The 144,179-nt window shown below is 43.9% G+C and overlaps 1 protein-coding gene across 2 annotated transcripts; it reads right to left on the reverse strand.

Annotated features, from left to right (window-relative positions):
• Nucleotides 1-5,411: 5,411 nt before the first annotated feature.
• Nucleotides 5,412-83,773, reverse strand: htr1d (5-hydroxytryptamine (serotonin) receptor 1D, G protein-coupled). 2 transcript variants are annotated; one of them, XM_041846887.2, is made up of 2 exons: nucleotides 83,671-83,773; nucleotides 5,412-8,237 (listed from the first exon to the last, which is right to left on the reverse strand). In XM_041846887.2, exon 2 carries the CDS (start codon nucleotides 7,137-7,139, stop codon nucleotides 5,976-5,978), a length of 1,164 nt encoding a protein of 387 aa, XP_041702821.1. In that variant the 5' UTR covers nucleotides 7,140-8,237; nucleotides 83,671-83,773; the 3' UTR covers nucleotides 5,412-5,975. The 2 variants fall into 2 exon arrangements, with proteins under 2 accessions (XP_041702821.1, XP_041702820.1); XM_041846886.1 differs by lacking the exon at nucleotides 83,671-83,773 and adding an exon at nucleotides 59,752-60,207.
• Nucleotides 83,774-144,179: the final 60,406 nt, after the last annotated feature.

Consider the following 144,179-nt stretch of genomic DNA (forward strand, 5'->3'; position numbering starts at 1 on the left):
TGCCGTTCTTAGATCCAGGTCGGAACGTCAGGGAAAAATTGAATCGTCCGAAAAACAACGACCACCTGGCCTGGACGGGAGTTGAGACGTCTTAGCCGATTGCACGTAAGCAAGATTCTTGTGGTCAGTCCAGACAATAAACGGTTGCTCCGCCCCTCCAACCAGTGGCGCCACTCCTCCAAGGCAAGTTTCACCGCGAGAAGCTCCCGGTTACCCACATCGTAATTCCTCTCCGCAGGCGAAAGGCGACGAGAGTAGTAGGCGCAGGGATGGAGTTTACTGTCCGTGGAGCATCGCTGCGACAGGATGGCGCCAACTCCCACATCAGACGCGTCCACTTCAACGACGAACTGACGGGCCGTGTCCGGTTGAGAGAGAATCGGTGCGTTGGTGAATCGCCTCTTCAAATCCAGAAACGCTCGATCCGCCTCCGGATTCCACTTGAAGTTCCTGATACTGGAAGTCAAGGCAGTTAACGGCGCGGCCACACGGCTGTAATCCCGGATGAATCTGCGGTAGAAATTCGCAAACCCCAAAAATCTCTGGAGCTGCAATCTCGTACCGGGCTGGGCCCATTCCAGAACCGCTCTAACCTTCTCCTGGTCCATCCTAATCTCTCCCCTGGAGATGATGTACCCGAGAAAGGATGTCGTGTGGGCGTGAAACTCGCACTTCTCGGCCTTCACGAACAGGCGATTCTCCAACAATCGCTGCAGAACCTGCCGGACATGCTGGACGTGGTCGGAAGGTTCCTTCGAGAAGATCAGAATGTCATCCAGGTAAACAAACACAAAGAGACCGATCATATCTCTCAGGACGTCGTTTCACCATACTCTGGAATACCGCTGGAGCATTGGTCAGTCCAAACGGCATCACCTGATACTCGAAGTGACCCATCGGTGTATTGAAACCCGTCAACCACTCGTCTCCCCTCTCTGATCCGGACCATGTGATACGCATTGCGTAGGTCTAGCTTGGTGAACACCGTAGCACCCTGTAAGGAGTCGAAGGCAGAACTCATCAAGGGCAGGGGATACTTGTTCTTGACCGTGATGTCATTCAACCCCCGATAATCAATACACGGTCGAAGAGAGCCATCCTTCTTACCCACAAAGAAGAATCCTGCCCCCAGGGGTGATGACGAGGGACGAACGAGACCAGCAGCTAGGGACTCCTTGATGTAGGTCTCCAAAGCCTCACGTTCAGGGCGGGAGATATTGTATAACCTTCCCTTGGGGTAGACAGCTCCAGGGAACAGGTTGATGGCACAATCATATGGTCGGTGGGGAGGGAGTGACAGAGCCTTCTGCTTACTGAACACTTCCCCCAAATCGTGATATGTCTCGGGAACCAGGGACAAATCTGGGGGTTTAGCCTCAATCACCTGACTGGGAACCGAATGGGGCAGGCAGTCTTGAGACAGTTAGCATGACAATCAAGGCTCCAACTCGTTACCTTGCCCGTCACCCAATCGAACGTGGGATTGTGTTCCTTCAGCCAGGGGTATCCAAGGACCAGAGGAACATGGGAAGACGGCAGAATGAAGAATGAAATCATCTCCGAATGATTCCCCGACAACAGCATCTTAACCGGTTCAGTCCTCATCGTGATACGTGCCAGACTACTGCCGTTCAGAGTGGTCGCTTCAATGGCTTCCCGGCAATTGCTCCTTGGAAAGCCCCAGCTGTTCCACCAACTCGGCATCAAGAAAGCTTCCATCGGCACCTGAATCGATAAAAGCGTTAATCGCTAAGCTCTGATTCCTGTTCACAAGGGTAGCCGGGAAACGGGGTCTGACAGAGGTACTGAGAGGTTGAAACTGGCTCGCTAAAAGTCCTCCCAACTTTAGCGAGCCGGGCAGTTTGACGACCGCCGGGAACAAGTGGAGATGTAATGTCCCGAGCTACCACAGTAGAGGCAGCAGTTGGTCTTACGTCTATGTTGACGCTCCTCCTTGGTTAACCCGTGCCGCCCCACTTGCATGGGTTCAGAATCGGGAGAGAGGACCTCTCCACTAATCCTTTGTGGTGGAGAATGATCGACGTGTTCTGGTCCACCACCCGACCCGACTGGGAACTGAGAAGCTGATCGATTGGACGGACCCCATTGCTTCTCCCTCCTTCGCTCTCGGACTCGATTATCCACCCGAATAGACAAGGCTACCAAGCTGTCCAGGTCACTAGGCTCGGATAGGGAGATCAGCTCATCCTTGAGCTGCTCCGACAGACCCTGGTAAAAGGCCGCTTGCAGAGACTCCTCGTTCCACCCACTCTCCACAGCCAACGTCTTGAACTCGATCACGAAGTCGGCCACGCTGCGAGTTCCTTGGTGGAGCGAAAACAGGCGCCTAGCTGCGTCCCTCCCTCGGACGGAATGGTCGAAGAGCTTCCTCATCTCGGCCGTGAACCCCTGGTATGAAGCCATGCAGGGGTCTTGTCGTTCCCAAACGGCTGAAGCCCACTCCAGCGCTCGACCACGCAGCAACGCAATCACAAAGGCTATCCTAGCCTTGTCTGTGGCATAAGAGTAGGGCTGTAGATCGAACACTAACCCACACTGCATAAGGAAAGAACGGCATCTTCCCAGCTCCCCCTCATATTTATCCGGCGTCGGAACCTTGGGCTCACGGAAGGACACCGCTCCAGAAGCGGCAGGCGAGATGGGTGAAACCGGTAGTGGATCCTCCACCGGAAACTTGCGTTGGTTCTGGACCTCCGTCAGACCGGTAGAAAGGTTCCGAACTGACAACGCGATCTCCTGTAGTTCCGTGCTATGATGGCCCAACATCTTCTCCTGATGGGTAATGGCATGGCGAACAGAGTCCAGGTCCGCTGGGTTCATTACTGGCCGGATCGTTCTGTCACGAGTTGCAAAGCCAGAACCCAGAAGCAGACCAGGACAAGGTAAGTTGAAACGAAGGTGAGTGTTTATTTACAAATTCAAGAGTGATGCTGAATAATCCAGGGAACAGAGCGGGGCGGCGTTGATTAGTTGTTGGGGGTGCAGTGGTTGATCCAATCCTGGGCTCGGCAGCCGCCGACCACCAGGCAGAGGTTGGATGAAGGTTCCGGACGAGTGACTGCAGATGGAACAAAACGGGGGTAAGTAAGCAACAAACCAACAAGGTGCAAAAACAACAAAACTAACGCTAGACGCTCTAAGACTGCTACTCTGGTAAACCTACTGTTCATGGCTAACGATCCGGCAGGGACTGGATGTTAGGCCAGAGCCTAAGAAGGGTGATGATCAGGACCAGGTGTGCAGATTGCTGATGGGATGCAGGTGCGGAAATCAAGAGAGCTCCCCGGAGCGTTCCCGAACCCTCGGGAAACTGGAGATCACGAACAGAAAAACTAGTCACCAGACCGGACCCGACTCAGACTGCCGGGATCGTTACAATTAGCCAACATAAACAAAAATAAATTGACCGTAAATAATAAATGGTCAGTAAGTGGTTACCTATATCTGGTCCAGTCTTCCTCATGGTTGGGTCTGGGTCAATCATGATGGACTGAGTATCGCCTGTTGACACTTGTGACACTCGTGGTCAAACCATATGAGAAGCACATTGGTATCATGAAGTGAGGTACATTTTTTGGAAAGAAACTTGGCGGGAAAGCATGATGAATTGATGGCGGGCACAGATGGAGGTGCATTGGGTCCGACTACAGTGGGTTCTGCTCTGATCCGGTTGCAGGGCTGTACCATCTAATGCGCTTTATCTAAAGGTGCTGCAAAACAACATATCTGCACACCATGTACTGTCCCGAAATGAGCACACAGAGATTCTGACAACAAAATGAGTTAGAAACTCATCATAATGTGCAACCGTACAGTCGCAGCAAAGTCTCACATTTACGTAATTTAGCAGATGCTCTTATCCAGAGCAACTTACAGTAGCGAGTACATACATTTTCGTACCGGTCCCCTGTGGGAATCAAACCCACAACCCTGGTGTTGCATGCGCCATGCTCTACCAACTGAGCTTCTAGGGTTTTCTTTGTCTCTCACCATCTAAACGCACATTTTGATACCTGACAACTAAGAGGGAATTCCACTCTCTATGTGACCCTTGCCTTTACACTAACCGCCCACACCCACCTCTCGGTGTGATTATAACTTTCTGACACGGTCCACTTTATCACCTCATCTCTGACAATTTCCACCCCACTTTAGCATGTCATGACTCTAACAGCGTTGTTTACGGGCATGGCAAGTTAGAGTCAAAATAAACACAAACCAGGGTGTCAGGAAGAGATGTGAAAGACACAGCAAGGCTGACAAAGGTCACTTTACCGCAGCTGTCGTCAGTGTTATGTACTATACTATCAGTACCATTTTCTCTTATGGGGAAGGACAGTTCCATATAATATTAAATATTTTAAGAGTTTAGGCCTATTTGTTGTAGGAGACAAATTTGAGGAATGATGATAAACTCTGGGCTTTCTCTCACTGATGTTTTTAACATCACAGAAACAGTAGCTGTACACATGACCAAGCCTCAATGGAAACAATCCTATTTCATCTTTGCAATCCTCTTCAGTAAGGCATTTGACAAATGTGTTTTAGACAGCCTGCGTGTTGAATCAATTAGTCATTATGACAACTTCACAGTAGCTCATACAGATTAATATATTGACAGGGAAGAGGCCATCATTCATTTTTAGTTTCAATCCGAAGGTAAATGCTGTGTCCTACACAGAAAAGTCAGCCTCTTAGAACAGGGTTTTTAAAAACTTTTCTTGCCCAGGGACCTATTTTTCCATTGAGCTGAGAGAAAATAATGCAGTTTTGAAGATAATTTCCAGGAATTCTACACAGTTTGGCATGGAGCTGAGAGACCATTTTGTAGTTTAAAGCTAATTTCCTGCAATTCTATGCATTTTGTCATGGCTAATTGGATGTTCCTCTGCTCATCAATGGCATGTGACCTGAATGCCTGGTTTTGGGAATTTTTGATTCTCTGTGACTGTCTAGCTTTTGTTTGATTGTTAGTTCTCAAAGATGGTATTATTAAAAATATATATATGTGAGTGTACAAAACATTAGGATCACCTTCCTAATATTGAGTTGCACCCCTTTTTGCCCTCAGAACAGCCTCAATTCGTCGGAGCATGGACTCTACAAGGTGTTGAAAGTGTTCCACAGGGATGCTGGCACATGTTGACTCCAATGTTTCCCACAGTTGTATCAAGTTGGCTGGATGTCCTTTGGGTGGTGGACCATTCTTGATACACAAAGGAAACTGTTGAGCGTGAAAAAACCCATCAGCGTTGCAGTTCTTGACACACTCAATACGGAAAGCTGATCCCCCCCCCCTCCACACACACACACCCTCACACCTAGAGCATAAACAAATGCACACACATAGAGAGAGTAAGACTTCATCTTTATATATTTCTCTATTGTGCTGTACCACAGATGTGTTATGGACGATGAGCCTCTGTAATGTGACATTTCTGTGACAACATGCTGTGGCTTTTCCAGTACGATGGAGGTTTATAATCCCCTGCTCAGTTATAATCCATGGATCATTTCCCTCATGTCTATCATCCAAAGGAGATCCAGTTCTCATGTAATATCTGTAATATCCCACCCCAAACCCTCATTTATAATTATTAATTTGTCTCAATGTATGATGAGTCTGTTCTTTTGGGGTCTGTAATATCCCAACCCAAACCCTAATTTATAATATGTTTTGTAGTCTGAATATGTTTTACTCTCTCTTCTTTTAGAAATGCATGCATAAATCTGTATTATGGAAATATCTAAAAGAGCTGTGGCACCTCATAAGCCGGTCAATGAAGTTCCAATGTACAGAAAAATGTACAGAGACCAAACACAATGAGCATGTGTGTTTACAACAGTAGACTGTTTCTATGAACAGGCCCTATATTCCCATACCGGTATTTACTAAGTATGGCGAGAGAATAAGCTATGGATTTCAATTTTGAATGTACAATCCTCGCATTCCCTCAGTAGCATCTCTTGAACTTGATGAGTTTGTGGAAGGCCAGTTTGAACTCGTCATTGAAGGCGGTGTAGATGACGGGATTGATGAGCGAGTTCAGGTAGCCAAGCCAGGTGAACACGTCGAAGAGCACTGGGTGGAACCAGCATTCTTTGCAGATGGCCAGTACCAGGGTGCCCACGAAGAAAGGCAGCCAGCACACGATGAAGGCTCCCAGGATGATGCCCAGCGTCTTGGTGGCCTTCTTCTCCCGGGCGGCGCACAGACGCTTCCTCTCCAGCACGCTGTCAGCCAGCTTCACCTTCACGCTGTCATTGAAGAGAGGCAATCCACCTCTGCCTCCTCCTCCACCTCCGCTGGTTCCCCCTCCTTGGTGCAGGTGGCCCTCCTGGTTGGAGGCGGAAGAGTTGATGGAGCAGAGGGAGGAGCCGGCTGACGTCTGGATGAGATGGGCCGTGGTGAAACGCTTGCCGGACGACGCCGGAGTCTTGAAGATGCGCGAGCGGGCGGCCACATAGATCCGGCCATAGAGGATGATCAGCAGCACGGTGGGCACATAGAACGCCCCCAAGGTGGAGTAGAGCGTGTAGAAGATCTGGTCCGTGTTCACCAGGCACTCCATCACTTCCTCGTTGGCCTTGCCCTGCCTCCAGAAGAGCGGCGGTATGGAGATAGAGATGGAGATCACCCACACCACTGCTATCATCAGGCCCGCTCGACGCATCGTCCGGCGCTTGGAGTACTCCAGGGCATCGGTGATGGCCCAGTAGCGGTCCAGCGCGATGACACACAGGTGCAGGATGGAGGCGGTGCAAAAAGTGATGTCCGATGACAGCCAGATGTCGCAGACGATCTGCCCCAGGGACCAGGTCTTACTCACCGTGTACACAATGCTGATAGGCATGACCAGGATGGACACCAGCAGGTCTGTCACGGCCAGCGAACCGATCAGAAAGTTGGCTGGCGTGTGCAGCTTCCGGGTCAGGAAGATGGTGGCGATAACAAAGGCATTGGACAGCACGGTGGCCATGGTGACGATGGCCAGGATGGCCGAAAGGAAGATCTGCAGGCCCAGGAGAATGGCCTCATCCCAGGGTGCCTCTGAAGGTACAGGGCTCTCTGTGGCATTGGTGAAGATTGACTCAACGGAGCTATTATCCTGATCCATCTCGCCTTTCCCCTGTAACCCTTTGTTCCAGGTCTAGACAAGCCACATCACCGCAATCGATCAGAGCCTATGGTTCACTTTGTCTTCTCCGCATGGTAAAGAGGGCTGCATTGATGGATGTCACTGTTGGTTGTCACACGTATCCATGGGACATGATGGATCCTTTATCCCTTATTTCACTCTTGAAGACACACTGGGTTATTTGTTTATCTCCATTTTGATCGTCTCAAAAGTGATGACTGCTATTTAGTTTCATATTAAAGTAAAGTGGTTGTCCCACTGGCTATCATAAGGTGAATGCACCAATTTGTAAGTCGCTCTGGATAAGAGCGTCTGCTAAATGACGAAAATGTAAATGTAAAAAATATTAGAGATTTTGGTTATACTCGTACCATTTCAATGCACAACTATTGGATTTACTACAGTTGCTGAATCACTGTCCATTTCAGTAGACACACTAATATTGGTTTGACACTGCAGTCTGGCCAAGGGACGGCAGAATTTGTATTCTGCTCTGCTTCCTCGCTCGCCCTTATCGCTCTTATCTCCCCTCCAGCCAGACCGAGCACAACACCACAGACCCCGACTCCCTATCAACTACTGCTTTGATGGTCTGGTTCTCTTTCAATAACCCTCGGTGGGTAGAGTCCACACTCATAGATGATAGTGATACAGGGTTGGCTCGCTCTGTCCTAGTTTAAAGCTGAACCAAGGGGTTATTTAATTTGGTTTCAGAGCTAAAGGCTGGGCGGTCCAGTCGTGTTGATGTTGAGGGTGAGCTTGAACATTAACATGATCCACATCACACGGGGAGTCCTTTTCAACCGGTCCAGTCATGGACAACAAGTCAATATCACTTCTTCATTCCATATGTTTTTGGCTTTGCCTTAGAAATAGAAATTCTCAACTCAATGCGATAAAGGCGTTTGCAGACTCCTAGTGAGACGAAGCACAGCATGTGCTCTATTGATTTTCGGTGTGTGTGTCTAACTTCTTTTCCTGTCAAATCTTTGTTGGTCAGTTAAGCGTTCAGGTGTGAGGTCCAGAGGGGAATAGCACTGCACAGCTTATTCCAGGCTTCTATTACAGCATGACAACCTAAGAAGAAGAAAGAGAGAGAAATAAATGGGGTGCGTTAGAAATGCAGAGGAGTCACCATTTCAAACCGCCAACAATCCCACCTACATAAAGTATCCTACATGCAGTGATATGCGTAAGAATAAACAGTACGTGACCTCGACCTCTCTGCAATCTCATGCCATGAGGCATATTTCTACCACCTACATTCCCATACCCTCATTTTCAGCCATTACATCCAAGATTGAAATTACAATCTTAGGAGTGGGGCTGTAACGTGAAGGGCATCTCGTACATGCCTATACCATGATGACATGCAAATGGATGGTCCTGTAACACCTTTCTGGTTATCATTTCAAAAGAACCACTGATTGCTCTTACAGGCACAGGATGGGGACAGGTTATGGTATATATGATAGGATACGTGGAACGCACTACACCTATAGTATACCGCCTACGGCACAACGGTGGCCACTCTGCTCAATACTGGAGCATCACAGGCACCGTACCTAATGTAATGGTAATGTTCCGGCCAAGTCCACAACTGCCAGCTGTAAGAAAATGTGTTATGGGGGGAGGAGCAGCAAATAACATATTACTCTCAGTACACCTGCCCGCAGTACCTTACGTTGCAAGTTTGAAAACGTAATTATTGGCACACATAAAGCCACAAGGTTAATCCATTATACTATTTGATTTGAATGAGGGAACCCCAGAAGGAGAAAGCACTCAGCAGGACACAAAATTCCCCTGCTGTGGTAATCCCTGGATATAATTTTGACATTTAACATCAGATATGCCAAGTCCTTGGATTGTTTTGCATATTCAAGAGCATTTTAATACATGGATTATTTGATTCAAATTATTACATTTAATATAAATGAAATAGCCACTGCCTCTGACACAGGACAACCTGCCACTAAGTGCCTGTCTCATAGAGTCTCCAATAGAGGAAACCACTAGGAAGCATGAGCAATTAGAGCTGACGGGTTGATGACATGACACCATCTACTCCGGGTCTTTCAGGTGAACACAACACGTCAGACCCTACACATACTGATCATTGAAAATATGGTGAGCTGTGCCAATAAGTGTTTTCCCTTGTCCTTTTGAACCCTTTCGTTGATTTGCGTTGACCAGCAATATATGTCCCATGATGCCTTTTAGTGGGTGGAAAATGAACATGTGGAACTTGGAATCTTTAGCAAATTAAGGACAGGGGGTGCTGAATGTGATAACTCTTTATCAATGCAGAGCAATAATGGCAACACTGTCAATGTATGAAAATAAGCAGGGTTTATGTTGCTAACGAGGAACTGATCCATAAAGCAGTATCCAAATCCATTGAATGTAGTGATCACATTATAGTATTCATATCTAGGAAAACCACAGTTCCAAAGGATGGGCCTAATATTTTGTAGTGATTCCTATGTTGTTGATGTAAAGAATATTTGTTGGTCTGTGGTGTGAAATGAGGAGCAACCAGACGCTGTACTTGACACATTTATGAAATTGCTTATTCCAGTTACTAATAAGCATGCACCCATTAAGAAAATGACTGTAAAAACTGTTACATCCCCGTGGATTGATGAGGAATTGAAAAATAGTATAGTTGAGAGGGATGAGGCAAAAGGAATGGCAAATAAGTCCGGCTGCACAACCGATTGGCAAACGTACTGCAAATTGAGAAATCATGTGACTAAACTGAATAAAAAGAAGAAGAAACTACACTATGAAACAAAGATAAATGACATAAAGCTTTGGAGCACCTTAAATGAAATCTTGGGCAAAGAGGCAAACTCAGCTCCATCATTCATTGAATCAGATGGCTCATTCATCACAAAACCCACTGATATTGCCAATTACTAATGATTTCTTAATTGGCAAGATTAGCAAACTTAGGCATGACATGCCAGCAACAAACACTGACACTACACATCCAAGTATAACTGATCAAATTATGAAAGACAAGCATTGTTCTTTTTTATTTCGTTAAGTGAGTGTGGAAGAAGTGGAAAAATGATTGTTGTCTATCAACAATGACAAGCCTCCGGGGTCTGACAAATTGGATGGAAATTTACTGAGGATAATAGCGGACGATATTGCCACTCCTATTTGCCATATTTTCAATCTAAGCCAACTAGAAAGTGTGTGCCCTCAGGCCTGGAGGGAAGCAAAAGTCATTCTGCTACTTAAGAATAGTAAAGCCCCCTTTACTGGCCCAAATAGCCAACCAATCAGCCTGTTATCAACCCTTAGTAAACTTTTGGAAAAATGTGTGTTTGACCAGATACAATGCTATTTTACTGTAAACAAATTCACAACAGACTTTCAGCACACTTATAGGGGAGGACATTCAACAAGCACAGCAAAACTGATTATTAAAAGATTGTGGGAGCTGTTTTGTTAGACTTCAGTGTGGCTTTTGACATTATCGATCATAGTCTGCTGATGGAAAAATGTCTGTGTTATGGCTTTGCACCTCCTGCTATATTGTGGATAAAGAGTTACCTGTCTAAAATAACATAGAGGGTGTTCTTTAATGGAAGCCTTTCCAACATAATCCAGGTAGAATCAGGAATTCCCAGGGCAGCTAGGCCACTTACTTTTTTCAATCTTTACTAATGGCTATGTATGCGGATGACTCAACACTATACAGTGAGGGAAAAAAGGTATTTGATCCCCTGCTGATTTTGTACGTTTGCCCACTGACAAAGAAATGATCAGTCTATAATTTTAATGGTAGGTTTATTTGAACAGTGACAGACAGAATAACAACAAAAAAATACAGAAAAACGCATGATTTTCATTTTAATGAGGGAAATAAGTATTTGACCCCTCTGCAAAACATGACTTAGTACTTGGTGGCAAAAACCCTTGTTGGCAATCACAGAGGTCAGACGTTTCTTGTAGTTGGCCACCAGGTTTGCACACATCTCAGGAGGGATTTTGTTCCATTCCTCTTTGCAGATCTTCTCCAAGTCATTAAGGTTTCGAGGCTGACGTTTGGCAACTCGAACCTTCAGCTCCCTCCACAGATTTTCTATGGGATTAAGGTCTGGAGACTGGCTAGGCCACTCCAGGAACTTAATGTGCTTCTTCTTGAGCCACTCCTTTGTTGCCTTGGCCGTGTGTTTTGGGTCATTGTCATGCTGGAATACCCATCCACGACCCATTTTCAATATCCTGGCTGAGGGAAGGAGGTTCTCACCCAAGATTTGATGGTACATGGCCCTGTCCATCGTCCCTTTGATGCAGTGAATTTGTCCTGTCCCCTTAGCAGAAAAACACCCCCAAAGCATAATGTTTCCACCTCCATGTTTGAAGGTGGGGATGGTGTTCTTGGGGTCATATGCAGCATTCCTCCTCCTCCAAACACGGCGAGTTGAGTTGATGCCAAAGAGCTCGATTTTGGTCTCATCTGACCACAACACTTTCACCCAGTTCTCCTCTGATTCATTCAGATGTTCATTTGCAAACTTCACACGGCCCTGTATATGTGCTCTCTTGAGCAGGGGGACATTGCGGGTGCTGCAGGATTTCAGTCCTTCACGGCGTAGTGTGTTACCAATTGTTTTCTTGGTGACTATGGTCCCAGCTGCCTTGAGATCATTGACAAGATCCTCCCGTGTAGTTCTGGGCTGATTCCTCACCGTTCTCATGATCATTGCAACTCCACGAGGTGAGATCTGGCATGGAGCCCCAGGCCGAGGGAGATTGACAGTTCTTTTGTGTTTCTTCCATTTGCGAATAATCGCACCAACTGTTGTCACCTTCTCACCAAGCTGCTTGGCGATGGTCTTGTAGCCCATTCCAGCCTTGTGTAGGTCTACAATCTTGTCCCTGACATCCTTGGAGAGCTCTTTGGTCTTGGCCATGGTGGAGAGTTTGGAATCTGATTGATTGATTGCTTCTGTGGACAGGTGTCTTTTATACAGGTAACAAACTGAGATTAGGAGCACTCCCTTTAAGAGTGTGCTCCTAATCTCAGCTCGTTACCTGTATAAAAGACACCTGGGAGCCAGAAATCCTTCTGATTGAGAGGGGGTGAAATACTTATTTCCCTCATTAAAATGCAAATCAATTTATAACATTTTTGACATGCGTTTTTCTGGATTTTGTTGTTGTTATTCTGTCTCTCACTGTTCAAATAAACCTACCATTAAAATTATAGACTGATCATTTGTTTGTCAGTGGGCAAACATACAAAATCAGCAGGGGATCAAATACTTTTTTCCCTCACTGTAACAAAGAGCTGCAGTTAGTTTCAGAATGGGTGGCAAGGAATAAGTTAGTCGTAAATATTTCTAAAACTAAAAGCATTGTATTTGGGACAAATCATTCGCTAAACCAGTGGTGGAAAAGGTACCCAATTGTCATACTTCAGTAAAAGTAAAGATATGTTAATAGAAAATGACTCAAGTAAAAGTGAAAAGTGAAAGTCACCCAGTAAAATAATACTTAAAGTCTACAAGTATTTGGTTTTAAATATACTTAAGTATCAAAAGTAAATGTACTTGATCAAATGTACTTAAGTATCAAAAGTAAAAGTAAAAGTATAAATAATTTCAAATTCCTTATATTAAGCAAACCAGAGGGCACCATTTTCTTGATTTTTTAATTTACGGATAGCCAGACAATTTACAAACAAAGCATTTGTGTTTAGTGAATCCACCAGATCAGGTCGCAGGGATGACCAGGGATGTTCTCTTGATAAGTGTGTGAATTGGACCATTTTCATGTCCTGCTAAGCATTCAAAATGTAATGAGAACTTTTGGGTATCAGGGAAAATGCATGGAATAAAAAGTTAAATTTTTTCTTTAGGAATGTAGTGAAGAAAAAGCAACATTTGTCAAAAATATAAATAGTAAATTAAAGTACATATACCAAAAAAACTACTTAAGTAGTACTTGAAAGTATTTTTACTTAAGTACTTTACACCACTGCACTAACCCATAAACCTAAACTAAATCTGGTAATTAATAATGTTGAAATTGAGCAAGTTGAGGTGACTAAATTGCTTGGAGTAACCCTGGATTGTAAACTGTCAAAACATGTTGATCCAACAGTAGCTAAAATGGGTAGAAGTCTGTCCATAATAAAGCACTGCTCTGCCTTTTTAACAACACTATCAACAAGGTAGATCCTACAGGCTCTAGTTTTGTCTCACCTGGACTACTGTTCAGTCGTGTGGTCAGGTGCCACAAAGAGGGACCTCGGAAAATTAGGGCAGCACGGCTGGCCCTTAAATGTACACGGAGAGCTAACATTAATAATATGCATGTAAATCTCTCATGGCTCAAAGTGGAGGAGAGATTGACTTCATCACTACTTGTTTTTGTAAGAAGTGTTGACATGCTGAATGCACCGAGGTGTCTGTTTAAACTACTAGCACACAGCTCAGACACCCATGCATTCCCCACAAGATATGCCACCAAAGGTCTCATTACTATGTAGAGCCATGGCTATAACTCTTTTCCACATCAGATAACTGAAAAAAACCCAGATAAAAACAGACCTTATGGAACAGCTGGGACTGTGAAGAGACACACACAGGCTCAGACACACATACACATGATAAGACACGCACTCTACACACACGTACACATGGATGTTGTATTGTAAATATGTGATAGTGGAGTAGTGGCCTGAGGGAACACACTAAATGTATTGGGTAAAGTGTTATGAAATGTAATGTCATGTAATATTTTAAACTGTATATAACTGTCTTAATGTTGCTGGACCCCAGGAAGAGTAGCCTTGGCAGCAGCCAATGGGGATCCTTAATAAATACAAATACAAAATATGCCTGAAATGACCTGGCTGCAAAATGGATACTTCTATTTTGGCGGGTTTTGAAAGAAAACAATATGGCTACAAAACGAAAGTAATTCAACACAAGAAGGAGAGGGATTTGAAATATAAAATGAATGTAACAGGCAAGGATTAACAAGTTCCGTGTGATAACTCAAAGCTTATAGGCTTTCATGTTGTTTATTTCCAGAAAGAATTTCGTGTTTACGTGAATCCACCAGCTTTGAAGCGTGGCTGAAAATAAAGAACGGAACTTCACTGACGAGGTGGTTGAGATTTGACCCCGACCGTTTGTTTAATTATGGTGCTGAATGAGTGTTAGGGTATGTCTACTCCTGTAGTTTCACAGCCCCAAATGACAGCCCAGGGAGATTGTCCTGTGCATGTTTCATCCTGATATGACACAGCAAATCACCTCCATTAGCAGAATAGAAATGATTGACAAGTAGCCACTAGAGGAGATTACGCTTTTATAATAGTGTGACAAAATACAAGCATTTTGGATTCATTTGCATCATGCTGTTTGCCAGAAGCGCAGGTGTGTGGGAATAAATAGTCTTAGCATAAATGTCAAGCAAGTCAGAGGATTATTCATAATTTATGCCTAATTTCTCTAGCTAATCTCCATGGAGATGCCAACGAGTCTGAGGAGGAAGTTGGCTGTCATACTTCAGAGAGGACGTGTAGATGGAGATCTGATTAAAATCCAAAAAACTCTAAGTTATACTTTGATCAATGGGAGTCTTTCCCCATATGCAAAGTGATGTGACATTTCACAGACAAAATAGACACTAGAGAGCTTTAAGCAATTAAAACGATGCAGACCATAGATATGTTTTGCTTTTGAGGGTATTTGCTTTATACTTTTATATATTGTATATACAGTACCATTCAAAAGTTTGGACACACCTACTCATTCCAAGGTTTTTCTTTATTTTTACTATTTTCTACATTGTAGAATAATAGTGAATACATCCAAACTGTGTAAGGGCTATTTGACCAAGAAGGAGAGTGCTGGAGTGCTGCATCAGATAACCTGGCCTCCACAATCACCCGACCTCAACCCAATTGAGATGGTTTGGGATGAGTTGGACCGCAGAGTGAAGGAAAAGCAGCCAACAAGTGCTCAGCGTATTTGGGAACTCCTTCAAGACTGTTGGAAAAACATTCCAGGTGAAGCTGGTTGAGAGAATGCCAAGAGTGTGCAAAGCTGTCATCAAGGCAAAGGGTGGCTACTTTGAAGAATTTCAAATATAAAATATATTTTGATTTGTTTAACACTTTTCTGGTTACTACATGATTCCATATGTGTTATTTCATAGTTTTGATGTCTTCACTATTATTCTACAATATAGAAAATAGTAAAAATAAAGAAAAACCCTTGAATGATTAGGTTTGTCCAAACTTTTGACTGGTACTGTATATATTTATATATTGTAAATATATATACACTACCGTTCAGAAGTTTAAGGTCACTTAGAAATGTCCTTGTTTTCGAAAGAAAAGCAATTTTTTTGTCCATTAAAATAATATCAAATTTATCAGAAATACAGTGTAGATACTGTTAATGTTGTAAATGACTATTGTAGCTGGAAACGGCAGATTTTCTATGGAATATCTACATAGGCGTACAGAGGCCCATTATCAGCAACCATGAGTCCTTTGTTCCAATGGCACTTTGAAAGGCTAAATGATCATTAGAAAACCCTTTTGCAATTATGTTAGCACAGCTGAAAACTGTTGTGCTGATTAAAGAAGCAATCAATCTGGCCTTCTTGAGACTAGTTGAGTATCTGGAGCATCAGCAATTGTGGGTTCGATTACAGAATCAAAATGGCCAGAAACAAATAACTTTCTTCTGAAACTCGTCAGTCTATTCTTGTTCTGAGAAAGGAAGGCTATTCCATGCGAGAAATTGCCAATAAACTGAAGATCTCGTACAATGCTGTGTACTACTCCCTTCACAGAACAGCGCAAACTGGCTCTAACCAGAATAGAAAGAGGAGTGGGAGGCCCCGGTGCACAACTGAGCAAGAGGACAAATACATTAGTGTTTAGTTTGAGAAACAGTCGCCTAACAGGTCCTCAACTGGCAGCTTCATTAAATAGTACACGCAAAACACCAGTCTCAACGTTAACAGTATAGAGGCGACTCCAGGATGCTGACCTTCTAGGCAGAGTTGCAAAGAAAACGCCATATCTCAGACTGGCCAATAAAAATAAACGATTAAGATGGGCAAAAGAACACAGACACTGGACAGAGGAAGATTGGAAAAAAGTGTTATGGACAGACGAATCGAAGTTTGAGGTGTTCGGATCACAAAGAAGAATATTTGTGAGATGTAGACCAAATGAAAAGATGCTGGAGGAGTGCTTGATGCCATCTGTCAAGCATGGTGGAGGCAATGTGATGGTCTGGGGGTGCTTTGGTGGTGGTAAAGTGGGAGATTTGTACAGGGAATTAGGGATCTTGAAGAAGGAAGGCTATCACTCCATTTTGCTACGCCATGCCATACCCTGTGGACGGTGCTTGATTGGAGCCAATTTCCTCCTACAACAGGACAATGACCCAAAGCACTGCTCCAAACTATGCAATAACTATTTAGGGAAGAAGCAGTAAGCTGGTATTCTGTCTATAATGGAGTGGCCAGAACAGTCACTGGATCTCAACCCTATTGAGCTGTTGTGGGAGCAGCTTGACCGTTTGGTACGTAAGAAGTGCCCATCAAGCCAATCCAGCTTGTGTGGAGGTGCTTCAGGAAGCAGGGGTGAAATCTCTTCAGATTACCTCAACAAATTGACAACTAGAATGCCAAAGGTCTGCAAGGCTGTAATTGCTGCAAATGGAGGATTCTTTGACGGAAGCAAAGTTTGAAGGACACAATTATTATTTATATTAAAAATCATTATTTCTAACCTTGTCAATGACTACATTTCCTATGCATTTTGCTATATTTCCTATTCAAACTCATTTCATGTATGTTTTCAAGGAAACAAGGACATTTCTAAGTGACCCCAAACTTTTGAATGGTAATGTATATTGTTTGATTCTTTACAGAGGGTGAAAACACAACAACAAAATGTCCTGTATCAGAGATACAATCAATTCTCAAGGTGTCTAAACTAAATTTACTTCCAATTAAGCTGTACATGTATGTTCTCAGCGCAGTCACCCCGAGACAAGGCAGAGGAAAAATGGAGACTCCGGCACTGCTAAAGAGTCCATTGTGCCAGAGTGAGACAGAGACAGTCTTCGTGGTGTAGTGCCTTATGATACATCTAGGAGGGACGTTGCTTTCTGCTCTTTTCAATTACGCCGGCAAACTGAATGAAGCCCCGTCTAACAGAAGGAAAGGCAGGTCACAGTTTAGCTGGAGAGATGAGATTCCACTGTAAGTCATTTAGTGGAAAGCTTTAGGGGCCAGACAGACTGTAAGAACCGATATTAACGGTGACTGAGAGGGATTTAAAGGGCTTAGAGGGCAGAGAATTTCTATGTGGCGAAAAGGGCTCAGGTCTAAAGGTACAAGGTTTTCATTTGATTCAGTTGGACTGTGTAGGTGAGGATTAAGCCTAGCATTCACAAAGCTATCCTCCCACTGTCGCCATGATGTGCAATAAGTCAGGTAACCCACACTTTTCCTTGATTGTTAGGATTTGAAATAATGGAATAAAGTTATTAAAATTATTCACTGGAGCTTTGCAGAGAATAAAATGATGATATTATTAAGCGTAATGATAAATCGCTAAAGCCTTAAATCTCTACCTGGGATTTAAGCCTGTCATGTATTAGAGCAATGACTTCTGAGCTCTGATTGGTTACAACTAAAGATGGCAGCTCTGTCCTTTAGTCTTGTCAGGTCTACAGTATAGTATAGCCTACTACAGTATAGTCTACTACAGTATAGTCTACTACAGTATAGTCTACTACAGTATAGTATAGTCTACTACAGTATAGTCTACTACAGTATAGTCTACTACAGTATAGTATAGTCTACTACAGTATAGTCTACTACAGTATAGTCTACTACAGTATAGTATAGTCTACTACAGTATAGTCTACTACAGTATATCCTACTACAGTATAGTCTACTACAGTATAGTCTACTACAGTATAGTCTACTACAGTATAGTATAGTCTACTACAGTATAGTCTACTACAGTATAGTATAGTCTACTACAGTATAGTCTACTACAGTATAGTCTACGACAGTATAGTCTACTACAGTATAGTCTACTACAGTATAGTCTACTACAGTATAGTATAGTCTACTACAGTATAGTCTACTACAGTATAGTCTACGACAGTTTAGTCTACTACAGTATAGTCTACTACAGTATAGTCTACTACAGTATAGTATAGTCTACTACAGTATAGTCTACTACAGTATAGTCTACTACCGTATAGTCTACTACAGTATATCCTACTACAGTATAGCCTACTACAGTATATCCTACTACAGTATAGTCTACTACAGTATAGCCTACTACAGTATAGTCTACTACAGTATAGTATAGTCTACTACAGTATAGTCTACTACAGTATAGTATAGTCTACTACAGTATAGTCTACTACAGTATATCCTTCTACAATATATCCTACTACAGTATATCCTACTACAGTATAATCTACTACAGTATAGTCTACTACAGTATAGTCTACTACAGTATAGTATAGTCTACTACAGTATAGTCTACTACAGTATAGCCTACTACAGTATAGTCTACTACAGTATAGTATAGTCTACTACAGTATAGTCTACTACAATATATCTTACTACAGTATAGTCTACTACAGTATAGTCTACTACAATATATCTTACTACAGTATAGTCTACTACAGTATATCCTACTACAGTATAGTCTACTACAGTATAGTCTACTACAGTATAGTCTACTACAATATACAGTGGGGAAAAAAAGTATTTAGTCAGCCACCAATTGTGCAAGTTCTCCCACTTAAAAAGATGAGAGAGGCCTGTAATTTTCATCATAGGTACACGTCAACTATGACAGACAAAATTAGAAAAAAAAATCCAGAAAATCACATTGTAGGATTTTTAATGAATTTATTTGCAAATTATGGTGGAAAATAAGTATTTGGTCAATAACAAAAGTTTCTCAATACTTTGTTATATACCCTTTGTTGGCAATGACACAGGTCAAACGTTTTCTGTAAGTCTTCACAAGGTTTTCACACACTGTTGCTGGTATTTTGGCCCATTCCTCCATGCAGATCTCCTCTAGAGCAGTGATGTTTTGGGGCTGTCACTGGGCAACACGGACTTTCAACTCCCTCCAAAGATTTTCTATGGGGTTGAGATCTGGAGACTGGCTAGGCCACTCCAGGACCTTGAAATGCTTCTTACGAAGCCACTCCTTCGTTGCCCGGGCGGTGTGTTTGGGATCATTGTCATGCTGAAAGACCCAGCCACGTTTCATCTTCAATGCCCTTGCTGATGGAAGGAGGTTTTCACTCAAAATCTCACGATACATGGCCCCATTCATTCTTTCCTTTACACGGATCAGTCGTCCTGGTCCCTTTGCAGAAAAACAGCCCCAAAGCATGATGTTTTCACCCCCATGCTTCACAGTAGGTATGGTGTTCTTTGGATGCAACTCAGCATTTTTTGTCCTCCAAACACGGCTGAGTTGAGTTTTTACCAAAAAGTTATATTTTGGTTTCATCTGACCATATGACATTTTCCCAATCCTCTTCTGGATGCACTCTAGCAAACTTCAGACGGGCCTGGACATGTACTGGCTTAAGCAGGGGGACACGTCTAGCACTGCAGGATTTGAGTCCCTGGCAGCGTAGTGTGTTACTGATGGTAGGCTTTGTTACTTTGGTCCCAGCTCTCTGCATGTCATTCACTAGGTCCCCCGTGTGGTTCTGGGATTTTTGCTCACCGTTCTTGTGATCATTTTGACCCCACGGGGTGAGATCTTGCATGGAGCCCCAGATCGAGGGAGATTATCAGTGGTCTTGTATGTCTTCCATTTCCTAATAATTGCTCCCACAGTTGATTTCTTCAAACCAAGCTGCTTACCTATTGCAGATTCAGTCTTCCCAGCCTGGTGCAGGTCTACAATTTTGTTTCTGGTGTCCTTTGACAGCTCTTTGGTCTTGGCCATAGTGGAGTTTGGAGTGTGACTGTTTGAGGTTGTGGACAGGTGTCTTTTATACTGATAACAAGTTCAAACAGGTGCCATTAATACAGGTAACGAGTGGAGGACAGAGGAGCCTCTTAAATAAGAAGTTACAGGTCTGTGAGAGCCAGAAATCTTGCTTCTTTGTAGGTGACCAAATACTTATTTTCCACCATAATTTGCAAATAAATTCATTAAAAATCCTACAATGTGATTTTCTGGATTTTTTTTTCTCAATTTGTCTGTCATAGTTGACGTGTACCTATGATGAAAATTACAGGCCTCTCTCATCTTTTTAAGTGGGAGAACTTGCACAATTGGTGGCTGACTAAATACTTTTTTTCCCCACTGTATCTTACTACAATATAGTCTACTTAAGCAATAAGGCCCAAGTGGGTGTGGAATATGGCCATTATACCACGGCTAAGGACTGTTCATACGCATGACGCAACGCAGAGTGCCTGGACACAGCCCTTAACCGTGGTATATTGGCAATATACCACAAACCCCAGAGGTGCCTTATTGCTATTATCAACTGGTTACCAACGTAATTAGAGCAGTAAAAATAAATGTTTTGTCATACCTGTGATATACGGTCTGATATACCCTGGCTGTCAGCCAGTCAGCATTCAGGGCTCGAACCACCCAGTTTATAAAACAGTATAGCCTACTGCAGTATAGCCTACTACAGTATATTCTACTACAGTATATTCTACTACAGTATATTCTACTACAGTATAGTCTACTAAAGTATAGGATAGTCTACTACAGTATAGCATAGTACATTATTTCCTAATACAGTATAATATCCTACAGTATGGTATAGTATTCTACAGTATAGCCTACTACAGTTTAGTCTACTACAGTATAGTCTACTACAGTTTAGTATAGTCTACTACAGTATAGCCTACTACAGTATAGTATACTACAGTATATCCTACTACAGTATGGTCTACTACAGTATGGTCTACTACAGTATAGTCTACTACAGTATGGTCTACTACAGTATGGTCTACTACAGTATAGTCTACTACAGTATAGTCTACTACAGTATAGTCTACTACAGTATAGTATACTACAGCATAGTCTACTACAGTATAGTGTACTACAGTATAGTGTACTACAGTATAGTATATTACAGTATAATCTAATACAGTATGGTATAGTCTACTACAGTATTGTATAGTCTGCTACAGTATAGCCTGCTACAGTATAGTCTGCAACAGTATAATCTACTACAGTCTAATCTACTATAGTATAGTCTACTACAGTATATTCTACTACAGTATAATCTACTACAAATCAAATCAAATGTTATTTGTCACATACACGTGTTTAGCAGATGTTATAGCGGGTGTAGCGAAATGCTTGTGCTTCTAGCTCCGACAGTGCAGTAATATCTAACAAGTAATATCTAACAATTTCATAACATATACCCAAATACACACAAAACTAGTAAGGAATGGAATTGAAGAATATATACATATATGGACAAGCAATGACAGAGCGGCATGGACTAAGATACAGAAGAATATTATAGAATAGAATGCAGTATATACATATGAGATGAGTAGTGCAAGATATGTAAACATTATTAAAATGACTAGTCTTCCATTTCTTAAAGTGGCCAGTGATTTCAATAGGCAGCAGCAGTCTCTAATGTGCTAGTGATGGCTATTTAACAGTCTGATGGTCTTGAGATAGAAGCTGTTTTTCATTCTCTCGGTCCCAGCTTTGATGCACCTGTATTGACCTCGCCTTCTGGATGATAGCGGGGTGAACAGGCAGTGGCTCGGGTGGTTGATGTCCTTGATGATCTTTTTGGCCTTCCTGTGACATCGGGTGCTGTAGGAGTCTTGGAGGGCGGGTAGTTTGCCCCCGGTAATGCGTTCGGCAGACCGCACCACCCCCTGGAGAGCCCTGTGGTTGCGGGCAGTGCAGTTGCCGTACTAGGCGGTTATACGTCCCGATAGGATGCTCTCAATTGTGCATCTGTAAAAGTTTGTGAGGGTTTTAGGTGCCAAGCCGAATTTCTTCAGCCTCCTGAGGTTGAAGAGGCTCCGTTGCGCCTTCTTCACCACACCGTCTGTGTGGGTGGACCACTATAGTATAGTCAACTACAGCACAGCCTACAACTGTATAGTCTACTACAGTATAATCTACTACAGTAAAATCTACTACATTTACATTTAAGTCATTTAGTAGACGCTCTTATTCAGAGCGACTTACAGTTAGTGAGTGCATACATTTTTCATACTGGCACCCCGTGGGAAACGAACCCACAACCCTGGCATTGCAAGCGCCATGCTCTACCAACTGAGCTACAGGAGGCCATACTACTGTATGGTAAAGTCTACTATAGTATAGTATTGTCTACTACAATATAGTCTACTACAGTATAATATACTACAGTATATTATAGTCTACTACATTACAGCCTGCTACAGTATAGTCTACTGAAGTATAGTATAGCATACTACAGTATAGTCTACTGAAGTATAGTATAGCATACTACAGTATAGTCTACTGAAGTATAGTATAGTATACTATAGTATAGTATACTACATTATAGTCTACTACAGTATAGTATACTACAGTATAGTCTACTACAGTATAGTATAGTATACTATAGTATAGTCTACTACAGTATAGTCTACTACAGTATAGTATAGTATACTATAGTATAGTATACTACAGTATAGTCTACTATAGTATAGTCTGCTACAGTAGAATCTACTACAGTATGGTATAGTCTACTACATTATAGTCTACTACATTATAGTCTACTCGTGGTCCTCTGTAGCTCAGCTGGTAGAGCACGGCGCTTGTAACGCCAAGGTAGTGGGTTCGATCCCCGGGACCACCCATACACCAAAAAAATGTATGCACGCATGACTGTAAGTCGCTTTGGATAAAAGCGTCTGCTAAATGGCATATTACTACAGTATGGTAAAGTCTACTACAGCAGAGTCTACTACAGTATGGTATAGTGTACTACATAATAGTGTCCTATAGTGTACTACAGCATAGTCTACTACATTATAGTGTACTACAGTAGATTCCATGTCAGAATACGTTGACATATTATGTTGAAACAATGTTGATTCAACCAGTTTGTGTCCAGTGGTTAGGCACCTTAGATCATTCAAACAAAACACTGGATCACCTCAGCTAGGCTATTATTAGCTAAGGTTAATTCATCTGAGGTGTTCTGAGGTGTTCTAGCTAGCAAGCTGGACTGACATAATTGGTTACTATATGAATCCATCTCATTTTGTGTATTCCCCAAATACATCCTGTCCCATGCTCTCCATACTAGTTCCCTGTCATGTCACCTCCATACTACTTTCCTCTGTCACATTCTATCAGTGTCGGTTTCTCTGACCTGTGACCTGCAGTATCATCAGCGAGATGTTAACAGAAATAATGATCTTGGGCTGGATTTAATCCGTATCGCAGAAGTATTGTGGAAGAGCCGCGTTATAGCTCGACTGAAATTATAATTCAACGTTCTCGCGTTCGCTGAGACTGCATTCATGGAAAACGCTGCGTTTGTCGACTAAATCAGAAATTACCTTTACATTTCAACGCGGATCTTCCACGATACGGATTCAATTGAGCCCCTTATCTCTTTACCTAGAAGTCTTCCCCATGGATACATCAACACAGTAAAGCTTTAATTGCGTAGAAAGTACGGTATTCCCACATAAAAGAGAAAGATGTTTGTGTGTCTGCATGTATAATAATAAGAGAACAGGCCAAATGAGAGAGAGAGAGAGAGAGAGAGAGAGAGACAGATAGACAGCGAGAGAGAGAGAGAGAGAGAGAGAGAGAGAGAGAGAGAGAGAGAGAGAGAGACAGACAGATAGACAGCGAGAGAGAGAGAGAGAGAGAGAGAGAGCGAGAGCGAGAGCGAGAGCGAGAGCGAGAGCGAGAGCGAGAGCGAGAGCGAGAGCGAGAGCGAGAGAGAGAGAGAGAGAGAGACTCTGCTCACAATTACTGGCCTGAGGCCAAACCACACAACCAACAATATTAGACACTTTATGGAACACAAAGCCTTCACTATTTCATCCTGGAATATCCAAGGCCTGAGGTCATCTGCCTTTGGCCTAAAGAGCAGGGATCTGGACTTCACCAAAGAAATCGGAAATACAGACATTGTCATCCTACAAGAAACATGGTATAGAGGAGACGGACCCACTGGTTGCCCTCTAGGTTACAGAGAGCTGGTAGTCCCATCCACCAAACTACCAGGTGTGAAACAGGGAAGGGACTCAGGGGGTATGCTAATTTGGTATAGAGCAGACCTAATTCACTCTATTAAATTAATCAAAACAGGAACATTTTACATTTGGTTAGAAATTCAAAAGGAAATTATCTCAACAGAGAAAAATGTCCTCCTGTGTGCTACCTATATCCCCCCACTATAATCCCCATACTTTAATGAAGACAGCTTCTCCATCCTGGAGGGGGAAATCAATCATTTCCAGACCCAGAGACATGTGCTAGTCTGTGGCGACCTAAATGCCAGAACTGGACAAGAACCTGACACCCTCAGCACACAGGGGGACAAACACCTACCTGGAGGTGACAGCATTCACCCCCCCATATGCCCCCCTAGGCACAACTACGACAACATAACCAAGAAAAACGGGTCACGACTCCTGCAGCTCTGTCGCACACTGGGTATGTACATAGTCAATGGTAGGCTTCGAGGGGACTCCTATGGTAGGTACACCTATAGCTCATCTCTTGGCAGTAGTACTGTAGACTACTTTATCACTGACCTCAACCCAGAGTCTCTCAGAGCGTTCACAGTCAGCCCACTGACACCCCTATCAGACCACAGCAAAATCACAGTCTACTTGAACAGAGCAATACTCAATCATGAGGCATCAATGCCAAAGGAATTGAATAATATTAAGAAATGCTATAGATGGAAGGAAAGTAGTGTTGAAACCTACCAAAAAACAATTAGGCAACAACAAATTCAATCCATTCTAGACAACTTCCTGGACAAAACGTTCCACTGTAATAGTGAAGGTGTAAACTTGGCAGTAGAAAACCTAAACAGTATATTTGACCTCTCCGCTTCCCTATCAAATCTAAAAATCTCTAACAGAAAACCAAAGAAAAGTAACAACAGTGATAAATGCTTTGATGAAGAATGCAAAAACCTAAGAAAGAAATTGAGAAACCTATCCAACCAAAAACATAGAGACCCAGAAAACCTGAGCCTACAATACAGAAATACACTACGGAAAAATAAGGAACAGCATGTCAGAAATCAGCTCAATGTAATTGAAGAATCCATAGACTCTAACCACTTCTGGGAAAATTGGAAAACACTAAACAAACAACAACACGAAGAGCTATCTATCCAAAACAGAGATGTATGGGTAAACCACTTCTCCAATCTTTTTGGCCCTATAACAGAGAACAAACAGCAAAAAATATATACATGATCAAATGCAAATCTTAGAATCAACTATTAAAGACTACCAGAACCCACTGGATTCTCCAGAATACCTGACCACTGTGACTGACCAAAACTTAAGGAAAGCTTTGACTATGTAGAGACTCAGTGAGCATAGCCTTGCTATTGAGAAAGGCCGCCGTAGGCAGACCTGGCTCTCAAGAGAAGACAGGCTATGTGCACACTGCCCACAAAATGAGGTGGAAACTGAGCTGCAATTCCTAACCTCCTGCCAAATGTATGACCATATTAGAGACACATATTTCCCTCAAATTACAGCGATCCACAAAGAATTCGAAAACAAACCCAATTTTGATAAACTCCCTTATCTACTGGGTGAAAAACCACAGTGTGCCATCACAGCTGCAAGATTTGTGACCTGTTGCCACAAGAAAAGGGCAACCAGTGAAGAACAAACACCATTGTAAATATAACCCATATTTATGTTTATTTATTTTCCCATTTGTACTTTAACTATTTGCACATTGTTACAACACTGTATATATACATAATATGACATTTGAAATTTCTTTATTCTTTTGAAACTTCTGAGTGTAAAGTTTACTGTTAATATTTATTGTTTATTTCACTTTTGTTTACTATCTACTTCACTTGCTTTGGCAATGTTAACATACGTTTCCCATGCCAATAAAGCCCTTAAATTGAATTGAATTGAAAAATTGAGAGAGAGAGAGAAAGAGAGAGAGAGAGATAAAAGAAGAGTAATTGTGCGTAACGTATCCTCTGAAGGGAAACCTTAACAAATCTAACTCAACAACACCATATAAATGTCTAAGATGACTGAGACTTAATAAGAGCTTATCACCAAAACAGCATAACACATACAGTAGCAATGCAGTTGTCGTGTATTGGGATTATGCCTGTTACGGATACAGGTATCCTGTGTCCTGTGTTTTTCTCTCCTTCTGCCCTAATCACAGGTGTCCTGTATGTTCCTGATTGGTGGTCGTTGAGGTGTCTGATGATTGGACCAATCAGTGAACATTCCTGTGAATTGCACCACCTGTTACTCGTTTGTTCAATCACACATCCCATGTTATAAAAACCAAACTTGTGTGTGTTGCAAGAGAGAGAGAGTTTTTGCCATATGTGAGTATGGACACGGTGGTGTCCTGTGTGTTGTGTACTCACTAAGTTGTTGGTTACCCTATTGGTAACTTTGTTAGAAGCCATTTCTTTATGTGAGTTTGGATACTGTTGTGTCCTGTGTATTGTGTACGTACTTTATTGCTGATTACCCTGTTTTGTAGCTTGGTGTGTTTCTGGGAAAAGGGGAGTTTAAGCTAGTTGCCCTTGGGCGTACATTACCCGTAGAGGGAAGAAATCTGTCTAAAAACACTAGTTAGACCTGAGCGGACCACCCACTGTACTTTTGTATGACTAGCAGTAGCCTAGCGGTTCTTTAGGCAGGCTAGATCAGTTTAGGGGTTTTACACTATTGTTTCATTTCTTGGGTCCTGCTCAGCCCTTTTTCCCAAACCCTTACCGTGTGTTCTGAAATAAACCATGTGTGTTTGACGGTAGTTCATGGTAGTTGTGTCCTATTTGTTCTCACTGTTCCATACTACACTTATAATTTGCATGAATTTATGTTACGGGTCTCATGTCCGTCACCCTAGACGTTTAAAAGCCACGGGGTTCGTAACATAAAGTGGGGGCTCGTCCGGGATCCTATCTATCCCATGCTACTCATGTAAATTAGTCAGTGTCTGGTTCAGTGTTGAGCTTGGCAGCTGTAACTACCTGTTTTTTTGTGTGTACGGTAGTCGACGGCTCGTGTTGCTAGTAGGATGGCTACTTTTGAGTTGGAGGCATTTTTGGAAAACCCTACGTGGGAGGTTTTTGATAATTGCCGTAGAGTGGATCTACAGGCTTTGGCTGACCACTTTTCTGTACCCATACCGAGGGGTTTAGTGAAAGCAGAAGTTAGGAAGTAGTGCTAGCGATATTGTTAAACGAGCGAGTGCTTGAGTTACCGCCGCCTGAGTCTGCTGCTCCTGTAGGGGATGTGGTTGCTGTTCCTGTAAGCCCATCAGTGTCTGAGGACGAGGCTAAGGCTCCAGCCACATTGCCCCGTTATGACCCACTCTCCCCACTGACTGACAGTGATGCCAGGATCGATGTCCGCTCGACACGGCTCCAAATGGAGGCGGAAGAGCGGGCACAAATCAGGCAAGACAAGCTGGAGATGCGTAAGCTAGAGGCAGAACAGGAGACGCGTAAGCTAGAGGCAGAACAGGAGACGCGTAAGCTAGAGGTAGAACTGGAGACGCGTAGGCTTGATCAAGAACTGGAGACGCGTAGGCTTGATCAAGAACTGGAGACGCGTAAGATGGAACTGGAGGTGCGTAAAATGGAACTGGAGGCAGAAACAGCGAGGTTAGTCGCTGCTCATACTATGCCTGCTAGTGAGCCATCCTCACCAGCTGTGTCGGCTGCTACGTTTGATATTAGTAGGCAGATCACCTTGGTACCTGTGTTCAGGGAGTCAGAGGTTGATTCCTATTTCAGTGTGTTTGAACGTATAGCGGTAGCATTGAAATGGCCCGAAGAGGTATGGTGCCTATTACTTCAGTGTAAACTAACAGGTAAAGCCCAAGAGGTTCTGGCAGCGCTACCTCTTGAAGACAGTTTGAATTATGAAGTGGTCAAAGCTACTGTTCTTCGTGCCTATGAGCTTGTTCCTGAGGCATATCGACAGAGATTTAGGTCTCATAAAAAGTCTCCTACTCAGACTTATGTGGAGTTTGCTAGAGACAAAGGAAATCTGTTTGACAAATGGCACAGTGCTAGTAAGGTAACTGATTTTACCTCTCTACGGGAGTTAATCTTGTTAGAAGAGTTAAAAAATTGCTTACCGGAACGCATTGTACTTTATCTGAACGAACAGAAAGTATCCTCACTGTCGGAAGCGTCTGTATTGGCAGACGAGTTTGTGTTGACGCATAAGAGCGTGTTTTCGGCTCGTACGGAGAGCAGGGCTGCGGAGTTGCTAACTTTTAGTCCTAGTCGACCAGCAGTACATCCAGCACGCCCAAAAGATGTGCGTCACTGTTTCTATTGTCATAAGGTGGGACATTTGGTTAGTGATTGCTTTTGCTTAAACGCAAGCCGGGGATGCCTCAGCACGCCAGGCCGCCAACGGGTGTTGGGCTGATTCGTACGGTTGTAAGGCCAGAATCAAGACAGAAGCCTCATAGTGAATGTGGTTTGAAAGTCCCTGTCCCAGATCACAGTTATGAACCGTTCATTTTTGAGGGGTTTGTTTCTATATCAGATGATGAAGCGTCTCAGCGTCCAGTTAGAATCCTCAGAGATACTGGTGCGGCGCAGTCGTTCATACTCGCTGATGTGTTGCCCTTGTCCAGTAATATCTTATGTTTCACGGAGTCGTGGCTGAATGACAACAATGACAACATTCAGCTAGCAGGCTATACGCTACATCGGCAGGACAGAACGGCAGACTCGGGTAAGACGAGGGGTGGCGGTCTCTGTATTTTTGTAAACAACAGCTGGTGCACAAAATCAAATACTAAGGAAGTCTCAAGGTTTTGCTCGCCTGAGGTAGAGTATCTTATGATAAGCTGTAGACCACACTATTTACCAAGAGAGTTTTCATCTATACTTTTCATAGCTGTCTATTTACCACCACAAACCAATGCTGGCATTAAGATTGCACTGAATGAGTTGTACAAGGCCATTAATCAACAGGAAAACGCTCATCCAGATGCAGCGCTCCTAGTAGCAGGGGACTTTAATGCAGGGAAACTTAAATCCGTTCTACCTCATTTCTACCAGCATGTTAAATGTGCAACCAGAGGGGAAAAAACTCTAGACCACCTTTACTCCACACACAGAGACGCATACAAAGCTCTCCCTCGCCCTCCATTTGGCAAATCTGACCATAACTCTATCCTCCTGATTCCTGCTTATAAGCAAAAACTGAAGCAGGAAGCACCAGTGACTCGGCTAATAAAAAAGTGGTCAGATGACGCAGATGCTAAGCTACAGGACTGTTTTGCTAGCACAGACTGGAACATGTTCAGGGATTCTTCAGACAGCATTGAGGAGTACACCACATCAGTCACTGGCTTCATCAATAAGTGCATCGATGATGTCGTCCCCACAGTGACCGTACGTACATACCCCAACCAGAAGCCATGGATTACAGGAAACATCCGCACTGAGCTAAAGGGTAGAGCTGCCGCTTTCAAGGAACGGGACTCTAACCCGGACGCGTTATAAGAAATCCCGCTATGACCTCCGACGAACCATCAAACAGGCAAAGAGTCAATACAGGTCTAAGATTGAATCATACTACACTGGCTCTGACGCTCGTCGGATGTGGCAGGGCTTGAAAACTATTACAGACTACAAAGGGAAGCACAGCCGCGAGCTGCCCAGTGACACAAGCCTACCAGACGAGCTAAACCACTTCTATGCTCGCTTCGAGGCAAGCAACACTGAAGCATGCATGAGAGCACCAGCTGTTCCGGACGACTATGTGATCACGCTCTCCGTAGCCGATGTGAGTAAGACTTTTAAGCAGGTCAACATTCACAAGGCCGCAGGGCCAGACGGATTACCAGGACGTGTACTCCGAGCATGTGCTGACCAACTGGCAAGTGTCTTCACTGACATTTTCAACATGTCCCTGACTGAGTCTGTAATACCAACATGTTTCAAGCAGACCACCATAGTCCCCGTGCCCAAGAACTCTAAGATAACCTGCCTAAATGACTACCGACCCGTGGCACTGACGTCTGTAGCCATGAAGTGCTTTGAAAGACTGGTCATGGCTCACATCAACAGCATAATCCCAGAAACCCTAGACCCACTCCAATTTGCATACCGCCCCAACAGATCCACAGATGATGCAATCTCTATCGCACTCCACACTGCCCTTTCCCACCTGGACAAGAGGAACACCTACGTGAGAATGCTATTCATTGACTACAGCTCAGCATTCAACACCATAGTGCCCTCAAAGCTCATCACTAAGCTAAGGATCCTGGGACTAAACACCTCCCTCTGCAACTGGATCCTGGACTTCCTGACGGGCCGCCCCAGGTGGTAAGGGTAGGTAACAACACATCTGCCACACTGATCCTCAACACGGGGGCCCCTCAGGGGTGCGTGCTCAGTCCCCCTCCTGTACTCTCTGTTCACCCATGACTGCATGGCCAGGCACGACTCCAACACCATCATTAAGTTTGCCGACGACACAACAGTGGTAGGCCTGATCACCGACAACGATGAGACAGCCTATAGGGGAGGAGGTCAGAGATCTGGCCGTGTGGTGCCAGGACAACAACCTCTCCCTCAACGTGACCAAGACAAAGGAGATGATTGTGGACTACAGGAAAAAAAAAGAGGACTGAGCACGCCCCCCATTCTCATCGACGGGGCTGTAGTGGAACAGGTTGAGAGCTTCAAGTTCCTTGGTGTCCACATCACCAACGAACTATCATGGTCCAAACACACCAAGACAGTCGTGAAGAGGGCACGACAAAGCCTATTCCCCCTCAGGAGACTAAAAAGATTTGGCATGGGTCCTCAGATCCTCAAAAAATTCTACAGCTGCACCATCGAGAGCATCCTGACTGGTTGCATCACCGCCTGGTATGGCAACTGCTTGGCCTCTGACCGCAAGGCACTACAGAGGGTAGTGCGTACGGCCCAGTACATCACTGGGGCAAAGCTCCCTGCCATCCAGGACCTCTATACCAGGCGGTGTCAGAGGAAGGCCCTCAAAATTGTCAAAGACTCCAGTCACCCTAGTCATAGACTGTTCTCTCTGCTACCGCACGGCAAGCGGTACCGGAGTGCCAAGTCTAGGTCCAAAAGACTTCTCAACAGCTTCTACCCCCAAGCCATAAGACTCCTGAACAGCTAATCATGGCTACCCGGACTATTTGCACTGCCCCCCCACCCCATCCCTTTTACGCTGCTGCTACTCTGTTAAGTATTTATGCATAGTCACTTTAACTCTACCCACATGTACATATTACCTCAACTAGCCGGTGCCCCCGCACATTGACTATGCAACGGTACCCCCCTGTATATATAGCCTCCCTACTGTCACTTTATTCTATTGTATATATAGCCTCCCTACTGTCACTTTATTTTTACTTCTGCTCTTTTTTTCTCAACACTTTTTTTGTTGTTGTTTTATTCTTACTTTTTGTTTAAAATAAATGCACTGTTGGTTAAGGGCTGTAAGTAAGCATTTCACTGTAATGTCTGCACCTGTTGTATTCGGCGCATGTGACCAATAAAATTTGATTTGATTTGATTTGATATTGTGGTTCCAGTGTGTTAGTACAAGGAATTGAAATGGGTTTCGTCCCAGTGCCATTGCACTTTGTGAACGTACACTCTGAATTAGTCAGTGGATTGTTCAGAGTTGGCGTACGTCCTAGGTTGCCAGTAAAAGGTGTGACATTTATAATGGGCAACGATATTGCCGGAGGAAAGGTGATACCCGTATTGGAGGTATTGGATAAAAGTGACCAGTCTCTCTCTGAGGAGCTGGCACAAGGTTATCCAGATGTGTTCCCCGCTTGTGCTGTCACACGTGCTCAAGCACGACAAGTGGGTGAAGTGATAGATTTGTCGAACACGATTCTATTCAGAGAGTGTGACCCAGAGGATAGTTCGGGTGCTACCTCTGGTAAGCTGATGCAGTCTGACCAACAGCCCAGAGAAAGGAAGAAGGATGTGGAACTTGTTGCGGAGGCAATACAGTTACCAGTTACTCGTGAGCAGCTGATCGCTAACCAACAGGTTGACATTAGCCTGGCTAAATGTTTTTCTAGTGTTGTCTCAGAGGAGGAGCTAAAGAAGAAAAACATGGCATACTTCCTTGATGGTAATCTCCTCATGCGTAAATGGACATCCCATGTTGACGCTGGCGAAGATTGGAATGCTGTTTACCAAATAGTGATTCCTACAGCCTTTCGACAAAATGTTTTATCCCTCGCTCATGATCACCAGTGGTCCGGACATCTGGGAGTCACCAAGACTTATGATCGTGTTTTGCGACATTTCTTTTGGCCTGGCTTAAAACAAGATGTGGCTCAGTTCTGTCGGACTTGCCACACCTGTCAAGTAGTTGGGAAACCGAACCAGGTTATTTCCCCCGCGCCTCTTTGTCCCATAACGGCCATAGGTGAACCATTCGAGCATGTGATGGTTGATTGTGTTGGACCATTACCAAAAACAAAATCTGGTAACCAGTTTATGTTGACAATTATGTGTGTGGCCACCAGGTACCCAGAGGCCATTCCTCTGCGAAGGATTACTGCTCCAGTGGTGAGTAAAGCGTTGATCAAATTCTTCTCAACTTTTGGATTACCTAAGGTGATACAAACTGATCAGGGTACGAATTTCCTTTCTAAACTTTTCAAACAAGTGTTAAAATCCTTGTCAGTTATACACCGTGTGTCAGCGCATATCACCCAGAGTCTCAGGGGTGCGCTTGAACGTTGGCATCAGACCCTGAAGTCTATGCTCCGTAAATATTGCTTGGAATCTGAGAAAGATTGGGATGAGGGAGTTCCTCTAGTGTTGTTTGCTGTCCGTGAGACAGTACAGGAATCCTAGGGTTCAGCCCAGCTGAACTGGTGTTTGGACACACCATGAGAGGACCTATGAAAGTCCTTAAGGATCAGTTTTTGTCACAAGAGTTGTGTGTGAAAGAAAATGTGTTGGACTACGTTAGTCGCTTTCGTGAGCGCCTACATGCTGCCTGTGCTCTAGCAAAGGAAGCGCTGTCTTCCTCACAGAAACGGATGAAACGACACTATGACACACAGGCTGTTTCTCGTTCACTGCAGCCAGGTGACCGAGTTCTTGTGTTGTTGCTTGTGCCAGGAGCGTCATTGTCAGCACGTTTCTCTGGTCCTTATGTCATTGAAAAGAAACTAACTGAAACTGACTATGTGATACAGACTCCTGATAGAAAACGCCAATCTCGTGTGTGCCACGTTAACATGTTGAAGACATACCACACCAGACCCGTCACTCAGGTAGACAGTCCAGAGAAACTGGCCGAGTTGGCTGTCTCTGTTGCTGCTACGGCTGTAGTGGGGAGGTCATGTTAATGATGTGGACGGAGATGGTTTGGAGTTGCGCAATACTCAGCAGCAGTGTGCTAGATTGCCCAATTCAGAGATGCTGCTGTCTCTCCCGTCAAGCCTGATTCATTTAACGGACAGACAGTCAGATGATATTGTGAGACTATTACACAGCTTTCCATGTCTTTTTAATGATGTTCCTACATGTACAAATGTGTTAGAACATGACATTAATGTTGGAAACGCTGCACCTATCAAGCAACATCCGTATCGTGTCAACGTCGCTAAGAGAAAGATAATGAGGGGGTGAGGTCGGTTATTTGCTGGAGAATAACCTGGCTATGCCAAGTTCAAGTCCTTGGAGTTCTCCGTGCATTCTGGTTCCTAAACCTGATGGGACATCCAGATTATGTACGGACTATCGGAAAGTCAATGCGGTCACAGTGCCCGACTCGTTTCCGTTACCCAGACTGGATGACTGTATTGATACTGTTGGTGCTGCTACTTATGTAACCAAATTAGATCTTCTAAAAGGTTACTGGCAGGTGCCGTTAACCCCACGTGCCTCCGACATCTCTGCATTTGTGACCCCAGATCACTTCCTACAATATGCTGTCATGGCATTTGGGATGCGGAACGCACCAGCCACTTTCCAACGCCTGGTTAACACAGTATTGGCTGGAGTTCGTAATTGTAGTGCTTACCTTGATGATCTGGTAATTTATTCAACTGAGTGGTCTGATCATGTTAACACTCTAAGGGTAGTGTGTGAACGCTCTAGCAACCGCTTCTCTAACCCTGAACTTAGCAAAGTGCGAGTTTGGGAAGGCCACTGTTACGTATCTTGGTAAACAGGTCGGCCATGGTCAGGTGCGCCCCTGTAGATGCCAAGGTCTCAGCTATAAACGCATTTCCCGCACCTACCACCAGAAGAGAGCTACGCCGTTTTTTAGGGATGGTTGGCTACTACCGTAGTTTCTGTAAAAATTTCTCTGCGGTAGTTGCTCCATTAACGGATTTGCTCAGTCCGGCGAGAAAATTTGTATGGTCTGAAGATTGTTGTACTGCTTTCAACACTGCTAAAGCACTCTTGTGTAGTACTCCTGTTCTTGCTGCGCCAGATTTTGAACGGCCGTTTAAACTGGAAGTAGATGCAAGTGCCAGAGGTGCTGGTGCTGTTCTACTGCAGCAAGACCAGAGTGGAGTGGACCATCCTGTCTGTTATTTTTCACGGAAATTTAACAAATGTCAGACAAACTATTCCACCATTGAACAAGAAGCTCTAGCTTTGTTGTTAGCTCTGCAGTACTTTGAAGTTTATGTTGGTTCCAGTGCATTACCAGTAATAGTGTATACTGACCATAACCCCTTAGTTTTTCTCCACCGGATGTACAACCAGAACCAACGCCTTATGCGTTGGGCACTTGTCGTGCAAAATTATAATTTGGAGATCCGCCACAAAAAAGGGGATGGATAATGTGTTGGCAGATGCTTTGTCTCGTGTGTAATGATCTAGGTTTTTTTTTGTTATCCCGGCAGGATGATTTGTGAATTTGGGTGTTGTGATAGTACGTGTGTCGCAAACCATTGTGGTTTGCTCTTTTAAGGGTGGGAGTGTTACGGATACAGGTATCCTGTGTCCTGTGTTTTTCTCTCCTTCTGCCCTAATCACAGGTGTCCTGTATGTTCCTGATTGGTGGTCGTTGAGGTGTCTGATGATTGGACCAATCAGTGAACATTCCTGTGAATTGCACCACCTGTTACTCGTTTGTTCAATCACACATCCCATGTTATAAAAACCAAACTTGTGTGTGTTGCAAGAGAGAGAGATTTTTGCCATATGTGAGTATGGACACGGTGGTGTCCTGTGTGTTGTGTACTCACTAAGTTGTTGGTTACCCTATTGGTAACTTTGTTAGAAGCCATTTCTTTATGTGAGTTTGGATACTGTTGTGTCCTGTGTATTGTGTACGTACTTTATTGCTGATTACCCTGTTTTGTAGCTTGGTGTGTTTCTGGGAAAAGGGGAGTTTAAGCTAGTTGCCCTTGGGCGTACATTACCCGTGAGGAAGAAATCTGTCTAAAAACACTAGTTAGACCTGGAGCGGACCACCCACTGTACTTTTGTATGACTAGCAGTAGCCTAGCGGTTCTTTAGGCAGGCTAGATCAGTTTAGGGGTTTTACACTATTGTTTCATTTCTTGGGTCCTGCTCAGCCCTTTTTCCCAAACCCTTACCGTGTGTTCTGAAATAAACCATGTGTGTTTGACGGTAGTTCATGGTAGTTGTGTCCTATTTGTTCTCACTGTTCCATACTACACTTATAATTTGCATGAATTTATGTTACGGGTCTCATGTCCGTCACCCTAGACGTTTAAAAGCCACGGGGTTCGTAACAATGCCTTTGTTAAATGTTTTTAAGTGGAACTGAAAGAATGTTGATTTTAGTATCAAGAGGGAATGTTTTAGTGTAACGCCACATACAACAGACAGGAAGTGTGTTGTAGACAGGGGAGACTGGTGATTGGCCAGAAGAGGGAGCCCATCTTTTTGCATTGTTTATAAGTAGGGGTTAAACGAAGAAGAAGGGCAGAGCGGCCATTCTGAGGCGTCGCTCTCCGGATGTCATGACATCTGTCACTTATGCTGTAACCGTGTGATATTAATAAAAGCCTCTAAAACACGGTGCAGCCTAAGCGGACTCCTTGTTGACAGCAATAGCCACGAACAACAGACACTACAAATGGGGGCTCGTCCGGGATTTCTGATTGCATCGTTCTTGGTGTCCTTTCTGAGTCGCGAGTTGACTACTGCCCAAGCCGGCTTTAAAGGTGAGATTACTCACTAAATTTGGGCATTGGTTATTCCGCTGATTCATGAGAGGGCATTGAAGGTGTACAGTTAAGAGTACTTGGGTCGTTGTTGATGTGCGCTGTTGTGGTCGACTGGGAGTCTGTTATAATATATTCCATGGGTAAACGGCAGATAATTGGAATTTTAGAGCATAAAACGGTAGGAATTAAGTATTGGCAGTGTACAATTAAGGCAGATATGCGCATTCATTAGGGCACTGTACCGCTTAAAGACCCCAGGGGGGCCATTTTAGATAATGGGCCGACAAATCCGCTTGCACGATAGAATGTGCAGTCGGTGGGTTTTAAAGAAAACTCGGTTTGATGGGGTTTATCTGATTGTGATTATGGCTCGACTTTCGTCCGACGGGGGGTTTGATTGGGTCTAATTTCTCGGTGAAATGGTCATTAATCCACGGTAGCACAAAATGGTAGGAAAATATGTTAAAAAGAAAATGGGCAGTGCAGGATGCTTATGTGTGTGGTAGGCCGCAGTTAGCTAAAGGCTAAGGCTAATGTTAATGCTAAATGCTGGAGTGTACATTGTACATAGCGGCTAATGCTAAATGCTAAGGCTAAATGCTAATTGTGTTGCGTGCTACATGCTAACGTGTCCTTAGAGGGCCATTGCGATGGATTAAAGCCTCTTAAACTTGTTTGTATGTGGGTGGAATTCAGAGTTCTACGCAAATGTGAGTTCTGTTATGTGTAATTGTCTGACTATAAGTGTAAAATGGAGAACTGAGGTAGAACGCTGGCGTTCTATGGTGTGGCAATCATAGGGTTAAGTGGATGTGCGCATGCGCTTGATTTTACGGCGCTAAAACTACGACATGCGGTTATTTGCTAAAACTACAAACACAGCATTGTGGGTAAGGGTCATAGGTCTGTGGGGTTACCCTGCAGGGGGAGAAATAGACACAGACGAGGGAACAAAGAGGAGAGATTTTAACACGAATCTTATAGTTTTAAAGCGGCTGCTGTTTGAACATGAAACTATTTGTTGAGATGTAGTGAATTTATACATTAAATATATGTTGACGGAGTATAATGAATTAAATTAAATGACGGATTAAAATAAAATAAAAATGTTTTTGAGCGATCTATTTAGTTCTGAGTTCAGTCTTATAGAAATAACTCAGTGATTGCATTAACTACTAAAATATTTTCCTGTGTCTCTGTTCTTTTGTCATATGAGAGGAACAAGGGAGAGAGCGAGAGGAGGGGCTAACGGGTGACTGACGTAGCGTCACGTGACGCGACAGAGGATCAAGTCAAAAAGGTTTTGAGACTGGTCTGGTTACAAAATATTTGATGTTATGACAATTTCACATAGGCTTGGCAAATACTATTTCATTAAAAATTGCATTTTGGAGGCTATGTGCATCACTGGGTTTGATTGGAATTGTGTTGGGAATCAAGGACTGACATTATTCTGTAAATTTAAGATAATTAGGTGCTTATAGAGCAAGGGGTTATAGAGCAAGGGGTTACAGGCTTTGTTTTTGGGATTGTTTTGAAGTTGACTAACTTACATTTACTTGCATTTGATGGGTTGTGGTAAGATAGCCACTAATTGATAAATGGGTAAGATAGGATATAGAAATAAAAATTGGTTTTAATTATTCATAATTTTTAATTGATTTTTTAATTGATTTTTTATTTTTTAATTGGAAATGGTTTTTGATAAAGATCTTTTTGTTTTCCTGAACCGCTGCAACAAATGTATTTTACAATGCAAACGTCTCCGTTGTCTTGAATTGAGTGAATGATCGATGTAAACTCCCATTATTGACATGCAGACTTCAAAGACTCGTTAAGTTGAGTTGAATAGGGAGAGGTCGTGTCGGGAGAGGTCGTGTTTTTCTCTGGCTGGAGGTAAGCAGGAGGTAAGCTACATGTAGTGTTGAGTAAAGCTTAACCATGTGTTAGATCGTAGGTAGGTAGTTAGCTGTAGTTAAGTATTGTATTTATTGTAGGTTAGTATTGTTGTTATTGTAGGTTTCCGTGGGTAATTGTGGGTTAGTATCGAGGCACGAGGCTAGCTAGCTAGCGGGTAGCTACTGGTAACGATTAGCAACGCTGGAGAGCTGGTTCCAATGGTAATGTAGTCCTAGCCAACGTTTAACTTTTGCTTAACCATGTATTAGATCGTAGGTAGGTAGTTAGCTGTAGTTAGGTATTGTATTTACTGTAGGTTAGTATTGTTGTTATTGTAGGTTTCCGTGGGTAATTGTGGGTTGGTATCGAGGCACGAGGCTAGCTAGCTAGCGGGTAGCTACAGGTAACGATTAGCAGCGCTGGAGAGCTGGTTCCAATGGTAATGTAGCCCTAGCCAACGTTTAACTTTTGCTTAACCATGTATTAGATCGTAGGTAGGTAGTTAGCTGTAGTTAGGTATTGTATTTATTGTAGGTTGGTGTTGTTGTTATTGTAGGTTTCCGTGGGTAGTTGTAGGTTAGTATCGAGGCACGAGGCTAGCTAGCTAGCGGGTAGCTACTGGTAACGATTAGCAACGCTGGAGAGCTGGTTCCAACGTTTAATTTTTTATTTTATTTTTTGCTGCGTTGTGAAGGGAACTCGACACGGACTTGAATTGTCTGTTTGGTGTGCTGACACACTCTTGGCAGTTTGTTGTGGCCAGGTGTTGATGCTAAGTTGTGTGTTAATGGATGCTAGCTTGCAGGTTGGCTACGGCGTCATAGCTAGGCTTCAGTGGGTTGTTGTGGTAGTTACTGTGTCTTGGCAGTGTCCTCGGCCGTGCCGGCTGTAGCACGAAGCTAGCTAGCTAGCCGTTCTTCAAACAGAGTCAACACAGTGGCCATTGCTAGCTACCCAATATAACCAGCTGGCTGTACTGTAGTAGCTAACCACAATATACTTGTCCTAGCTAGCCAACGTCTAATCATTGCTGCGTCATGAAAGGAACTTGACACAGACACGAATGATCTGTTTAGTGTGTTATCACATTATTGGTGGTTTGTTGTGACCAAGTGTTGGTGCTAAACGGTGTGTTATTGTTATTGGATGCTAGTCTGCTAGTTGGCTATGGTGTCATAGTTGGCTAGCTGAACAAAGTGGGTTGAGTCTATTCCTTTAAACATTGAACCGCTGTGGTTCACAACAATTCTGATTTCCAAAGGCGGAAGTTGGGAGAGTTTTTGTTCGGGTGGTTCAGTGAAACAATTTTAGTTTCTGAGGTAGAAGTTTTTGGTGAGGGAGGCCCTGCTCTCTCCGCTCCCAGATGCTTAGTCCATTTCATTCCGATCTCCTCTGCATTTTTGTAGCCATTTGCTACAGCCTGTCAACTATGCCTCTGCCTATCCCTGTTCTCTCCTCTCTGCACAGGCTACACAAACGCACCACACCGCGTGGCTGCTGCCTCTCCAACCTGGTGGTCCCTGCACGCACCACCCACGTGGAGTTCCAGGTCGCAGGCAGCCTCTGGAACTGCCGTTCTGCTGCCAACAAAGCTGACTTCATCCCAGCCTATGCCAACCTCCAGTCCCTCGACTTCCTGGCGCTGACGGAAACATGGATCACCACTGAAAACACCGCTACTCCTACTGCTCTCTCCTCGTCTGACCATGTGTTCTCGCATACCCCGAGAGCATCTGGTCAGAGGGGTGGTGGTACAGGAATCCTCATCTCTCCCAAGTGGACATTCTCAATTTTTCCCCTAACCCATCTGTCTATCTCCTCATTTGAATTCCATGCTGTCACAGTCACTAGCCCATTTAAGCTAATATCCTTGTCATCTATCGCCCCTCCAGGTTCCCTTGGAGAGTTCATCAATGAGCTTGACGCCTTGATAAGTTCCTTCCCCTGAGGATGGCTCACCCCTCACAGTTTTGGGGGATTTCAACCTCCCTATGTCCACATTTGACTCATTTCTCTCTGCCTCCTTCTTTCCACTCCTCTCCTCTTTTGACCTCACCCTCTCACCGTCCCCCCTACTCACAAGGCAGGCAATACGCTTGACCTCATCTTCACTAGATGCTGCTCCTCTACTAATCTCACTGCAACTCCCCTCCATGTCTCCGACCACTACTTTGTTTCCTTTTCTCTCTCACTCTCCTCCCACACTACTCACTCTGCCCCTACACAGATGGTAATGCGCCGCCGCAACCTTCGCTCTCTCTCTCCCACTACTCTCTCCTCTTCCATCCTATCATCTCTTCCCTCTGCTCAATCCTTCTCCCTCCAATCTCCTGATTCTGCCTCCTCAACCCTCCTCTCCTCCCTTTCTGCATCCTTTGACTCTCTGTGTCCCCTATCCTCCCGGCCGGCTCGGTCCTCCCTCCAGCTCCGTGGCTTGATGACTCATTGCGAGCTCACAGAACAGAGCTCCGGGCAGCGGAGCGGAAATGGAAGAAAACTAAACTCCCTGCCGACCTGGCATCTTTTCACTCCCTCCTCTCTACATTTTCTTCATCTGTTTCTGCTGCTAAGGCCACCTTCTACCACTCTAAATTCCAAGCATCTGCCTCTAACCCTAGGAAGCTCTTTGCCACATTTTCCTCCCTCCTGAATCCTCCCCCCTCCTCTCTCTCTGTGGATGACTTCGTCCAACCACTTTGAAAAAGAAGGTTGACGACATCCGATCCTCGTTTGTTAAGTCTAATGACACTGCTGGTCCTGCTCACACTGCCCTACCCTATGCTTTGACTTCTTTCTCCCCTCTCTCTCCAGATAAAATCCTGCGACTTGTGACTGCAGGCCGCCCAACAACCTGCCCGCTTGACCCCATCCCCTCCTCCCTTCTCCAGACCATCTCCGGTGACCTTCTCCCCTACCTCACCTCGCTGATCAACTCATCCTTGACCGCTGGCCATGTCCCTTCCGTCTTCAAGAGAGCGAGAGTTACTCCCCTTCTCAAAAAAACAACACTTGACCCCACTGATGTCAACAACTACAGACCAGTATCCCTTCTTTCTTTTCTTTCCAAAACTATTGAGCGTGCCGTCTTTAGCCAACTCTCTTGCTATCTCTCTCAGAATGACCTTCTTGATCCAAACCAATCAGGTTTCAGGACTGGTCATTCAACTGAGACTGCTCTTCTCTGTGTCACGGAGACTCTCCGCACTGCTAAAGCTAACTCTCTCTCCTCTGCTCTTGTCCTTCTAGACCTGTCTGCTGCCTTTGATACTGTGAACCATCAGATCCTCCTCTCCACCCTCTCCGAGATGGGCATCTCCGGCGCGGCTCACTCCTGGATTGCGTCCTACCTGACCGGTCGCTCCTACCAAGTGGCGTGGCGGGAAGCTGTCTCCGCACCACGTGCTCTCACCACTGGTGTCCCCCAGGGATCGGTTCTGGGCCCTCTCCTTTTCTCCCTATACACCAAGTCACTTGGCTCTGTCATATCCTCACATGGCCTTTCCTATCATTGCTACGCTGACGATACACAACTAATCTTCTCCTTTCCCCCTTCTGATAACCAGGTGGCGAATCGCATCTCTGCATGTCTGGCAGACATATCAGTATGGATGACGGATCACCACCTCAAGCTGAACCCTGGCAAGACGGAGCTGCTCTTCCTCCCGGGGAAGGACTGCCCGTTCCATGATCTCGCCATCACGGTTGACAACTCCGCTGTGTCCTCCTCCCAGAGTGCGAAGAGCCTAGGCGTGACCCTGGACAACACCCTGTCGTTCTCCGCCAACATCAAGGCAGTGACCCGCTCCTGCAGGTTCATGCTCTACAACATTCGGAGAGTGCGACCCTGCCTTACACAGGAAGCGGCGCAGGTCCTGGTCCAGGCACTTGTCATCTCCCGTCTGGACTACTGCAACTCGCTGTTGGCTGGGCTCCCTGCCTGTGCCATTAAACCCCTACAACTCATCCAGAATGCCGCAGCCCGTCTGGTGTTCAACCTTCCCAAGTTCTCTCACGTCACCCCCCTCCTCCGCACACTCCACTGGCTTCCAGTTGAAGCTCGCATCCGCTACAAGACCATGGTGCTTGCCTATGGAGCAGTGAGGGGAACGGCACCTCTGTACCTTCAGGCTCTGATCAGTCCCTACACCCAAACGAGGACATTGCGTTCATCCACCTCTGGCCTGCTGGCTCCCTTCCTCTGCGGAAGCATAGCTCCCGCTCAGCCCAGTCAAAACTGTTCGCTGCTCTGGCACCCCAATGGTGGAACAAGCTCCCCTCACGACGCCAGGACAGCGGAGTCACTCACCACCTTCCGGAGACATTTGAAACCCCACCTCTTTAAGGAATACCTGGGATAGGATAAAGTATTCCTTCTAACCCCCAAATTGTAAAGTGGTTATCCCACTGGCTATAGGGTGAACGCACCAATTTGTGAGTCGCTCTGGCTAAGAGCGTCTGCTAAATGACGTTAATGTGCCCTTGAGCAAGGCACTTAACCCTAATTGCTCCTGTAAGTCGCTCTGGTTAAGAGCGTCTGCTAAATGACTAAAATGTAAATGTAAAAATGTAAAAAAATTTAATGGAATTTTTTTCATATTCATATTTTGGTTGATTGATTTATTTAAAAAAAAAAAAAAAGGGGGGAAGCCATAGGCTATATAGTCTAAAATAAAATAATTCACGATAAAGGAATATAAAAGGGTTGTTACAATGGGGAGAAAGGACAGCAAGGCTATAAAAGTCAGTACACCGGTTGATATAGTACAAAATGGTAATCCTTTAGTTAAGAGTATTGCCAAGTTATCCGGCAAATGAAACAAAAGTTGCCCTTCATTCTCAAACAAAAACTGATAAAAGATTCCAGCGATAAGATAAACAACGGTATAGAGAAGGCGACAGAAAAACTAATGGCAGAAGTTAGTACACCTTTCTCACATACGGATTCAGCAAAAAGACACCCACCTTACGAGAAGGAAGTAGAGCTTAGGGATGTTTATCCTCAGCTTCCAGGGATCATCCAGGAGGGTGATTGTTGCATCAGAGATGAAGATGAATAATAGATAGAGGACAAGCAGAAACGACAATGAAGATGAATCCAAAACTCCAGAAGGAAGAAAAACCGAGATGTCTGGAAACTAAGAGAAGAATGAGGTTCGAGTTCAGATGAAGACAGCGATAAAGAGGAGACTAAAGGTGCTGTGTATTCAAAAGGAGTTTATCCTACAAGGACTGGCACAGAAGAAAAGTAAGAAGATGATGGAAGATGATATTTTGAGGACAGAACTTAGAATATAAGCTTTTGAAGAATACTGATATGTCAACAGCAAGAAAGAACAGGATCAAGAAACTCTCAAAAAACTCAATCATACAACTGGTGGAGAAGAGAAGCTTTGGTTATGAAGAATCAGAGTGAATCAAATCAACAATCACTGTTACAGCTTCAACTGAACAATATCAAATGCAATTGTACCAGCCAAGGGGGGTACCAGGTGTTTCATATCCACAGCCAGTTTCTGGACAGACACAGAATTGGAGAGGAAGAGGACGAGAAGGCTTAGAAGGAGGAGGAAGATTTCAGCTACACTTCCAGCAACTTTCAGAAGACTGTTATAATTATGGACAGATTGGTCACTTTACCTGTGAGTGCAATGGGCCAGGAGGAAACAACAGAGAACATTTTTAAGGAAGATAAAGGAGCAAGTGAAGATCACCTGTTCTCCAGGTGAATCCTAAGGATTCTAGAGTGCCTAGAAGATACGAAGGGGGGTGTCAGCTGATAGCATCGATTAGAGAAGAAGAGAAAACTAACAATTGAAGTAAAACCAGAGGATTATGAGAAGTGATAGTGAATAGTGTAAAAGCTTTTATCTGTGTTGAGCCTAAAAGAGGTTAAACATCTCACTATGTAAAATTAACTAATTAGGATAGGGATTTGAGGTAGTAAAATAGTTAATTACTCTTAGGGAACCAATTGAGCTATGCTATAAGAACTCAAAGAGAAATTAAAATAGACATACTAATATTATAACATATACCTATTGTAGTGTTGGGAAGAGATGCATTGTTTAAATTGAATTGTACAATAAGATGTACACTAGACGGATGTCTGGTAGAGGATTTGAAAAAGTAGGGTTTTTGGGAATCATATTGGCTTAAAAAGATAATATCATAGGAAGGATGATAATCTATTAGACTGCCTATTAGACAATCTGTCTGGAAAATAAAGTTAAAAGGGGTGACTGTTATTCTGGGTTACATTCTTACACCAAGAGATTTCAGGCTAGGCTAAAAGGTGTTTAGTCATTTGCCAAGTCTGTGTGTAAAGAAGTCAGAAGCAGGTGGGGACTTTCCCGATCACATATTCTAAAAATTTGGTGGTGAAGGGATTTTGTGAATAAATCAGTGGGAAAAGGTTTTTAAAGGTTAGGAGAAAAGATTAGATTAAAAAGTTAGGAGAACTAGGTTGAAGGAACTCTAAGACAGTAAGCTAAGTTTCAAAGTTAGTAGTAAGAGAGAGAACAGTGGTGAAGGACACTTTAGAGTAGGGAGATCAAGGTAATTATAGGTGTATTTTTTATAATCAAAAGTTTGAAAGTCAGGGATTAGAGATAGGACTGGGTGTCTGAAAAAGTGACACTAGTGGTGATAGATGGAAGTACAAGCAAAGAGTTCAAAGCTTTGGGGAAAATGGATGAAGTAACAACAAGGACATTAACACTTAAGTCTAGTAAAACAACAGTGAGAAGCAATTTAACTCTTTCAACATTGATAGTTATTAAAGCCATAAATATATCGCATTTGATTATAAGGGAACCAATAGCTCCAGCACCCATTTTAGGGGAACGCTGTTTTTAGGGTTAGGATGGGGACGTTCCTCCCACATGGAGAGATAATTATGGAGAAGAAGTATACTTATCTAGTGCAAGCATTAGAATTTGTTCCGGTTAAGAATTATTGGTTAAAGGGCTTTGTAATTCGTAAAGTGACGCTTATAATGGAAGATTTGAAGTCTGTCGAAGCTTCCGCAGTCACCGAAGGAGTTCAGGATAAGTTTATTACAGTAGTCACTCCAACAATAAATAATACACAGAGTATATAAGGGATTAATGATACGATGGCAATAGCAAAGGTAGGAAGTATGACACCGACAACAACTTTTCTGAAATTAAAGGGGGTAGCAAGAAGGACTCAGGGGTTTATGTTACGGATGGAGAGTGCTGTCAATGATAGTAAGAATAGGGTTAAAATAGGAGAACAGATAGTAGTAGAGAGAATATAGATTCATCATGGAGGTACAGAATGAGGTCTTTGATTTTAATGACAGACAAGGAGAGGTATCTGATCAGTACCGCTCGTTAGGGAAGAGAGAAACTAAATGGAGTGGTTTGATTCTTCTGTTGTGAAAATTAGAGATAGATGGGCAGGTTCCAGCAGCTCATTCTGTAAGATCAGTGAGGAATCTTAAGAGTCCATTTCTGTTGAGAATTCCAGTCAAACATTTTTGAGACGTGGGGTTCGACCTCTATCAAGTATGTGTCAATCTTATGCTTTGTCATGACTGTGGTATCAGCAACAGTCAGTAACAGATAAAATAATGTCGTTGTCAAAACATTTGTTGAAGCCTAGGTTTAGGTGTTCTTGGTTAAATGAATTACCCTATGGGAATTTGTTAGATGTGAAGTAAAATCAGGTAACAGCGTAACTGAAGCATTTGAGGTGAAACCAGTGAGGGCTAAAAGTTGTTTTTGTTCTAATAAAACATATGATGGAAAGGGTATGTTTATGGGAATATCAGATTGTGATGATTATATGATGACTTTGGATAAGCATGAACATAAGGTTAGAGATGACAAATGTAATGTAACTTTTTATGTACCAGATAGTAAGAAGAGCAGGACTTTGATGGTTAAAAGATTAGCTTTTGCCTGACAATGTGACTATGGGGAATTTTAGAGATTTGGAGGGTTTGTGGTGATAAAGCGTATATATTCTTACCCTATTGATGGACAGGATGTTGTTACATGTCAACGTTGAAGCTTCCATATGAGGTTTTTACCATTAAAAGAGGGGTACCACCGGACACAGATAAATCTAGGGTTGGAAATAGGATGAAAAAGACATGGCGGCATGTCATAGTCTTCAAGCCTATCATTGAAGGATAAATCTAAGGGAGAAGGGGGGACTTTTTCCATGGTATGGTGTAACATTTGGGAAGATCATATTGATAATATTAGGTATACTTTGAGTCCAGATAGTTCCGATAATATCACGAGTGTTATAGATGCGTTGAAGAATATAAGGGATGCGTTTGGGAGATCTGAGAAGACTTGGTTGCAAGATCAATTAGGCCCAGTAGGGGCAGTGATGGTTCAGATTTTAGTTTCAGCTTTGATAACACTGTGTGTGATGTTTGTAATTTGTTACTGACCTTTGAGAAAGCTATGATATTGAGATAGGTTGGAGAGTGATGCCTGGAGACAACACTCAGATGTCGTTGTTGACTGTTCCTGATCTGGATGAAGATGGACAAGAGGGACTGAATGGATAAATATCATTTTTGATGTTTTGATCATTTTTCAAAAAAAAAAATTCAATATTGGGGTGATTTTGGTATGATTTTATTAATCAAAGGGGGGAAGTGTATGAATGAATAATTATCCTAGTTCATTATTCTATCATTTATATTGATTCATACATCATTTATATATCATTTTTATATTCTTAGTTGATATTGATGTTTAATTTGAAAGTGTTGTTTTGCAAAAGATACTGTTGGGTCTTTCCTTTTCTTTCAGAAGCATTTGGGGGAACATGTGGAGATTGAAATACTCAAACAAGGACAATATGAAGGGACAATATGAAAGGACAATATGACTGGAGGAGATGAAACAAGGAGGGTGTGGAAAGATTCCGATTCCATCATCAACAATCCATTGGAAGTCGAGACTACGGGGAGATGAAGTGTAGTGGACTACATTCCAGTGTCTGCAATGAAATATAGACATATTTGATGTATAATACATAATTGTGTCATATTCTTAGGTATTAAGTTTTGTAGAATGATGTTTGATGTTATTGAATACATGTGAGGATCTTAGATGTTTTTGTTTATTTCGGTGATGCTTAGGGACAGGGAGTCTAGGCAGGGAGAGGTCCACTGTAGGGTCCAATGGGTTGACCAGCCTTAGAGTGGATATTTTTTGGATAGGATTTTGTTTGCAGGGGCTTACATGTGTATTTAATTGCATCATAGTTTCAAATGCATTTACATGGTTTATGAGTTTATTTGGAGTACCGTGGTGGTTGCCTGGGGCAGAATGACCGTGAGAGAATTTTACTGTCTTGATTGATGGATGGATTTGGAACGAAGGTTGCCGGACAGTTTTTCGCTCTTACACTCCATAAAGATTTGTTCATATTTCATAGTAATGTATTCACACTTCATAAACAGTTATTCATATTTCATAGAAAGGTATTTACACTCTAGAGAAGAATGTTTTTGGTTTAATGTTAAAGATACTCAATAAGATAAATTGTTACTAGTCATAATCCTATTCTGTTTGTTTTCGAGACTGTTCGTCTCGAAGGGGGGAAATGTCGTGTATTGGGATTATGCCTTTGTTAAATGTTTTTAAGTGGAACTGAAAGAATGTTGATTTTAGTATCAAGAGGGAATGTTTTAGTGTAACGCCACATACAACAGACAGGAAGTGTGTTGTAGACAGGGGAGACTGGTGATTGGCCAGAAGAGGGAGCCCATCTTTTTGCATTGTTTATAAGTAGGGGTTAAACGAAGAAGAAGGGCAGAGCGGCCATTCTGAGGCGTCGCTCTCCGGATGTCATGACATCTGTCACTTATGCTGTAACCGTGTGATATTAATAAAAGCCTCTAAAACACGGTGCAGCCTAAGCTGACTCCTTGTTGACAGCAATAGCCACGAACAACAGACACTACACAGTCTTCCTCTTTCAACTTGACAGCAGCAAACTATCTACAATAACATTCTATGCTGTATTTTTGGGGGGGCTGGGGGAATCTCCCTTGGAGCTTAATTACGAAGTTCCAACACCATTTTGCTTCTCTACCTGTCACTTCCGATATATGTAACGTAGCCTATTCTAGGGAGAAACAGCTCAAGGTATGCTGCTTGTTAACTGTGCTGAGGGGGTCTGCCTTGTCTCTTTGATGTTGTTTGAGTCGCCTGCCCCCTGACATGTCTGGGCTCTGCAGATGTTTGTTAAATTGCACAGCATTAGTGAGATGAACTCAGACAGCCATGCATGTATGCTGCGTCAACTCCACAGCGTGGCATGCTAATTAGGGGATGGAGGGGGAAAAACCGCCATGGTTCTCACTCCGGATTCAATCCATGTCTCAATTGTCTCAAGGCTTAAAAATCCTTCTTTAACATGTTTACTGGATGTAACAAGTGACATCAATAAGGGATCATAGCTTTCACCTGGATTCACCTGTTTAGTCTATGGCTGCAGTCCAAATGCAAAGTAGACAGCCCTCGGCCCTAAACCCTCAGCCCTTGAATTACGTTTTACATCGTAACATCCGGGTGTACCTTAAATGTCCCTTGCCCAGGCGAGGGAGAGTGATGATCTGAGAGGCAACGTCCTTGGTGGAAATCTTGAAGTTGAGCTTAATAACAACCAACCTAAAACTATTAATGTACCTAGCAAGCTAACCTAGCTAGCAAACACTCATGTCAGGTAGCTAGCTACAGTTACCCATAGCTGGATAGCTAGTTTTATAGTTTGGTAATTTATTCCAATACATTTCAGAATTCCAAAAAAATATGTTTATGAAGTTAGCTACGTTTTATGGGCTCCTCACCTTGAGACTACACCAATTTGAGCGTCATTCCCATTTGCCAACGCTAAAATCAATGTAATCTACAGTACCATTCAAAAGTTTGGACACACCTACTCATTCAAGGGTTTTTCTTTATTTTTACTATTTTCTACATTGTAGAATCATAGTGAAGACATCAACACTATGAATTAACACATATGGAATCAAGTTATAACCACAAAAGTGTTAAACAAATCAACATTTATTTTTTATTTGAGATTCTTCAAATAGCCACCCTTTCTTTGCCTTGATGACAGTTTTGCACACTCTTGGCATTCTCTCAACCAGCTTCACCTGGAATGATTTTCCAACAGTCTTGAAGGAGTTCCCACATATGCTGAGCACTTGTTGGCTGCTTTTCCTTCACTCTGCGGTCCGACTCATCCCAAACCATCTCAATTGGGTTGAGGTTGGGGGATTGTGGAGGCCAGGTCATCTGATGCAGTACTCAATCACTCTCCTTCTTGGTCAAATAACCCTTACACAGCCTGGAGGTGTGTTGGGTCATTGTCCTGTTGAAAAACAAATGATAGTCCCACTAAGCCCAAACCAGATGGGATGGCGTATCGCTGCAGAATGCTGTGGTTGCCATGCTGGTTAAGTGTGCCTTGAATTCTAAATAAATCACAGACAGAGTCACCAGCAAAGCACCCCCACACCATAACACCTCCTCCTCCATTCTTTACGGTGGGAAATACACATGCGGAGATCATCCGTTCACCCACACCGCGTCTCACAAAGAGGTAACTCTGGGTCTTCCATTCCTGTGGCGGTCCTCATGAGAGCCAGTTTCATCACAGCGCTTGATGGTTTTTGCGACTGCACTTGAAGAAACTTTCAAAGTTCTTGAAATTTTCCGGATTGACTGACGTCGTTTCCCTTTGCTTATTTGACCTGTTCTTGCCATAATATGTACTTGGTCTTTTACCAAATAGGGCTATCTTCTGTATACCCCCCCTACCTTGTCACAACACAACTGATTGGCTCAAACGCATTAAGAAGGAAAGAAATTCCACAAATTAACTTTTAAGAAGGCACACCTGTTAATTGAAATGCATTCCAGGTGACTACCTCATGAAGCTGGTTGAGAGAATGCAAAGAGTGTGCAAAGCTGTCATCAAGGCAAAGGGTGGCTATTTGAAGAATCTCAAATATAAAATATATTTTGATTTGTTTAACACTTTTTTGGTTACTACATGATTCCATATTTGTTATTTCATAGTTTTGATGTCTTCACTATTATTCTACAGAAGAACAAAAACCCTTGAATGAGTAGGTGCGTCCAAACTGTATATATTTTTCTTAGCAAGCTAGCATCATAATTTTGCCTCACATGCCGAAAATGCAGCCGTGTTGATTAAATATGACACTTCGCGGCTACTGGAGTTTGACACGTGACTACACTTTGCATTGAATTGTGGGTCATATCAACTCCACAAGTGATCAAAGTTCTTCACTCGCTCCCTCTAGCTAAATCGAGGGCCTGACGTGAGACTGTGAGAGCTAGTTGCTACATGAGCCTTTTGAAGTAATTGTTTGACAGTCAGATGAAAACATCATGACTGGTTGTGTTCATGCCACATTAAGAAAGGCAGTTAACCTCCAACAACAACTGCTGACGTGGATGTCGATTAAGGCATCCCCCCGCACCTCTCTGATTCAGAGGTGTTAGGTTATGCAGAAGACACATTTCGGTTGAATGAATTCAGTTGTGCAACTGACTAGGTATCCCCCTTTCCCCTTTTAAAAGTTAAACGACACATCTTTACTATTAGGCACATAGGAATCCTATTAAAGTAATAGGGATTCTATATATCATTCTATGATTAGGCCCATTAAAAAAAATACAATAAAAATGTGCGTTCACATAATAGGAGGTCCCCGTATCAGGAATAAATTAAATCCTCCCCTGGTCAGAGGTCAGGTGCATGTGCAGAAAATGAAGGCCAAGACTAGTAATTCTGAATTTGACCCAGAAAAAGGGTTGAAAGGAGGTCTGGAATACCACGATTCAACTGCGTTACACTGATGCATTCCTCCATTGAAACAGCAGGATTATTTTACCTTCATTTTAACATGGAGTCTCATTGAGGCCATGGGAGCCCTGCATGCACACAATTTACAAAACACAATAGAATACAAATATTACAAACACACTGAACTATCGTAGGCTGCTACACCATAGATCCTTCACTCACTTTGGACATATTGGTGGTTGTCCTGTTCTGAAAGTGCAGCAGTGTGTCAATTGTCTTTTTATGAGCGTGTGTTGGTTTGTTTCCCGGGAATTCTTCTGTGCACAAAGCAGAATGTTTAACCTTACACGCCAGCATTATTAAATAAAGAACAGTACATTGTGTTTGACTTGCCAGAGGAGATATTGATACAACACACTTTGGTGGGCAATAAATATCTCATACACTTGAGCCTGTAGAAATGAATTATTGATCCGGTAGCTGTGTGTGTGGTATAGGCTATTGAAAGTGTGAATAATATATTAGATAAGAATATAGACAGCACATTTTGACCATTTATCTAAACAGTTTCAATCATGCAACTACATGAACATTCAAGGAGTTTAGGGTTGTGGATCAATGGTCTATAATTGGGAGGGCTGCAGGAAACTGCAGGAATACAGAGTTTTAGGATTTTATCAACCTTACCTAGTAAATTAAAATTCAATGAAATGACTTTGAAGGTAGAGAGTTAAGCCTGAAAATGGTCCATTAACCAAGTCTTGAAATGTTGAGAGAGCTAGGGTGTGGAGAATATACATTTGGAGATTAGAAGCTGTTGTTACACTCCGCGGGATAGGCCCTACATAGGATTCTAATAATATAATATAATAATATGCCATTTAGCAGACGCTTTTATCCAAAGCGACTTACAGTCATGCGTGCATACATTTTTGTGTATGGGTGGTCCCGGGGATCGAACCCACTACCTTGGCGTTACAAGTGCCGTGCTCTACCAGCTGAGCTACAGAGGACCACCACATCCGTGGGGGAGCTTTCTAGTCAACTGCCGGGCTGCAGCTATTGAGCCACCACAGAAAGTTTGCCAAACAGTGCTGCTGGAAGACTTGGAGGGCTGAGAAAGCTTAATGTGTTGATTGTGACTGCAGTAGTGGGAGGTGCAGAGACAATACTGTAATCCCAACCTCTGGGCACAAACCGCCAGACAGATTGGAGAGTTTGGGGAAGATAATCTCTGCTTCTGTGTCCGTAAGCGGATACGGGGGAGACGAGAGGACAATGTGTCTGTCTGGGACACTATCTGTCTAGTTTTTCACTTCATCAATCTGTAGCTATCAATCTGTCTGTAGCTATCCATCTGTCTGTAGCTATCAATCTGTCTGTAGCTATCCATCTGTCTGTAGCTATCCATCTGTCTGTAGCTATCCATCTGTCTGTCTGGTTCTAGTATATGTCCACTACATTGCTATTGTCATCCCTCCGACGACTTTCCTCAGCTACACCTTAAGAACCTTGTGCTTATCCAGAACTTGTTATCTTCTGTTCATAAAGCTCAAACACTCACATTTTTAGTCATTCAGCAGACGCTCTTATCCAGAGCGACTTACAGTTAGTGCATACATTTTCATACTGGCCCCCCGTGGGAATCGAACCCACAACCCTGGCGTTGCAAGTGCCATGCTCTACCAACTGAGCTACACAGGGATACAGTGGAATCAGTCTACTTAATCAAACCAGTCCACTCTATTGTTTGGAACCTGACACTCTGCCATTCAAACACATTCTCTCCCTGCTAATGTACATTATACTGCTCACTGCCTGGGGAAATTGGGATGAGTCCAGAGAAATCTAGGCCACCTGAGTTCCTTCCATAGAGAATGGAGACGATATACTGTATGCTGATGTGGGCTGTATCTCAGTCACTACTGCCCCAGGTGGATAAGGGGGCCATGGGGGGTTCCATCTTATGCCAGCTGTGTCTACAAAAGAAAGGCTCTTCTGCCCACCATGATATGTGATTATTTCTGTTCTTTTTATATAAGAAATTATTCAGTGTAGCAATCTGTCTCAGTGTATCACGGAAGTTGGAATCGAATCAGTTATAACCCTCAAGTAGGTCTATTTTTACCCTTGTGTAGACTAGAGGGTGTGAGAGTAGGAGTGGGCTGCTATTGCCAGTGTGTTTAGATATTTTATCCCCTTCAGACTCCTCTGTGGAAGTTCCAATGATTAATCTGACTACAGTAACAATCAGGATAATAGGGCAGCAGGTAGCCTAGTGGCTTAGAGCGATGGGCCAGTAACCGAAAGGTCGCTGTTTTGAATCCCCAAACCAACTAGTTGAAAAGTCTGTTGAAGTGCCCTTGAGCAAAGCACATAACCCTAATTACTCCTGTAAATCGCTCTGGATAAGTGACTAAAATGTAATATCTGACTACAGTAACACTCAGGATAATATCTGATTACAGTAATTAACACACAAGATCTGACTACAGTAACTACCACTCAGGATTAGTTCTGACTACAGTAACTAACACTCAGGATTAGATCTGACTACAGTAACTAACACTCAGGATAATATCTGACTACAGTAACAAACACTCAGGATAATATCTGACTACAGTAACACTCAGGATAAGATCTCACTACAGCAACACTCAGGATAAGATCTAACTACAGTAACACTCAGGATAAGATCCCACTACAGCAACACTCAGGATAAGATCTGACTACAGTAACACTCAGGATAATATCTGACTACAGTAACAATCAGGATAAGATCTGACTACAGTAACACTCAGGATAAGATCTGACTACAGTAACAATCAGGATAAGATCTGACTACAGTAACACTCAGGATAAGATCCCACTACAGCAACACTCAGGATAAGATCTGACTACAGTAACAATCAGGATAAGATCTGACTACAGTAACAATCAGGATAACTGAGAGTGTGTTAGTGTTTCTCCTGTGTTTAGCACCCCAGCTCTGGTTATCATGCACTGTTTTAACGGTCCGTTTTATTAACACTGGGAGAGCAGGAGACAGACAGACTGAGACCCAGGCTTTCCTTGTCTGTGACCACGAGACGTTCAGACAGCGGCAGGTCTAACTGGTGACGTCCAGACAGAGCCAAGTCTTACCCCACCTAACTCCCAGAGGGAGCCTCACAGAATGTATTTTGAAGTAGTTTTGTGTTTGTTCGATATATGGCTTTGGAACTATTGGAACTCACGTTGAGTGCCTTTAGCTACTTATCCAATAATGCAAGATGACTGTTGCCTGCGCAGTGACAGGCAGTGATTGTCAAATCTCGAGTTGGAGGAGTTTTCATAAAAGTGTCGATATGTTAAGACGTGGAAGAGTAAAAAATGTCCTGCTGTTTTTCACCGTTGGCTCTCCGTCAACAAATTACAAACACTTATCTCCCAGGAAGTGACTTTAAGAAATGGATTAATCTATCAACGCACAGCAGGCATTCTATAGTCACCATTGACCGCTATTGGTTTTGTAGAATTGCTGCAACACACAGTATGGACTATGGCAACTATGGCTGCTTATGCTTTTCCTGTCATGTCCCCCCTGTGATTGATAAATTGTCCTGATCCATAGATTACTGAGAAACTATGGATACAGAGATAGGGAGAATTGGAGAGGATGTAACAAAGAGAAAGCGAGACTAAAACCGGAAAAGAGATGAAGGGAGATGAACAGAGAGAAGGGGAGAAAGCGTTTAAATCCGTGACTGAGAAACTGTGTGATTGTCAGGGCGATGGATTCCTGGATTAAGACCCAACGGGATTAGCGATTTTGTCTCCATTTTCAGAGGTTGTTTAATTCAGGTGTGTGGAAAGATTACAATTATTTTAGCCTGGTGGTCATAAGAATTTCTATGGGAACCATCACTGTATTGAGACAGAGAGCTTGCTAATTTACCCTGACGTCAGGTATATTAAGCAAAAATTCTACATAGGCCCACTTCTGGGGTGATGAATGGCTTATTTATCTCCATATCTGTTTCTCATTTCATAACTTTCAGTTTATTCCAATGCAAAAACTTCCAGGTCTTGCATCTGACTAAGTCATGTCGAAATTCTGCCATGCATCACGGATTCAAGTAAATGTTCATTCCATTCAACATACATTCACATGCAAAGTGTAGGCCTACTATTCATATGTATGCCTGTACTGTGAATTAAAATGAGAAGATAACATTTGGTGAATTTGTTCTCCACAGCAGAGTACTTGGATAAGACGGGTTATCTATTCTACAGCCAGTATAGGGAGGAGCCTTGGGTCAGGGTAACAGACCACGGTGAAAATATTTCTGCTGTTACTGAGCCGTAACATTTCATATCTCATGAGACAATGCCAAATCAAATTTTATTTGCCACATGCGCCGAATACAACAGGTGTAGACATTACCGTGAAATACTTACTTACAAGCCCTTAACCAACAATGCATTAATTTTTTTATAAAAAAAGTAAAATAAAACAACAACAAAAAAGTGTTGAGAAGAAAAGAGCAGAAGTAAATTAAAATAACAGTAGGGAGGCTATATACAGGGGGGTACCGGTGCTGAGTCAATGAGTGGGGGCACCGGCTAGTTGAGGTAGTTGAGGTAATATGTACATGTGGGTAGACACCCATGATGTGTAAGTGTGTGTGTGCGCTCGTGTGTGCATGTATGTGCATGGGTGGAAGAGAGCAGGGGGTGATGAACTGCCTCTTCTCTCCTCAAATTCACAATCCCAATCATCTCATGCACATTAATCTGCCAATATCTCTTTAATCTGCCAATATCACTTTAAAACAATTGATATCACTTTGCCACTGCCTGGTGGCGCAGCTGTCCTACAGACAGGAAGGAAGCACATCTCAGCTGGACAGTGTCTTTGTGTCACGCTGAAAACAGCTCTCCAGCAGACCTTGACAGGCCATGATAGATCCAGAGAAATGTGGAAGAAAGGTTCCAAATGAAGGGCTGGGGGACTATCTCTATCTCTCTCCACATGTTCTGTTAGTAGGCAGCGCCAGGCGTCTTTGCGTGATATGTGCCCTCTAAATCATTAACACTCTGTTCCCACATGAATTATCAAAGAAAGATTTTACACTTTTCACTATTGAGTTCTGATTGGGGCTCATCCTAAGATGTTCCCTCATGCATTAGGTAAGCCTTCCACGATTGTGGAAGTATATATCCAACGCTTTCAATATAGACGTCTCCTAATTTCAAAAATATGTTTTATTGTCACATACACTGGATGGCTGCAGTGAAATGTGCTGTTTTACAGGGTCAGCCATAGCAGTACAGCAGCCCTTGAGCAAATTAGGGTTAAGTGCCTTGCTGAAGGGTACATCAACAGCTTGTTTCACCTTGTCGGCTCGTGTATTCAAACCAGCAACCTTTTGGTTACTGGCCCAACACCCTTACCACTAGGCTACCTGCTGCCCTATGCTGTCAAGGGGTAATTATACTGGTTATTTTATTACAATGGTCCATCCATCAATGTCCATTGTCACGTATGGCTCTGTTGATAAAGCATGGTTCGATTCCCAGGACTACCCATACAACAAATGTATGCACTCATGACGGTAAATCGCTTTGGAGAGAACATGGAGAGAACATGGAGCGGAGGATGGTGTGGGAGAGAGATGGGGGAGAGAACATGGAGCGGATGATGGTGTGAGAGAGAGATGAGGGGGAGAGAACATGGAGCGGAGGATGGTGTTGGAGAGAGATGAGGGGGGAGAGAAAATGGAGCGGAGGATGGTGTGGGAGAGAGATGGGGGGAGAGAACATGGAGCAGATGATGGTGTGGGAGAGAGATGAGGGGGGAGAGAGAACATGGAGCGGAGGATGGTGTGGGAGAGAGATGAGGGGGGAGAGAGAACATGGAGCGGGATGGTTGGGAGAGAGATGAGGGGGAGAGAACATGGAGCGGAGGATGGTGTGGGAGAGAGATGAGGGGGGAGAGAGAACATGGAGTGGAGGATGGTGTGGGAGAGAGATGAGGGGGAGAGAACATGGAGCGGAGGATGGTGTGGGAGAGAGATGGGGGAGAGAACATGGAGCGGATGATGGTGTGGGAGAGAGATGAGGGGGGAGAGAGAACATGGAGCGGAGGATGGTGTTGGAGAGAGATGAGGGGAGAGAACGGAGCGGAGGATGTGTGGGAGAGAGATGAGGGGGGAGAGAACATGGAGCGGAGGATGGTGTTGGAGAGAGATGAGGGAGCGGAGGATGGTGTGGGAGAGAGATGAGGGGGGAGAGAACATGGAGCGGAGGATGGTGTGGGAGAGAGATGAGGGGGGAGAGAACATGGAGTGGAGGATTGTTGGGAGAGAGATGGGGGGGGAGAGAGAACATGGAGCGGAGGATGGTGTGGGAGAGAGATGAGGTGGGAGAGAACATGGAGCGGATGAAGGTGTGGGAGAGAGATGAGGGGGGAGAGAACATGGATCAGATGATGGTGTGGGAGAGAGATGAGGGGGGAGAGAGAACATGGAGCGGAGGATGGTGTGGGAGAGAGATGAGGGGGGGAGAGAAAATGGAGCGGATGAAGGTGTGGGAGAGAGATGAGGAGGGAGAGAACATGGAGCGGAGGATGGTGTGGGAGAGAGATGAGGGGGGAGAGAACATGGAGCGGATGATGGTGTGGGAGAGAGATGGGCGGGAGAGAACATGGAGCGGAGGATGGTGTGGGAGAGAGATGAGGGGGGAGAGAACATGGAGCGGAGGATGGTGTGGGAGAGAGATGTATGTGAGATTAAAGAAGACCAGACAAGAAAGAGAGGTGGGGGGTGGGGGAGAGAGAACATGCCATGCTCTCTGTAAAATATTTAATGAGAGTAATTGGATGTCTGCTCTTCACTCGCAATGATTTGAGGGGGCAATTCCATGTTAACAGAGTGATGCTGGGACTTAGATTTTTCACTTTAAAATTTAAAGTTAAACAAACCATACAACTAAATGTATATGCACAAGGAATACTTTTCGCAATTTCCACAGAGAATTGTACAAAAACATGTTTACTTGAAGAACAGTGCAGATGAAGTTTGGTAACAGAATGATGGCAAGAACAGCACAAAATGTAATTCTGTTACCAAACTTTGCATTTGCACTGTTTTTCAAATAAATGTGTTTTTGTAAAAACTTCTGTGGAAATTGTTAAAAGAAGTCCTTGTGCTGTACATATAGTTGTATGATTTGTTTAACTTTGCAATCATTGGTTTTTGTTAGACATACATTTGACCTGTTACCATGGAATTGCCCTTGACTAGCATACTACATCAGTGATGTAACTCCGGTACAAAATGCTCCTCCACTACACCGTAGAAAGACCTGGTAATGATACGCAGAGTCCGAACAAATCACCATTCACCACCAATCCCATGATATGATGATGTGGTCCTCTGTAGCTCAATTGGTAGAGCATGGCGCTTGTAACGCCAGGGTAGTGGGTTCGATCCCCGGGACCACCCATTCATAAAGATGTACGCACGCATGACTGTAAGTCGCTTTGGATAAAAGTGTCTGCTAAATAGCATATTATTATGACATGAAGACACTAAAGCAATGCCCTCCTTACAGACTGCTGTCATTGTCCTTCTCCTGGCCCCTGAAGGTCACTGTCAACATTGCTCATGGACACAGCACATGGCAGTAGTTTGTGCACAAAGACCTCTTAACCCCAGCCAGACCAACATCAGATTAGATCTGCAATGGTGCAAGTTATGACTGAAGAGAGCAACACTGGCTTGAATGCACGGGCGGGCGGGTAGAGAAATGGCTGTGAACCATCATTGGTGTTGAACTGCCAAACCCTATAAACCTAATTCTGCTGATACCTTATTGGATTTGCTATTGTATCTCCCCAAGATACATTTCCCAAAACTGTCCAGTTTAGACAATACTGCGTCCTTGGGCGAGCCGCGTAAACACAACAACCCTTGGGCAAGTTCCCCCACGCGCGCAACCTGCACACCCGACCACATACTCTCGCGCCCACAGCTACACCATGCCCACCCGACCTACGCGACCCCCATTCTGTTGAGAGATGTGCTTATGGTAAATTGACTGCACCTCCATATGACTGAATTGAATGCACCTATTTAACACCTATTTAACTTCATGTGTTTTGCGTTGTTTGCTCTTTGAGTCAGAATTGGAACAAATCTGGATAGCCCTGACTACGAACTGATGTGGTTTTACAAAACTGTCACAACTTCATGCAAATTCATGCTTCCTATTTAATTTCTTGATAAGCTCTATCGTGGAAATTCAAGTAGCAGACCAGATCTTATTTTAGGCACTCAGAATCAGTGTATCTTCAATTACCAGCGCGTAATGGCAACGGAGACCGCACGGCTGCACATTATAACATAACAGGTCAAATGCTTTCATACATAGTCTACTTACCATGGTTTTCAATTTTGAAACAGAATAATTTCCTCTTTTCGTCCTCCTATGAGCAGTGAATGGTAAGCTAACTAATGAGTGTCCAGGTCCCTACAAAGTTATGCGAGAAATGTCCATTACGCACGTCCATTTCGAACATTCTGTTCAGATTTCGTTGTGCTGAAAGATAACAGCAGGCATCTAAATGTTGTGGTGTTTCCAAAGGTCTCCATACTGCGTTTCACAAGACTTGAGAGTGGTCCCAATGTTTGTAGTTCATGTATATCGAAGCATCCTCTTTTCCGAACTGAAACCCATTGACAGATATTTCGATATCTTTCCCCTTCAACGCTCAGAAAAAGTAGTATCCGAATACTTTCAAGAAAATACTTATCGTTATGAACAAGTCCCCAAACAGACGCGATTTAATGCTTAACCAACTGAAGCTACACTTTCCAAATTGAGAAATATAGCACCAGTCGCTTCGTCCCATACTGTTTATTTACCAATGAGAGCTACATGCCACAGAGTCTACTGCATGAGGTGTCGATGCACCCCTTGGGAAGGGGATTACCAACCGCTGTGCTGATGCCAGTGGCGGCTCCTGAAAAAATTCTCAGGGGGGGCAATTTTTCTGATGATTTAGGTGACCTACACACATTTTTAAAAAGATATGTCCAGCAACAACATGAAGACAGGGGCAGCATATAAGTCAATACCAGAAGCATTTATTGACTGATCTCAAAAGTGTTGGCTTACAAAAGCAAAATAAGTTATCACAGTAAAAATAATCAAGGGTGTTCTTTCACATTCCTCAACACTGCATAAACAATATGCATTTCCATAAACAAATGAAATATCAGCTGAAAATACAGCATCTTGGTATTTGTTCAGATTGCAGGATCAACAAGAGCTTTTACCACATTTTTTGATATTGTTTAATCTTACCTTATGGCCTGCACTTGCTTGTGAAGCTGTCGAGGGCACGTTTGATAAACACAGCGTCGATGTCCTTCTTCTGTAGCTTCTGGTACAGAATGTCGACGTGGGGCATGATTTTGTGAAAAAGCCGCAGGAAAAAAATTAAATCTTCATCATGTAGTATCCTCACGTAGCCAGCTGCCTCTCTCAAGGTGTGCTGGTCAAATGAACCCAATGAACCCGTCCGGATGGCTTCAAAACATTCTATGAGGTCGTCTCGATTCTCGTAGACAGTGTTCACGACTCTGCTGTTGCTAACCTCATCGTTGTGGCGGCGGACAGCTAGCCTGTATCCCTCATCCAGTTGAGTGGCAATATTCACTCTCCCAAAAGCAGACAATCTCAAACAGCTATCCATGTGGGTCTTTGACAGCTCATGTTTCTTAATCTTTTCTGAAAGATGGTGCATGTCCGTTACTGCCTTGCCGCCTTCAGGGTGAAAGAGTAGTTTCTTAGTTACGTTCATCGTTACGTTACGTATGACGAAAGCGCGTAAGTGCAAGCCCTCAGAAACCCATAGAGATTGTATTGAAAGGTCAGATATTTGAAAAAAAAATATTTTACATTAGAGGCTATGAGAGACTTCTGGGCGATTTTCAACCTGACTGAAATCGCCCCAAAACGGGCAGGGACATTTGAAGCACGACTTTAGCATGATTGGACATTTATTGGCAGATCAGGCGTCTAGATTAGAACACTGAACTACTGTTGCCGTGATATAATTGATTAGAAAAAAAATCCCTTCCTTTTCCCGTTTGGCAGTGCGTCGCCCATATCGCCCTAATGAACACACCGCCCCTGGCTGATGCGCTGTGGATTGAGTCATGGCTCTCGGGTAAATTAGTAAAACCTAAACAGGTTTCATGATAAAGTGTATCCATGCAGCCTTGAAGAAATTGACGCATCAAATATTGAATGCGTCCATCACATACTCTGAATACTCTGCGCGTGTGCGTTCACTCACAGGTTTGTTCATACTTCTACTTTTGAGTGCCCGAGCTCTACCCATGTGGTGACGCTGTCTTTTGCTCCACTGGTGATGAGTATATTTTTTGTATATTGATGCTGATGTTGGTCTTTCGGTACTATACCATTATTGGAGGGTATGCTGATAGGGTTGTTAATCAACTGGATTTCCAGGGGACCAGGACTTCATACCATGGTTATAATACACTATTAACCCTCCTAAGCCTATGTTACCTATAAAGATTTTAAATCTATCAATTGTATCACTTACTATTTGACATTGTGGGCTACTGCAGCCTAAACAGTAACCATGTGGGGGTCAATCCTGAGAGGGATGATTGATGACTTGAAACAGGGACTAGGACATATTTCACCTGTGGTTGGTGTTCACTTTCATCTTCAGATTATGTATTTGTTTTATTCCTTGTTGAGCTGCACTAAGCTACTTCCATAACATCCAATGTTCTCACTGGGTTAGTTCCCTAGCTCAGTTCACAGTTCAGTGGTTTGTGATGTTGTCCTGTGATGGCACAGTTTCTATGCAGACTTCAGGACAACAAATATCAATATATATTTTTATGTCCCAAGTGGTTAAGCTTTAAAAAAAAAAGCTGTTTCAACCTTTTTCTAAATGATCTGGCCTAAGAAAGGAGAGGCGAGGGAGTTCATTAAACACTTTGATCAAAATTGTGTTTTTCCCATCCCGCTTTACTTTATCTCTAATTGCACCAGTATGAGGTCTGAATGAAAAGCTACTTAGTCACCTCTTAAAGTCATATAAATGTTAATAAGGAGATGAAGCGCATCATTTTGCGCCCCTCATCCAGCTGGGATTCTGTTTAAAGCGGAAATAAAAAATAGAGCGTCGTTGCTTTCAGTCTGTCCACTTCCTTCGCTCCCGCGGGAGACGGGGAACATGAGGGAACTAATACCTTATAACTTAGCAGACTGGCTGTAGGGAACAATCCAGTCTTTAGAAAGGAGGCAGGAGAAATCAGAGCATGCTGTGTATTGTGTTGTGTTTATGGGCTATGGTGTGTTATTGTTCACGCGTTCATTCACACTTCATATGATAATAGTCTGTGCTCCCCTGATGACCTTTACTAGGTGTCTCTCTCCCTAGAGCCAGTGCGCTGAACGTTTCCATCCTCAACACGACATTTGTTAAATCTTAATTAAGGTGCTAGTTATATACTTAATTACGCCTGACACATCTTTTAGACTAGAGTCTAGAAACTGTGCGTGTGTGTGTGCGTGTGGTGTGTGTGCGTGGGTGTGTAGAGAGTGTGAGTAAATAACTAGCAAGAGTGGTGTGTGAATACTTAATGGTTTCTGATGGGAAAATCTATTTTAGCATACATGTTTTGTTCCTTATGGAGGAAGAATGGAGGCCCAATGACACAAAGACTTTCGCTAACCTTTGGTGGAGTCGAGCAATCTCATGTGCATTTTTTCCTCTGCACTAATTGTTCTGTGCACAATGGAAAGAGGACAGCAGCAGATGAACCAGCTGGATAGGAAGTCTCACAGCAGCTTGGTGTCACGAATTCCGCCGAGACTGCTCCTCCTCCTTGTTCGGGCAGGCTTCGGCGTTCGTCGTCCCCGGAGTACTAGCTGCTACCACTTGATGTTCTCTATGTTTGTTTGGTTTTGTCTTGTTGGTGCACTTGTTTCGTCTTATGTATTGATCATGTCACCTATAAGTTTCCTTTGGTTTTGTTTGCAGTTGTGTGTTGTTGTCCGCCTGTCCGTTGGTGAATCTATTTGTGCTCTAGTTGTTAGTGTTTTTACGCACTGTTTGCGTAATCGCTCGCCTCCTGTGTTTGAGGCCCGTTATTTTTGTTATTGTCTTTGTGACAATTAAAGTCGTTTCGACTAAGCTTCTGTGTCCTGCGCCTGACTCCAACACCGCATTCACATCAGCTTGTGACAGAACAACACACCATACTATGGAGTCAGCAGGAGCAGCGGCGGCGACCGAGTCGCTGGAGGATCGGGTCAGCTGCCAGGACGCCAGGATCCAGCAACTCGGCTCCGCCATGCAGGAGGTGATGAACACCCTGCGCCGATGGGAAAGGGGAGGCGTGCCCACACCTCCTCCTACATTACCACCACCATCGGCCAGCCCCACCAGACCAGCTCCGGAATCCAGTGGGATTCGGCTCTCACTCCCGAGGGCGTATGATGGCACCGCAGCCGGGTGTCAGGGGTTCCTTAGGATGTAGTGTCTGATCGGGGTCCCCAATTCACCTCTAGAGTCTGGAGGGCGTTCATGGAATGCTTGGGGATCTCAGTTAGCCTTACCTCGGGTTTCCACCCTGAGAGTAATTGGCAGGTGGAGAGAGTGAACCAGGATGTGGGTAGGTTTCTGAGATCATATTGCCAGGGCTGGCAGGAGGAGTGGTCGGGGTATATCCCCTGGGCAGAGATGGCTCAGAACTCTCTTCGCCACTCCTCTACTAACCTGACCCCTTTCCAGTGCGTGTTAGGGTATCAGCCGGTTCTGGCACCATGGCATCAGAGCCAGATCGAGGCTCCTGCGGTGGATGAGTGGTTTCGGCGCTCGGAGGAGACGTGGAACGCTGCACACGTACATCTGCAGCGGGCCATCCGCAGGCATAAGGCGAGCGCCGATCTCCACCGCAGTGAGGGTCCTGTATACGCACCTGGAGATCGAGTCTGGCTCTCGACTCGAAACCTGCCCCTTCGCCTGCCCTGCCGGAAGCTTGGCCAGCGGTTTGTAGGGCCATTTAAAGTCCTGAGGAGATTGAACGAGGTGTGTTACAAGTTGCAACTGCCTAATGACTATCACATTAACCCCTCGTTCCATGTGTCTCTCCTCAGGCCGGTGGTAGCTGGTCCACTCCAGGACAGTGAGATAAGAGAGACCTCTCTGCCCCCACTGGACATCGAGGGGGCTCCGGCGTACTCAGTCCGGTCCATCGTGGATTCGAGACGTCGGATGGGGGGTCTACAATATCTCGTGGAGTGGGAGGGGTACGGTCCGGAGGAACGGTGCTGGGTGCCTAGGAGGGACATTTTAGATCCATCCCTCCTGACTGAGTTCCACCGTAGTCATCCTACGCGCCCTGCTCCACGTCCTCCTGGCCGTCCCCGGGGCCGGGGTCGGCGCACGGCTGGAGCCGTGCGTCAAGGGGGGGATACTGTCACGAATTCCGCCGAGACTGCTCCTCCTCCTTGTTCGGGCAGGCTTCGGCGTTCGTCGTCCCCGGAGTACTAGCTGTTTCCGCTTGATGTTCTCTATGTTTGTTTGGTTTTGTCTTGTTGGTGCACCTGTTTCGTCTTATGTATTGATTATGTCACCTATAAGTTTCCTTTGGTTTTGTTTGCAGTTGTGTGTTGTTGTCCGCCTGTCCGTTGGTGAATCTATTTGTGCTCTAGTTGTTAGTGTTTTTACGCACTGTTTGCGTAATCGCTCGCCTCCTGTGTTTGAGGCCCGTTATTTTTGTTATTGTCTTTGTGACAATTAAAGTCGTTTCGACTAAGCTTCTGTGTCCTGCGCCTGACTCCAACACCGCATTCACATCAGCTTGTGACACTTGGGCTGCCTGCAGTTCTCACTCGCTGAACAGTTGCAAGCTGTAGGCTGGCTTTTAATAACATTTGGATAGAATTGGGATTAGAGATAACAAAAAAAAACAGTTTTACATGCTCCCTCCGGTCCAACAGGGAAGTCAATGGTGTTCTGCACAGCAATGAAAAAGCAGTTATCAGCATGACTGTGCACAGACATCCCCAGGGCTGTGTACTGATGAGAATCAAAGACGAGTGAATTGAATGGATACCTTTTTTAGTGTTGATGTTTCGTATGCACGTCTTTTTTTGAAGGTTTCCTGACGTTTTTTCTCTATTTCTGAACAACTGTAAATCTTTTTAGGTAAAGTTAATAATAATAATATAATAAAGTTGTAGTACTAGTAGACATTACCCAAGTATTTCACTACACAAGTTTTCTTGGAGCATGCAAAGTTTATTTGAGTAACTTTTCTTTGAGCAATCTTTGAGCATGCAGAATCCACTGTGATTTGGAAGCGCAAGTACGTCATACCAACGATTGGAGACGTTCAAATCACGTGAAGGTTTTAGGCATGCGACAAGGGGGCGATTCCACCAGCTAAAAGCAGCTGTCAAGGGTTATCATTTTAAAACACACACACACACACACATATATATATATATATATATAATATAATATTAATACAATATATAATATTCGAAAGGGGAGGGAAGGCACTATTCTGTCAGACCTCAAGATTATTGTATGAGAAATTGCAAAAGGAGTGCACCACCCTAATAAGCTATGAATCACTGTCTGGCATGTCATACTATTTCCATCCAGTCATTATCAGATACATGGGCTACGTATGCTTATATTTTATATTATATTTTAGTCATTTAGCAGACGCTCTTATCCAGGATCTCTAGTGGCACAGCTAGCACTGCGATGCAGTGCCTTAGACCACTGCGCCACTTGGGAGGTTAACTTAGACAGAGGGGCGCTGTTCAGCTCGCTCAGATGCTTTCTCCGGTGATATAGCTTCAGCAGAGAGGAAGAGGCGAAGCAAGAGGGCTCACTCTCGCCAAAATCTACCAGAATAAGCCCAAGGCGTTTCTATGGGAATAATATGCAGACCTAAACTTGTCACCTGCCTTCCCACCTTTGGAACAAAGAATCCCATTGTTAGGACGGAGACGTGAGTGTTTAATCATCATATACAGATCTCTGGTTTCAGCCTCTTGTGAATTGGAAATTAATGTTGGCAGGTGCACAGTGCACTGTTAGGATGCTGGATTGCCCTATAGTACATTTATGTTTTGACAAAATTACATAATTACGCCTGTCTAAATAAAATCATTCAAAATACTTCACCTGGGAGCATGACTTAGCCACAGAGGATCATTAGGTTATTTTTCAAAGATAGCTGTGGATTGTTTCAAATCACAAGTGTATAGGCCTATGCCTAGTTGGGAAGCCTTCAATTTGGGTAGTGAGCGTGGCAATAGGTCTAGCTGATTGAGTTGTGGCTGTCAGTGAAAGCGTCTAAAATTGTGTGAAGATAATGTGCTTTGGGTATAATTAAAAATGTTGCATCAAGAAGAAGGGGAGGGGTGTGTGGCAAAAATACGGCCTCGATAATCACCAAGCCTCAGTGTGAAAGAGCAAAATATCATGATCTGATGATCCCATATATCCAGATTGAAAAAAACAGAATTTTCTTCAGAATATTTTCTACTGTTTTTATGTGTCGGCTTTAGGCCTTTACTTAGTTGATGATGAAAGTTATAGGCCTATTGCTGCATTGGCCTATAGGCTATCTCTGAGTTCAATGCTGTCCTTCCTTTAGCCGCCAATGGATCACTGTGTATCAATGTGTCCATATGGCAGAGGCTGCTGCTCTAGCCATAGTTGAATTTTAACTTTTAGATATGGAAATCAAAGGCCTGTCCAACTGATTTGTTCTGGCGCCGGCCCTGGATAGAACATAGCTTTTGGCAAAAAATTGTTGCCGATATATTTAAATGAGGCAGCCCTGTAGACAAGGAGGCAGCTAGCTAATAAGAGTTTAAAGTCAAGAAATGTAAGACACCTGCTAGCACGGCTTTTCACACTGAGTAAGACAGTGAGAACATGTTTGAAGATATTTATTTGACGAACAGTAAATACAGCCTGCTGCTAGATCTTGGACTTGGATAATTAGAGAGCAATTCAGAAAGTTTAATGAGCCAATGAAGACATTTGTAGTCAAATGAACTTTCCCACAACCCTACCAAGCTGTTGATGAAAATGTAAAATGTTTTTGTCAATTAAATTTGATGGTGGTTCAACTGTGTCCCTCCCCTAACCCTGAGGAGCAACATGGGGTTATGAACAATTTGTTTCTGTGCAATTAAGTATTTTGTTGATGTAGGCCCAATCGAGGGTATATTTGAATGCTCTACAACATAGGGGCTGTGATTGGGACAGGCAATGTAACATCCATAACGTTTTTTAGGAAACGTTTTTGGTAAACATGCACCTTCCATCTGTCTCTGTAATGCTAACTGTTAGTCTACAGCTGGCTCTAAACTATAGCCACTAGCCACATACAGTGAGATCTCATAATGGTGGCTCATGGCTAGATGGCGATGCATGAAGATGGCGGTGTAAGCATATGAAGCAGGCATGAATGTGAAAACAGATAATGAGCTCCAAAAGTATTGGGACAGTGAGTGACAGATTTGTTGTTGTTTTGGCTCTGTACTCCAGCACTTTTGATTTGAAATTATACAATGACAATGAGGTTAAAGTGCAGACTGTCAACTTTAATTTGAGGGTATTTTCATCCATATCGAGTGAACCATTTAGAAATTACAACACTTTTTGTACATAGTCCCCCCCATTTTAGGGGACCAAAAGTATTGGGACAAATTCACTTATGTGTATTAAAGTAGTCAAAGGTTTAGTATTTGGTCCCATATTCCTAGCACGCAATGATTACATCAAGCTTGTAACTCTACAAACTTGTTGGATGCATTTGCTGGTTGTTTTGGTTGTGTTTTAGATTATTTTGTGCCCAATAGAAATGAATGGTAAATAATGTATTTTGTAGTCACTTTTATTGTAAATAAGAATATAATATATTTCTAAACACTTCTACATTAATGTGGATGCTGCTATGATTACGGGTAGTCCTGAATGAATTGTGAATAATGATTAGTGAGAAAGTTACAGCGGCATAAATATCAACCCCCCCCCCCCAAATATGCTAACCTCCCCTTTTATTGTAATGGTGAGAGGTTAACATGTCATGAAACAATATGTGGTCCAGAGGAGGCTGGTGGGGGGATCTATAGGAGGACAGGTTCATTGGAATGGCTAGAATAGAATAAGTGGAACGGTATCAAACATATGGAAACCACATGTTCCATTTCAGCCATTACGATGAGCCTGTCCTCCTATAGCTCCTCGCACCTGCCTCATTTTACATTTTAGTCATTGTTGTGCCAGTAACCGAAAGGTCGCTGGTTCTAATCCCTGAGCCGACTAGGTGAAAAATCTGTCGATGTGCCCTTGAGCAAGGCACTTAACCCTAATTGCTCTGGATAAGAGCGTCTGCTAAATGATGTAAATGTTTCTGTTCCTGATCTCTGGCATGCCTGCACACATTTCCCTGAGAAGGGTATTCTTCCACACATCCATAAGTGGTTGAGCGTGCATGAAGTGTCCACGCTTATGTACTAACAATACAATCTAACAATCTATCAAACACCGAGGTGACATGTTTGTGTATGTAAAGCCTTGGTAGACCACTTGATTAGAGCTAAATGTCGAATGATTTCCTTTGAGTTTGTTCCAGACTTTCACATCCCCTCAGGGAATCCACTTCTGGCATCCCATCTCCTTTTTTCAGCCGTGGCTGTGAGGCGGGTAAGAAATTCATGTTAATTAATTAACTCCCTTGGCCGGGACGGAGCATTAAATATTCAACAGGAGCATCATGTTGGACCACGCAGCGTGTGAGATTAGACAAAGCCACAATTTTTTTTTTTTTTACAGAGATAGACGATGTAATGATTTGAGAGGGCAGAGACAAAGTAGCCTAACAACAGGGGAAATGGGGGGTTTTCACTCTGTCTGCATTTTCCTCTAAAGTGGGATTAGAGTTTCCTGAAGTGGTTTAGCCCTCTGCATCATTTGTCTACATTTGCAGTTAAACGATTAGACTGTATTAAGCAACCACCCCAATTTGTCTGAATATTTGACAATGGTAGACGCCTTCACACACAGCAAAGCATTCCAATGTTTACCCTCTACATTTCTACCGCTGCAATTGCTCACAGTAATTGCACACTGTGTTTGTAAGCATTGCTGATTATACCCTCAGATAATCCTGCACTAGTCTATGGGAGCATGAAATATGATTAGCACTTTCTGATTGCGATTATGCAATGGTTACCATTAGCAATGGTTACGGGACTTCCTGTAACTGCGGGCTCCCGAGTGGCGCAGTGGTCTAAGGCACTGTATCTCAGCGCTTGAGGTGTCACTACAGAACCCGTGGTTCGATTCCAGGCTGTATCACAACCGGCCGTGATTGGGAGTCCTATAGAGCAGCGCACAATTGGCCCAGCGTCGTCTGGGTTTGGCCGGTGTAGGCCGTCATTGTAAATAAGAATATGTTCTTAACTGACTTGCCTTGTTAAATAAAGGTTTTTAAAAATGGTGTCTAAACCTGTTACAGACAATGATGGTAACCCCAGTTAATGACAACAGTCTGTTTTAGTCAGGTGGGCAAAATGTTGTAGTCATTTCATAATTTTATTAATTGTTTTAGGGTCCTTTCTTTTTTTTCAGGGGGGGGGTATTTTGTTTTATTGACAGGGCAGTTATAAGAGAGGAATATGAGTTAAATTGTGTGGTGGAAAGGGGGATCGAACCATTGCCTCTAGGGACATATGTGTTCCAGCGGTGGCAGCACTACCACTAGACCAGCCCCTGGCACTTAGTGTTATTTCTTATGTGGTTCCTGTGATTCTAGATTTTGTAGCTCCATTATATATACAGGTGAAGCTGTCCTGATATTGATGTTTTTTGCTTAGATCGATGGAGGCTTTTTTCACAGCCTGTGCTTGATTATCGAACAGCGTCTTCACACACTTTTCTGCCTAAATCCTGTTGCATACCACTCAGTGCACATATTGCCTGGTTTTGGAGCTGCTGAGAGGTGGGCTTTCCCCCAAGAAAACAATTCAGCAGTTATGCAAGACCTAGCTAATCCCGTTGGGAGATTTTCCCTGTCACTCTGAATCTGCCCTTGGGTGACGCTTCCACTTCATACACCTGTCTGATGCTGTAGAATCACTATGTCCGCTCACTCATCTTTCTCTCTCTCCCCCCCCGCCCCTCGAGGGAACCGGTGTGGGATTTGTTAATCGTGCGAACGCTGCAGTTGGTTACGTCAACTAGTTTTGGCGCCAATCTGAAGCACTGCCAAGGAACTCTGTTGTGCTTAACAACATCCTGAATTAAAAATCAACCAATTTCTTTTATTAGTCAGTAAAGACAGGACTTGTTTATATCTTAGCTCAGCATTCACTGCACTTGAACTGACTTGCACCTAGCAGAGAGACATAGCCACACTAACACACTACTTAGAATGAAGCAATGTCTTGTGGGCAGGTGTTCTTATGTGGACATTGGAACGTAGCCAGGTTTATTCCCAAAACCAAGATCTGGACTCCAGTCGACAACCTGTGCATTAGAAATCATAATCCCTTTCTCTTGATGACAGGCATTATGTTGTCATGGGAACATTAGCCTTTTGATCTTTGTCTGGCTTCCTGGTGTTGTTACACCAGCTGAGGCTTTGTCAGCGGCTGTTCATTATGTGAGCATCACGGCCGAGGGCTGTGTTGGTGTTAATGGATGTTTAGTGCTCGCTCCCGTCCCACCTGCCTCGTCTAACTTCACAGCTTGAGCATCACTCAGTGGAGGATAATTTTGGAACATTCAGTATCCCTCTCATTTCATTCACTCAGCTACTCCACTGAAATATACAGTAGTAAATTTGCATCAATGTGAAAATCAGCCTATGCTTAAGATGTTTATTTGTCTGCTTGGGTGACATATTTTTCCATTACGGTCTATTGACAGCTCTTTGGTACATTTTAAGCATACGGCTGGCCCTCTGTTCTCTTTAAACATAGAGCATGGTGTGTGGGGAATATTCACACTGAAACCTGTAAGCCATGATAGCTTTGACACAATTTCCTACCGTTCTTTCCATTAGTGCGTATAAGATAGCTTATTTCATCACACACTATGCACATTCACATGACACTCGTGGTCATAAACACTCTGCTCTCTCTCTCTCTCTTTGTCTCTCTGTCTCTCTTTCAATTCAATTCAATTCAATTTAAGGGCTTTATTGGCATGGGAAACATATGTTTACATTGCCAAAGCAAGTGAAATAGATAATAAACAAAAGTGAAATAAACAATAAAAAATTATACAGTAAACATTACACTCACAAAAGTTCCAAAAGAATAAAGACATTTCAAATGTCATATCATGTCTATATACAGTGTTGTAATGATGTGCAAATAGTTAAAGTACAAAAAGGAAAATACATAAACATAAATATAGGTTGTATTTACAATGGTGATTGTTCTTCACTTGTTGCCCTTTTCTTGTGGCAACAGGTCACAAATCTTGCTGCTATGTTTGCACACTGTGATATTTCACCCAATAGATATGGGAGTTTATCCAAATTGGATTTGTTTTCGAATTCTTTGTGGGTCTGTGTAATCTGTATGTGTCTCTAATATGGTCATACATTTGGCAGGAAGTTAGGAAGTGCAGCTCAGTTTCCACCTAATTTTGTGTGCAGTGTGCACATAGCCTGTCTTCTCTTGAGAGCCAGGTATGCCCGCGGCAGCCTTTCTCAATAGCAAGGCTATGCTCACTGAGTCTGTACATAGTCAAATATTTCCTTAATTTTGGGTCAGTCACAGTGGTCAGGTATTCTGCCACTCACACACACACATACACACTAAGCTCTGGAGTCTTTGGTCTTTTTAAACAACTTGCTCACTCTAAGGGAATTCTGAGCGCTCTGAGGAGATTTTCTCCCAATCGCTATTTGACTGAAACAAACAGTATCATCTCCCTAGGGATTCCACTCCTCCAGCTGTATCTGATTTACTGGAGAAAAGGGCAACTTTTGTGAAGTTATGTTTACTCTCAAGGGATTTGAGAATAACTCCTTGAGAATAACTGGTTGAATAAATTGAATAAAATAATCAAGTATGAATAACAGTCACAGTCAGGGCTCCTGAAAAATGTCCCTCTTCAGTGAACCAGGAAGAACCTACCGGTGCCATACATGCGAACATTAGAAGACGTTTTAACTTTTTTCTCTGTGTCAAAATGCGCATTTGGCTAATTAAAATCATCTACGTAGTTGTTAGCTGTTCCCATCAGATAACCTGACAGGCTTAGCCCTGTGCTAACCTGCACAGCTGGCCGTGATTATATTGGGTTCAAATTCCGTATCAGCCAATTAAATCGTTGACAAAGTTGGATGTGATCCAAGACTTCATGAAAGCATCATTAAAAGTCCAACAGCATGCTCTTTAACCAAAGCAATGTGTGTATGACTGACTGGTCAAATATCTCTCTGTGTAGAGTGCCTAGCTCCACTTAATTGTCGCAGATTGTGGGAAGGATTCGAATCTTACATTACCTATTTTTAAGAAAATACCATTGGTTGGTGGATATATGCAATATTTGTTACAGGAAATAATTACTGCCACCTGCTCAGATTAGCATAGTGCTAAATGTGCCAGGTTGTGTAATGGAAACAGTTAAAATGTAGCGTTTGATCACATGTAACTACGTCAACGATTTTTATTGGCTGATGCGCATTTTGAGACGGAGAAAAACTTTTTCTAATGTTCGCAAGTATGGCCCTAATAGGTTTCATGTTATTGAGACAGAATGCTGGCACTTCATAAAACATAGCCAGTATGTGGTTGTGATTTCCTGGAGTTGCCACGGAGTAACAAATGTTGACGTCTGCAAATCTTTTCGATTAACCCAAATTAACGGCCGTCCACAGCCTGCTACTTCGCTAATGCAGGGGTCCTCCCTGTGAATGACTTAAGCATAACAAAAAGGGTCTTCTCTCCCCCTGCTCTCGTGAAATGAATATTAATTAATAAGCTTAGAGGACCGAAGGGGGATCGGCGCATTAGGTGAAACAGCGTAAAGCTAAGCTACACCACAAGCCACTGAGAGTTGTAATTGCTCTGCAGTTGATTTTACTAATAGTCGCTGTAGGAACGCAATCTGTTCTGAGTATACTGACGCAGAGAAGCATCAGACGTCATGGGGCATAATGCTCCTCTACACCGGGGCTGTGAGAGAAGGCATGTGGGGACTGGGGAAAATAAATGGGGATGCTTTGGGCTGACTTGACTTGACACAGCACCATCACTGCTTTAAACACACAAGGCACATGGCTTTCCGTCTTCCCAGCCTGCTACACACTACACACTACACACTCCTGTCATGGCCAATTTAGCTTTGAGGAAAACTGTGAGGCCAATTTTGAGGAAATGTTAGATGATTTTATCTCCTGTAGCTCAGTTGGTAGAGCATGGCGCTTGCAACGCCAGAGTTGTGGGTTCGTTTCCCACGGGGGGCCAGTATGAAAATGTATGCACTCACTAACTGTAAGTCGCTCTGGATAAGAGCATCTGCTAAATTACTAAAATGTAAATGTAATTGTGATACCGAAGTGATTCTGTGATTATCCTTAAATTATCCATTATCCTTAAATCGCCTCAAGGCTAAAGGTGACGTCTCGTTGCCATGGCTGAGTGAATCTGTCCAGTCTGATGTAAACGTTGATGTAAACTCAAGCATACATTTGACGAATGAAGAGCAAAACCTATACAGTGAGGGAAAAAAGTATTTTGATCCCCTGCTGATTTTGTAAGTTTGCCAACTGACAAAGACATGATCAGTCTATAATTTTAATGGTAGGTTTATTTGAGCAGTGAGAGACAGAATAACAACAACAAAAATCCAGAAAAGCGCATGTCAAAAATGTTATAAATTGATTTCCATTTTAATGAGGGAAATAAGTATTTGACCCCTCTGCAAAACATGACTTAGTACTTGGTGGCAAAACCCTTGTTGGCAATCACAGAGGTCAGACGTTTCTTGTAGTTGGCCACCAGGTTTGCACACATCTCAGGAGGGATTTTGTCCCACTCCTCTTTGCAGATCTTCTCCAAGTCATTAAGGTTTTGAGACTGACGTTTGGCAACTCGAACCTTCAGCTCCCTCCACAGATTTTCTATGGGATTAAGGTCTGGAGACTGGCTAGGCCACTCCAGGACCTTAATGTGCTTCTTCTTGAGCCACTCCTTTGTTGCCTTGGCCGTGTGTTTTGGGTCATTGTCATGCTGGAATACCCATCCACGACCCATTTTCAATGCCCTGGCTGAGGGAAGGAGGTTCTCACCCAAGATTTGACGGTACATGGCCCCGTCCATCGTCCCTTTGATGCGGTGAAGTTGTCCTGTCCCCTTAGCAGAAAAACACCCCCAAAGCATAATGTTTCCACCTCCATGTTTGACGGTGGGGATGGTGTTCTTGGGGTCATAGGCAGCATTCCTCCTCCTCCAAACACGGCGAGTTGAGTTGATGCCAAAGAGCTCCATTTTGGTCTCATCTGACCACAACACTTTCACCCAGTTCTCCTCTGAATCATTCAGATGTTCATTGGCAAACTTCAGACGGCCCTGTATATGTGCTTTCTTCAGCAGGGGGACCTTGCGGGCGCTGCAGGATTTCAGTCCTTCACGGCGTAGTGCGTTACCAATTGTTTTCTTGGTGACTATGGTCCCAGCTGCCTTGAAATCATTGACAAGATCCTCCCATGTAGTTCTGGGCTGATTCCTCACCGTTCTCATGATCATTGCAACTCCACGAGGTGAGATCTTGCATGGAGCCCCAGGCCGAGGGAGATTGACAGTTATTTTGTGTTTCTTCCATTTGCGAATAATTGCACCAACTGTTGTCACCTTCTCACCAAGCTGCTTGGCGATTCTCTTGTAGCCCATTCCAGCCTTGTGTAGGTCTACAATCTTGTCCCTGAAATCCTTGGAGAGCTCTTTGGTCTTGGCCATGGTGGAGAGTTTGGAATCTGATTGATTGATTGCTTCTGTGGACAGGTGTCTTTTATACAGGTAACAAGCTGAGATTAGGAGCACTCCCTTTAAGAGTGTGCTCCTAATCTCAGTTCGTTACCTGTATAAAAGACACCTGGGAGCCAGAAATCTTTCTGATTGAGAGGGGGTCAAATACTTATTTCCCTCATTAAAATGCAAATCAATTTCTAACATTTTTGACATGCGTTTTTCTGGATTTTTTTGTTGTTATTCTGTCTCTCACTGTTCAAATAAACCAACCATTAAAATTATAGACTGATCATGTCTTTGTCAGTGGGCAAATGTAAAAAATCAGCAGGGGATCAAATACTTTTTTCCCTCACTGTATATGACCGGCTCAGTTAGAAATCCTGTGTTTATTTAGGACTGCAGGGCTGTCCTTTGTGAGCTTTTTCATCTGCCCAATTGTTGTGATATCTATTCGTATTCACTGGCACAGCAGCTCACCATTCGTCAATACAATAAATTAAAAAATATGAGAACAAACCAGATGAGGTAAAACCCCCATGCACACCTCCACAGTCCAGAATTGCATATTAATCGATGGAAAAGTTTCTTATTGACATTCATCAAAGGAAATGTAATGTAATTTAGAGATGAGTGGGAACACGGTTCTATCAGATTAGAGGCGGACCTAGTCTCCATACAGTTCAGACAGGAATCAGCAGGAGCCGCTTAATTGGACAAGCTGTGCGGATCAGAGTGTCAGGAGGCCAAGGTCCTGCTATTATGTCAGAGGCTATTAATAGCTAGTAAATGTGACAGGCTAGAGATGGTGAGAGGAGATGGTGAGAGGAGCTATTCACATGGCCCTAACACATCTGGACAAGAGGAACACCTATGTGAGAATGCTGTTCATTGACTACAGTTCAGCATTCAACACTATTGTTCCCTCCAAGCTCGTCCCCAAGCTCAGAGCCCTGGGTCTGGACACCACCCTCTGCAACTGATCCTGGACTTATAATAATATAATATAATATAATATGCCATTTAGCAGACGCTTTTATCCAAAGCGGCTTACAGTCATGTGTGCATACATTTTTACGTATGGGTGGTCCCGGGGATCAAACCCACTACCCTGGCGTTACAAGCGCCATGCTCTAACAACTGAGCTACAGAGGACCACAGGCTGTGAGGATTGGCAACAACACCTCCTCCACACTGACTCTTAACACAGAGGCCCCCCAGGGTTGTGTCCTCAGTCCTCTGCTTTACTACCTGTTCGCCCACTACTGAGTGGCTTTGTACGACATCAACTCCATCATCAAGTTTGCTGACGACACCACGGTTGTAGGCTTGATAACCAATAACGATGAGTCAGCCAGGACAGCAACCTCTTACTCAACGTCAGTAAAACAAAGGAGTTGATTGTTGACTTCAGGAAGCAGAGGAAGTAACATGCTCCAATCCACATCAACGGGACTGCAGTAAAGAAAGTAATCAGTTTAAGTTCCACGGCGTCCACATCACCGAGGACTTGACATGGATCAACAACACCACCACTCGTCTACTTCCTATGGCGGCTGAAGAAATCTGTCATGCCACCCCGGGTCCTCTCCAAATACTACCGCTGCACCATCGAGAGCATCCTGACTGGTTGCATCACAACCTGGTGTGGGAATTGCTCCGTCCACGACCACAAGGCCCTCCAGTGGGTGGTGAAGACGGCCCAGTACATCACTGTGGCCGTGTTCCCACCCATCCAGGACGTCTACTGGAAACGGTGCCTGAGGAAGTCCTGCAGCATCGTCAAGGACCCCACACACCCCAGCCACGAGCTGTTCACTCCCTTACTGTAGGGTAGATGGTATCGGAGCATGAGGTCTGATACCAACAGTCTCAGAGACTGTTTCTATCTACAAGCCATCAGACTGCTGAACACTCGTACTGGACTGACCACCTGCACTGTCTCTCCTCACCTTAGCACACATGCACTCACTCACTCACTCACTCACACACTCACTCACTCACTCACTCACTCACTCACTCACTCACTCACTCACTCACACACTCACTCACACACTCACACACTCACACACTCACACACTCACTCACTCACACACTCACTCACTCACACACTCACACACTCACACACTCACACACTCACACACACACACGCGCGCACACACACACACACACACACGCGCGCACACACACACACACACACACACGCGCGCACACACACACACACACCCATACGTTCATGCTACACACATCACAATTGCTGCTACCAGACTCTTATTTACTATTGCTAATACTGCACAATTTAAACAATTGCCCCCAATGCCCCCTTTCTCTGATACATGTGTAAATATTGTACTATAAATTGTGCCTTTCTGTATATGCTAAAATGTTTATTCTGTTCTACTGAGCCATTTACTTTATGTTCTAATACTTATCTCTATTATCACTTATTGTTGTTGCATTGTCAAGAAGGAACCTGCAAGTAAGCATTTCGTTGGACGATGTATACCCAGCGGTGGAAAGTATCCAATTGTCATACTTGAGTAAAAGTAAAGATACATTAATAGAAAATGTCTCAAGTAAAAGTGAAAGTCACCCGGTAAAATACTACTTGAGTTAAAGTCTAATAGACAGTGGGGGGAAAAAGTATTTAGTCAGCCACCAATTGTTCTCCCACTTAAAAAGACGAGAGAGGCCTGTAATTTTCATCATAGGTACACGTCAACTATGACAGACAAATTGAGAAAAAATAATCCAGAAAATCACATTGTAGGATTTTAAATGAATTTATTTGCAAATTATGGTGGAAAATAAGTATTTGGTCACCTACAAACAAGTAAGATTTCTGGCTCTCACAGACCTGTAACTTCTTCTTTAAGAGGCTCCTCTGTCCTCCACTCGTTACCTGTATTAATGGCACCTGTTTGAACTTGTTATCAGTATAAAAGACACCTGTCCACAACCTCAAACAGTCACACTCCAAACTCCACTATGGCCAAGACCAAAGAGCTGTCAAAGGACACCAGAAACAAAATTGTAGACCTGCACCAGGCTGGGAAGACTGAATCTGCAATAGGTAAGCAGCTTGGTTTGAAGAAATCAACTGTGGGAGCAATTATTAGGAAATGGAAGACATACAAGACCACTGATAATCTCCCTCGATCTGGGGCTCCACGCAAGATCTCACCCCGTGGGGTCAAAATGATCACAAGAACGGTAAGCAAAAATCCCAGAACCACACGGGGGGGACCTAGTGAATGACCTGCAGAGAGCTGGGACCAAAGTAACAAAGCCTACCATCAGTAACACACTACGCCGCCAGGGACTCAAATCCTGCAGTGCCAGACGTGTCCCCCTGCTTAAGCCAGTACATGTCCAGGCCCGTCTGAAGTTTGCTAGAGTGCATTTGGATGATCCAGAAGAGGATTGGGAGAATGTAATATGGTCAGATGAAACCAAAATAGAACTTTTTGGTAAAAACTCAACTCGTCGTGTTTGGAGGACAAAGAATGCTGAGTTGCATCCAAAGAACACCATACCTACGGTGAAGCATGGGGGTGGAAACATCATGCTTTGGGGCTGTTTTTCTGCAAAGGGACCAGGACGACTGATCCGTGTAAAGGAAAGAATGAATGGGGCCATGTATCGTGAGATTTTGAGTGAAAACCTCCTTCCATCAGCAAGGGCATTGAAGATGAAACGTGGCTGGGTCTTTCAGCATGACAATGATCCCAAACACACCGCCTGGGCAACGAAGGAGTGGCTTCGTAAGAAGCATTTCAAGGTCCTGGAGTGGCCTAGCCAGTCTCCAGATCTCAACCCCATAGAAAATCTTTGGAGGGAGTTGAAAGTCCGTGTTGCCCAGTGACAGCCCCAAAACATCACTGCTCTAGAGGAGATCTGCATGGAGGAATGGGCCAAAATACCAGCAACAGTGTGTGAAAACCTTGTGAAGACTTACAGAAAACGTTTGACCAAATACTTATTTTCCACCATAATTTGCAAATAAATTCTTTAAAAATCCTACAATGTGATTTTCTGGATTTTTTTTCTCATTTTGTCTGCCATAGTTGACGTGTACCTATGATGAAAATTACAGGCCTCTCTCATCTTTTTAAGTGGGAGAACTTGCACAATTGGTGGCTGACTAAATACTTTTTTCCCCCACTGTACTTAAGTATCAAAAGTAAAAGTATAAATATTTTCAAATTCCTTATATTAAGCAAACCACATGGCACAATTTTCTCGTTTTATTTTATTTACGGATAGCTAGGGGCACACTCCAACACTCAGACATAATTTACAAATGAAGCATTTGTGTTCAGTGAGTCCGCCAGATCAGAGGCAGTAGGGATGACCAGGGATGTGTGTGTGAATTAGACCCTTTTCCTGTCCTGCTAAGCATTCAAAATGTAACGAGTACTTTTGGGTGTCAGGGAAAATGTATGGAGTAAAAAGTACATACCTTTAGTTAGGAATGCAGTAAAGTAAAAGTTGTCAAAAATATAAATAGTAAAGTGAAGTACAGATACCCCAAAAAACGACTTAAAGTATTTTTACTCAAGTACTTTACACCACTATGTATACCATGTGTATCCTGTACATACGACTAATACAACTTGAAACTTGAGAGTGGGAGAGGGGGCGACAAGCAGTACGAATCAAACAAAAGTGACCAGACTGGGAAGACAGTTTAAATATGAGTTTGTGAGGAAAGGAGGATATGCTACCGGGAAATTGGAATTTGCATGAACATTTTGCTGCTGAGTATTTGAGACCAGAATACCTTTCTGTTTGGTATTTTCTCTCTTTTATTTCGTAATGGATTCAAAGACGTGGATCTTCTACCGGTAAAGGGATTACTGCTGTAGCTGATGGCTAAATTGTATACTATGAGAGTGAACCCATGAATCATTCATTCCTACTCTATCCTTGATAAAATAAATAAATAAATAAAATAAAAAATCTGATTTCTAAAATATATATTTTCCCCAGATGTGTAGGCTATACATTATTCATTTTTTTTTTTTCCCCAGGAGAATTGTCAGATTTCTGTCATTCTCACCTCTTCACAATGAGAGAAAGGATTTCTTCCTAAGGATCTTTCTATTTCAATGGAAGCTGACGTTGAGCAGCCACAAATGGTTATTAACAGTATCATCAGAGTGTTGTAATGGTCACTTGATGGTCTGAGTTAGCTGGTATTAGTTCAAGGAGAGACATTGCAGTCATTTCCATATCGAGTGCTATGTCAGGAGATCAATTGCAATGTTAGACTGATGTCGACAGCTGTAATATGCAAGTTTAAAGCAGTTGACTTTGATGATAAATGTGCTAAAGACAGACAGTCCATTAGAAAGACACCACCCCCCCAGCCAAAGATACTGAGGTCTTAGGCTCAATGTTTAAAAGGTGAATACACTCTCTCTCTCTCTCTCTCTCTCTCTCTCTCTCTCTCTCTCTCTCTCTCTCTCTCTCTCTCTCTCTCTCTCTCTCTCTCTCTCTCTCTCTCTCTCTCTCTCTCTCTCTCTCTCTCTCTCTCTCTCTCTCTCTCATTAAATATTGCAGTATGTAAGAGGGGGAGGAGGAGGGACCCCTCACTAATTGAACTTGTCCGGCATTTTTGCAGAACGTGATTGGTCAATAGCCTAAGCAACGTTATTTGTTTTTCGTATTCGTTGTTTTCTGTGTCTTCTACATGTTTTCAAAATAACTATTCTGAGGAGCTTGGTGGTGTCATACTGGACAGAGGTGGTGCAGAGAAATTAAGAGGGTAACGGCAACGGTCTCTCGAGGCAGATGCTGCCAAGCGCAACAATATAACAGACATGTTCCGTAGACCTATGCTGGGTTGATGGGATTATTGACAGGGTTGATGGGGTTATTGACAGGGTTGATGGGGTTATTGACAGGGTTGATGGTTTTATTGACAGGGTTGATGGGATTATTGACAGGGTTGATGGGGTTATTGACAGGGTTGATGGGGTTATTGACAGGGTTGATGGGGTTATTGACAGGGTTGATGGGGTTATTGACAGGGTTGATGGGGTTATTGACAGGGTTGATGGGGTTATTGACAGGGTTGATGGGGTTATTGACAGGGTTGATGGGGTTATTGACAGGGTTGATGGGGTTATTGACAGGTTGATGGGGTTATTGACAGGGTTGATGGGGTTATTGACAGGGTTGATGGAGTTATTGACAGGGTTGATGGGGTTATTGACAGGGTTGATGGGGTTATTGACAGGGTTGATGGGGTTATTGACAGGGTTGATGGGGTTATTGACAGGGTTGATGGAGTTATTGACAGGGTTGCAGAGAAAATTGCACTGCTGCTCTGCCTGCTGACCATGTAAGGTAGGACAGTCTTCTGTGGTTTGGATTTGGATGAAAATGTTGACTGTATTTTGACAGTGCTGACTCAATTGAGTGAATGGTTTCCCGAAATTGACAAATATGACAGAACTGAGCCCCCCTTCAGGGGGCCTGTATACTTGAAATTCCCAGGCCTATATGTGGTCCCAGTCCACCCCTGCTCGGTGTATCCATTCTCTCATCATTATGTAACATGTTCTTGTCCTGCTACCCCTCCATTTTCCAATTATTGTTTTTCACTCCCTCTCTCTCACTGGTTTGCCCACCCTTTTTCTCCCCATCTCTCTCTCTCGCTCTCTCTCTCTCTCTCTCTCTCTCGCTCTCTCTCTCGCGCTCTCTCTCTCTCTTGCTCTCTCTCTCTCTCTCTCGCTCTCTCTCTCTTGCTCTCTCTCTCTCGCTCTCTCTCTCTTGCTCTCTCTTTCTCTCACCTCTCTATATCTCGCTCTCTCTCTCACTCACCCTCACACACACACACACACACAAACACGGTCTACAGAGGTTATCGCCAAAGTGTGAGCAGCTAGTGGTGCTCTGTGAGGAAAGCTGACTGACAGGTCTTTGATGCAGCCAGACACATGCTCATGCCACAATTGCTAATTCTGTGCGTACAAAGGTTATCCCCTCAGCGTCCATTAATGATCATGACACCCTCCACTTGTCTCCCTGGATATGCCTGGGAGACTAGGGGTTGACTAGGGGATGGGGAGGAGAGTGGTTACCTGTCAAACCTACTCTCCTGTCTGGGAAGGCTGGGAAAGGTTTTCACATGTTTTGCCCATTTTCTTGATTAAATTCAAAATTCTCTCTCCAGGGTTTGAAACTGTAGATCTGACATACAGTATATACAGGATCACACATTTATCGATACAACCATGCAACGTATGCAAAAACTAATTGGAAAGCGAATTCAAGTTTCTAAGGCAATTCAGTTCTCTGTTCGATCTGAAGATCTTTATGGGCAATATTTTGCGGTGCCGCCATGACAACCATGTCATATGCTGGACATATTAAAAGTTCACTTCCCACACTGAGACAGCACATCATTTCATGAGATTAATTGAGGCTACAGTTGATATTTCAGTAATGTTCATTACAAACTCATGTTACATTTAATGGAAAATCTCTTCATGTATTCCTTCCTCTATTCTGTTGTTCCTTCTATGAAAGGCCCTATTCCCACAATGAGATTTTGTTGTGAATGCAAATATACCACTTTTATGTCCCGCCTACTGTGTGGGGTGATTGACAATAGTGTTGGCAAATCACCAGTCAGCACCACATTCATGTTCTGTGTAACTGTCATTTTGGGGCAGTTGACTTAACATAGAACCCAGATTGTTCTGTGGTGGAGTTAGTCAGTTCTTAAAAGTGTGTGTTGTTTGTGTAGAATAAACATAATGGAAATAAGAAGATTGTGTTCCTTCCACCCACTCACAGTGAGTTTTTAGTTAGCTAGATTCACAGTGCTAGCCAGGATAAGGTTATCTGCTGATGTGATTGAGCATTAGCTAACGTTAGCTCACACTCAGCGAAGATCTCAAACCACAACTTTTCTTCTAAAACATAATACACTATTGAATAATGCAACCAAACCACATTACACACTTGAATAATGTAACAATTCACAAGCATGTAGGTGCAGAAAATGAAAGGGTTTATTTTCTCTTCTGAAGGCTACAATCGTTACATTTTAGCTTCAAGACAAAAGCAGAGTTGCTAACAGCATGTCTTCATCAAGTAACGTTAGCCTATCAAAAATGAACGATTAACCCTCTCATACCAATATAAAAGTACAGTAGGCCTACCCAGGGTTTCCATGTTGGCAGTTTTCCCACCAAATTGGGCTACTTTGAAACGATGTTGCAGGTGAAAATGTATTGGTCGCGGGTTGTGGGTTTTTGGGCTACTTACCTATTGCACCGTGGTCGCCATGGCATTTCTCTTTTTTTATTATCTATTAATTTCACTGTGACCTGTGACCTGTGACCTGCTGACTATCAGGCAGTGAGGCAGGCTGCTGTTGCTGAGTGAGTGAGTGAGTTAGTGAATGGTGGCGGGGAACAAGCTTCATATACAGTCATTGGAAGGGAGGGGCGGGCCCGAGGGGTGTGTGTGTTGTACTGTTGAGACAGAGAGCGCAGCAGTTAGCTGAGTCAAGTCTCGATCACACCGATTGCGTCATTGTGTTTTGGTACACCAGAAGTACATTCATTTCCAATGGAACGCTGCGTTAGCCTTGCAGCATTGCGTTGCAGAGGCAGTTGCAGTGCGTTCTGTGTGGTGCATACGTTGGATTTATCGAAGGTATGCGTCAAACTGTATGCGTAGACTGCTTGACAGAAATGGTAGCAGAAGGTAAATGTTGGAACTTTTGTTGCACACGACATATCCAGAAGATGCTGCGTACCATGTCTATTTTGAGCAATTATTCTTTGCTTCGGTCTGTATCCTGACCGCCCCCAGTCCTACCAGTCATTACAGCCAACAGAGCAAGAGAGAGAAACTGATAAATAATCATCCAACAGTTTCAGAGAGAGGGATAGAGGATCTCTCTCTGGGTATGTAACTAGCTAGCTAGCTAATGTCATTGGCCACAACGTTGAAGTCAGGAGAGGGAGCAACGAGCAGAGGTGAGGACGGAGGAACTAACCGATTTGACACGCTAGTTTACTGGCTAGACACGAGTCTACTGTCAGAATGCCAGGTAAATGTGCAAAATATGGGCGAAAATATTGCAAAGACTGGGAAAGAGCACAGTGTATAATGGAATGGATTAAGAGCATCCCAGGAGATGACAGAAAAGCTTACTGTAGGTATTGCAAATCAGAAATGCGAGCCCACCACGCCAATCTTATTTCTCATGCACAAACGGAGAAACACAAGAGAAATGCTGCTCCATTTTCTAATGCGAGAACATTGTTTGACACAGGAACTACGTCTATATGAGAGAATAACACAGTTAAACGATCAGAGGTACAGATGGCTGCACATATTGCATGTAGATCACTGTAGATCACTGTAGATCAGCTGGGATGGGTTGTCGAAGACATTGCAAAGAAAGGAATCAATATCCACAGAACAAAATGCACAGCGCTCATAAATGCAGTTGTAGGGCCTGCAGTGCATGAGGAACTAATAAAGGACATTGGGAATGAGTCTTACTCGTTGATTATTGATGAAAGTACTGATGTCACGACCAAGAAGCAGCTGGGTGTGGTGACAAGATACCACAGTAAGAAACTATCTCAAATCAGAAGCACATTTGGAGGAATAATCAGCATTCCAGCTGGTGATTCACTGACCATTGCCAATGCCTTGTTCAAGTTTCTTAATGGCAATAAACTGCCCATTGACAACTGCATCGGTCTAGCCACAGATGGCAGCAATACAATGTGTGGCAAAAACAATTCCGTCCTGACAAAACTTCAAGCACGGAATCCGAATATCGTCTACATGAAATGTGTGTGTCATTCCCTGCAACTCTGTGCCTCCAAAGCAGTGAATGTTCTTCCATTAAATATTGAATATATGGTGTCACAGACATATACATGGTTCTCCAATGCCACCCAGCGACTCTCGAAATATGAGGACATACAGTGCCTTCGGAAAGTATTCAGACCCCTTGACTTTTTCCACATTTTGTTAGGTTACAGCCTTATTCAAAAATTGATTAAATTGTTTTTTTCCCCTAATCATTCAACACACAATACCCCATAATGACAAAGCAAAACAGGTTTTTATAAATTTTTGCAAATTTGTTGAAGAAACTTTGGCAACAATTACAGCCTCAAGTCTTCTTGCGTATAACGCTACAAGCTTGGCACACCTGTATTTGGAGAGTTTTCCCCATTCTTCTCTGCAGATCCTCTCAAGCTCTGTCAGGTTGGATGGGGAGCGTTGCTGCAGAGCTATTTTCAGGTCTCTCCAGAGATGTTAGATCGGGTTCAAGTCCGAGCTCTGGCTGGGCCACTCATGGACATTCAGAGACTTGTCCCAAAGCCACTCCTGCGTTGTCTTGGCTGTGTGCTTAGGGTCGTTGTCTTTTTGGAAGGTGAACCTTCGCCCCAGTCTGAGGTCCTGAGCACTCTGGAGTAGGTTTTCATCAAGGATCTCTCTGTACTTTGCTCCGTTCATCTTTGACTCGATCCTGACTAGTCGCCCAGTCCCTGACACTGAAAAACATCCCCACAGCATGATTTTGCCACAACCATGCTTCACCGTAGGGATGGTGCCAGGTTTTCTCCAGATGTGACGCTTGGCATTCAGGCCAAAGAGTTCAATCTTGGTTTCATCAGACCAGAGAATCTTGTTTCACATGGTCTTTAGGTGCCTTTTGGCAAACTCTAAGCTGGCTGTCATGTGCCTTTTACTGAGGAGTGGCTTCCGTCTGGCCACTCTACCAGTGCTGCAGAGATGGTTGTCCTTCTGGAAGGTTCTCCCATCTCCACAGAGGAACTCTAGAGCTCTGTCAGAGTGACCATCAGGTTCTTGGTCACGTCCCTGACCAAGGCCCTTCTCCCCCGATTGCTCAGTTTGGCCTGGCGGCCAGCTCTAGGAAGTGTCTTGGTGGTTCCAAACTTCTTCCATTTAAGAATGACGGAGGCCACTGTGTTCTTCAGGACCTTCAATGCTGCAGAATGTTTTTGGTACCCATCCCCAGATCTGTGCCCGACACAATCCTGTCTCTAAGCTCTACGGACAATTCCTTCGACCTCATGGCTTGGTTTTTGGTCTGACATGCACTGTCAACATTGGGACCTTATATAGACAGGTGTGTGCCTTTCCAAATCATGTCCAATCAATTCAATTTACCACAGGTGGACTCCAATCAAGTTGTAGAAACATCTCAAGCATGATCACTGGAAACAGGATGCACCTGAGCTCAATTTCGAGTCTCATAGCAAAGGGTCTGAATACTCATGTAAATAAGGTATTTCTGTTTATTTTTAATACATTTGCAAACATTTAAACAAACCTGTTTTCGCTTTGTCATTATGGGGTATTGTGTGTAGATTGCTGAGGATTTTTATTTATTTAATCCATTTTAGAATAAGGCTGTAACTGTAATTATTATTTATTTTAAAGTCAAGGGGTCTGAATACTTTCCGAAGGCACTGTATATACCACCATCAATGTTGGTGAAGCCCCTCTGAAGATATTGAAACTCTCTGACACCAGATGGCTTGCAATCAGTGTGTGTCAATCGGGTACTGTCACAGTATGATGAGCTGAAGCTGCACTTTCAGATCACCAAAGACGGTGAGAGAAACTATGCTGCAGAGCTACTTTACCAGATGTACACTGACCCAGTCAACCGTGTGTGCCTGAAGTTTCTGCAGCCAATCGTGTGAGAGTTGGACAGGATCAACAAACCTTTCCAGCAAGACTCAGCCAGTCCAGGAAAACTCTTATCTGATCGAATGACCTTCTACTGCTCTCTTGTGGAGCGAGTCATGGTGCCACAAGAATTCCACACCTGGAGCGAACTCATGGAATTCGACTTGACCGATGAGTATCACCTGCCGCTCAAGGCTGTGGACTTCGGGGTTCAGTTCCGCCTTGCCCTCTCTGAAGAAAGAGGAATAGACCCACAAATAATACAGGACATGAAAGTTCTGACAAGGGAGATCAAGAAAATAACATCAAACAACTGAAGGCACTCAAGTCTCTCTCACCGAGCGTTGTGCTCAGTAGCATCAAGCTACGTCTACATGCTCTCTCCTTCTACCCTCTATTCAAAGGAGATCCTTGAAAGGCTGACCAACAGTTAGTCAACACACTCTAGAATGGACCAACAAAGAAGACAGTAAAATAGAAGGGTTCTGGTTAGAGATGGTTAGACACACTGATGCAGTGGATGGTGACTGTGTCAACACGGAGGGATCTTACAGCTGTGAACGCAAGAGTCCTGGTGGGGGCAGTGTGAAGGTGAATCCAGCACAGAGACAGATAACCTTAACACTCTGAACTAACAGAACATCACAATGCAGCATGGCCAGTGGTGATCCACACTCAATAATGGACCAACAAAGAACACAGTACAATAGAAGGGTTCTGGTTAGAGATGGCTAGACACACTGATGCTGCGGGGGGAGAAAGATTTTCAGGAACTAGGACATTTTGCTCTCTCCATGCTTTCTTTGCCATTCAGCAATGCGTTGAACGTGCCTTCGCCCAGATGGCATTGATAAAAAAAAACAAGCTGAGAAACAGAGTGCAGGAAAGATCACTTGAGAACATCATGAGAGTCCGAGCCCACATGCAAAGGAACAACATATGCTGCCACAAATTCAAGCAGTCAGCAAGGATCCTCTCATTGTTTACTGGATTAGATGAGGACAACCCTCCTATCTAAAAGAAGAGGAAACAGACTGTAAATAGTTCAATTTGATGTGAATAGTTTGGATCTGTGGATAAAAAAGAACAGACAGGGTGGCAGTTCACAGCAGGAGAAGAGTGCTCTGGATACGGAAGGGAGTTTGCTAAACACAAGAAAAAAGCAGGGTGAGTAACTTTTACAAACGTTATTTTGAGTCTGCACACACAGACACATCCTTCAGACATCTGTCTGTAAAGTCTCCTTCCCCCTGTTTCTCTAACTCACCCCTCATTATATCTCTGTCTGTTCCTCTACTGTCTGTAGAGCAACATATGGGGAACGGCAGCAGCAGCACCAACTCTTATGGGGATCACCTCATCCTCTAGATGGAGGGCTACAACCAAACCAGCACTACTGTTTTGGTGAGTACTTATCACTACACATTCATTGACATTTATTATGAAATAAAATAAGCCAAAAAGCAAACTGTTGGGGCTTAGACATTTTTATACTCCAGTTTAAAGATATACAGTTATTTCAGAGTCATGTGACTTGTATTAACACTATTTCACAATGATTAACATTGTGTTAACACCATTTCACAAAAATGTTTTCTGGAGAGAAAAAAAATACCTCTTAACCATTCACTATCAATCACTTCTATAGTTCAGATTAAATTATTTGGTGTGATGAACCAATAACAAAGGGAGAAATGCAGAGAAGCAATTTGACCATAAGTATTTAGATTGTCATTATGAAGACACCTATTGGATAAATGTGCGAACTCCTCTCTTGCTGCTGGTAAAAACAATTAGTATGGTTTTCAGGCCTTGTGGGCCGGGGTTGAGTGGTCATTGGGCTAGACATTTTAGCTTGACCTGGCAACACTGGGCCTACCTGACAACATTAAAGCAAACCGGGCTTCGTTTTTATTAATATCATGCAAATCATTACATGTGGTAAAAGCAAATTGCAACTGAAAACGTGGGTATAAGTGAATTCACCACGAAGAGCTGTTTTATATGGAAGCCCATACCTGACACCCCCCCAAAAAACAGCTGCATGTAGCCTAGAGAAGCCTATGCTCTCTGATCCCATCTGGGCCAGGGGAAACGTAACATCATGTTTTATTAGGCTGAGCTACAGTATCTGCAGGGACATTGGTTTTTGGCAATTGCAGTTGCTAGCATCTCTAGTGTGATTAGTATTCTTGTGTCTTCTATTGTAATCAGGCTTTATATGTGAGGATTATCATTTTCCACATTAACCATGGTCCCTGTAGTTTGACCCCAAGGGAGCAGGAGACGTCAAGCATTCTGTTTCAACTTGGAGGAAATTTGGAGGGGTGGAGAGGGTCGAAAGAGATCCAATGAAATATTTTCAAGCTTATATAGCCATGTGATGGTAGTGGTGGTATTGAATGTGAATTTTATATAAGTGTGAATCTTGGCACCCAGAAGCAAATCGGTCACAAGAGACTAGAAGATGTCATTTTAATGGAAACGTACATGCTAAGATTTAGGAGACTGTACGAAATGAGCAAATATCAAATTATGTCAAGGGGGCTCTACAAACCAGCTTACTACCCTCTCCTAAAGAATCCTGCCTCTACCGACTCACAGAAGTGTAGAGAAACACGCTGCTGACCTTGTCTCCATCCTTGTCTACCCTGCAATGAGGTCGATATGGTTTCTGCTTTCAAAGCACCTACCAGGAGAAATGATGGCAGTAAGATAAATTGCATTGGGAGTAAATTTAAGATCAAAAGATTGACAGGAAAGACACAGAGAAGTGTCTCCTGAATGGTGTAACAGATACAGTATATATTTTTTAACTAAGTGAATAAAGAATGTCATCATTCTAGATTTTTTTATCAGGAATTGAGGTGAAGCTTTGTGAGTTTGTATACTTTCTTGAGCGAGATGACAGCCATTTTCTTTTAATGTTATTTTCACTCATGTTAATACTTTTGAGAGAAATTCTATGGCATTTATTTTATCTCTGCTAAATAACCTGTGACAAGGTGTGAAAGAAGGAGTCAGGCGCAGGAGGTAAAATACTGAAGTCCAGAGTTTAATCCGTTTGCATAAATCAAACGCCCCAAGCGTCAAACGAAACTGTACAAGGGAAAACATCCACCTTGGCGATAACACAGTGAAATGTAGCTCAACCGAGCTACACGCTCTCACAACAAAATAATCACTCACAAAGACAAGGGGAACAGAGGGAACATTTATACACATACTAATTAGGGGGATGAGCACCAGGTGTGTGTGATTGACAAGACATGACAAGTGGAGTGATGAGAATGGGATCGGCAGTAGCTAGTACTCCGGTGACGACGAACGCCGAAGCCTGCCCGAACCAGGAGGGGGGGGGGGCAGCCTCGACGGAAGTCGTGACAGTACCCCTCCCCTGACGCGCGGCTCCAGCAGTGCATCGACCCCGGCCTCGGGGACGGCCAGGAGGACGCGGAGCAGGGCGAGTCGGATGGCGACGGTGGAAATCTCTCAACATCGAGGATGTCCCGCCTTGGGACCCAGCACCGTTTCTCCGGACCGTACCCCTCCCACTCCATGAGATACTGAAGGACCCCCACCCGACGCCTCGAATCCAGGATGGAATGGACCGAGTACGCCGGAGCCCCCTCAATGTCCAGAGGAGGTGGAGGAACCTTCCATACCTCAGACTCCTGGAGCAGACCAGCTACCACCGGCCTGAGGAGAGACACATGAAACGAGGGGTTAATACGGTAATCAGGGGGGAGTAACAACCTGTATGTCACCTCGTTTATTCTCCTCAGGACTTTAAACGGCCCCACAAACCGCGGGCTCAGCTTCCGGCAGGGCAGGCGGAGGGGGAGATTCCGGGTCGAGAGCGAGACCCGATCCCCCGGTACGAACACCAGGGCCTCCCTGCGGTGGCGGTCAACGTTGGCCTTCTGACAAGGCAGCGTCCCAAGTCTCCTCCGGGCGCCGAAACCAATCATTCACCGTGGGAGCCTCGGTCTGGCTCTGGTGCCACGGTGCCAGGACCGGTTGGTACCCCAAAACACATTGGAAGGGTGTTAGGTTAGTGGAGGAGTGGCGGAGAGAGTTCTGAGCATATTCTGCCCATGGCAGGAACACCGACCACTCCCCCGGCCGGTCCTGATAGTAGGTCCGCAGGAACCTACCCACATCTTGATTCACCCTTTCCACCTGCCCATTGCTCTCAGGGTGAAAACCATAGGTCAGGCTGACCAAGACCCCCAGACGTTCCATGAACACCTTCAAGACTCTAGACGAGAACTGGGGACCTCGGTCGGACACTATATCCTCTTGTACCCTGTAGTGCCGGAAGACGTGAGTAAACAGAGCCTCCGCAGTTTGTAGGGCCGTGGGGAGACCGGGCAGAGGAAGGAGGCGGCAGGACTTTGAAAAGGAGTCCACAACGACCAGGATCGTGGTGTTACCTTGGGAGGGGGGAAGATCAGTGAGAAAATCAATACTCAGGTGAGACCATGGTCGTTGTGGAACTGGTAAAGGTTGTAGCTTACCCGCTGGGAGGTGCCTAGGTGCCTTACTCTGAGTGCACACTGAGCATGAGGAAACATACACCCTCACGTCCTTAGCCAAGGTAGGCCACCAGTACTTCTCAGTCAGGCAGCGCATTGTACGACCGATACCTGGATGACCAGAGGAGGGTGACGTGTGTGCCCAGTAGATCAGACGATCACGGATAAGCGCAGGCACGTACTGCAGCCCAACTGGACACTGCGGTGGAGATGGATCAGTGCGTAATGCCTGCGCTATATCTGAGTCCATCGCCCATACTACCGGCGCCACAATGCATGAGACCGGGAGTATGGGGGTGTTGTCTCTGGGCCTCTCCTCTGTGTCATACAGCCGAGACAGTGCGTCTGCCTTCACGTTCTTCGTACCCGGAATGTATGAGAGTGTGAAATCAAACCGGGTGAAGAAGAGAGCCCACCTGGCCTGGCAAGGATTCAGCCTCCTCGCTGCCCGAATGTACTCCAGGTTACGGTGGTCTGTTCAGACGAGGAAAGGGTGTTTCGCCCCTTCGAGCCAATGTCTCCACACCATCAAGGCTCGGACAACAGCCAACAGCTCCCGATCACCAACGCCGTAGTTCTGCTCTGCCGAGCTGTGCTTCTTAGAAAATAAGGCACAGGGGCGGAGCTTGGGTGGCGTGCCCGAGCGTTGGGATAAGACAGCTTCTATCCCTACCTCGGACGCATCCACCTCCACTACGCACGGTAGTGATGGATCGGGGTGAGCCAGTACCAGGGATGAGGTGAACAGACCCCACAATCTACTGAATGCCAAATCAGCCTCAGCAGACCAGCGGAGCTGGGACGGCCCACCCTTCAACAAGGAAGTAATGGGAGCTGCGAACTTGCCAAAACCCAGAATAAACCTTTGATAGTAGTTGGCAAAGCCAAGGAAGCGCTGCACCTCCTTTACCGTGGCTGGAGTCAGCCAATTACGCACGGCTGCAATGCGGTCTCCCTCCATCTCCACACCTGTGGTGGTAATGCAATATCCGAGGAAGGAGATTGACTGCTGGAAAAACTCACACTTCTCTGCCTTGGCATAAAGATAATTTTCCAGCAGTTGGACCAGTACTTTGCGAACCAGAGACACATGCTCGGCGCGCGTAGCGGAATACACCAGGATGTCATCGATGTAAACCACCACACCATGACCAAGCATGTCCCAAAACACCTCGTTCACAAAGGACTGGAAAACGGATGGAGCATTCATCAAACCGTAGGGCATCACCAGGTATTCATAATGCCCCGAAGTTGTGCTGAATGCTGTTTTCCACTCATCCCCTTCCCGAATACACACCAGGTTGTAGGCACTCCTGAAGTCTAATTTGGTGAAAAAATGGGCCCCATGCATTGACTCAATCACTGAAAGAATGAGGGGAAGAGGATAACTAAATCGTACCATCACATTATTCAGTGGTCGATAATCAATGCACGGGCGTAAACCGCCATCTTTCTTCTTCACAAAGAAGAAACTCGAGGAGGCAGGTGAACTGAAGGGACGTATATACCCCTGGCGCAGAGACTCAGTGACGTATATTTCCATAGCCTCCGTTTCCGCCTGCGACAGGGGATACACATGACTCCTGGGAGGTACAGCGTCTACCCGAAGTTTTATCGAACAATCCCCCTCCCGATGAGGTCGTAATTTAGTCGCTTGAGTCTTGGAAAACGTGAGCACCAGATCATGGTATTCGGGGGGAATGCGCACGGTGGGGGTACTGTCTGGACTTTCCACCGTGGTCGCACCAACGGAAACACCTAGACACCTACCCGGACACTCACGCGACCACCCCGTAAGAACCCTCTGCGGCCATGAGAAATTGGGGTTGTGAAGGGCTAACCACGGGATACCCAAGACTACAGGGTAAGCTGGAGACTCAATAATCATGAAGGTGATCTGCTCAACATGTGTCTCCTGCGTAATCATGGTGACTGGTACAGTAACTTCCTTAACCAACCCGGACCCTAATGGTCGACTATCTAGTGCTCTGATGGGGAGTGGAATGGTTAGGGGAACCAATGAAATGCTTTGACGGTGTGCAAATGCCCTGTCCATAAAATTCCCAGCTGCGCCTGAATCGACTAGCGCCTTACACTGGGAACCTACCAAGTGATCTGGAAAGGAGATAGATAAAGTACAGTGCGCCGCAAAGGGCTCTGAACACCTTTGGGTGTTCGTTACCTGGGGTGATGCGTGAGTACCCTGCCTATCGCCGCCAGACCCAAAAGAACGTTGACTGCGTCGTGAGGTGGATTGTCCCTTCGTGCCACCAGAGTGCCACTGTCGCTATCCTCCTGCGCTCTCTCGACCGGCGGCTCCTCCCAGCTCCATCTGCTCGGGGTCGGAGTCGTCCGGAGTGGGAACTGGCAGACCCCTACCAGGACGTCCTCTGGCTGCCAGCAGATTGTCCAGCCGGATGGCCATGTCCAGCCTATCAGGGCCCGCTCGTTCCACCCGGACCCCGCTGCCAGCGTCCGGAACTCCAGCGCATAGCCCTGAGTGGTCTTCGTCTCCTGCCTTAGATGAACCAGTCGTTCGCCGCCTCTCCCTCAGGCGGGTGATCAAAAACGTCCCGAAAGAGGCGAGCAAACTCCCCGTAGTTCTCCAATGTGGTACCTCCCTCGTTCCATACCGCGTTGGCCCACTCCAGGGCTCTCCCACAAAGGCAGGAAACGAGGACGGATACCTTCTCCCGCTCCCGGGGCTCCGGCCTGATGCTGGGGAAATACAACTCCAGTTGGAGTAGGAATCCCTTACATCTCGCTGCAGTCCCGTCAAACGCCGGTGGCCGGGATATCTGGATCCCTCCAGGGGCTGGGGTGTAGGTGACTGGATCCGGTTGACCAGCTGGTCTTGATAGATCGGATCCTCTCCTCTCCAGGCGTTCCACCACCTGAAGAACCCGATCCATCGCTTTCCCAAGCTGGCCAACATCGAGGAATGCTCCTGGACCGTTGCCACAACTCCAGGCATGCGGTCTCTCCTGCTGACTCCATAATCAGATCGGGTGAGTGATTCTGTGACGAGGTGTGAAAGAAGGAGTCAGGCGCAGGAGGTAATTTACCGAAGTCCAGAGTTTAATTTGTTTGCATAAATCAAATGCCCCAAGTGTCAAACGAAACTGTACAAGGGAAAACATCCACCTTGGCAATAACACAGTGAAATGTAGCTCAACCGAGCTACCGCTCTCACAACAAAACAATCACTCACAAAGTCAAGGGGAACAGAGGGAACACTTATACACATACTAATTAGGGGGATGAGCACCAGGTGTGTGTGATTGACAAGACATGACAAGTGGAGTGATGAGAATGGGATCGGCAGTAGCTAGTACTCCGGTGACGACAAACGCCGAAGCCTGCCCGAACCAGGAGGGGGGGCAGCCTCGGCAGAAGTCGTGACATAACAAGGAAATTCCAGTAAATGTTTTCCATGATGCTATTTACAGAAACAACAAAAATCCATATTTGAGCTTATATTTAAACATAATATTGACTTGCCTCTAAAACCTCATAAGCAGTTATGGGCTGAAACCGCAAAACCATTATAAACCTAGAAATATGACTTCACAGTAAGTTTTTGCAGGTCTTTGTGGGTGTGTGTGTTTTTTTAGAGAGAGGCAAGGTAGCTGGTCAATGCGCTTTAATAAAATGCCAGAGATTTATTTACATCAATGATGACTTGCCTTTTTTCAAGTATAAATTTCAAAACATCAACCCGAAAACACATACCCGTTTTTTTAAGACAAGGTAGTAATTACCTCAATGACAATTACTCACCTCGGTTCATCTGCACCAATCAAAACAAAATACTAATTTAAACAATGAACACAATAAACTGCAGAGGTTGACACAGACAAATTGCACAGACCATTTAGGGTAGGTAAATTAAAAGAGTAGGTTGAGAGTAAAAACCTTGCAGTTTGAAATACATTGAGTGAGTCCCTAGTGAAGATCACTCTATCAGTGTGCTATGCAGGCAACTTAGATTTAAAACAGCAATGGCATCTTGTGTGTACATTTACATTTTAGTCATTTAGCAGACGCTCTTATCCAGAGCGACTTACAGGGGCAATTAGGGTTAAGTGCCTTGCTTAAGGGCACATCGACAGAGATTTCACCTAGTCGGCTTGGGGATTAGAACCAGCGACCTTTCGGTTATTGGCAAAACGCTCTTACTCACTAAGCTACCTGCCGTGTTGTGAAGCTGTGATTAATTGTAAATACATTTTAAATTAATCACAGCTTCACTGTTGCATTTCTTCTTGAACATCCCCCAAAGAATAATGGTGTGAATAGCCTGAAAGGATCAATTAATCTAACTGAAAAAGCAAGCCATACAGTCTATTAACAGTGCAATGGAGAGTGAAATCTAGATTGGGTCAAGATTTTCTGAAGATATTCTGTACTGCTGTACTCCCAGTCCCCTCCATGGTACTGATTCAGGGGGGTGATGTTACAAGACAAGAAACCAGGCCAGTGATACAGTACCAACAATAGGAGACGTTCATGGGAAACTGTGTTCAAAAGACCAACAACCACCTAATCATCTCTGTCTTGTCTCATGAATTAGTTTGGTGATAATGTGAAATTATTAATGGGGAACCAGTCCAGTAATGGACAAAAATTGACAATTCACTGACTTACGAGTCACAGTATTTATAAGACTACAATTAGAATAATAGTAATACATTTATTAATCTGAAGGTATGAATTATTCTGAGATTCAATTGAAGTTCTTTACCAGAATAACAAGACAAACACCATTTCTTTATGCAATCAGCATTCTTTATGCAATCAGCATAATAACACTAATCAAAATATTTACAAACATAATGAGAATGATCATGAAAAGGTTGGAAATAGAATGAAAGACAAGAAGTGAAATGAAAACCATCCACTCGAACTCCACAGTCAGGAACCTTGGTGTTACATTTGACCCCACTGTGTCATTTGAACCCCACATACTGAACATCAACAAGTCAGCCTTCTTCCACCTCAAAAACATCTCACGACTCACATCCTCTCACTGACCTCACTGCTGAAACCCTCATTCATGCCTTTATTTTATCAGGCCTAGACTACTGCAATGCAATTCTCTACAGACTCACCGCCAAAACACTGGACAGACTTCAACATATTCAAAATTCAGCTGCATGAGTCCTCAAACACATCAGACCTTGGGACCACATACTCCCCACCCTCATCAAACTCCACTGTCTCCCAGTTCAATACAGGATCATCTTCAAATTGCTCATGCTCACCTACAAAGCACTCAATGGACTGACCTCCTGCACCCCTACACTCCCACCTGTTCTCTGCTCTCCTCACCATCCCTTGTACCAGGCTTCACTCCATGGGAGACCAGGCTTTTAGCAGTGCAGCTCCCCAACTCTGGAACTCCCTCCCTCTCCATGTCAGAACCTCACAATCCATACACATATTCTAGTACACACTAAAGACACACCTCTTCACACAGGCTTACCGGGATTCTCTGTTGTCTTAGCTTTTATCCTCTGTCTAGTTCACTTCCCTGGTCAGTCGGTCATCATGTTTAGTGTTCTCCATAGTTAGTCTGTCATCATGTTTAGTGTTCTCCATGGTCAGTCTGTCATCATGTTTAATGTTCTCCATGGTCAGTCTGTCATCATATTTAGTGTTCTCCATGGTTAGTCTGTCATCATGTTTAGTGTTCTCCATGGTCAGTCGGTCATCATGTTTAGTGTTCTCCATGGACAGTCTGTCATCATGTTTAGTGTTCTCCATGGTCAGTCTGTCATCATATTTAGTGTTCTCCATGGTTAGTCTGTCATCATGTTTAGTGTTCTCCATGGTTAGTCTGTCATCATGTTTAGTGTTCTCCATGGTTAGTCTGTCATCATGTTTAGTGTTCTCCATGGTCAGTCTGTCATCATGTTTAGTGTTCTCCATGGTTAGTCTGTCATCATGTTTAGTGTTCTCCATGGTCAGTCTGTCATCATGTTTAGTGTTCTCCATGATCAGTCTGTCATCATGTTTAGTGTTCTCCATGGTCAGTCTGTCATCATGTTTAAAGTTCTCCATGGTCAGTCTGTCATCATGTTTAGTGTTCTCCATGGTCAGTCTGTCATCATGTTTAGTGTTCTCCATGGTCAGTCTGTCATCATGTTTAGTGTTCTCCATGGTCAGTCTGTCATCATGTTTAGTGTTCTCCGTGGTCAGTCTGTCATCGTGTTTAGTGTTCTCCGTGGTCAGTCTGTCATCATGTTTAGTGTTCTCCATGGTTAGTCTGTCATCGTGTTTAGTGTTCTCCATGGTTAGTCTGTCATCATGTTTAGTGTTCTCCATGATTAGTCTGTCATCATGTTTAGTGTTCTCCGTGGTCAGTCTGTCATCATGTTTAGTGTTCTCCATGGTTAGTCTGTCATCATGTTTAGTGTTCTGCATGGTTAGTCTGTCATCATGTTTAGTGTTCTCCATGGTTAGTCTGTCATCGTGTTTAGTGTTCTCCATGGTTAGTCTGTCATCATGTTTAGTGTTCTCCATGATTAGTCTGTCATCATGTTTAGTGTTCTCCGTGGTCAGTCTGTCATCATGTTTAGTGTTCTCCATGGTTAGTCTGTCATCATGTTTAGTGTTCTCCATGGTCAGTCTGTCATCATGTTTAGTGTTCTCCGTGGTCAGTCTGTCATCATGTTTAGTGTTCTCCGTGGTCAGTCTGTCATCATGTTTAGTGTTCTCCATGGTTAGTCTGTCATCATGTTTAGTGTTCTCCATGGTCAGTCTGTCATCATGTTTAGTGTTCTCCATGGTTAGTCTGTCATCATGTTTAGTGTTCTCCATGGTTAGTCTGTCATCATGTTTAGTGTTCTCCATGGTCAGTCTGTCAACATGTTTAGTGTTCTCCATGGTCAGTCTGTCATCATGTTTAGTGTTCTCCATGGTCAGTCTGTCATCATGTTTAGTGTTCTCCATGGTTAGTCTGTCATCATGTTTAGTGTTCTCCATGGTCAGTCTGTCATCATGTTTAGTGTTCTCCATGGTCAGTCTGTCATCATGTTTAGTGTTCTCCATGGTCAGTCTGTCATCATGTTTAGTGTTCTCCATGGTCAGTCTGTCATCATGTTTAGTGTTCTCCATGGTCAGTCTGTCATCATGTTTAGTGTTCTCCATAGTTAGTCTGTCATCATGTTTAGTGTTCTCCATGGTCAGTCTGTCCTTATGTTTAGTGTTCTCCATGGTTAGTCTGTCTTTATGTTTAGTGTACTTTTATATACTTACTTATTTAATATGAGATTTGATTGCCTTTTATTCTGCAGATTGTAGTGTGTATATAAAGTGACTTTGGATGTCGTGAAAAGCACTTAAAATAAAAGTATTACTATTATTATTATTAATATTATTATTATTATAAGACCTGGAGCTCCTGAACATTAAATGATGTTATACTCAGTCTGTGATCAAAGTCTGTTGTGGCTTTTTGATTGTTCAGGCTGCATAGAGGAGAACAAAGGATAAGGCTTTGTGTCCTCCGGTCTGTGCTCCTAGTGGTGCTCCTTCTTGAGTGGAGCGTCCTTGTGCTGGTTGCTATTTTCCTCTGGTCTGTGCTCCTAGTGGTGCTCCTTTTGAGTGGAGCGTCCTTGTGCTGGTTGCTCTTTTCCTCTGTCTGTGCTCCTAGTAGTGCTCCTTCTTGAGTGGAGCGTCATTGTGCTGGTTGCTCTTTTCCTCTGGTCTGTGCTCCTAGTGGTGCTCCTTCTTGAGTGGAGCGTCCTTGTGCTGGTTGCTCTTTTCCTCTGGTCTGTGCTCCTAGTGGTGCTCCTTCTTGAGTGGAGCATCCTTGTGCTGGTTGCTATTTTCCTCTGGTCTGTGCTCCTAGTGGTGCTCCTTCTTGATGGAGCGTCATTGTATTGGTTGCTCTTTTCCTCTGGACCGTGCTCCTAGTGGTGTTCCTTCTTGAGTTGTGTTCCTGGTGCAGTTTCACAGCGTGTGCGTCCTCTGAAAGGGATGTCTATCTGTGGGTGCACCTGGTGGCTCTGCCTGCCTGGCACAGCAGTTTCTCTCTAATCCCCATGAGGAGGTCCAGGGAGGGGAGTGCCTCCCTCCGTACAGGAGCTCCCACAAACCAAACTTAGCAGCTCTTCTTTTAGTTGTTGTCATGTGTGGCATAATGAGCCATGAGCCTCTAATTAACATGGTCTACAGCTGTTTGGGGGGATTGCAGGATTAGTATGTGTACGATATTAGCACACACACACACCACACACACACACACACACACACAAAAACCAGGCATAGAGAAGTGTATATTTCCCCTCTTTAAAGAAATACAGAGGTAACTATAATAGAAATCCACACTCCAAGACAGTCATAGAAAGACAGAGAGAGCGTATTAACAGCCTTGTTAATATAATATCTGAGTGAGAATGAGTAACAAAATCAATGGGGGCCCCCTGGAGGTCAGGGCCCCTGGAAACGTTCCCTGCATGCCCGGTCGGTATTCGGCCATGATTACAACAAGTTTAGATAGCTGGCTATACTAACTACCAAGCTAAACAATTGTTAGCTGACATGGCTAGTTGAGTGACTCTCAATGGCTGACATAACAAGCCGGGACCGCTTATGTCACTCATGCCTGTAACCGGCCCTAGTCCCAATTAGAAGTGTACCTAATTGCAGGTACTCTGTCCCTGAAAGGTACTTTTCCTGTCTTATCGGTTACTAGTTCTTGCCATGAAAAGCGAAGGCCCCTTGGTAGGCCTGAGGATAAGGTCTCTCTCCTTCAAGAACAGAAGGTCCAGGAGTTAAGAGAGGTCAGGAAGTAAGAGAATGAGAGAGAGCTCTTTTATAGTCACATGGTGTCACCCAGAGGTTTGAAGGGCCACTTTGTAAACTTTAGTCTTATACACCTTTCAAACCAAGACGTTTCTCTGCCAACTTTAGCATCCCGACAACTTTTTGCAGACTTTTTCTTTATATATGAAAGTTATTGCCAGCGACAAAGCCACTACTTGTATTTCCGCCAACCGACCTAGTCATGATTGAGATAAAGTTCTGCCTACGGCTCAGTATGAAATGTAGCGGTAATGCTGAGGCGGCATTGGTACGCACTACGCTCTTAAACTCTTGATGGTTGCTAGGCAGCGCCTGTTACTACTATCATCCTGGCAGTTCTAAACTTTGTGAGACATGTCACTTCACCCATCTCTTCGCATGGACCACCACATGCCCTGTTTACTTAACCACAACTGGATGGATGCATAAAGAATGACTGTGGGAATAAATATTACTGAATTACCAACATATGGGAATAAAGTAGGATAATGTAATTGAAGGCATCAAATGGTTGCTTACTGAAACTCCCAAAGTCATCCAATTGTTATAATACATTTGACGCCATAGCCTACCCACGTGTGTTCAACCATTTCAGCACCATTTTGCGCTGCTTTGAGACAAGCGTAGGGAATCGTCTTGATAGCTCAATCAATGTCAGATTTTTATTTTCACTGAATCTCCATTTTGATATTGATTAAGCTAGAATTAGGCTGCGGAAATGTTAGCTAAGTTGAGCTGAGGGCTGCTCATGATCATCTTGTTTAGTTGGCTCATTTATTAGCACTGATCAGAACATTTTGCCAGCATGTTATGTAGCTTAACAAGTGGATTATGTTGCTCTTCACTCACAGTCGCTTAGTAGCCTAGGCCTTCTGTTGACCAAAAGCCTGTGACTTGTCTTAATCAATCAATGTGATTTTGTTTCACTGAATCTCTGTCTGTATATTTGGTTAATTCTCTGGCAGGGCAAATAAGTGGGGGTGGTAGCTAATATATTTGTTTGCTCATCTATCACTGATCAGAAACATTTAGCTTGCAATAATGTAGGGGGGGTGAAATATGAACACCAGACACTTGCTTTCGAAAATATAGATTGGTATTATTTTATATTGGTATCATTATGAAGATACTCTCAATGTAAGACCATACGCCAGCTCCTTAACAAAGCGGAGTGAAGGTAGGAAAGAAATTAAACGTGGATCAAAAAAGCGTGGGCTTGCCTTGGGCTCTGTTTATAAAAATATCACTTTTTTTATAGTTCCACACATTGCCGTGCCGCAAGTTGTGTGGGAAAAATATTATTTGTATTTTATTATGTTATATTTCATTATATTCCTAGCCTACTGTAAAATATATGTTGTTGACTGTGATTAGGGTAGCCTAAGTGTGTGTCACGCCCTGGCTCTGGGGACTCTCGTATGTTGAGCCAGGGTGTTTATTTTGTTTAGGTTCTAGTCGTTGTCTATCTATGTTGGCCTGAGTGACTCCCAATCAGAGGCAACGAGTGTCAGCTGGTTGTCTCTGATTGGGAGCCATATTTAACTGTCTGTCTTTCACTTTGTGTTTGTGGTTTCTTGTTCTGATTTGGTTTGTGTTATACTGTAGACGTCACGTTATCGTTGTTGTTTTGATCGTGTGATCATTCTAAATAAATATATAATGTTCGCATTCAACGCTGCGCCTTGGTCTCTCCCTGACGATCGTGACAGAAGAAACCACCAAAACCAGACCAAGCAGCGTGTCCAGGAGCCATCGCTAGCAGATCTCCGTGGCAACCTCGACTGGGTCAAGCCTAGTGAGGAGCAGAGAGGGTGGACTTGGGACCAGTTGAGGAAGAGCTTCGACTGGGTCAAGCCCATTGAGGAGCTGAATGGCGGGAGTTGGAGACAGAGGAGCTAGAGTTGGGCGAGAACGATGGAGGCCTGGCCCACGGGGAGGAGAGACCCCAGAAAATTTTTAGGGGGGCTCACGACGTCGGGGCAGCAGGAGGCCGCGATAGAGCGGTCCAGCGGGTTGGCAGAGGAGGCCGCCAGGTTACGGGAGTCACTGGTCACCAGGGGGAAGGAGGTTGTAGAGGCACGGCGAGAGGTACTGGCGTGTGTTGCCAGTCCGGTCCGGCCTGTTCCTGATCCCCACGTAGGGCCAGTGGTGTGTGTTCCCAGTACGGTCCGGCCTGTTCCTGCCACTCCCACCAAGTCAGTGGTGCGTTTCGTCAGCCCGGCGCGGCCGTTCCTGCTCCCCGCACCAAGTCAGTGGTGCGCGTCGTCAGCCCGGTCCGGCCCATTCCTGCTCCCGCACCAAGTCAGTGGTGCGCGTCGTCAGCCCGGTCCGGCCCATTCCTGCTCCCCGCACCAAGTCAGGGGGTGCGCCCGTCAGCCCGGTCCGGCCCATTCCTGCTCCCCGCACCAAGTCAGGGGTGCGCTCGTCAGCCCGGTCCGGCCCGTTCCTGCTCCCCGCACCAAGGCAGTGGTGCGCTTCGTCAGCCCGGCTCGGCCCGTTCCTGCTCCCCGCACCAAGTCAGTGGTGTGCTTCGTCAGCCCAGTCCGGCCTGTCCCTGCTCCACGCACCAAGCCTATGGTGTGCGTCGTCAGCCTGGAAAGGCCCGTTCCTCCTCCACGCACCAAGCCAGGGGTGCGCGTCGTCAGTCCAGCACAACCCGTGCCTGGGTCATGTCCGGAGCCGGATCCGCCGCCGAGGCGGAGTGCCCACCCGGTCCCTCCCCTGTTGTGGTTGGTTGGCGCGGTCGGAGTCCGCGCCTTTGGGGGGGGGTACTGTCACGCCCTGGCTCTGGGGACTCTCGTATGTTGAGCCAGGGTGTTTATTTTGTTTAGGTTCTAGTCGTTGTCTATCTATGTTGGCCTGAGTGACTCCCAATCAGAGGCAACGAGTGTCAGCTGGTTGTCTCTGATTGGGAGCCATATTTAACTGTCTGTCTTTCACTTTGTGTTTGTGGTTTCTTGTTCTGATTTGGTTTGTGTTATACTGTAGACGTCACGTTATCGTTGTTGTTTTGATCGTGTGATCATTCTAAATAAATATATAATGTTCGCATTCAACGCTGCGCCTTGGTCTCTCCCTGACGATCGTGACAGTGTGTCTTGTCTGCAGCCATGTAGCATATACACTGAGTATACTAAACACTAGGAACATCTCCCTTTTGCCCTCAGAACATCCTCAATTCATCGGGGCATGGACTCTACAAGGTGTCGAAAGCATTCCACAGGGATGTTGGCCCATGTTGACTCCAATGCTTCCCACAGTTGTGTCAAGTTGGCTGGATGTCCTTTGGGTGGTGGACCATTCTTGATCCACATGGGAAACTGTTGAGCGAGAAAAACCCAGCAGCGTTGCAGTTTTTGACACAAACCGGTGCGCCTGGCAGTCTTGCCCATTCACCCTTTTAATGGCACATACACAATCCATGTCTCAATTGTCTCAAGGCTTAAAAATCCTTCTTTAACCTGTCTCCTGCCCTTCATCTACGCTGATTGAAGTGGTTTTAACAAGTGACATCAATAAGGGATCATAGTTTTCACCTGGATTGACCTGGTCAGTCTATGACATGGAAAGAGAAGGTGTTCTTAATTATTTGTATACTCAGTATAGGCTGTACAGACCAGTAACATAATTCAACTCAAAATATGGCATTCTATTATTTTGAAAATACATTTTATTAGTCTTATAATGTTTCTTAGGACCTGCCTAAAACAAATTAATAATGGATTTCTGTGTGATGGTGTATATTCAATGGATTTATTAAAATAGACATCCACCCACTCCTAAACTTGTCGGTATGTGCACAGGAGATGCCTGGCAGATATTCCGATTGAAGTGAAAGCTGTTGATTCTCATTGGCAGCCTTTTAAAAGACTGTAATTGACATAGATTATCCATCTGGTCGAAAAGCGTACTCTTTTTATCTATCCTATTTTGGACTGCAATCCGATCTAATTAACCTGCAAATTTTCTGTGAAAGAGCATGGCATAAAAACAATTCCAGTCTTAGTATTGATGTGCTCTAGAGTTCTGAGTTCTGAGCATGGTGTGTGTTTTGGGGGGAGGTAACATTGAAGGGAAGGTGGGAAAAGCATTTGTACAGTGAGGGAAAAAAGTATTTGATCCCCTGCTGATTTTGTATGTTTGCCCACTGACAAAAAAAGATCAGTCTATAATTTGAATGGTAGGTTTATTTGAACAGTGAGAGACAGAATAACAACAACAAAAATCAGAAAAACGCATGTCAAAAATGTTATAAATTGATTTGCATTTTAATGAGGGAAATAAGTATTTGACCCCTCTGCAAAACATGACTTGTTGGTAATCACAGAGGTCAGACGTTTCTTGTAGTTGGCCACCAGGTTTGCACACATCTCAGGAGGGATTTTGTCCCACTCCTCTTTGCAGATCTTCTCCAAGTCATTAAGGTTTCGAGGCTGACGTTTGGCAACTCGAACCTTCAGCTCCCTCCACAGATTTTCTATGGGATTAAGGTCTGGAGACTGGCTAGGCCACTCCAGGACCTTAATGTTCCTCCTCTTGAGCCACTCCTTTGTTGCCTTGGCCTTGTGTTTTGGGTCATTTTCAATGCCCTGGCTGAGGGAAGAAGATTCTCACCCAAGATTTGACGGTACATGGCCCCGTCCATCGTCCCTTTGATGCAGTGAAGTTGTCCTGTCCCCTTAGCAAAAAAACACCCCCAAAGCATAATGTTTCCACCTCCATGTTTGACGGTGGGGATGGTGTTCTTGGGGTCATAGGCAGCATTCCTCCTCCTCCAAACACGGCGAGTTGAGTTGATGCCAAAGAGCTCGATTTTGGTCTCATCTGACCACAACACTTTCACCCAGTTCTTCTCTGAATCATTCAGATGTTCATTGGCAAACTTCAGAGGGCCTGTATATGTGTTTTCTTGAGCAGGGGGACCTTGCGGGCGCTGCAGGATTTCAGTCCTTCACGGCGTAGTGTGTTACCAATTGTTTTCTTGGTGACTATAGTCCCAGCTGCCTTGAGATCATTGACAAGATCCTCCCGTGTAGTTCTGGGCTGATTCCTCACCGTTCTCATGATCATTGTAACTCCACGAGGTGAGATCTTGCATGGAGCCCCAGGCCGAGGGAGATTGACAGTTATTTTGTGTTGCTTCCATTTGCGAATAATCGCACCAACTGTTGTCACCTTCTCACCAAGCTGCTTGGTGATGGTCTTGTAGCCCATTCCAGCCTTGTGTAGGTCTACAATCTTGTCCCTGACATCCTTGGAGAGCTCTTTGGTCTTGGCCATGGTGGAGAGTTTGGAATCTGATTGATTGATTGCTTCTGTGGACAGGTGTCTTTTATACAGGTAACAAACTGAGATTAGGAGCACTCCCTTTAAGAGTGTGCTCCTAATCTCAGCTCGTTACCTGTATAAAAGACACCTGGGAGCCAGAAATCTTTCTGATTGAGAGGGGTTCAAATACTTATTTCCCTCATTAATTTATTTTTATTTTATTTCACCTTTATTTAACCAGGTAAGCCATTTGAGAACAAGTTCTCATTTACAACTGCGACCTGGCCAAGATAAAGCAAAGCAGTGCGATAAAAACAACAACACAGAGTTAGATATGGGGTAAACAAAACATAAAGTAAAAAATACAAACAGAAAATATATATACAGTGTGTGCGAATGTAGTAAGTTATGGAGGTAAGGCAATAAATAGGCCATAGTGCAAAATAGTTACAATTTCGTATTAACACTGGAATGATAGATGTGCAAAAGATGATGTGCAATTAGAGATACTGGGGTGCAAATTAGCAAAATAAATAACAATATGGGGAAGAGGTAGTTGGGTGGGCTAATTTCAGAATGGCTGTGTACAGGTGCAGTGATCGGTAAGCTGCTCTGACAACTGACGCTTAAATTTAGTGAGCGAGATAAGAGTCTCCAGCTTCAGAGATTTTTGTAGTTCGTTCCAGTCATTGGCAACAGAGAACTGGAAGGAATGGCGGCCAAAGGAGGTGTTGGCTATGGTGACCAGTGAGCTAAGGTAAGACAGGGATTTGCCTAGCAGTGATTTATAGATGACCTGGAGCCAGTGGGTTTGGCAACGAATATGTAGTGAGGGCCAGCCAACATGCAAATCAGTGTATAACATTTTTGACATGCGTTTTTCTGGATTTTTTTGTTGTTATTCTGTCTCTCACTGTTCAAATAAACCAACCATTCAAATTATAGACTGATCTTTTTTTGTCAGTGGGCAAACGTACAAAATCAGCAGGGGATCAAATACTTTTTTCCCTCACTGTATTATTAAAAACAAAAAATTATGTTTTAAGTGAGAAGTAGGCATTGGTCTGAAGGTGAACAGAAATTAAATTCACATGAGCACCACAACGCCTATTCCACCCATGCTCTACCAAGGTTTTCCAGCACACAGCTTTGACCTACTACAATAGCTATGTTGGTATTGTACTTCAAACTACAGTATGTGTAGGCAGGTTGCTTAGGATTGGGGGTGTGAGTTCCCTGATCCTGGTGCAGAATACACAGGTTTTCTCCCTACCCATATTGACTGATACCATTCAATTCAATAATTAAAAAAGACAATACAAGTCAAATGTTAATGCCAGGGCCAGGGCTCTCTCCATTCAGAGAAATGTCAGTCTAAACTTCATCATATCATCTTGCAAGTCTCCGTGTGCTGGCTCCATACACAGTTACTGTTATATTACCAATGGCAGTTAGGATATGTAATATCTGATACACAAACAATTACTGTGTTGAAGTTTGAACAGGTCAGATAAAACCTACCCAGTTATGGTCTCCCCGTCAAACGACTGAGGCTCCCGTCTGGCAAAAGCATCTCCACTCCATCTGTAGAAATAGGCAGAGTTGAGGCAGAGTTCATCAGTGGCACATGGAATGAAAAGGGTGTTGCTATTACTGGACATGTGTGCTGTACTGTATTATTAGTAATGACCTCATTGTAGATGTGTTGAGTGGATGTGTTGAGTGCCAGGTCTCGCTGCATCTCATGCATCTGTGAACACATACGCACAGTCACTGTTATATTACCAATAGCAGTTAGGGATAGGTGATATCTGACACACAAACATATGCTATGATGAATTTTGAACAGGTCAGACTTAAACTACCTAATTCTATTCTCCCCATCGATGACCGATGGAGGGCAGGCAAGAGGTGAGGCTGGAGGTAAGGTCTTTGCCAGAGCCCCATTGATGGGCATAGCAGAGTAGACCAGCCTCTCATCAAAGATACTGGTCGGTCAAACACAAACACACACACACTGATGAGAGCCCCTTGCTGGTCTTCTCTATGCTGCATGTTTGGCTGCAAACTGGACATCTCTCGAACAACTACAGCATGCAATCTTACAGTATGTGGTTGTGTTGACTGGGAGGGCCTGTGACAGGTTGATATAATAGACAGCCAAGTGGTAAATTGCATTTTGTTCTAAAGAAAGGACTAATCTTTTTGCTAATGCACTTCACAACCACAACGACTCTACTAGTTGTATCTGCTTGGCTGTGGAATTAGCCTACTAGTTTTTCAAGCTGTTAATTTTTTAATACAACTTTTCAAATATACATAACCAAATACATAATCAGCAGTTTATGGTCTAGCTACCAGTATACTCACCACCACTGGGGACCAACCATCAGTCTATGGTCTAGCTACCAGTATACTCACCACCACTGGGGACCAACCATCAGTCTATGGTCTAGCTACCAGTATACTCACCACCACTGGGGACCAACCATCAGTCTGTGGTCTAGCTACTAGTATACTCACCACCACTGGGGACCAACCATCAGTCTGTGGTCTAGCTACCAGTATACTCACCACCACTGGGGACCAACCATCAGTCTGTGGTCTAGCTACTGGTATACTCACCACCACTGGGGACCAACAAACTCCAACCACCTATTCTGCATGATAGAGTCCTTCGGCAGGGCATGCAAACAATAGTTTTTCAGTGCTTATAGGGCTTTTCAGTCTCAAATGGCCGTGATCCTTTGAATGCGTTGGGGACGATGAAACAACGAAGCCCCATTCATTGAAGGGAAGTGGAGGTAGGGCTGTCGCGGTGACCATATTACTGCCACACCGGCAGTCATGAGTCATTACTGCAGTAAATTTCACATGACCGTTGAGTTACGATAATCCCCTCTCATGCACTCTGGACCTCCTTTAGTAGAAGGCAACTTGCTAACGACCATCAGGTCCTAATGGCCTGGTACTCAGGACTCTATTGTCCCTCTAACCACTCTGACATCAATCGAAAATCACATCAAACACTTATCATCAAAACCGTATCATGTGATGATCAATTTGAAGAAAGAAGTTCAACAGTTGAAACGCTTTCTAAGGTGATGATTAATTCAAAACACCCCATACGCATATTAGAGCTTATGCATACGCATAGGCTTATGAGCCCAAGCCCGAAAAGAAAACCAGAATAAAAATTATGATTGTGCTGTTATACAGTACATAACCTACCGCATATTACATATAGAAAACTGATTTAAGATGTCTTTGGTACATAATTGGTCTAGCCTCTATTTCAAAATTAAACAAATTTGAGTAATGCCTTTGAGTGTGGACTGTATTATTATGCATACTGGAGGGACAGGTTACCTTATGCTACACTCCAAAATGTATATCCACGTGTCTAGGAGAGAACGTATAGCCCTAGGCGATGCTGATTGTGCAGGGCGGCTTACAGTTAGCCTATAAATTAATTGAGTGAATTTGTAATAGCCTAGTAATAGGTAATTTTTATATTTTCATAATGAATTGGGTGACACATTACCTTTAGCTATACAGAATATCTCAGCACCATGCGTTTCCATCTCCTCCTCTCTCTCCTTACTCCTTTCTCGAGCGCGCAGGGGGGCTGTCAACTGTTTAGTGAAACATGTTCCATTGCTAAAACATGTTAATATTGATGTTCCCGAACAGATTTCACTTGGTTTCCCAAATTAAGCAGGAATAGGGTTGGCGAGGCCATGGCATATAGAGTTGGAGCGGAATATCACCTGTAGCGCATCGAGAGCATCAAACAGTGGTTGATGGGTGGTGTGAAATAAGAGTTCTTATATTTATTTCTCAGCTGCTCATATTAAGCACAGCTCTGCTATAAAACCGAAGTAGCCTACCAGGCATCATTGAAAAACTGCTCAGCGGGAAAGCGCTAGCCCTCCATTCCATTTGCTATTTAAATGGATGTCATGTCTTATTCCCCCTGCCCCTGTTCCTGCCCATTTGATAAAGGGCCATTCTAAATCAAAACTAATTTAATATATTAATAAAGACAAGATTAAATTGAGAATAGACTTATGGGTGAAAATAGTATCCATAGGACCACTAAGCCGTACACTCCACAGAGCTGGGCTTTACGGAAGAGTGGCCAGAAAAAAGCCATTGCTTAAAGAAAAAAATAAGCAAACACGTTTGGTGTTCACCAAAAGGCATGTGGGAGACTCCCCAAACATACGGAAGAAGGTACTCTGGTGAGATGAGACAAAAATTAAAAAGGAAAACAGAAAAGGAAAACGCTATGTCTGGTGCAAACCCAACACCTCTCATCACCCCGAGAACACCATCCCCACAGTGAAGCATGGTGGTGGCAGCATCATGCTGTGGGGATGTTTTTCATCGGCAGGGACTGGGAAACTGGTCAGAATTTAAGGAATGATGGATGGCGCTAAATACAGGGAAATTCTTGAGGGAAACCGGTTTCAGTCTTCCAGAGATTTGAGACTGGGATGGAGGTTCACCTTCCAGCAGGACAATGACCCTAAGCATACTGCTAAAGAAACACTCGAGTAGTTTAAGGGGAAACATTTAAATGTCTTGGAATGGCCTAGTCAAAGCCCAGACATTTACATATTTACATTTTAGACATTTAGCAGACACTCTTATCCAGAGCAACTTACAGTTAGTGAGTGCATACATTATTTGTATTTTTTTTATTTTTTATTTATTTTTTCATACTGGCCCCCCGTGGGAATCGAACCCACAACCCTGGCGTTGCAAAAGCCATGCTCTACCAACTGAGCAACATCCCAATTGAGAATCTGTAGGATGACTTAAAGATTGCTGTACACCAGCGGAACCCTTCGAACTTGAAGGAGCTGGAGCAGTTTTGCCTTGAAGAATGGGCAAAAATCCCAGTAGCTAGATTTACCAAGGTTATAGAGACATACCCCAAGAGACTTGCAGCTGTAATTGCTGCAAAAGGTGGCTCTACAAAGTATTGACTTTGGGGGGGTGAATAGTTGTGCACGCTCAAGTTTTCAGTTTTTTTGTCTTATTTCTTGTTTGTTTCACAAGAAAAAATATTTTGCATCTTCAAAGTGGTAGGCATGTTGTGTAAATCAAATGATACAAACCCCCCAAAAATCTATTTTAATTCCAGGTTGTAATGCAACAAAATTGGAAAAATGGCAAGGGGGGTGAATACTTTCGCAAGCCACTGTATAGTAGGCCAACTCATATTCTGTTCTTCTGAAATACATTTTCTTCATATCATAATGTTTCTTTAGACCTGACTAAAATCAAAAATGGATTTATTGTGATGGTGTATATTAAATTGATTTATTATACTTTTTTAAATGTAAATGTTCCAAAGTCACACATCAGCTGCTTATATGCATAGGCTTGGAGATGCTAAACTTGTTTATGTTAATTTCGGAATTTACCATGAGACCGGCAGCAATTTGCATGACAATAACCAGCTGACAAAATCTCATGACCGCCACAGCCCTAAGCGGAGGGGCACAGTAAGAGCTACGACGCAAATATTTGTGTAAACTCTACACAGTTGTGTTCTGTGAGTGCCACTGAGTAGGCTGATATCCCATTTCATGGGTGCACAATCCATAGGTTAGGCTGTACAATTTAAGTATGTCGCCAATGCAATTCTAAAGTATTGTAACAACCCGGTATTGTGTTCTGTGTACGTGGGTGTGTTATTGTTCTCATGGGTGCTAGCAGGGTTAAATATGCCAGAACAGACGGAAAGATCGGGGGGGGTATGATGGGTAATCGCGCAGGGTTTTGAAATGCATAAATAGGGGTTACTGTCTCATCTCTCTCTCTTCTGTTCGGGACCCTGATCTGCTCATATGAGGGTGACCCTTAACTTGACATGGTATATTTGTGTACGTTCGAAAATTAGCGGCGTGGGCTGTGGCCTGAACAATAGCCCAATTTAGGAATAAACCTGTGTTCTGCCCTGCACACCTGGTGTCCATCTCCTTTTCCTTTATGACCCAGCTGGGTCATTACAGTATATTACATCCACAGAGCGATATTAACAGATTTTGGTCTTTTGTTGAAATTATATAATAACATTACGACCTTGTTTAGCATTATCTATTCCAAATATGGCATGATTCCACTATTTGTACAGTATCCGTTTGAATCACTTTCAATGGGGATTTTTATTTTGAAGGTGAACTGCAAATTTCGCTATTGTGGCTAATCTTATTGCGGCAGAGTTGTTGACAAATATCCAACACATGACAGAGTAGTTAGTTCGGCACTGTTGATGAGCACACATTTGGATTAAAATGTCAAGAGATAAGAGCATACTGAAATGTATTATGGATGTTAAACTGGTGAGTTTTTCTGATGCTAGCAAGCGTGCATTTGCACATTGCAGTCAGTGCACAACAGAGCCAGAGGCGCTGTTAACGTTAGCTAGCAATTTGTTTTCTCAGCAGTTTGAGTTGTTGCCTGTCTGACATTGAAATGTGTCTAGCTCCTACTGTAGCTTGGACTATGGAGTAGCTAGCTAGAGTTGCAAAAGCACATTGCATGCATAGTAAGGTAGCAGCGTGACAATTTCCCCAAAGAATTGGTGTTGGTTTTGAACTGATGTACATTAGCTAGCTAGCTATGTTTTGTGGAAAATGTAGGACTGGCATTTGGACGTGAACTAGCTATTGTTAGCGAGCTTCTGTGTCGAGGTCAGCTGTTGTTGTCTGGCTCTAGCTAGCTAGTTAATGGCTGAAGTTATTTGTGTAACAAACCTTCCATAAGCAAATATAGCTAGCTAGCTACCTTCCTTTGCCTGTTCGTTAGCTAGCTAGCATTCAGCTCACTAGTGTTAGCTAGCTACAGAGGCTGGCTGCTGGACTTAGGACAAGCAAAGCTAATGTCAGCTAACAGCAGCTGTGTTGTTGCCAAGCAACCGAGTTGCTGACCCGGTTAAATAGAACTCTGAGATTCGGCTGAAAATATCTTAGCATTGTCAGAAATGCTACAAAAAGCTGGCAGATTGAAGTTTATTAATGGACGGAAATGTGCACATGAGAGCGATAAATTATATATTTAATCAAAACTGTTACCCTACAAACGTATTCAGTCCGAAAGGTGGTACGTCTAATGGTCACATTATGGACAATGTAGTCTCGTTCTCATCCGACGCCTAGATGTTGAGCTAGTTCTGGGCAAATATTTGTATTTTTTTTCTAATGGTAACGACCCTGTTAAAAATCCGGTATGTGGTTCTTGGTATCAGATGGACGGCTCATGACGAGAGGCGGGGAGTGTGTTGTGTACCTCCAATCAAGGTGATTTTCATCGAGAATGGTCTCATATTGGTTTAGATATGATGGTAGGGAGATTTGAATGTAACATTGAGATTCAATCAATGCCTATATATTGTGGGGGCTATTGTTGAGAGTTGAGGCACAATGACTAATACAGCATGTCACTTCAGTTGTGGTCTAGTGCTGTGCTGTCAAGTTCTGTTTTGTTCTTTCAGAAATGTTATCACAAACATACCATGTTCATTATTCATCTCAAAAAATACATTGCATGTACTTTTCTATCCTATCAATTCTAAATTGCAGCATTTATGGTAAACAACTATGATTACAGAAAATCTAGTTCTGAATCCCCTGAAATTATGAGATCTGTCTTTATCCCCAGGTTCTAATAAGTTGTTGTTCCATGTAGAAGGCAGCAGTGTGCTTACATTTTACATTTTAGTAGACGCTCTTATCCAGAGCGACTTACAGTTAGTGAGTGCTTACATTTTCATACTGGCCCCCTGTGGGAATCGAACCCACAACCCTGGCGTTGCAAACACCATGCTCTACCAACTGAGCTATACGGGACCTACAGTTATGGTCTAGTGCTGTGCTGTCAAGTTCTGTTTTGTTCTTTCAGAAATGTGCTGTATGATGATCCTGTCACAACTTGTCACTGTCACAGACAGTGTGAAGGGTTCAACTTCATAGTGCTGCCCACAACACTCAATACAGTCTGTTCTCTGGGCTTGGTTGAGTGCTTTTGCCCCTCGGAGGCAGCAAGTCAGGAAGCTGCAGACATTACATCCGGCCAGTATAAGGTTATTGGCCAGCTTCAAAAAGAGTGTAAAAAATTAAATTAAAAAAGAGTAGGCATAGAAACTTGTTTTTTGTTTCACTTTTTTTATAACTTCTACTGAGAAGTTAACAGTTCAGCTGTCGAGGAACTTAGCAGAAAGTTTCTCAAGTAACTGCCCTTGACTGATTTGGGATCAGCTCTACCGGGCCTTCACCATAGTGTGCATAACTGATCCTAGATCTGAAGTTTGCGGTAACTTCTACCCCAAGCAACTTGTCTTTCCCATGCCAAACAAAGCGTTATGTTTGGGGCAAATCCAACACAACACATCACTGAGTACTACTCTTCATATTTTCAAACACAGTGGTGGCTGCATCATGTTATGGGTATGCTTGTCATCGGCAAGGACTAGGGAGTTTTTTAGGATAAAAAGAAACTGAACAGAGCTAAGCACAGTCTGCTTTCCAACAGACACTGGGAGACAAATTCACCTTTTAGCAGTATAATAACCTAAAACACAAGGCCAAATATACACTGGAGTTGCTTACCAAGACGGCATTGAATGTTCCTGAGTGGCCTAGTTACAGTTTTGGCTTAAAGATGCTTGAAAATGGTTGTCTACCAATGATCAACAACCAACTGACATAGCTTGAATAATTTTTTTAAATAGTAATGTGCAAATATTATACAATCCAGTTGTGCAAAGCTCTTAAGTGACTTCCCCGGAAAGACTCCCAGCTGTAATCACTGCCAAAGGGGATTCTAACATGTATTGATTCAGGGGTGTGAATACTTATGTAAATAAGATATTTCTGTATTTAATTATCAATAAATGTGCAAACATTTCTAAAAACATGTTTTCACTTCGTCAGTATGTGGTATTGTTTGAGAAAAAAAATCAGTTGAATCCATTTTGAATTCAGGCTGTAACACAACAAAATGTGGAATAAGTCGAGGGGTATGAATACTTTCTGAACGCACTGTATCTGTGGGTGCACTTGGTGGCTCTGGCTCATGAGTTGTGTTCCTGGTGCTGGTTGCTCTTTTCCTCTGGTCTGTGCTCCTAGTGGTGCTCCTTCTTGAGTGGAGCGTCATTGTGCTGGTTGTTATTTTCCTCTGGACTGTGCTCCTAGTGGTGTTCCTTCTTGAGTTGTGTTCCTGGTGCAGTTTCACAGCGTGTGCGTCCTCTGAAAGGGATGTCTATCTGTGGGTGCACCTGGTGGCTCTGCCTGCCTGGCACAGCAGTTTCTCTCTAATCCCCATGAGGAGGTCCAGGGAGGGGAGTGCCTCCCTCCGTACAGGAGCTCCCACAAACCAAACTTAGCAGCTCTTCTTTTAGTTGTTGTCATGTGTGGCATAATGAGCCATGAGCCTCTAATTAACATGGTCTACAGCTGTTTGGGGGGATTGCAGGATTAGTATGTGTACGATTTAATTAGGATATTAGCACACACACACACGAAATCCCAAGAATAGAGAATTGTATATTTCCCCTCTATAAAGAACTAATAATATAAATCCACAATCCCAGGCAGACATGTTCATATGAAAGAAAGACACAGGGAGCGTGATTCAGAGCCACAGGGGCAGATGAGTAAAATAGCAATGCATCTGGGTAATGAAGAGAGAGAGAGAGAGAGAGAGAGAAAGAGAGAGAGAGACCGGTTGCCAGGACCACAAATACAAATTCCATCTAGACACCGTTGCCCTAGAGCACACAAAAAACGATACATACCTTGGCCTAAACATCAGCGCCACAGGTAACTTCCACAAAGCTGTGAACGATCTGAGAGACAAGGCAAGAAGGGCCTTCTATGCCATCAAAAGGAACATAAAATTTGAAATACCAATTAGGATCTGGCTAAAAATACTTGAATCAGTTATAGAACCCATTGCCCTTTATGGTTGTGAGGTCTGGGGTCCGCTCACCAACCAAGAATTAGGTCCGGTGTAGCTCAGTTGGTAGAGCATGGCGTTTGCAATGCCAGGGTTCGTTTCCACGGGGGGCCAGTATGAAAATGTATGCACTCACTAACTGTAAGTCGCTCTGGATAAGAGCGTCTGCTAAAATAACTAAAATGTAAGAATTCACAAAATGGGACAAACTCCAAATTGAGACTCTGCATGCAGAATCCTGCAAAAATATCCTCTGTGTACGACAAAAAACACAAAATAATGCATGCTGAGCAGAATTAGGCCGATACCCGCTAATTATCAAAATCCAGAAAAGAGCCATTAAATTCTATAACCACTTAAAAGGAAGCGATTCCCAAACCTTCCATAACAAAGCCATCACCTACAGAGAGATTAACTTGGAGAAGAGTCCCCTAAGTAAGCTGGTCCTGGGGCTCTGTTCACAAACACAAACAGACCCCACAGAACCCCAGGACAACAACAACAACAACACAATTAGACCCAACCAAATCATGAGAAAACAAAAAGAGAATTACTTGACACATTGGAAAGAATTAACAACAAAAAAACAGAGCAAACTAGAATGCTATTTGGCTCTAAACAGAGAGTACACAGTGGCAGAATACCTGACCACTGTGACTGACCAAAACTTAAGGAAAGCTTTGACTATGTACAGACTCAGTGAGCATAGCCTTGCTATTGAGAATGGCCGCCGTAGGCAGACCTGGCTCTCAAGAGAAGACAGGCTATGTGCACACTGCCCACAAAATGAGGTGGAAACAGAGCTGCACTTCCTAACCTCCTGCCAAATGTATGACCATATTAGAGATACATATTTTCCTCAGATTACAGAGATCCACAAAGAATTCAAAAACAAACCCAATTTTGATAAACTCCCTTATCTACTGGGTGAAAAACCACAGTGTGCCATCACAGCAGCAAGATTTGTGACCTGTTGCCACAAGAAAAGGGCAACCAGTGAAGAACAAACACCATTGTAAATACAACCCATATTTATGTTTATTTATTTTCCCATTTGTACTTTAACTATTTGCACATTGTTACAACACTGTATATATTGAAATGTCTTTATTCTTTTGGAACTTCTGAGTGTAATGTTTACTGTTAATATTTATTGTTTATTTCACTTTTGTTTACCATCTACTTCACTTGCAATGTTAACATACGTTTCCCATGCCAATAAAGACCTTACATTGAATTGAGAGAGAGAGAGAGAGAGAGAGAGAGAGAGAGAGAGAGAGAGAGAGAGAGAGAGAGAGAGAGAGAGAGAGAGAGAGAGAGAGAGAGAGAGAGAGAGAGAGAGAGAGTTTTAAATAATCTTTATTGGGTCTGGGAGCCCACCACACAATAAATACTCATACAAAACCGTATTTACACATCAATTAAAAACACAACTCCAATTCCTCCTCCACAGTAACTGAACACAACAGCCTCTGAATACCCCATATACTCATAAACAGATCAATATTGTTGACAAGTTTATAATAGGCAAACTCAACCCTTAGTCTCGCTGCCAACATTCCCTCCAGCATTCCCACCACATCCACAGACCCCTGTCCCCGAATACTGTTCTTTCGGGTCTTCCATATCGCTAATTTTGCTGCCCCTAACACAAAATTAAGCAACACAACTACACCTTTCTGACTAAACCTGTACTTTGGCCCAAATATATACAGTTGGGAAGAGAAAACCTCTCCCAACGTTGAGAACCAATTAGTGATCAGGTCAATCATCCCGACCAACCTGGGACACTGTAAAAACAGATGTGCCAGAGTTTCAGACTCAGCACAGAATGGACACCCCTCCCCAACAGTAGGATCCAGGTGTACCAGATACATATTGGTGGCTATGGCTCCATGTATTATCCTCCATTGGAGGTCAGCTGTCCTCTTATCAATAGGCAGTTTGTATAATGATCGCCAACAGCCTTTTGGGGAGGCACCTGGACCAAGCACACCCGCCCACCTCGTTGATTTTACCCCTTCCAGGGAAGAGGCATGGGACACCTTTACACATATTCTGTACAGGGCCTTCTTTCCCACCTCCTTGAACTCCCCCAGCTCTGGGGTATCGAAGGAAAGCAGCATCCCCACGTCCTCCTCGAATTCCCCCGCCGCAGCACTAACAATCAGTGCAGGGAACACATAATCCAGACCCTCCTTCCACCGATCAGAATTGGAAGTGTCAGTCACATACTGCAGATGAAGTACTGGCAAGGAGTCACAGACCTCAGCGACGACCTTCCTCAGTAGGCGAGACGATCGGATCCCCGCTCTTTCTCCCAGCTCCTCCAACAACCTATTCCTGTTCCGCATCAGATGACCCAGCTTAGTACACCCCACGCCTAACAGGCATGAACGTAGGCTAGCTGAACCCAGAACACGGGACTGGATGGCAGTGTTGTGAAAAAGAGGCTCTTCAAAAAGCCACATCCCTGGTGGCGTGCAGGCCTTACGGGACTTGACCAGAACTCTTCAAGCCTGCACAACAGACTCATAAAATGGAGTCAGGCCAGGCAACTCACCCCCCTCCAGCTTTAAGAGGAAAAGATGCTTGTCTAAGCCCAAACAGCCCGCTCTCCTCATCAATGTGTAGGCTGTGTCAACCCAGCTAGAACCGTCACTGTACAACAGTCTCTGTGCTGCTTGAAGCCGGAAAGCCATGATCCTGGAAGAAATGTCCACCAGGCCTTGCCCACCCTCGTGCAGTGGCAAGTACAGGGCTGAAGCTTTAATCCAATGTTGTCCGGACCAGAAGAAATTGACAAGGGTCCTCTGAAGCTCTTGTATCAGACCCTTTGGTGGCTGCAAAATCATTAGTCTGTGCCACAGGGTAGAGGCAGCAAGATTATTAGCTACCAGTACCCTTCCCCTATAAGACAGCTGGGGCAGCACCCATTTCCATCTTGACAGTCTGGCACACACTTTCTCCACTACACCCTCCCAGTTCTTTTTCTGAAAGACATCGGAGCCTAGAAAACCCCCCAAAGTCTTCATCCCATCTCTGCCCCACTGAAGCCCCCCTGGTAACCGTGGAGCGGACCCCATTTGAAGCTGGCCTGCCCACAGCGCTTCACTCTTTCCTCAATTGACTCTAGCTGAGGAGGCCCCCTCATACACCTTTAAAGCGTTTGAGAGAACCTTAACATCCTCACCCCCTGTAATAAAAACTGTCACGTCATCTGCATACGCAGACAGTGCTATCGTGGGACCCTTCATAACCCCTGGCACAGAGAAACCAGTAAGCCTCGCTCTTAAAAAACAAAGCATTGGTTCAATCGCCAGACTATAAAACTGCCCTGAAATTGGGCATCCCTGCCTGATGCCCCTTTAGACAGGGATGGGGCAACTCAAACCACCCCCCACCTTCATCATACACGAGGCCCCAGCATACAGTAAATTCATCCAAGACAAAAAAACATCCCCAAACCCAAAGGCTTTCATTGTTTTAAACAAGTACTGGTGGTCCACACGATCAAAAGCCTTCTCCTGATCCAAAGAAAGTAAACCCACATTTACATCAGACAGTTTACAAATGTCTAAAACATCTCTTATTAGAAACAAGTTGTCAACAATAGAGCGATCAGGTACACAGTAGGACTGGTCCTTGTGGACCAACAATCCCAGATACTCTTTCAACCTGTTTGAGAGACATTTAGAAAAACAATTATATTCTGCACACAGCAAAGCAACAGGTCTCCAATTTTTTATGAGAGCCAAATCCCCCTTTTTTGGCAACAGTGAAAGTACCGCACGTTGACAAGATACAGGAAGAGAGCCCTCATGAAAAGATTCACACACCACTTCATAAAAATCCTCCCCAATAGACCCCCAAAAGTGCTTATAAAACTCAGATGGTAAACCATCAATGCCAGGGGCTCGGCCTGTTGAGAGCTGCATAACTGCTGTGGACAGCTCTTGCAGTGTAATGTCAGAGTCCAATGTGACTCTTTGCTCAGGTCCCAATTGAGGAAGACAGTGTAACAACTGTTCAGTACACAGAGAGTCACAATCCTCCGCCTTATAGAGGGCAGAATAGAAATCCACGGCATGTTGACGCATTTCACTGTCATCCGTGGTCACCTTCCCATCAGGGAGACGAAGGCAGACCATCTGTTTACGTTGCAATGTCGACTGTCCTAGGTTTTTTTTTAAAGCACTAGGAGCATCCATATCCTTGAGGGAAGCGAAACGAGACCTAATCAAGGCACCCTTCACTCTTTCATGCAGAAACGACCTCAGTTCATGTTTCTTGTCCTGTAAGTTCATGACTAGTCCGGGGTCATTCTGAGTGAGCAACTTCAATTCAATAGATTTGATGTCCTGTTCAAGGGCCCTGATAATCTCTTTAACTTCAATTCGAGACAGAGCAGTATACTGTTGACACAATAATCGTATTTGGGCCTTCCCAACCTCCCACCATTGTCTCAAGGACTCAAAATTCCCTTTTGTAACCCTCCATTTTTCCCAAAACAACAAAAACCTTTCCCAAAACATGACATCATGTAACAATTTAACATTAAAATACCAATAAGATGATGACCTTCGTGGACAGGACAAGTGAATATCAACAGTGACAATATGGTGATCAGAGAAACCCACAGGATTAATGTCACACCTTCCAACCCTACTACAGTATTGCTCAGATACATACAACCTGTCTAACCTTGCTGCACTGACATGACCTTCATTAACTTTCAGCCATGTGTACTGCCTAACTTTTGCATTCCTTACTCTCCACACATCAGAAAGCTCAAACTCAGTTAACAGACCAGACAGGCAAGTGGCTGACCGCAGGTGAGGTTCTTCAGCGGTGCGATCAACAGTAAAATCCACTGTACAGTTCCAGTCCCCCCCTAAAACCATACACCCCTCTTGGTCACACTGTCTTAAGGTTTCCTTTATTTTATCAAAACCAACAATACGCTCTGTACCCTCATTAGGAGCATAAACATTCAAAAAAACAAACAAAAACCCCATAACATCCAACTTGACCAATAAAACCAGACCCTTGACAATCTCTGTTGTAGATACCACAGTCACCCCTAAGCCTGAAGAAAACAAGATTGCCACCCCAGCACTGAAATTAGTACCATGACTGAGTATATGCTGCCCCTCCCACCACATACCCCAGTCAACCTCATTTTCCTCATCACTATGTGTCTCCTGTAGGAAAACTACATTAAGCCTTTTCTGTTTTATTACTTCTAATACCCAAGCCCTCTTATTCCTGTCCCTTCCCCCATTAATATTGAGAGAACCTACCCTTAGTACCTCCAAATAGAAAATAAAAAGGAAAAGCAGAAGAAACCACAGAGAAACCAGACAAAGATAATAGAACACCCTATGAGGCATAATCATCATCATTATTTACATTTTCTCTTAACCTGACCACGTTTCCCACCACCTTTTGCTGCTGCAACAAATTTCCTCAAGCGAAACCGCTACTTCTCATTCAACTGGTCTAACCCCACCGTCTTCTGTAACATCACAGCTGACCTCACAAACTTATCAACATCAAAATAATCTGCCAATTTGACAGATTTCCCAAAAGTCTGATCAAGAAACCCATTTACCTCCTCTAGAACGTAAATTGAGTCCTCACCAGCTGATATCGTATCAAGAGCGATATCCATATCCTTCTCCTGATCCTCCTCAACTGAGGCCACAGACCACCGACTCCCCTCTACCACATCCCTTTCAACACTCCCCACTTGCACCCCATCACTCGTACCAGGCATCTCCTCCACTACCTGGGAGACTAGCCCCACCTGAACCCCATTACTCGTAGTGGGCATCTCCTCCACTACCTGGGAACCTAGCTCCACATGAACCTCCCCCTGTACCCCAGCACTCATAGTGGGCATCTCCTCCACTACCTGGGAGATTAGCTCCACATGAACCCTCTCCTGTAACCCATTACTCGTAGTGGGCATCTCCTCCACTACCTGGGAGACTAGCCCCACCTGAACCCCATTACTCATAGTGGGCATCTCCTCCACTACCTGGGAGATTAGCTCCACATGTACCCTCTCCTGTACCCCAGCACTTGTACTGGGCACCTCCTCACCAGTCTGAGGAAATGGCCCTTCAGATCCATCCTTACCTTCTACAAGAATATTATTCTGATACAAAACATTTCCCTCTGGTACAAGTTGCAACTCTGTGCCCTCAACACGGACAACTTGTTCCTCAGCAACAGATGCTTGTGGCTGCTCTACCGCTGTCAGCCCACCTCTCCCTACATCAGTGGGCCCAGGCATTACGAGGACCACCTGCGCCCCTCCCTCTGCCTTCTCCCTTTTCGGGCAAGCATGTCGCTTATGACCAACATCCCCACACTCAAAACACAGTTGACTACCCGTACTAGCATAAGCCATATACAGTCTATTGTCATACTTGACTTTAAACGCTAACTCCAAAGTCTGCTCCGGTGAGTCCAAAAACATAAACACCTGTCGCCGAAACGACATAACCTGTTTCAACGTCGGGTGTTTGCAACCCAATGGGACAACCTTAATTGAACTTGCAAACTTCCCAAAGCGCAATAACTCGCGCTCCAATAGCTCATTTGGAATAAACGGCGGTACATTTGAAATCGTTACCCTTGTTGACTGAGAAAAAAGTGGCGTAACTTGAATAAACATTCCTTTAAGAAGTACGCCATGCTCAACCATACGATCAACAAGGCGCTCTTCTTTAAGAAATACCACCACCGCTTTATTCATCCGTGACGCATAAGCAACATTCTCATATCCTACCCTCTCTCCTACGGCGACCAGAACCTCCTCCACCGTGACAGTAGCTTCAGTAACACACCTAAAGCCGTGCCGAAGTGACAGGGACGGCGTCCCCATTCGGGCCGCCATCCCCACCAAAATCAGCGTAATTTCGACACGAAAAACAATATACTTAATTCTACCACAACAAGAAAATAGAAATAATAACCTTAATCATGCATAGAAGAAAAAAAGGATATCACCAAGAAAAGGAAAACCCAGGATATCTAACTCTACACAACACTCGCACTTAGCACTCACTCAATCAATTCCCAGCATGCACCAAACACTCCCAGCATGCAGAGAGAGAGAGAGAGAGAGAGAGAGAGAGAGAGAGAGAGAGAGAGAGAGAGAGAGAGAGAGAGAGAGAGAGAGAGAGAGAGAGAGAGAGAGAGAGAGAGAGAGAGAGAGAGAGAGAGAGAGAGAGAGAGAGAGAGAGAGAGAGAGAGAGAGAGAGAGAGAGAGAGAGAGAGAGAGAGAGAGAGAGAGAGAGAGAGAGAGAGATGACAGCCACTAACTATTCTCAATCATGTAAGTCGCATCTCAGTGCTGAGGACTCAATATCCCTCTGTCAGTTTTGATAGAGGTGCTTCCCTGGTTGTTGGATCAGTGGGGACGGACTGATGCAGAGCACATTTACTGTGTAAGAAGACGGGACATTTCAGACATTGCCCTGCCTGAATTGCACTCACAGTTTATTATCACACTCTGTCTCTCTCTCACTCGCTCTGTTTCATTGTAACATGTTCATCCCCTTCCCTACCTCTGGAGGAAGGCATTATATTTCCCCCAATCCTCTTCTGTGATAAGATGGGAAAGGTGGCACTGATTTTTTTGTATTGCCTTCTGCCTCCTTCGCCCCTCTGAATACTAGGAGAACTCTATCATCCCCACAATCCCCTCAGCACCTCTCACACCCCTCTGCATCCCACCATACCAAGGGTCTGCTCTTTTCACATCTCTCCAGCTTCTCTGTCGTCCTCTCTCCGGAAACAGATGAGTATAGAGCTCCAGGTAACTGTGACAGACACATCAGAGGTGCTGTTGCAAGAGGCACTGCCACTACTCGATGGCTGAGATTGCTATCTTTGTACCAGTAGGTGAAAGGCTCACTGCTTCAGATATCTCTGTGTTCCAGCCTTGAACACAGGGGTTGTCTAAAAAAGGATGTCCGAGTTAAATATTCTGAAAGTGTACTAAGTGAAGGAGACGATTGTAGGTTGGAAAAAAGGTATTAACATAACATTAACATTTTTGATGATTCTTCGATTTTCTTTTACCTTTGAGTGGGGAATAATAATCTGGTGTTTCCAAGTATTGCGAGGGATTACAACAGAAGACCACCAAACCACTAAAGAGGATTTAAGTACTGCCTCTTCCAGAGCAGGCAGAAAAAGTCCCTCTATGGAATGTGGGGATTAGCAATAGGGAATATATATGCGAAGCACGACGGAAAATCTGTTAATCTTAACAAATACATGCTGTTACATTAGGTACAGTATTAGTCTCCCATGTGGAGATTTTTTTTGTTGTTGCCCGTGCTACAGACAGCTAAATCGGTCCGCTAATACAGGACTAGTAAAGACTGGTATGAAAAATAAAAAAATAAAAAATAATAATACATTTTCAGGGGATGCTTCAGTACCCTCAGCACCCCTACTTCCTGCAGCTATGCATGTGGAAATACATTCATTATAATCTAGCAATACCTATTCATAGATTTAGTATCCACCTACTTGCAACAAAGAGCCCTCATCATTAATGTATAAGATTTGTATGGAAAATACAAATGTTCTTCATTCTTATTTTATTTTATTTAACCTTTATTTAACCAGGTAAGACCCATTATTGTGTATTATGATGATACAATCCATGTTTATATCTAAATAGTATAGTCATCCTACAACAACATTCTGTATCCATGACAACAACATTGCCTGAGTAGATATCTCATCAGAGGTCCTTCAAAGTCATTTGCATTGTGTTCTTGGGTATCTAGACTGAACAATAATATAAATGCAACATGTAAAGTTTTGGTCCCATGTTTCATGAGCTGAAATAACAGATTCCAGAAATGTTCCATACACCCAAAAAGCTTATTTCTGTCAAATGTTGTGCACAAATGTTTTACATCCCTGTTAGTGAGCATTTATCATTTTCCAAGATAATCCATCCACCTGACAGGTGTGGCATATCAAAAAGCTGATTAAACAGCATGATCATTACACAGGTGCACCTTGTGCTGGAGACAATAAAAGGCCACTCTAAAATGTGCAGTTTTGTCACACAACACAATGCCACAGATGTTTTAAGTTTTGAGGGAGAGTGCAATTAGCATGCGGACTGTGTCCAATGACTGTGTCCACCAGAGCTGTTGCCAGATCATTTTATGTTCGTTTCTCTACCATAAGCCGCCTCCAATGTCATTTTAGAGAATTCGGCAGTACGTTCAACCGGCCTCACAACCGCAGACCAGGTGTACCACGCCAGCCCAGGACCTCCACATCCGGCTTCTTCAACAACGGGATCGTCTGAGATCAGCCACCTCAACAGCGGATGAAACTGAAGAATTTCTGCACAAACTGTCAGAAACCGTCTCAGGGAAGCTCATCTGCTTGCTCGTCGTCCTCACCAGGGTTTTGACCTGACAGCAGTTCGGCGTTGTAACTGACTTCAGTGGGCAAACGCTCACCTTCGATGGCCACTGGCACACTAGAGAATTGTGCTTTTCAAGGAGGAATCCCGGTTTTAACTGTACCGGGTAGATGGCAGACAGCCTGTATAGCGTTGTGTGGGCGAGCGGTTTGCTGATGTCAACGTTGTGAACAGAGTGCCCCATGGTGGCAGTGGGATTATGGTATGGGCAGGCATAAGCTACAGACAACGAACACAATTGCCAGCAGCATACCACCCTGCATCTCACTGCTGGCTTTCCTCTGAAGCTAAGCAGAGTTGGTCCTGGATGGGAGACCAGATGCTGCTGGAAGTGGTGTTGGAGGGCCAGTATATCCCAATGCCCCAGGGCAGTGATTGGGGGCATTTCCCTGTGTAGGGTGCTGTCTTTCAGATGGGGCGTTAAACGGGTGTCCTGACTCTCTGTGGTCACTAAAGATCCCATGGCACATATCGTAAGAGTAGGGGTGTTAACCCCGGTGTCCTGGCTAAATTCCCAATCTGGCCACCTAATCATCCCCAGCTTCCAATTGGCTCATTCATCCCCCCTCCTCTCACCTGTAACTATTCCCCAGGCTGTTGCTGTAAATGAGAATGTGTTCTCAGTCAATTTACCTGGTAAAATAAAACACATTTTATCGATGGAAATTTCAATGCACAGAGATACCGTGACGAGATCCTGATGCCGGGCCATTCATCTGCCGCCATCACCTCATGTTTCAGTATGATAATGCACAGCCCCATGTCGCAAGAATCTGTACACAATTCCTGGAAGCAGAAAATGTCCCAGTTCTTCCATGGCCTGCATTCTCACCAGACATGTCACCCATTGAGTATGTGTGGGATGCTCTGGATCAACGTGTACGACAGCATGTTCCAAGTTCCCGCCAATATCTAGCAACTTCGCACAGACATTGTCGGACAACATTCAGCAGGCCACAATCAACAGCCTGATCAACTCTATGCGAAGGAGATGTGTCGTGCTGCATGAGGCAAATGGTGGTCACAACAGATACTGATGGGTTTTCTGATCCACGCCCCTACCTTTCTTTTAAGGTATCTGTGAACAACTGATGCATATCTGTATTCCCAGTCATGTGAAATCCATAGATTAGGGCCTAATTTATTTATTTCAATTGACTGATTTCCTTATATGAACTGTAACTCAGAAAAATCTTTGAAATTGTTGCATATTGCGTCTATTTTTTGGTTCAGTATACAGTATACTCTCCACAATAGCTACCAGGCAAAGGCCAGCGAGAGTTATTTACCATGTTGTTAACCTAACTCATTCAGATGACCATTTCATATGACAGTCTGGTCACGTTTGTTGACTTAATATGGGTGGAGATTTATGGGAGCAGATAAGGTTTTTCCACCACTGGGGCTGTCAGTCCATATGTATTACAATTTGAAGGACGTCAAATGGCAACTAGTTTTATTTTTCATGCTCAACTTGTCAGTGTTCCAAATGGGATGTTATTTCTATTTTCTTATTTAGGCACAGTACTTGACTTGGGCAGGAGCTCACCGGAATTGAGTATCGGGGCACCTCAAAAAAAAAATCTGCTTGAGTTCCTGCACCTCCTATAGAAAGAATATTAGCTGATAGATGAATTTGTATGTTTAATGTAATGACTAAAATATTCCTCCCCGTTACTGTATAACTGTGTAAACTGTGTTAGAGTTGTAAGACAATAAAACCACTAACAGGGAAGGGGGGTAGAAACTGTTGGAGACAAACATTCCATAGGAAGGGGGGACCTAGAAACTGTTCAACTTAAACATTCTATACTGTGGAAAGTCACAGGCCCCCTAAAGGTGGGCGGAGCAAGTTCCTTTGTGTGAACGCATATATAAAGACTGTGTGGGTTTTTAGCGGGAGAGTGCTCTCTGAATAAAAGGACTGATCTATTGCAGACTGGAAATGTGTTCAATTCTTCGTTAACCAGAGCCTTACAACCTCTGGGAATTTTTCAAAGCTTAAGTGATAGTTGAGTTCAACCATTGAGATAACAAAGTTCTCATGACATTAGCGCAAAAGTATTGAGAAGTTCCTGCACCTAAATATAAACGGTACCCGCACCCAAAATGAGTACCGGCACCTATTTCAATCCAATCAAGCACTGGCCTAAACATGCATACACCATCAGATAGAATTCATAGCAAGCAGTAGGGAGAGGTTGGGAAAACGAAAGGGATATTGACAACGATAATAATAATAATAATACATTTTATTTGGCAGATACCTTTCAGGACACTCAAGGACGTCTTACATAAAATCTAGTGTTGTACTAAATCTAATCCTTCAAAGGCATTTGAATTGTTTCTTGGGTATCTACAGAGCATTCGGAAAGTATTCAGACCCTTTCACTTTTTCCACATTTTGTTACGTTACAGCCTTATTCTAAAATGGATCAAATGAAACATTTCCCTCATCAATCTACACACAATACCCTATAATGACAAAGCAAAAACTGGTTTTTAGATTTCTTTGCAAATGTATTAAAAATAAAAAACAGAAATACCTTATTTACATAAGTATTCAGACCAAAACAAAAGTGAAAAAAGTGAAGGGGTCTGAATACTTTCCAAATGCACTGTATATTCCTACAATAGCTCCCAGGCAAAGGCCAGCGAGAGTTATTTACCATGTTGTTAACCTAACAAATTCAGATGACCATTTCACATGACATACTGTTCACTGTCTATTCTCTCTTCCCTTTGACTTAACATGGGAGCAGATTTATTTGGCAGATGCCTTTCAGGACACTCAAGGACATCTTACATAAAATCTAGTGCTGTACATAAAATCAATGTCCTTTAGTCCTATGTAATGAATTTGAATTATACCTGATTATTTACTTGGAAACAACAAAAACACATTTTTAAGAAAACTATCAGCTTATCAATTTCAAAAGAATGGGCAGGTTCTGGCACGTGTCACTTGGCACTGATACACTACATGACCAAAAGTATATGGACACCTGCTTGTCTAACATCTCATTCCAAAATCATGGGCATTAATATGGAGTTGGTCACCCCTTTGCTGCTATAACAGCTTCCACTCTTCTGGGAAGGCTTTCCACTAGATTTACATTTACATTTTAGTCATTTAGCAGACGCTCTTATCCAGAGCGACTTACAGTTAGTGAGTGCATACATTATTATTTTTTTCTTTTTCATACTGGCCCCCCGTGGGAATCGAACCCACAACCCTGGCGTTGCAAACACCATACTCTACCAACTGAGCTACATCCCTGCCGGCCATTCCCTCCCCTACCCTGGACGACGCTGGGCCAATTGTGCGCCACCCCATGGGTCTCCCGGTCGCGGCCGGCTACGACATTGCTGCGGGGACTTGCTTCCATTTAGCCACAAGAGCATTAGTGAGGTCGGGCACTGGTGTTGGGCGATTAGGTCTGGCTCGCAGTCGGCGTTCCAATTAATCCCAAAGGTGTTCGATGGGAAGTTCTTCCACACCGATCTCGACAAACTATTTCTGTATGGACCTTGCTTTGTGCACAGGGGCATTGTCATGCTGAAACAGGAAAGGGCCTTCCCCAAACTGTTGCCGCACAGAATTGTCTAGAATGTCATTGTATGCTGTAGCGTTAAGATTTCCCTTAACTGGAACTAAGAGCCCAAACCATGAAAAATCAGCCCCAGACCATTATTCCACCTCCACCAAACTTTACAGGTGGCACTATGCATTCAAGCAGGTTGCGTTCTCCTGGCGTCCGCCAAACCCACATTCGTCCGTCGGACTGCCAGATGGTGAAGCGTGATTCATCACTCCAGAGAACGCATTTCCACTGCTCAAGAGTCCAATGGCGGCAAGCTTTACACCACTCCAGCCGACGCTTGGCATTGCACATGGTGATCTTAGGCTTGTGTGCTGCTGCTCGGCCATGGAAACCCATTTCATGAAGCTCCCGACAAACAGTTATTGTGCTGACATTGCTTTTAGAGACAGTTTGGAACTCGGTAATGAGTGTTGCAACCGAGGACAGGCAAATTTTACGTGCTACACGCTTCAGCACTCAGCGGTCCCGTTCTGTGAGCTTGTGTGACCTACCACTTCGCACTGAGCCGTTGTTGCTCGTAGACGTTTCCACTTCACAATAACAGCACTTACAGTTGACCGGGGCAGCTCTAGCAGGATAGAAATTTGACAAACTGACTTGTTGGAAAAGTGGCATCCTATGACGGTGCCACGTTGAAAGTCACTGAGGTCTTTAGTAAGGCCATTCTACTGCCAATGTCTGTCTATGGAGATTGCATGGCTGTGTACTCAATTTTATACACCTGTCAGCAACTGGTGTGGCTGAAATAGCCGAATCCACTCATTTAAAGGGGTGTCCACATCAGTGGCGGCTGGTGAAAAATATTCTCGGTGGGGCTGTGCCATACTTTTTTTTTCCTGTAACCATCGCGATATATTTTAACACAAACTGCAGGACAGCAGTGCTCAGTGAAACATTCAGTAATTATTTAATGCCAATATTAAAAAGTTGAGGCATTCTTACACAAAAACATATTACACAAACCCAAGCCTTTCATTTGCATTTAAAGTGAACTTTTCACCATTGGTAGTAAACAGGCAACGCAACAGGCATGCTGTCAGAACAGAGTGGAAAGTGGACAATAACATGAAATTATTATAAAGTTTATAGGAAATCTTACACTGTATAAAAGGATGTATAATATAGAAATGGATATCAAGTGGATGAACTCAAACCTTTGACTGGAAGAATAGCATACAGTATTTTATGATCATACTAAATGTGACTAATTGTTAATGTGCTCCAGAACTGCAACAATTAATTGATACAAAACAACATATATACAGTAATATTAGCAAAGACACTATTAAGACTTTCTAGAGTACCATATATAACTGGATTTTTTATGCTAAGGTCAACTATATACAAAGAAACATGCGGCCAGAGCTGCTCTGTGTGTGTGTGTCTGTCATCTTATTTGTACAGGAATTTTGCCCGTCTGTCCTTCTGAGTGGCAAACCTCTCAATGACCCCTTTGATTAAAGTCAGGAATGTCCCTGACAAGTTTCTTCTCCATGGAGAGCATGGCCAGAGCGTTCAGGCGATCCTGTGTCATGCTGTTTTTCAGGAAGGTCTTGATCCTTTTCAGTGTAGAGAAGCACCTTTCTGACTCAGCAGTTGTCATGGGTGTGGTGATGAGGATCTTGAGGAGGCTGGCAGTCTCTGTGAAAGTGCTCTGAAGGTTGTTCTCCATGAAGAACTGGTACAGGGGCACTGCACCACTACAAGCCTTGAACTCACTGTTCTCATAGATGAGGGACAGTTCGGTTTTGAGCTTGGCCTTGTTCAACATGGGGTACGCCTCCACGGTTGTTTCAAGCGCTGTATCGGGGAACTTCACACTGTGTTGTGGGAACAACTCTCCGTGCAATAGTGTTGCGCTGATGAGGTGCTGGGTGAAGGAGAACCTCTCTTTGGCATGACTCAGGATGGTATCACATACCTGTAAAAGATACATCATCAGCTTTAATTTGCAATTAAGCTATTTTGATGCAAGTGATCCTGACTGACACATGCCTATGTCCAACTCAAGTATATGATTACCAAGGTGCTGATTGTTCAGGGTTTTGGCTACATACTACCAGGCCTGAAAAAAGTTCTAGGGGGAAACACTGACAATTACATCACAACTTACCTCTATAGCCAACCTCTGTTGTTCTCCTGGTCCCAGCATCCTCCGTCGCTTGATGGGCTGTTGCTGCTCGTCAGATGCGCTGTCCCTACACAAAGAGGGAATTGAGGCCCTGGGTCCAAAAAAATAAAGTTTAATTTGATAACTTGCAATCAGACTTCTTAACTCACTGTAATTCCCCCTCAACACACAACCAGTGACTTTTATATATATATATATATATATATATATATATATATATATATATATAGACAGACAGACAGACAGACAGACAGATAGTGTGTATATACACACAAACTATGTCTAGTAACTGCTTTTAACCTGTGATGTACATAATTAACTGATGTTATTACGTTTTAAAGCCTTTTTCTATTACATTTGTGAGAGGGATGCAACATCATTTTGTTCTGCTGTGCACTTAGCAATAAAGTTAATCTTCAATAACAACTAGGCCTCTTCTAGAAATTGACCTGGTGGACACCTGAATAATTATTACAAACTGTGTAGTACTTTCCTGCATTATTATCAACGTCTGATTGTGTCTTCTCTTTCCTTTTAAAATACTAAAACAAATATAATTGTGACGGCTCTATGATAATCACTCACTTTGATGACCAGACACATTTAGGCTTTTAAACTGTTGTAAGTGAACTATTCATCTTTCTAACAACATCTTTATCAGCCAATAGTAAATATAGTTATTTACCTGATTGTTAGCATGCTGTCTGTGAACCTCTGGACAAGTGCTTTAATGAAGACAGGGTCGATGTTCCTCTTCTGCAGCTGGCTGAAAAGCATGTCCACATTTGGCATGATCTTGTGGAACAGTGCCAGGAAAAAACAGAAAGCCTCGTCTTCGAGCATCCTCACAAAGCCCCCCGCTCTCTGACAGTCGGGGCATCAAAGTTCCCAGAGTCTCTGATGGTCTGGAAACACGTTAGGAGGTCATCCCTGTACTCGTACACAGTGTTTACAGCGCGACTGTGGAAGTTCCACCGTGTTGTAGAGGCTCTGGGGAGTCTATGCGCAACCACTTCATCAAGCACGGTGGTTCGCTTGGGAGACCTGGAGAAGAAAGCAGAAAATCCTGCAAGGTCGGAAAAGAAAGTGCCGATCCTGGGGATGCATGAAGTAGCCTGCTGCATGATGAGGTTCAGCTGATGTGCATAGCAGTGGACGTAGTGCGCATTTTCGTACACATCCACTATTTTATGCTGCACTCCGCCGGTGGCTCCCCTCATCACACTTGCTCCGTCGTAAGCCTGGGCAATAAGTTTGGCCTTTTGTCCATGTGAGAGTATGGTGCTGAGCCTCTCCAGCAGCGCTGTAGCGATGGTGTCGGCGGTTGCGTTCTCGATCAAAATGAACTCGAAAAAACGCTCTTGGATGTTACTTTTAGCATCGATGTAGCGTATCACAAGCACCAACTGGCAGTGGGTGGAAACGTCAGTCGTCTCGTCAGCTTGAATGGCGATAAAATCAGCACTCTTTACTTCCTCCAGGATGTAATCCTTAAGCACTGACAGCATACAGTCCAACAGCTCGTTCTGTATCGTCTTTGACGTGCCCTTAAAAACGGTAGCTGTCTTCAGGTGCTCCTCCAGCACACTGTCGAGGGAGGCAACAAAATCCACTAAGCCCCGGAAAATGCCGGGGTTGTCAGAGGAGTCAGTCTCCTCGTGCCCACGCAAGGCCAACTCAAAAGCCCCACAGAACTTCACACAATCGATAATTTTGGATAGAATGTGCCTGTTTTTATCCACCTCCTCATTGTGTTTCCTCACCGCAATCCTGTGGCCGTCATCCAGCTGCGTAGCAATGTTCACCCTTCCTAATACAGCTAGCTTTACAGAGTTGTCCATGTGTGCCCTGGTGTTCTCATGTTTCTTTACCTTCTCTGACAGGTGCTTCATATCCCTCACTCCGGTACCTGTCCATGCTGAATCTGACCCCGTCGTTTTAAAAAGCAAGCACGGAAAGCAAAATAAAGCATTAGCATCAGTGCACCCAGCTAGCCAAGCCTTCCTGGTGTACCAGCTACGGGAGAAGCCGCGCATATACTGCTTCCCTTTCTCGCTAGCCTGCTGTCTGATTGAGAGGTCAGGTTGATCTGGGCCCAGCTCTTTCACCCGAACTTTCTCTGACAAAGTTCTCCTCTCAAACGGATCTTGGAGGAGAGATTTCACCGAGTTAGGGTTGGGTCTTGGAGGAGTAACGTTTGCGCTCGCCATTGTCGTCTAGTAAAAATGGCGCCACTGGAGCCCGGTCCTTATTTTATCAGGGGCGAGCTTGGGGCGATAAAATAATCGCCCTCCTTGGATTCGAATTAAAATCGCTGATTAGCTACATTTTATGTCATACATTCATATCTTAAATTAGCAATTGGCTTAACTGCTACGTAGACCCGCCTCCTCGGGGCACTTTCTGTATCGCCCAGAGCTGACGAGGCGTTTGACAGGCAGAGGAAAGGTTGCGAATATGATTTTCTATCATATCTTACACATATTACTGTGTGCATTCCATATTTCAAACACACAAATATTGACATACTGATGTTTTTATTATTATTATTATTATTTTTATTTATTTTTTATTTTATTTTTTTAAATAATTCTATTTAAGGGGGCGGCGCCCTAGCGCCCTCTATCGGCCAGCCGCCACTGGTCCACATATTTTTGGTGATGTAGTGTACCATGTGCAGTAAACAATAGCTATCGCTTTGTAGGCTAGGCTACACTGTGTATGCTATTCACCGTTAGCTAGCTAGACCCACTATTCAACTTGGCTAGCAAAAACAATTAAAATGGCCAAAGAAAGCTCACTGTTGGAGAATTTGTCAAGTTATTTGATATCAGTGATTTCGCCATGAAGGGCCTCCAGTCCAGCTCTATATCAATCACTGATTGCATTCATCTAATCGAGGGCCTTAAAGACAGTTTCAGTACATTCAGAGAGAATGATCAGCACTACAGCGCTGTTTTTATTCAACACTTTTAAAAATCATAAAACATAGTTCTCCACTTCAACTCGCACTCTCTCCCTACCTCCACTGAGACATGACCATCAGTAAAAATAAAAAAATAAAAGTTATTTCAAATTATGCTCTGATGTGCCTCGCAAGTAATAGGCTACAACAACTGACCTCTGACCAGTGTTATCATATAGCCTATGTGGTATCTGAGGAATTTATGACTTTGCTAATGGTTTCAAATGGTTTTAGAGGATGTTGACTCAGCTTAAAGGGAGCATCTGGGGAGTAGTTCTATAGGGGCACCCTAAAGCCGAGGAAGTCTCTTAGGTGGCCTCCTGGGATTGGTCTGTAGGGAAAACACCCATATTATGTTACATAGGGCATAGGATATAAATACCACGGTTAAAACAAAGGAGGACAGAATAATCATTTTTGAGATTGGGCCGTTGTTCTCCAGATATCTGCAGATATCTGTAAATTGATGCTGGAACCCTTTGATATAAATAAACCTTTTATAATCAAAGTACAGTGTAAGCGGACTTCTTATCATCACAGCATAGATCAGCATCGTTGTCTCAGACACCACACCTAGCTTGTGACTCAAGTTTTAAATAAGGCACTCTACGTTATTTATAATAAGGGGTAGGCCTGCTTGGAGAAATTATGACCTCTCTTATTATAGCTATATGAAAATAGGCAAATGCATTAAACAATAGCCAATCATTTTTAGGAATTTAATTTAATTGGAAATATAACTTTTCCCTGTGCTTCTCCGCCTGCCCATTCACTATAGTTAGGCCCTATAGGCTGTTGATCATTTCATTGATATCACACAATACACTGCAGTTGCCTTTATCTCCCGCGCCCAATAGAGAACTGCACTCATCTTGCATTTTGACTCATAATGTGATCTCGACTAAGAAAAGGTTGGTGACCACTGTTCTAGTCTAAGCTTTGGCTGCCTATTGTGATTATTACTGTTATATCAGGGCATTAGGTTCTAGTCTGATAGTCTGTTAATTATATGGTTTATTATGTATAGCTCTATGTGAGTCGCATGTTAAATGCAAGAGTCATGGAAGGGATTTCCGTGGGCATACAATACTATTTGGTATGTAATGCGAAATCACATGTTAGATGGTTTGTTGTGTGCCATCCATTACATTAGGGTATAGGGTAGGCTAAGCTTTTATGATCATTTAATGATGATTTTGAGTGCCCACCTACTTTTTTGCTGGCACTGCCATCCACGGATCTCTGCCTACACCACTCGTATAAATGCCACAGAATAATTGCCTTCCCCATAGATTCTGTCACATCGATCCCTCATGTGAATTATTAAAATGACCCCCCACTCCGTGTTCTCCTCTGTAGGAGTGCTGGTTCAATGATGCACACCCCTGGAAGGATATACACACATCTGTAGCTTCCCAGACTTTTGCGTTTTAGTGCTCTGTGATTTTTCATGTATTATTTTGTTTTGTGTGACTTGGCAAAACCAATATTGTCAAAAAATAATGTATTCTGCTGAGCACCTTGTGTTATACAGTACGGTCAGTGCCAAGTGCCTAAAACAAGATAAGCAGAACAACAGAACAACAGAGTAAACATTCACAAACAATGCCCTTTAGAAATGCTGAAATTCATTCATATTGAACTCTGTTGTAAAAAGATAAATACAGTATATTGTGAATATCATGCTTGATTCCTCAACTCCTGTTCCCTTAATGCAATTACCATCTATAATGTGCAGTAATGCAGTATATTATGGAGGTTGATGTTTAAGCTTTGAGGCATTCATTTGTATTCATCTGTCTGATTTGAGTACCGTGACAATTGAGCCGCTTCATCAACACAGGTTAATTGTACTGTCTAGCTCCACGCATGTGTGAATACTCAGCCTTAAGTCTTCTCCAGACATTTTCATTACTTTTAAAGTTTTCAGATCAAATAGATATTTTCTGTATAGTGTGCAAATGTTATGGTCTTGTGCCAATGAAAACATGTTGAATAATGTTGTTAAGACAGCACATGGAAGTGGGTGGAAGTTTGAGAGAACAAGAACATACTGTATGACACACTTCCTCCCTCTCCTTTGTTCTTCAGATGTTTTAGGGCTTAAGACTTACATCTTAGTCATTTAGCAGACGCTCTTATCCAGAGCGACTTACAGGAACAATTAAGGTTAAGTGCCTTGCTCAAGGATAGATTTTTCACCTAGTCTCCTCAGGGACTTGAACCAGCAACCTTCGGGTTACTAGCCCAACGCGCTTAACCTCTAGGCTGCCGGCTGCCCTACCTGCCCCACTTAACTTTTATGTTGGCAGATAACATACGGTCCTATTAGAACACTCTGCTTTAGTCAACTGATTGAATCATTGATTGCCTAAAAGTGGTGCGCGGGTCAGCTGTTTCTTCACCCGCACCCGCCCGCAATTGCTAATATCCTATCCACAACCGCCCGACTATATGTGATAAAATGAAAGTCTGAGGCCCACACCCAACCCTAACCCGCAAATATAGAAAATGTGCTATAGGCTATAGTCAAAGACTACAAAATTATTTTTTGACAGGGGATGCAGGATTTATTTTGGCCTAATTTAGATATGTTTCTGCTTATAATTTCCGACATTTTGGTGGGCTATTTGTTAGTCAACTTGGCTATAATTCGATACATGTAGCTCCTCTTTTGTCATTGGCCTAAATAAACCCTTGCTCAACAGAATAATGCAAAAGATCAATAGAATGAATGCTTAAATCTAGTTCTGAATGCTTAAATCTAGTTCCCTCAAAATTGTCAAAGACTCCAGCCACCCTAGTCATAGACTGTTCTCTCTGCTACCGCACGGCAAGCGGTACCGGAGTGCCAAGTCTAGGTCCAAAAGACTTCTCAACAGCTTCTACCCCCAAGCCATAAGACTCCTGAACAGCTAATCATGGCTACCCGGACTATTTGCACTGCCCCCCCACCCCATCCTTTTTACGCTGCTGCTACTCTGTTAAGTATTTATGCATAGTCACTTTAACTCTACCCACATGTACATATTACCTCAACTACCTCAACTAGCCGGTGCCCCCGCACATTGACTCTGCAACGGTACCCCCCTGTATATATAGCCTCCCTACTGTCACTTTATTTTACTGTATATATAGCCTCCCTACTGTCACTTTATTTTACTTCTGCTCTTTTTTTCTCAACACTTTTTTTGTTGTTGTTTTATTCTTACTTTTTTTGTTTAAAATAAATGCACTGTTGGTTAAGGGCTGTAAGTAAGCATTTCACTGTAATGTCTGCACCTGTTGTATTCGGCGCATGTGACCAATAAAATTTGATTTGATTTGATTAGTTGACATTGGTAAAGTTCTCTGTTATCTTTCACGGAACAGACGTTTAGGGACTGGGGAGAAAATATAATAACGGCCAAAAAAAAACGGGAAAGATTTTCTGTGCAAAATGTCCAAATTACATCCGTTTGACCGGTTGTAAGGAAAAAGAAAACTGTGAAAATGACCCAACATGTTTCTGATAAGATTTCATTTCGGATTCGATGCATATTTTATGTGGTTGAAATACTATCAGCTTTTATGATGAAGACAGCACCTCTACAGGTTGTATCTAACAGAGCATTGCATTCCCTAAAGATGCATAAAGAAAGAAATCATATCCACTCCTGTTCCCAAGTCCATAAACAAACAGGAAAACGCTCATCCAGAGGCGGCGCTCCTAGTGGCCGGGGACTTTAATGCAGGGAAACTTAAATCCGTTTACCTAATTTCTACCAGCATGTTAAATGTGCAACTAGAGGAAAAAAATCTAGACCACCTTTACTCCACATACAGAGACGCGTACAAAGCTCTCCCTCGCCCTCCATTTGGCAAATCTGACCATAACTCTATCCTCCTGATTCCTGCTTACAGGCAAAATCTAAAGCAGGAAGCACCAGTGACTCGGTCAATAAAGAAGGGGTCAGATGATGCAGATGCTAAGCTACAGGGCTGTTTTGCTAGCACAGACTGGAATATGTTCCGGGATTCTTCCGATAACATTGAGGAGTACACCACACCATTCACTGGCTTCATCAATAAGTCCATTGATGGCGTCGTCCCCACAATGACCATACGTACATACCCCAACCAGAAGACATGGATTACAGGCAACATCTGCACTGAGCTAAAGGGTAGAGCTGCCGCTTTCAAGGAGCGGGACTCTAACCCGGACGCTTATAAGAAATCCCGCTATGCCCTCCGACGAAACATCAAACAGGCAAAGCGTCAATACAGGACTAAGATTGAATCGTACTACACCGGCTCCGAAGCTCGTCGGATGTGGGAGGGCTCGCAAACTATTACAGACTACAAAGGGAAGCACAGCCGCGAGCTGCCCAGTGACACGAGCCTACCAGACGAGCTCAATTACTTCTATGCTCGCTTCGAGGCAAGCAACACTGAAGCATGCATGAGAGCATCAGCTGTTCCGGATGACTGTGTGATCACGCTCTCCGTAGCCGATGTGAGTAAGACCTTTAAACAGGTGAACATTCACAAGGCCGCAGGGCCAGATGGATTACCAGGACGTGTACTCCGAGCATGAGCTGACCAACTGGCAAGTGTCTTCACTGACATTTTCAACCTGTCTTGACTGAGTCTGTAATACCAACATGTTTCAAGCAGACCACCATAGTCCCTGTGCCCAAGAACTCTAAGGTAACCTGCCTAAATGACTACCGACCCATAGCACTCACGTCTGTAGCCATGAAGTGCTTTAAAAGGCTGATCATGGCTCACATCAACACCATTATCCCAGAAACCCTAGACCCACTCCAATTTGCATACTGCCCCAACACATCCACAGATGATGCACTCCACACTGCCCTTTCCCACCTGGACAAAAGGAACACCTACGTGAGAATGCTATTCATTGACTACAGCTCAGCGTTCAACACCATAGTGCCCTCAAAGCTCATCACTAAGCTAAGAACCTTGGGACTAATCACCTCCCTCTGCAACTGGATCCTGGACTTCCTGACAGTCCGCCCCCAGGTGGTAAGGGTAGGTTACAACATCCGCCACGCTGATCCTCAACACGGGGGCCCCTCAGGGGTGTGTGCTCAGTCCCCTCCTGTACTCCCTGTTCACCCATGACTGCATGGCCATGCATGACTCCAACACCATCATTAAGTTTGCCGACGACACAACAGTGGTAGGCCTGATCACCAACCACAATGATACAGCCTGTAGGGAGGAGGTCAAAGACCTGGCCGTGTGGTGCCAGGATAACAACCTCTCCCTCAAAGTGATCAAGACAAAGGAGATGATTGTGGACTACAGGAAAAGGAGGACTGAGCACGCCCTCATTCTAATCGACGGGGCTGTAGTGGAGCAGGTTGAGAGCTTCAAGTTCCTTGGCGTCCACATCACCAACAAACTATCATGGTCCAAACACACCAAGACAGTCGTGAAGAGGGCATGACAAGGCCTATTCCCCCTCAGGAAATGGAAAAGATTTGGCATGGGTCCTCAGATCCTCAAAAAGTTATACAGCTGCACCATCGAGAGCATCGTGACTGGTTGCATCACCGCCTGGTATGGCAGCTGCTCGGCCTCCGACCGCAAGGCACTACAGAGGGTAGTGCGTACGGCCCAGTGAATCACTGGGGCCAAGCTTCCTGCCATCCAGGACCTCTATACCAGGCGGTGTGAGAGGAAGGCCCTAAAAATTGCCAAAGACTCCAGCCACCCAAGTTATAGACTGTTCTCTCTGCTACAGCATGGCAAGCTATACCGGAGCGCCAAGTCTAGGTCCAAAAGGCTTCTTAACACCTTCTACCCCCAAGCCATAATACTCCTGAACAGCTAATCAAATGGCTACCTGGACTATTTGCATTGTCCCCCCCACCCCCTCTTTTTACGCTGCTGCTACTCTCTGCTTATTATCTATGCGTAGTCACTTTAACTCTACCTACATTTACATATTACCTCAATTACCTTGACTAACCGGTGCCCCCGCACATTGACTCTGTACCGGTACCCCCTGTATATAGCCTCCCTACTGTTATTTTATTGTTGCTCTTAAATTATGTTTTTATTTTTATTTATTTTTTACTTATCAATTTTTTACTTACCACTTATTTTTCTTAAAACTGCATTGTTGGTTAAGGGCTTTAAGTAAGCATTTCACTGTAAGGTCTACACCTGTTGTATTCAGCGCATGTGACAAATAACATTTGATTTGATTGATTTCCCTGAGCTTCCTTTGGCCCTTGAAATGCTCAGTCTGATCGTGTGGGAGTTAGGGATGGATCAAAATGTACAGAATGGTTACCTGGAGGAAAATGTAGGAGGGTCATGCTTTTTCAATTTCAGTCAAGGGGAGGGTTTAGTATTTTTTAAATCTAGTCCAGGGGAGGGTCAAGTAATTTGCAATTGATGAGATTTCTATATTTCTCAGTGTTTTAGAATTAGTTGCTTATTAGGCTATATATCGATGTGTGCCCGATGCCGCAACTCATCTCTGATTCTCCGCTGGGTGCACAATATCTAATGCGCCTATAGGTTATTTAGTGTGGTCTCAATCAAATTATGTCACGATCGTCGGATACAGAGGACCAAGGCGCAGCGTTGAAGGCGAACATACTTTTATTATTTAGAATGAACACACGAACAAAAACAACAAACGATAATGTGACGTCCTCGGTTCTAGCACAAACCTATACTGGAACAAGATCCCACCCCAAACAATGCCAAACGGCTACCTAAGTATGGCTCCCAATCAGAGACAACGAGCTACAGCCGTCTCCGATTGGGAGCCACCCTGGCCAACATAGAAATACTAAACTAGAACAAAACCCAATGAAAACTCACACCCTGGCTCAACATACTAGAGTCCCCAGAGCCAGGGCGTGACAGTACCCCCCCCCCCAAAGGCGCGGACTCCGACCGCGCCAACCAAACACAACAGGGGAGGGGCCGGGTGGGCACTCCGCCTTGGCGGCGGATCCGGCTCCGGGCATGATCCCCACTCCCTCTCTAACCCCCCAAAGTACCCCTGGTCCGGTCTGGCCCTGCTGGCCGAAGCTGGACTGAACACTGGTGGAGCGGATTGCTCTAGCTCCGGTGTGGAGCAGCTGACCGGTGCCGGACCAGGCACCAGTGGAACAGGCACGGGCTGTGCCGGACTGACGACGCACACCCCTGGCTTGGTGTGGGGAGCAGGAACGGGCCGGACCGGGCTGACGAAACGCACCACTGACTTGGTGCGGGGAGCAGGAATGGGCCGGACCGGGCTGACAACGCACCCAAGATTTGACGGTACATGGCCCGTCCATCGTCCCTTTGATGCGGTGAAGTTGTCCTGTCCCCTTTGCAGAAAAACACCCCCAAAGCATAATGTTTCCACCTCCATGTTTGACGGTGGGGATGATGTTCTTGGGGTCATAGGCAGCATTCCTCCTCCTCCAAACACGGCGAGTTGAGTTGATGCCAAAGAGCTCGATTTTGGTCTCATCTGACCACAACACTTTCACCCAGTTCTTCTCTGAATCATTCAGATGTTCATTGGCAAACTTCAGACGGCCCTGTATATGTGCTTTCTTGAGAAGGGGGACCTTGCGGGCGCTGCAGGATTTAAGTCCTTCACGGCGTAGTGCGTTACCAATTGTTTTCTTGGTGACTATGGTCCCAGCTGCCTTGAGATCATTGACAAGATCCTCCCGTGTAGTTCTGGGCTGATTCCTCACCGTTCTCATGATCATTGCAACTCCATGAGGTGAGATCTTGCATGGAGCCCCAGGCCGAGGGAGATTGACAGTGCTTTTGTGTTTCTTCCATTTGCGAATAATCGCAACAACTGTTGTCACCTTCTCACCAAGCTGCTTGGCGATGGTCTTGTAGCCCATTCCAGCCTTGTGTAGGTCTACAATCTTGTCCCTGACATCCTTGGAGAGCTCTTTGGTCTTGGCCATGGTGGAGAGTTTGGAATCTGATTGATTGATTGCTTCTGTGGACAGGCGTCTTTTATACAGGTAACAAGCTGAGATTAGGAGCACTCCCTTTAAGAGTGTGCTCCTAATCTCAGCTCGTTACCTGTATAAAAGACACCTGGGAGCCAGAAATCTTTCTGATTGAGAGAGGGTCAAATACTTATTTCCCTCATTAAAATGCAAATCAATTTATAACTTTTTTGACATGCGTTTTTCTGGATATTTTTTTGTGTTATTCTGTCTCTCACTGTTCAAATAAACCGACCATTAAAATTATAGACTGATCATTTCTTTGTCAGTGGGTAAATGTAAAAAATCAGCAGGGGATCAAATACTTTTTTCCCCTCACTGTATAATCTCCACCCGGCACAGCCAGAAGGCAACTGGCCACTCCTCAGAGCCTGGTTCCTCTCTAGGTTTTTTCTTAGGTTTCTGCGTTTCTAGGGAGGTTTTCCTAGCCACCATGCTTCTAGATCTGCATTGCTTGTTGTTTGGGTTTTAGGCTGGGTTTCTGTATAGCACTTTGTGACATCTGCTGATGTAAAAAGAGCTTTATAAATAACATTTGATTAAATTTTCGGTGGTCTGACAAATACTTCTGTTGCTCAGCCACCTAACACCTAAGATGTTTGCAGGCGTTGCAATGTAATTCTTACAGGATGAAGAACAGTTTCTAAAACTGCATATCTAAGGCTCTGGTCTGTCCAAGAAGTGAGGGTAGACGATAGACATGTTCACTGCTATCCACTTTGTTTTAATTATTATTTTGGGTATAGGGGAGGGTCACTCTTTTTTTGTTTTCAAGCGTTCAGGAAGGGTTTAGGCCAAATATATTTTGCTGAAGGGAGGGCCAACCATTTTCATTTCAGGGATAATGTTCACTCCCTTAGGAAACAAATTTGAAGATATTTACATACACAGCCCTGAGTCTATTATAATCAGATCACATTGAGACGTCATGATGTGGGCCAAAAGTATCATCCCACCTGAACAGGATGACATTCCAGGCATTCTTTTCAAACAGATCTTACCAAAAAGGGCATTATCATAATTGTCACCATTTTAGAGTATCATTTCGACCACATAGTGTGGAAATACCTTCTTCTTTTTTTTATAGGAAAATCACGTTTTTAACTGCACTGCCCTTTTAAGCAGGGCGTCTCATACATTACAAGTAGAGAGTTGTTGAAATGAAAACAAAGATTCACTAGAAATTGACAGATCTTCCATCATGCCAACTAGAGGCTGGGAGAGGGAATACCAGTCGATTGACTGACCAGGGTTAATTAAACCACAATTTCTTTCAAATTAAAGACCTGCAGAGATAAAATGTTGCTGTTTTTCAGTGGCAGGGACTGGAAGACTAGTCAGGATCGAAGGAAAGATGAACGGAGCAAAGTACAGAGAGCTCCTTGATGAAAACCTGCTCCAGAGGGCTCAGGACCTCATACTGGAGCAAAGGTTCACCTTCCAACAGGACAACGACCCTAAGCACACAGCCAAGTGCAGGAGTGGCTTCGGGACAAGTCTCTGAATGTCCTTGAGTGGCCCAGCCAGAGCCTGGACTTGAACCCGATCGAACATCTCTGGAGAGACCTGGAAATAGCTGTGCAGCGATGCTCCCCATTCAACCTGACAGAGCTTGAGATGATCTGCAGAGAAGAATGGGAGAAACTCCCCAAATACAGGTGTGCCGAGCTTGTAGCGTCATACCCAAGAAGACTCAAGGCTGTAATCGCTGCCAAAGGTGCTTCAACAAAGTACTGAGTAAAGCGTCTGAATACTTATGTAAATGTGATATTTCCGTTCTTTATTTTTAATACATTTGCAAAACTTTCTAGAAACCTGTTTTGCTTTGTCATTATGGGGTATTGTGTGTAGATTGATGAGGGGAAAAAACGATCTAATCAATTTTGGAGTAAGACTGTAATATAACAAAATGTGGAAAAAGGGGTCTGAATACTTTCCGAAGGCACTGTATATGGCGTCATTTCATGGGGCTCTGAATAATACGGAGTGTTGCTGGCCTTTTACTCCACCCATTCCATTGGAGGCTGAATCACATCACGTTTGCGCTTATTGCACTACAGAAAACCTACTAACCAAACAACAGTGGAGGGCATGCTCACTGAATTAAAGGGCAACTACACAAATCTATGTTTCTTAGATTTTTCCCAGACCTCAAAAGTAGTCCCGTGATGTGGTATAAAAATTGTTGTGAACACAGAACTTCTAATTTTGTTGTTTTTCTATTCTTTTTTTTTTTTTAAGGGTGAAAAAACAGGGGTAAATCAGGAAACAATTGGGTAAATCTGAAACCTGGAAAAACAAAACCAAGAAAAGGGAATTTGGGAGAAAAA

The sequence above is a fragment of the Coregonus clupeaformis genome, unplaced genomic scaffold, assembly GCF_020615455.1.
Source record: "Coregonus clupeaformis isolate EN_2021a unplaced genomic scaffold, ASM2061545v1 scaf0007, whole genome shotgun sequence".
Lineage (NCBI taxonomy): Eukaryota > Metazoa > Chordata > Actinopteri > Salmoniformes > Salmonidae > Coregonus > Coregonus clupeaformis.

Coding starts and splice junctions, on each gene's coding strand:
- htr1d (XM_041846887.2), bottom strand. CDS start 7,139: ATGGATCAGGATAATAGCTCCGTTGAGTCAATCTTCACCAATGCCACA.